A 144,179-nucleotide genomic window follows, 5' to 3' on the forward strand; every position below is an offset into this window, starting at 1 on the left:
TGTCTAGCATGGCAAGAGAGCACACGTTTTTAAATACAGCTGGCATTTTAAGCGCAACCCAAAAAGCCCAATTGTATTGGTTAATTCTGGCCATATTTCACAAAAATGGATACCGTAAATACAGCGGCGAGAGTAGAACGGAGCGACAGCAGATGATGTGATGTCTATAAAACAACCCAAGGGAATACAAATGAGGTCACATATCAGTGTCCGAACCCCAACAATCTAACAGCTGTGTGCCTTCTCAGCCTTGTCCTCGCCGAAGCACTCAGGCCCTTTCTTTATTTCTTATCACTCTGGCGATTTGGAGCCTCGTCCCAAAGATTAGTCTATTTCAACAGATTCTTTCAAACGACTACACGTGCTATAACATCTTCAGAGAAGATTAATGCTGCTTCAGAAACAATAACTCTGCTTTTGGGGGTGATTCTAACTGCCTAATAATAGATCGGTTATATGACTGACTACACACCCAAATCCCCTCTCGTGTCAGTAAAACAAAGAGAAATAAAGAAGGAGCCTTTCCGATGTATATTTCATATGCTATAACTCACATGAAATGAAACTCCTATTTATTCATCTCTTTTAGTAGCATGCATTTGTAAGTTGCCTGCTCCGTGGTTTATAAATTATTTTAAACTCTAACACTACTGCTCCAAAATATAAATGTATGTGTTAATATTGTAGACAAGGACGCTGCTGCTGATAATACGGGAAATTTAACTAGCTTATAAATGTTAAAATGTAAAAGCAAAGGAAGTCCTGCTATTCATCTTCTCTGCAATATTCAGACATTCATGAAATTGAAAGTTAATGTACCAGGGACTTTCATTATCTGACCCATTCCATCCTATCTATTAGATTCTCAAAGCACTGGAGACAGAGGACCAATATGTCACCAACACAGGACTGGAAAGGTCACAAAAACGAAGCATCAATAAAGCACTACTTCTGAATTAAATTTCACACTGCTCAGCAGAAAATATGTTCCACAGACTAAAAGTATTTATAAGAATGAAACCCATAGCTAGACACAACTTGAAAAAAATAGAAAAGTATTTCATGATTAAAAAAAAAAAAAAGCTATGTTAAAACTATATATACATACACAGAAAAAAATATTATTGTATATGCCTAACGTGGAAGGAAAAAAATTGCTGCATTCGAACCACAATCAAGTTTATAGTCACAGAATTCACTAGCAAAAGATGCAGTCCTGTTAAACTAGTCCTCTTTCTTTCCTTAAACATTTAGTAGAATACTACACAGGATTTATAAAATCAATGCCGTTTTCAATACCTTTCCATAAATTAGTCTAATGTATATATCTTAGTGAGTTTATCATGGTCTTTGCTATTTTTACTGTCTGAAATACATAATGTTAATTCACTTAATACAAATTAATCCGTCAAAATCCATGACCTCTTTTAGCTCTCCAGATTTTGAATAAGTCTGAAGACTCAATTATTCAACAAGTAGATTTTTGAGATTTGCTGTCAATATTGTAATCATAACGAGGTACCATGGAGCTGAAGACATAAGTATTAAATGGGGCTTTTCTTCAAAGTAACCGCAGATACAGGACAGCATATAAAAGGATAAAGAGCAACACAGCATAAGCTGAGTAGCTGATGAGTCATACAATTAAGGCTATAAGAGGTCCCAGAGGGACAACTACCAGGGCCTGATGGGGATGGATTGTCAACCAGTGGTTCCCAGACGTTAGGATTTCAGTTTCAAAGGATTTGATTGATGGACTGGCATTGAATTGCTATTTTTAAAAAAATTGAAAAAAATTGAAAACAACAATCCTGCTGTTTAAAATCATTATTACTTTATTTCTAAAAAGGACATTTTAACACTAAAAATTTGAGAGAACATTATTTGAGAATAAAAATTATGAAACAAATTGAGCTTATTGGCTAGCTCACTACATTATTATCATTTTGTGTGGGTATGTGTTTTTGTTTTGGGGAAAATTCTTTTGTAGACTAGGATCTGGGAGCCTTTGGTTAATTCTAAGTGCTGTGTATAATGCAACATGAAAGTGATAAAAGATAGTATTCCTGGCCACAGAAGTCAAGAGAAAGAAGCTACATATACTGATGTCATAAAGTAGGTAGTGAAAAGTACTTTATTATGCATTAGACTAAATACAAACGTAACTGCAGTGATCAGATAGCAGAGTGATCTTGGTCTGGGATGAGGTGTGACTTGGCAGGACAGGAGAAGGGAAGGGAGATTCAGAGTCCCTGGTAGTCTGTAAAGAATGAAGATGAATGGGGTTTGCAATCAGGAGACCAGACAGATCACAGGGGCAGTTCTATGTTGTGGAATATTGGGGGAATTCTCCTAAATGCACTCTTGTCAGCAAAATCAATCGGAGTTAAGTACATATTAAAAGATGAGGAAATCCACATCTTTTTTATGGCTCTGTCAAAGGAGGAGACACATATCGGTTTGGATAATAATGCAAGTAAAATTAAATATGAGCAGTCACTCCGGTCCCTGATATCTTAAAAGAGAATTTGGTAATCACTACATTTAAAAAATACAACACTCTTAAGAAAGGGAGAACAATGTTACAATAAAATTAAATTTACTTTTACATTCAAACTATTTGTATAAGCTATAAACGGTCATTTATCAGCAATTATAGCATGCATCTCATGTGTTAAATTTTTCTTCTTTTCTTGACATTGACATTTCTTCTTTTATTTCCTCCCATCCTTGCTTTTTCTACCGTATCACTCGGTTCAACTTAAAATATTCTAGTACTAGGACACTGATTAAATATTTGAGATTGCACTAATATAGGAAAAAAATAAAGACAATATAACTTCATGAAAAATGTGGTGTAAGATCATTTCTTATAGGTTTTAATAAAATGACCATTCTTTAAAACAAAGGAAGGAGTAGACAGATGTCCTACCAAAAGAGAAAGGTCTTGCTCCTACATCTCAAATATCACTGATTCATTAAATGTCTTGGTCCATTAAATTAGAAAAAAAATGGGGGTATAAAAATTTCAGTGTAAACATTCAATACTTGCTTTTGTAAGTGACCTCATTCCTTTCCAGATCACTCTTTGTAAATTATCCGCTTATGAATACTCTGAACCATCCACCAAGATTTCCCCCAACCAGCCTTGGGAAAGAAGATCTTGTAAGATATTTTAAAAATATCTCTTTCTCTGTTTCCCAGAACACACGGCTGCCACGTTTCTGAAGGCTACAGGTCTGTTTTAAATTCAAATGGAATTCGCCAATCTTGACAGAAAGGACCCCAGAGAGGACTTGTCCAATTGACAACAGAGAATCCAATAAGTCTTTTCATCTTAAGCTGTGAGATGTTATGTTGGGAGGAAAAGGAGAGCAAAGGGAATGCTAATAACTTGAGCAGGTTTGGGGTGAAACGTCTCCTGTTTTTGCTCCTCACTGTTCACATATGCTCAAATTTACCACTAAAACCTTAAAATCAGTAAGTGTAGTAGTTGCACAGATGGGTACAGAAGTTAGAGCTTGACCATTTGACCTACCTTTTCACCAGATTTGGAATATTTCATATATTTACTTCATGTTATTTTATTTTATTTTTAAAATTAAAAGAGTTTGTATTCGACTTCAATTTCTTTTGTGACTTACGATTTTTTTCTTTAAAGACTAGGTATTTTAGTCAGATCTAGATATTTTAACTTTACCCTCACACCAGAATAATAAAGGAAACTTTCTACATTTCTACAGGAACCTCTCTCTCTTCCTTTTACATGTGCCAGAGAGTAAAGCTTTTGTGTTTGTAGGATGTATGTAACTTTGTACTTAAATAATTCTCTGGTTTGCAGACTGTAGGTTCCTTTGAGAAAAGTGCATTGTAAAGGTTAGAAGAGGTAACAATAGGAGGGAAAAAAAACTGCCTAGCAAGAGCCTATTTAACATGTTTCCTGTTACTATTCTTAGTGACTGCGATTATGGTTTAATTAGAGCTCCCTGACAAAAATCATTACAGAAAATCCTGGCTTAGTGAAAAAAATAATCAACTGAGCTCATTATAACCTATTAGTTATTTTGCTTTTAAGGAAGTAGAATTTTTTCCCCCCTTCTTTCTTCTTCCCTTATCTAGAAGACTCCAATGCAATGTAACAAGTAGTAAAAGGGGGGCAAATGAAAGCAGGTGGTGAACAAATCAGCAAAGTTCACAAATCTGTCTTTCATAATATCATCTTCTACTTCATCAAAGTGTAAATAGACAGAGCTTATTGGGCAGGAATAGAATATAAAAAGACTCTACAAACTATCTTGTATCCTTTCTCTCCATATCCATTGCTACTGTTGTGAATTCAGACCTTCATTTTTCTTCTCTATTTCCAAATCACCTCTAAACCAACAGTTCTCTTTGACTTCCCTCCTGCAAGCAATCCACTCTCCATCCAGCTTTCAGAACGAAGTGGCTCACATGCAAATTTCTTTTTGTTTATCTCATGCTTAAAACTCTGCAAAGTTGTCCCATTACCTAGGAAACAATGAACCCATTTATAACCCAGCAACCAAGGCCCCCATTATCTGGCATTTACATAGATTACTAATCTTATTACGCTTAATCTCTTTTCTGGCACAGTTTACTTTATCCTTACCCAAAGTTCTAACTACCCAGACAGAACCTTAGTTCCTTAGAATGAGAACTTCCAAGGCAGTCTCACACCTTTGGGCATTAATACAGAAAGCTATTACCTCAAGTGTCCTCGTTTCTATCCTCAACCACCTGGATGGAGAACATTCAGAAATCACAGGATTCTTGGTGGACCACTAAGAACTGTCGCCCTGTTGATCTATATGGAAACATGCGCACGCACAAACACACACGTGTTACATAAACACACATTCATGTAGATGCGTGTATGTATATAGGTTTATGAGTGCACCCATAAATTTGGAGGCAAATTATCATTCGCCAAACTTCAGCAAAAATAAATAAAAATTTCAGAAAATAATTATGGGAGTATTTGCCTGTCCTCTTTTTAGGTATAATTGCGAGATTATATACAGAAAACACGACATATATACAGAGGGTGCCAAAAATATGTATACACATTTTAAGAAAGGAAAAAACTATATTAAAATTACGCTGATGGTAACCACTTTGAGCACTGCTTGTAATTGAAGAAGTCAAATATGATTTGTATTCATCTTTTGTTATTGGTATATATTGAGTATTACAATTTTAATACAGTTTTTTCTGTTCTTAAAATGTGTATACATTTTTTTGGCACCCTCTGTATATACCATTCATTAGTCCATTCCTTGTGAAATAGGAGAACACCGGTCTATCTTAATAGAATAACACTCCGTCCAAAAGACAGAATCTGAGAACCACACATTTGCTTTCCGCATCTCAGGCATAGCTGCCAGGTCACACACTGAAAACTGCCGGAGGCAGAGACCCAAATAATCAACCTACTACACTGACCCCTTTGGGTTTAAGTTTTATATGGTCAATTTATTTGAACCCTGAGAGTAACCCCATTACTGAACTTCTTTAGATGTAAAGAAGTACTTCCTTTTGGCCTAAACTCATGTTTTTAAAGTTGCAAGGAAAGTTGTTTCCCTTGTAATAACATCCGGGATTAGATGAACAAATTTGTGTTCCTCATAGTCATATTGCTCACAGGTTTTAGACTTCAATAACAGCTCCCTCAATCTTCGTACTTAAAGGGCTGAAGACCTAATGGTTTAATCTGTCCTCTCTGGTATGCCTCTCTGGCCCCTGTTCCTTTGTACATTCTTGCTGTGGCTATGATATCTTTCTTTCTACAGCTTCCCTGGACTTTCGTTTAGACTCTTCAGCTTCCCTTGCATTTAATTTAAGGTCCAGTAACAAAATCTCCCATGTGTGGCTAAACCCTGTTTTGTTTTTGTTTTTTTTTCCCAAGGGGGCAGGGCTGGGGTTTGTTTTGGGTTAAGGGCATACGCATTGATTCAAATCACTTCTTTGGCATTCTACGAAAGGAATCTGCATGGTCCATTTCTGCGACTGATGAAATTTAATTCAGCTGAACTCAAGAAATGTTGATTGAGCAATGACCATGAGCTCAACACTCTCATAAGTCTATGAAGCAATGGTTAAAATCCATTATTTTATAAGCTTAGTAGAGATTGGGGCATAGAATATAAGCATTTTCTTCAAATGAAAGCTCATTAGAATGCTCAGCAAATAAAAGCTGAACTGGTCTCATCAAAGTAGGTATTGGGAAGACAAATAATGCTTCCCCTGCGCCTTCTTCACTATACTTACACATACATTCACAGAACAGAGTTTTAAAAACTTGGCTCAGGACTCATCAGTTATTTTATTAATTTACAGGAAAACAACCGAGGTGATGAATCCGATATTGCAGGTGAGTTAGAGGACCAAGGCTGTCTCACTCCTTATCTAATACATGGCCTCCTACATTCTTGGTACTTTCCTCTCATCGAAACACACTTATAAGTTTTTCTGCCCGTGCCTTGTAAATGACATTCTTCTAGATTGACTTCCTGAGTTTTTCATTTTACTATGCCTATATCTACTGTTCCTCCCTCTTTCCTTCCCTCCCTTCTTTCCTTTTTTTTCTAAATAAATGTTTTTCACACACCCCTGTATTTGTTTAACTTTCCAAGGCCTTAAGTTGGCAGAAGCTTGACCTCAGGCCTCTAAATTATGCTTCCACTCAATCAGACAAATCAATCTCTATTTGCACTCTGAGCTAATTTGTCCTGAATGCATTCAGAATGCATTTACTTGTCTAATTCTTTTAACCTACCTCATTTTCCTACATTCCTTTCCCTGATCAAGGAAGATGATCTGATTAGAGTTTCTGTTAAAAGCAGTCCTGTGGTCTCTAAAAGTCCCTTTGATACCTTTGCGGGTGTTGGATGATTGGCATTAATAATAGGCCCCATTCAGCTCCTTTATAGACTGTGAACAGCAGCTGAGGCTGCTGCAAAACCCAACTGCTGTATGTTTTGAGACCTGCCAAGAAGTAGCAACATGCCACATGCCAGCATCCCTGGCAGCAGTGAAAGTATGGTCCTGATGGATGAGGATGCACATAACAGCTGATGGAACCATAATAACACAACAATGACAACCCCAGGTTTTCTGTTGCAGGGCCATAGCACACTCTTCCCACACGGCCTTAGTTATAAATGTAATATGACACAAATGAATGATGAGCAAAGAAAGAACTTGAACCACTTTAATTTAGGAGTTGTCAACTATTTTTATGCTGAAAGTAAATATAAAAGATAAAGAGACTAGACACTGGATCAGAAATATGAAAACGAATTCTTACCCCGTCCTCATGATGCTTTATTATTGGAGCCCATGACCCCTTTTGGAATAAAGCATATGTGAGGAGGTTGAGGAACCATTAGTAGAAAATTCTGTAGCATTAGAGGCTCCCAAGATTGATGCTGCCCTTTAAAATAGAGGCTGCTGAGCTTGGCCAGACATTAGTTACATGTCTTTTCCTTACAGCTCTGCATTATCACAAATGATCATTCTGGTCATGCTAGCCATTGAGGATTACTTAACCACACTCTAGCAAGAGGGTCGAATGAGTGGAGGGTGGAGAGACAGTGAAAAGAGACCAGAAATTGTTCTAATTTCTGAATCCAATGCATTGTGACCACTAAACTCAACAGGAATCTATTCACTGGAAGCAAGAACAACACTGCTGCACACCATGGGGCCACCTGTATTTCTAATCCACACATTAACTACAGTAATATCACAACTCTCAACACACACATTTAAAAACGACTCGTGGCATATTCTGTTCAAGTTCTATGCTCCCTGAACAAAAATGTTGCCATGGAAACCTCTACCATAAGGCAGGTGTAGTTCTGCAAAGGACCATGGGCTATGAAATCAGGTTCCCATGGCAACATTTCTGTTCAAAGCCTGAGAATCTTAAATACATGTGCCAATACATATGATTACCCAGCAGGATACACAGGTGGGATTAATAAAGTTCAATATTTGCTCAACTAAAAGTTATAATCATGGTAAAAATAAATGAATTAGAACCAGTTCCTATGGCTCGCTTATATAAACAGAGTTTGGAGTTGTCACACTACTTCTACATGAATAAGTAAATATATGTGAAGTATTAATAGATTAGCTTCTTTCATTAAATTCATAAGACAGAAAAATTATGGGATTTTAAAATTTCAAATATGTTTCCAACTCATAATTCACTGATGAGATTAACTTACTAAAACCTACCAAAGGAAATTAAGATCACACAACCCACCTGTAATAGAACCAATTATTTTGGTGACCAAACAGCTAAAGGAAAAAAACGTCAGGTTGATTTACCTACATTATGTGAGTTCATGCTAATAAAATATGCCAGTTAGAATATTTATGATAATGGCCATTTCTAGAAACCTCAAAACACCCATATAAATATGCCAAAAACCAAATTAAGAAAAGCTTTTCCCTTTATCTTTTACAAATAATTCAGAAGGAAATAATCATTCATTAAAATAATATAGTTCAGAAAAATATATATGGAAGATACACGACAGAAGGCAAAGGAGTTATCACGTGCAGCTGCCTGACTTAAGTTTTTAAGAAGAGAACTTACTCCTCATTACCGTTTCACATCTTCTAGCTCCATAATACTTCAAAATAAAATTGATAGACACTAGAGTGCATTCTCTGTGCGGCCAGAGGCTCTGCTTGGTTTGGCTCATCACTGTTCAGCACAGTGCCCCGAACACATTAAATACCCAATAACTACATACTGAATAAATGATTGAAACACATTATCAATTTGGGGAACAAAGAATCTTAGGTTACTAATGGTTTCTTTCACAAAATTATATAAATAAAATTTGGGTGATTCAAATGAAATATTTCCATTAGTTCACATTTTAAATTTAGAAATGCATTATCATTCTTTTTGTTTTGTAATTAGTGTTGGCTCCTAAACCTTTAGCAATTTCACCTCCTTTTTATTTTTTTTCTCAGCCATTTCATCAAGTGGTTAATGACCTACAATCAAACATAGAAACGCACTAGGCGAACTAAGCACATAAAGGACCCCTGGTGACCTTTTTATAAAGCAAAAAACTCATTTCTAAAGTGCAGTTAACCAATTCCTGGTTTACCTGTTTTGTGAGTTATTTTCTTCTACATTTTTTTTTTTAGAGTGGCTCATCTATTGTTTTCCCCCCAAAATAAGACCTAGTCAGACAATCAGCTCTAATGCGTCTTTTGGAGCAAAAATTAATATAAGACCCAGTCTTATTTTACTATAAGATCGGGTATAATATAATATAATATAATATAATATAATATAATATAATATAATATAATATAATAACATAATACCTGGTCTTATTTTACTATAAGACCCGGTCTTATATAACATAATATATATGACCGGGTCTCATATTAATTTTTGCTCCAAAAGACGCATTAGAGCTGATTGCCCAGCTAGGTCTTATTTTCAGGGAAACAGGGCATTAAGTCTTGTATATTGAATTCTCATCTTTTTAAAAAATTGCAAAGCAAATTTCATAGAATTTCTCATAGTTCCTCAAAGAGGCTGAATATTTAAAGTCCAGAATGTGACCACAGTTATGACACTCATTTCTAAAACTTTATGCATTAGAATGATATTCTTAAGAGACATAGATCACTGTATTATAACATTTCAAAGCAATATGGCAGCAGCAGCTTAAAGATACAGAATTTAAAAACTAGAAGGTATCTCTGAGGTGCCCAGGACTCTAAGGGGCCTAAGTCTGGAAGGTGGCCAGGCTTTGAGCACTGTGGAAATCCATCTGACCCTGAGGATGGGCTGTAGCTCCATCCAAGGGTCCCTATTCAGCTCCGAGACCTTAGGTAAGTCACTGTCCTCCATGAGCCTAGACTCTCTTATAATTTAAAATGGAAATAACAATAACTCTCAGTGTAGAGGGGATTTGTAAGCATCACATGAGATGATGTGTGTTAAAACCTACCACGGAATTCTATTTTTTAGCTCTAAACATGTTATTGTTGCTGTTACTGCTATGTTTTCAACGTTCATAAATATTAAATAAACTAAGAAATAATCACAGTGCTCGTGACTTTTTTTTTTTTTAAAGTAACATCTAACAGTCACCTATATCTGTTTCTCTACAGCATCAAGTTCAATTCTGCTAGTGCTTACTTATTTTCTAAAAGGTAACTATCCAGGCAGGAGACTGCAAGTTCTATCACTGGCATTTTAACCCTAAGGGGTTATGATTCTATCTTGAGGAGTTTGTTTTGTTATGCTTTGTTTTTAAGCCGCTGGAGTTAAACTCCAAGAGTACCAACAAGTTAAGGCGATTCCAATAGTTCTCAATTTTAGGAATCTTTTTCAATCCTGGAAAAGTTTGGGTTGGGGACAATATGATACTCTAGGAGGAATAGTTAGGAGGCTTAAACATCTCCCAAAGTTTATTACAGGTCAATACTTCTATTAGGTTGGTGCAAATGCAATTGTGTTTTTTGCAATTATTTTTAACCTTTTAAACCGCAATTACTTTTGCACCAACCTAATAGCATTTTTTTTTCTGAAATCCACCCAAGAAACATGAACTTGTTAAAAAAAAAATCCAGTAACTTCATTATTTCCATCATATCAGATAAAAAAATAGCAAAAATATAAAACAAGGCACATAAGGAAATATGCAAATGATTGTTTAAAGAATCTTCTAAATCAGGCCACATTAATGGTTTTTCATTTATTCACCCACTTAAAGGACATTTACTGCAGTGTTTCTTAAACCTTAGGACAGGGACAATGGGAAGTATGATTACTGGTTTTGCAAATCTTATGAAAAATTCTGTTTCACCTGGACGACTCCTTATAACCAAGAGTTGATACATAAATAAAATTATTCAAAGTTTTCCCAGAGAAAACTAAGGAGAGATTTGAAAGCTCATGAGGTGGCATAAACGCGAGGAAATAAGAAAACTTGCTGGGCATGTGAGTACATATTTATGTTGGCACCTGAATACTGACCATGTATTCTGAATTTACAGTAGGTATAGCAGTCAGCACGCAATGACAAATTCTCCACATATGATATTTTTAAGAAATGAATGCTGTGTTTGAGGTGTTCTATTACATTAATCAGCTTTTAAAAAAACAGTGATTTAAATTCATGTTCACTGTTCCAGGAAAAATAACCAAGGTAATAATGGCACTTCAAACAATGGCCCACCATGCTCAAAATTGTGAGACTCACATTCACACGTGGAAAAAAAAAAAAAAAGGCAGTTTCTTTTTTTAAATTCTTAAGGATAAAACCAGTTTCAGCAAAACAACATCACCTATCATGTTAAATTAAAGTTGTTAATAAAAGTTGGATTGAGTACATAAGTTGGTTGCATTTACCATGTACATTTGGTTGGTCTTCTGTGTATGAGCCTTGTATATAGGAGTTTACACTTAGTGTCAGGTTTGCGGAGGTAGATATAGGTAAAAAAAATCATATTAGAAAACATGTTTCTGAGTCAGCACTGAAGACTCTGTTTTCTTTTTTCCTTTTTTAAGTTAAAAAGTGTACTGCTATTACTTCATTCTGACAAATATCTGGATGTCGCACCAGACTCCAGGGATAGATACTAAGATGTAAAACATCTGGAGAGACTCTCCTCTGGAGGAATGTCTGTGTGGAGGTGAAGGAGGGAAGTCTGTTACATCTATAATCACATACGATGTGGTGTGAAAAAAAGTGGGAGTCTAGGAGAAGAAGAGTCGAAAATCTACTTTTTCAATTATGGCGCAAGTAAATGAACAAAACATATTACCTTTTTAAAGCTATTCCCAAGCATACTGCAGGGTAAACTTTCCCAATCATCATCTGTTTTACTAGAAAACTAAAGTGAAAATTGCACTCTGTCTGCTGTGGAACATACTGAAGCACGATCTCAAATGGATTACAGACTTGTCGAATTGTATCAGCATCGATTTATAAGGCAGAGCCCTGTAGCAGGTCAGCATGGGGCTGCTTCGTGAATGTGACACTCAGGCTCTTGGTTTTGATCCCAGGATGATCCTACGGGAGCTTTTGTGTGTCGCCTTTATTACAGTCAGGTTGCTGTTTGGACCCTTCAGAGGTTTCTGCAGAAACATTTGAGTGGGTCACTGGGGGTGCTTGTAGGACGCTGGGATTCTTTATTGAGCTGAAGTCCTTCCAGGGGTATAAAAATCATCTAACGACTGCCTACATTACATTTCATTCCTAATCTTACAAAGACATCTACTGAAACAAAAGATATTTTGTGTTAATTTCTGTATTATAGGAAAATGATAGGAAATAAAAATTTTTAAATGAAAAAGAAAAAAGCTTTCCAGAGTAAATAGTATGTTAAGTGATATTATTTTGCATCTGTTGCTTAAGAGAAATTTGATTGATTGATTGATTGATTGAATGATTGATTGATTGATTCATTTCCTATTTACTGAGTTTCTGTTGTGTTCCAGGAACTGTAGTTAGCCACATGAGATGACATTAGCTGATAATTATTAACTTAAACAAAACTTAGTACATTTGAAAAAAGGAGGAAAATCCTAAAACCCCAATGAGGTACTTTTTTATCTACGGAAATCTCTTGCTGTTTTCAAAATAAACTAGTTAAATGATGCACACACTTCATCATATTTTAGTCTGACCAAAATAGCAATGGAGGCATCCACGAAACAATGCTATTATGAAGCATTGCAATTTTAGCTGAGTTATTCAGTAAACATTTCTTTCCTTTGACCTTTATACCAGCTAAGTGATAGAACTCTTCTGTACAGTGTACAGGGCAGACCTCTCTGACGCTGCACAAATATCATTCAAGAGAAAACACTCTATTGCCCAACTTGATTACATGGAAATTGGTTTTGTACAATAGAAGCCTTTTTGTTCAGACTACTAAGGCCTCCTATGGTGTAACTTTCTTTACAGAGTTAATAGACTAGGGATGGATTTTGAATTTCACACACATACACAAAAGCCTCATTACCATTTACATTTGTGCATGGCTAACAAAAATGAGCAGGAGCTACCTCAAATCATTAAAGCCGAAAAATGAAATTGAACTGAGGTGAGGAAAGCTTGTTTCCTTAAAGCCCATTTAGTACAGATTAACATTAATTATACTAGACTATTCCAACCCACAAAGAATAATTGTGTTTTGTTTTTGAGATGTTCAGTAAAATTGATATGCTCATTCAATTTTAAAGTTTGTTTGAACATTTGGGCACTGGGATTGCTTGTTTGTCAAACACTTGTTTCTAAAAAATAAGTCTGAACTTGAAATGCTGATTGTAATTTGAAATGAAACAAATACTTTTCATGTGGGAGAATAAGAAATAATGAAGGTAAAGATACAGAAAAACTATATATACCGAATTTCTCCAACTGAAAGCATTGAAGAAATTCTTACCCACCCTCAGTGAGTCCAGAGGCCACCCTAATGTTTCACACCCCACCTCCCATAGATTTGGAAATGCTGCTGTCTTCCCTCTCATCTGTTCTCACATACAAACCCCATGTTTGTGGTTCTCTCAGCTTTCCTGGTTCCCTTTTTTCTCCTCACCCATGTGTCAGAGTGTACATGCCTCTGGATGTCTGGCAATAGTGGGAAAGAGAGTAAGTCTCCACCATGACTATGGGAATTCTGGGGAGGGACACAGCAGCTGACATCCTACCTCTCCTTAGCTGCCTGTTTCTCAGGCCCCCTACTCACCCTCACTGCCCTCAGCTCCAGCAATTTACATTGCAATCTTCTTAAATGCTAATCCCTGCCTCAGCTCTCAGGTTTGGGACCAGTAGGTCCAGATCTGGGAAGCTCCTTTCAAGGGCCAGGCACCAGATGGAAACGTGTCCCAGACCTCCGGTTGGAAAGGGTGGGACTAAGATTCATAAATATAACTTGTCTATCTTTACTGCTAGGAGGCTCCTTTGCACACAGGAGGTTATAATTTGTTAAAATTTTCCTTGGAATTGGTAAACTCTTTCTGTTTCACCCTATTCCTACAGTTCTGTGTATATCGCTTACAGTGAGTAGTAGCAACAAAAGAATGTATTGAGGAGCCAGATAAAATTAGGTGACTCTGACATTGAAATGTATGAAGGTATCAAATTGACCATGTAAGATGGAAGAGTCAGAAGGGGTAATGGTGACTTGCTGGTGTCACATTCTTAAATCCAGATTCTGAATTATAACTAAGTTTCTAACTTCACCAGTGATGGGACACCTGCTCCCTCTCTCAAGTCCAGAGATAGGTGCAGGCAAGTGGTGGTCAGTTCTGAATGCTGAAGGGGCACACACATGTTTATCACAAAACTTGTCCACTAGTTTTCATCTTCCTAGGTCCTGAAAGGAACAATAGATGATTGGAGAGATGCTACAGGTACGCATTTGCCAGGCCAAGCACGTTGGCATCTGTGTTAGTTGTCTTGCACAACTCTTCATAAGAGATGTGTATAAGGGACTTCCAATCCAGCACATAAAAAACTTGTTTGAATTACTGAGGAATAATTAATATACAATAATGGCACTTATTTAAAGTATACAGTTTGCTAAGTTTTGACATATGAAGTGTGATAAAAAAATTACGGTGAACGTTTTAAAAAAATTTATTACAGTAAAAAACACATTGTCATTAATCCCCCTCAATTTATGCCCCCTCACTTTGAACACACTTATCCCATCATTCTTGCCACTTTCTAAAGCAGTTCTGGAAGTCCTCTTTCGTGAGTGTCTTTAGTTTCACTGTCATGGCTGCCTTGATGTCCTGAATCATTTTGACTTTGGGGAAGAGCCAGAAGTCACATGGTGCCAGGTCCAATGAAGAAGGTGAATGGGGATACACCGTAATGTTTTTATTTGACAGAAATTGCCCTACCAGAAGCGATGTGTGACATGGAGTGTTGTCTTGATGGAGGATGAAGTAAAGACACTCACAAAACAGAACTTCCAGAACTGCTTCAGAAAGTGGCAAGAATGATGGGATAATTGTGCTCAAAGTGAGAGGGAACATTTTGAGGGGAATTAATGGCAATGTGTCTTTTACTGTAATAAATTATTTTTATTTAAACATTCACTGTATTTTGTGATAACAACTTGTATGTGCATGCCTGTGAAACCATAAGCACAATTAAGATAGTGAGCATATACACCAATCCCAAGTTTCCTGGTACCCCTTTGCCCAGCACACTAAAATTTCAAGCATTATTTTAATGGAAGAAACCACCAGCTTTATTCTCAAACAATGGACCACAATATCAGATTAATTCTATATGACATTAATTTCCATCGGAAGTCCATAGAACTGAAGTTCCTACCTGTCCAATGCTCGAAATGTCTTGGCTTATTCCATTAAAGACATGTATGTTCGTGTGTGTGTGTGTGTGTGTGTGTGTGTGTGTGTTCACATACATATGCACACACCCTCACAATACACCTTAATGTGATATGCAGTAGAAGTTGGGTTTCTTTCAAAAAATAAATCACCTTTTTTAACTAAAACAAAATTTTGGAAAGAGTTCTCACTAAAATCTCTTTTCGCCATATGGAACCAACCTTTTTTCTGGCACATTCTAGTGACAGATTTAGAAACTCCGTTACTTGAACTTCGACTAGCCATTCTGATTATTATGCAAAATAGTCAACTTCATGCAGTTGGACGGACACAAACGGCGATACAATTAGCTCCTGTCACTCTTGCTGTGTGAAAATTGAGCGATAACACTCACGACAGGGTGTCAGGCTCTGAGAATTGGTGGCGTGGATGCCGCTCCCCATGCAGTTCCTTGGCACCACACAAAAACGAAGCTCCCATGGAGGTTACAATGATTCAACTCAACCCTTCACAACCAATTGTTTTCTGCGTAGCATCTTCCTCCAAACCATACAACTATGGTTTAGCAAAGAGAAGTTTCTGTCTCTTCATATTTCTAAAAGTGACAATTTTATTTCTGTATAACAAATAACATGACCTCAGCTGATAGAAAAGACTATTTATTAAGAAAGAAGACACTGTAGTGCATGTCAGAAGTCACTAACTTTATGAAGAAGCCTCTTCCCTTGCCACATGGCAACTGGAAGAAACATCAATCAATCAATCAATACTTGCTGAGATCAGGTGTAGTCACTTTCCTTCACTACAGCCGTTGTCAGACTTATAAACAGTCTGCGTGAGCCTGAAATGAAATATTTTCTATTACTGCTATAAGTGTAGCCTTACACAATATTAAACCATTCACTTGTTCCATAAATATGTCTTGAATGTCTACTATTTTCAAGGCATTGTGGGACATATAAATATAAATATGACATAATGTGGCTCTCAGGGAGTTTACATCATGGCAGAAATGCATATGGCACTCAAGAGAATATTTAACAATGATGATGATGGAAGAAGAAAAGTCTGGCAGGAAGTCTGGAGCAAAGGCTGTTACATGCAAGGAAGTTAGGGATGAGCTGGGCAAAGTTTCCGTTTTAATTAACCACTTTCTCTTTGTAACCTGATCAGACCTCCTTTAATAAACCTGTCAGGTGTCTTTGCGTGTTTTTATCTACCTGTCTCTTTCCTGCATATGCAAGAGGCCCACTGAGGCCATGGATGAATTTATCTTTTACATGTTGGTATCAGCATCCAGTAGGTGCTCTTGCTGTTGCTGAGTGAACAGAATAGAGTAGAAACTACGTCATCTTCAGTGCATGCCTTTCAGGCAGCCTGGCAACAGAGATTGCCTTGTAAGGATGGTTGGCGGCATCCGACTGTCTTTTCCTGAGGGAGGACTATCGAATTTGCTACTTCCACAATTGACTCCCTATAGAAAAAAAATCTTTTTTTCTGATGATAAAATGAATGCAGCTTCACCACATATAGCTTTGCATACACACAAAAAATAAAAAAAAAATAAAAATGGCTTTTGTAATTCTGTTCTCAAATATCACTAAGATTCTGGCCCTTTTGTATGTGATAATGTTACGTAAGTACTGTGTATATACTTATTTTTATATTCGGACTATATTCTATACACATTTAACATTTTAATACCATTTCTATATGTGTGCATAATTAATCAATACTTTGATTGATTATTTATTCCTCTTTCTAATACAATTTTATTAGCACAGTCCCATAAATAAGAGGAGCATACTACGTTTGAGTTCCAAAAGGAGCTTTTTCACTTTTAGCACATTATCGACGTACGCTTATTTTTTTACCATCTCTTTCAGAATGGAATTGAAACCAGATGAAACACTCTGTTACCAGATTTATTTTGGTACATATCATGCATTACTGACCCAGTATATTCGGCCCCCACTTGACCTCTGGGAGGAGCCCCATTCCAGCAAGATGGCAGTACTACCATCGAGAAAGTTTTCAGTAAAAAACAAAAACCAAGGCCCTGATTCCTGATAGACACAGACCATGCAGGAGAAACAAGGTAGCTTAGGAAAGCTCCAAAGTGCTTTGTTTAAAAAGCTGATAAAGAAACACACAAACAAAACAACAGAGCATGTCATTTCCCTCCCGCCCCTCAAAATTCTTGCATGCCTTTCATGCTCCAGCCTCTTTCTAGAATAGTTTCCCAGCAGTGTCTGCCTCAGGCATTACCATCACTGCAAGTCCTTTCCTGATTACTGTTGCCATCTAAGTTAGAGTTGAACACTCCCTCCTTGGTGCCCTTCCTGTTCCTACACTTGCTTTTCCTTGCCACAGACATCAGGACACACTGACTTGATTTGATGTTTTTCTCCCATGCTTCAACAATTGAGTCTTGGAAGGACAATATTACCACGTTGATTTTTATATTCCCATTGTCCAGCATCGCACTTGGCACACGGTTCCTATTTGTGCAATGAGTGGCTGACTGAATGAGGTCCTAAAGGGTGGCCAAGAGTCAGGGAGGCAGAAGTGGGCATGGGGAGTGCACTGAATGATGAGAGTCACTGAGCTCTGAGGATGGTCACCTTAACAACCCTGGGCAAGCGGCCTCACTTTAATACCTCACTGTGGGATCGACACAAAAGAAACCATTTTTGTAATATTGTTCTGAATCAGTAAAAGTTGCCAGATCTGGCCTATTGAATAGGCACTTAGCCCCCATCATCGTTTTCAATGCAAAAGCCGATCCTTCTTTTGGAGCCTCTCCTTAGATGTCACGCAGGGGACCCTTCACTCAGCTCGTCCCCATTTCCCCCCTGAATACTCAGATTTGGGGAAAACGTTTCAGACCTCATTTCTTGCCAACTACATCTCCCTTCGGCCTATTCACTGCTAAATATTGATATTTTCAGAGCAAGTTTCACCATAAAAAGGGAGCCAAAGGAAATTTGCATGGCAAAGGTGCACATATCATTTCAGGCATGCAAATTATTGTTTTTAGAAGAATAAAAGGCTGTAAATATTTTGAGAAGTGGGCCCCTAATGCCTCTTAAGTATGCTAAACTACACCATGTGCTTCATAATTACATAATATATAGAATACCAGCTGCTTTGGATGGTCCTCTGGAGGTTTGGATGATATCAGAAAGCTCTCCTCCCCCAGTGAGAGCCATAACCAAGTGAGCAAGACCGTAAAGCCATATCCAATTGACACTGAGTTACTGGATTTTAACACACTTTAAAACAGATGTTTAGTCTGTGTGGTGTGGTTGCAAAGGAGCATATTTTTGCCTAGAAAATAGAGTCCTACAAAGTTGCATACCTGTACAGTGTTTCAATATTTATCATCTCATTAACATCAGTCTAAAGGGACGCATAGGTTGCATTTGGATATATGTGAATATACTTATATATTACATGTTTAAATATTTATATCTTTGCATTCAAGCACACACATATATTTAGTTAAAAGACAAAACCCTAGATGCCTCTTTTCATCCACGACAGAGAACAGGGATACATTTGAACTTCTGGAGAAAAAAATAAAGCATACTAATGCTTTCCCTTGGGTCCCAGGCCAGACACAATTGCAGAAATCTTTTCGAAGTCTTCATAAAAGGATAGGTTAATTATTTATAGTTTTAAAAATCCCCTTCCCAATTGCATATACTCTGAAAAATATGACTTATGCCAGAATTTCGAATATAAAGAGAAAAATGATGGGGCAAAGAACACAGACACAGAAAAATGATGGTGAAAAGACACTTGACTACTTTTTTCTAAGATTTCCTACATTGGTCAAGCCCAACCAGGATATGGTAATTTATCAAAATGCTTTAGGAAAAAAAAAGATAAGAAATTAAAAGTCCTGTAACCTTCACAATTAAAACGTAGGCATGGGCCCGCACCCATAAGTTTTCCCTTGGACATCGCTGGTATTGAGTTCAGAGTTACTTCTGCAATTTCTTTTTGAAAAAATGGAAAGATGTAGCCATCCCTAAAAACTAGAGCAAGAGCAGGACTATTGTTTCTTTAAGAAGAAAGTGAGTTTTATTCCCAAATCTCAATGAAGTGAGTCATTCAGAGCTTAATTTGGCTAAAGCTGCCTGAAGACACAGGTATTGCTGTTGGCCTGTATTATATTCCAGCTGTATACCTTACTGTGTGATCTTAAGCAGCTTACCTGACTTTTCTGAGCCTCAGTTTTCTCATCTGCCAAAGGGTGACCATACTTATCTTGAATATAAATATCCTGATATAGCTCTTCCATCTTAAGGGGGTAAAACACACAGGCAAGTCCATAGACAGGGAGTTACTAAGTTGGTAGTCACAAAATACTTTCAGTAATCCAATCGTCTGTGTGTGTGGAATGTACACTATTTGTGATTTCAATTCTAGTTGAGTTTGAACAGAAAAATGTACTGAAGAGAAGATGGAGACTGATAAGTGAACAGCTTGCAGTAGGTTAAACAAATTATCCTGAACAGAAATACCTTCTATGTAGGTATCTTCTCATGTCCCTCTCTGTTACCTCCTTATCTACACGGGTCTCAGGTAAAGTCCATGCCCCACTTTAACTCAAGCAGAAAATTGACCGTTTTTTTTTTTTTTTTTTTAATATATTGCAAAGGAGAGATAAGGTGTGCTTATATACTGATTTAGTGGTGCAACTCTTGAAGTTCTAATAATTACTAATTTTCAATAGTGCTAATGGTGATAATATTACAGATTTATCTATGTTCTGTGCCACTGTCAGTCACCAGTAATGTCAAGAGAGGTAATGAGAGGCCAATATTGACAGGGGAATAAAACCTTTTTTGAATAAAAAATGTCACACAGTTTAATTTACTAATATTCTTTTAGTTACCATACTCATGACATATACTTTACCATAGCTACGTTTCCTCCTATCAAAAGTAAACGTCTCACAACCTTGTTTCTCATTCGGTAAATATTTATTTAGTTATTGGGATAAGCCAGTCTCTTCTTTTCCTTTTCACAGAGAACCTTCATGAACCCATGATCTCTACTGAAGCGAAATGAAGTCTCATGGGCTATGTCCCACATACAGATGTGCTCTGTTTGGTTTAACAAAGGTTTTTAAAAATTTGAGCCAATATTTTAAAATTTGCAAATTTCACATAAAAAAACCAAAAACAACTAGATTGTTTGTTTCTTTTGAAAAATCCAAACCACTGGCAACACTGGGCTCATATTCCCATATGGCAACAACTCACTAGGGCTGAAATAGGGCACAAGCACTTCGACTCACTATATCCTCCCCCAACCCCCCCATACACACACAGTCACGGACTCACGCACACACACTAACACTCAGGAGCACACTCTTTGCAAAGACTGATCCTCTAAGACTGGAAGTTTCCAAGGTGGGCATCTGAATTTCTACCCGTTTCATGTAACCATCGTAGCCTTCCCCCAACACTCATTACTTGCCACAGTATTTCTGCCTTACCCACAGAACAGAAAATTTGCTCTCAAAATAAATTTAATTCTAAATGGCAAATCCCATGACTGGCTCAGTTGGCCCTTCTCTTCAGTCTCTCTGAAATATCTGAATCTATTTACCAGGCCTGCTTTCAGGACTTCCCCTCCATCGTGGATTCCTCAGATAGATGTCTCTCTTTTTGTTCTCACCCACCTCCCTTCTGACCGCCTTGTACTCTTCAGGCATCAACCATCACTGGTAGCCCAACTCCACTGTCTCCATCAAATGACATCCTTTCTCCTTTCTTCAATTCCCATGACAGCCTAAACAACTTCTGGATTTCTATTTCCAATTAAAATTTCCACTCTGGAAAGGAGGTCTGTGTGTTGCATGTCCCCAAACAGAAGGCATTCAGCACTCAAGATGTCAAAAGATAAGCTCATTAGCAATCTCTGCAGCTTATATCATTATCACCACATACTCAGCCCTTCCAGTTCCTCATTCTCAGTATGTGAAACTCTTCTTTGATCTTTTTGCCTTGCCACAACACCCTCCTCTGACTCCGCAAAATTCAGTCACTTCTAACAGCCAAATGACCCTCTGTCTCCCTCCCCTGCCACTCCCGGGGCCATTAGCAGAGAGGAGGCCCCATCAGACACTTCTGTGGGCTCCAGCGCAATAGGCTTCTGACTATGTCCCTGGACACTGCTTTTCTGGACTCAATTCCATCCTGAACGTCAGCAGCAGACAAATCTTCTGAAAGCACTGTTATTCTTCTGTTCTGTCACATGGCCTAATGAAAAGTTCCCAATTCCTCAGTTTGAAGCTAATGTAATGATGTGGCCTCAAATTCCCCTTTTATCTTTTCTTCTATGATCTTTCATGCCACAAAGAAACAAAACTGTAGGCTTTTCCTGTTTTCTGAGCTTTCCTGCACTATACTTTTAGTTGTATTATTTCTTCTATTAAATAACTTGCCCAGTGTTGCCCAGCAAACAACACGGCACATGATTATTTCCTCTTTTCTGGCATTTAACACGTTTGACTTGGTACTTTGTATATTTAAATGATCTTCTCTACTAGATAGATACGAGCTCCTTGAGGTCAAGGAGAATGTCATATATGAACACACTGCATTATATCTACAACATCTAGCATGCAGTATGCACTCCAGAAATATTTATTGAAATAATGAATGATATTCATTAATTTCTCTGTGCCATAGTTTTCTTTTCAGTAAAATGGGGATAATACTAGTATCTTCTGTGGCCCTTGGTGTTAAGATTAAAGAACTAAATTGAGTAGTGGTTGGAGGATGGTGCCTGGCACATAGTTGCGATACCTAAATGTTTAGTTATGTGAAGAGCTGCCATGCTGACCATTGCCTACTCATGCCTCTTAACCGCCAAGATGAAAGCGCTAACCCCAGTTGGAGAAACACTTCAGCCTTATGCTGGGCTCCGCTCCTTCATTCCTTCCCTAGCTTTCCTCCCTTCTTTACTTACTGCTGCAATTTCTTCTGCAGGTGACTCAGAAGCATTATATTCCCCAGGAGGTACTCAGAACCATCTCATCCTCATGCTGCCCCAAGGATGAGGGATAAGCCAGCAACACACCCAGATGCCCCCAGGTCATGGCTTCCTGAGGGCCAGGTAGGGCCAAAAAGACTAGTATACTCTCACCAACCTTTCCGGAAGACACGTGATATCCCTCTAATAGGGCCAGATTCGTATCATCCTAAAGGAATGATAAATATACTGACATGGATGTCTGTGAAATTCATAGAAATACATCAACACAACAAAAATTTATTACGTAATTATAACTAATGAAGAAATAGGAATGAATAATTACATTAAAATTATTATTCTAATAATAATAAAAAACTTTCTAGAAAAAATATAAGACTGTTCTTTTTAATAAAACATATATATTAATATAGTCAGGCACAAAAAAATCACTACATACATAAAGACACTAGGTTCAACTTTCCATTAGTTATTCAACAGATGTTGGTCAGGTAAATACTGGAGCTACACACTGCTATGGATTAGGGATAAAAAGATGAATAATTAAGAGTCCTAATACTCAAGAAATACAACTAGTAGCTCTCAGTGGGTGGTGGTTTTAGAGGACATTTGGCAGTGTCTGGAGACATTTTAATCTGTAATAGCTGGATGGGGGAAATGTTAGTGCTATCGGCATGTAGTTAGTGAAAGCCAGAGGTGCTGCTAAACATTCTACAATGCACAGGACAGCCCTCCACAACAATGAATGAGCCGCCCCCAAAATCAGTTGTGCCAAGGTTAAGAAACACTGATATAGACTTAGAAAGTTAAAGACATTTTCCTGGTAACCTGAATCTGAGACTGGAAGTGAAATCAACATCTACCCAGCCATATGCAATACAAGAAGTGAAGGATATTGTTATACATTTAAATTTCTGTTATTTTGCCCAATAATTGATACATTCTCTGAATCTATTTGGTCCACATTTGTACTAATGGCATTTCATCTTTAAAAAGAAAATGATCTGAACATTAATTTTCCCTGAGTTACCCCACCCTCCCCAGTGACATGGCTTCAGAAACCCCTTTTTACTGATCGCCCATGACTCAAGGGCAGAGCCATGTGACACGTTCTCCACAACAGTGGTTCCTCTGTTGAGGGTCTCTCCTCATTTCGGTGGAGGCCACGCCCAGGCTACAGCAGCTGACTCTCTGTAATCTGTTCTAGAACTGACTTTCTGGGTGAGATCTAAGTATCCATGTGAAAGAACACAGATTTTTAGATTCTGCAAACACCTACTATAGAGAAATGTACATGAAGAAAATAACGTAAGTAAAAGAAAGAAAATCCCATTTTGACAAACGGCAAAAAGGTAAGTACAGGTCTCCAAGACAGATCAGTGATTCTAGTGATAAACGCCTGTTTTACTCTCAAACATTAAATTCTATTTTTTGCCCTAACTCACAATACATGCAATCCAAGATCCATTAAATTAAGTCCTAACATCATAAACTTTACTTCTGTCATTTATAACTATATAACAAAATGATTTGAAGGAATTCTCGTCTTTTTTCAAAAGGACTGCTTAATATGAGTCAATTGCGCTTGGTTTAGGCCACACCATTCTAAAAAGAACTGGATCATTTTGTCACCCCCGCCCTTTGTATGTCTGTAAATCCATAGCTCTGTCTTCCAACTGCTGACTTAAGCAGAGTTGCTTCAAACCAAGAGATGAAGTGGATTTTATATAGCAGCTGATGAAATAACTTTAAAAGAACTATGATTCAATATATTCGACATTCATTGTAGTTTTGTTTAAACTGGAAAAATAAAATCGTTGAAGTTTTGCTTAAAACTAAATTTTAAACAAGCCATTTTCCTAACAGGTCCAACCCTAGAGATACAAAATGAATTCTGATAATTCCTTGGAAATACAACACTCTCTTACTTTTAGTGACACGACAAGCTGACTCAGTCACCCTGAGGCCACAGAAAATACAAGACCTTACTAAAGACCACACGGTTGCTGCATGGCTGGTCCCCAGTAGATGGAGGTCCTCTGCCTTTCATGCAGCTGGCCCCAGTCTCCACCATCATTCTTACATTGAGGACTCTTATTTTGGCCTCTCAAGAGAAATGCCTCTAATTTCAGAAAACACTCAAGGTGGCTGAGGGGAAATTGAGCATCAAAATTTTGTCTCTATTTTCCTGATTGCATATTCCTGTTTCATCAAAATATGACATAAATATTGTCATAATGAAGTATTACCTGAGAAAAGCCATATGTGGCTGGTGTTCACCTAAGCACTATGTCACAGACTTAAGGCCTACAGTCTAAGGATTTAGAAGTAGCTTGGCTAAACATGCCTTTATGCAAATACATGCATGAGAAGGAAAGGTGAGTCCTTCTTAGAGAGATGCAAGCAAAATACCAAAGAGCATCTAAATATAGAATGTGTAAGGTCGTTGTCCTCCTCCTCTTAGCCACAGGAAAGATGGATAATTTAAACTTTATGTCCATTTCAGTCACGGCATGTGTGGGACAAACTACCCAATTTTTAATGCAGTACCGTGTGGTCAAAAGAGCAAGGAATTTTTTTTTTTAGTCAAATAGAGTACTAATTAGTTAAATTCTGAAACAAAGTACTTATGTTCTCTGAGTCTTGTTTTCCTCACCTGTAAGTTCCTCTCTATATTAGTCAGCTCAGGCTGCCATAATAAAATGCCACAGCCTGGGTGGCTTAAACAACAGAAATTTGTTTCTCACAGTCCTGGAGGCTGGGAAGTCCAAGATCAAGGTGCGGGCGATTACTTTCCTGGTGAGAGCTCTCTTCCTGGCTGCCTCTTCTCTGTGTCCTCTTGGAGGGCAAGGACACCCCCTCATGACCTCATCTAAACCTAATTACCTCCCAAAGGCCTCATCTCCAAATATCACATCAGGGATGAAGGCTTCAACATACGAATTTGGGGGAGGAGACACAATTTAATCCATAATTCGCTCAAAGTTGCTGAGAGAATTGCACAGTGCTTAACGGTGAAGGATCTTAAAAACTGGGCAAGGCAGGGGGTGCAAAAAACACTACAGGCCAAGAAAGAGGGAAAATCAACTAGAAGGATTTAGTTAAGAAGTGTGTGTCAGGCAAACACTTAGAAACGATAAAGCATGGGTGTGCCAGGAGCGTGGCAGGGCAGCTGAGTGCAGGAAAGAAGGCGGGAATGGTTCCCAAAGGTGGAGCAATGTGTCAGACAGGCACATGGCCCCACCAACAAGAGGTTGCAACTGAGGCACCTCATATCTCTATTTTATTTTTATTCTAACAGGCACCAACGTTGGAGGTTGAAAGACGTGACTAGAAGTGGTAGCAAATGAATCACCATGAACATGTGTGTTTATGGGGAGGGAGGCACTCACTTCTCATGTTATCTCATTCATGAACAAGAAGCAGTCTACCCAGCCCCAGTGTCTACACCTGCATTGGACTGGCTTTCTCTTGGTGTCCCTGACTGTCAATCTAGCTGCATTTATGATCTTGTCCAAGATGTCTCATTGACAGAAACATAAGCCAATGATTCACCATTCAGCAGACTGAGAGGCCTGGGAAGGACCTGTGTGTTGGCACCTTTTCTGTGACTGTCTTCCTTGTGGATGGGGCTCTATACCAGGCACTACCTGTGGCTCTTCCTGGTTCCGCCCCTTGGCTGCTATCACACCCCCAGCACACAGATGGTTCCTGCTTGCTGTGTTCCCCAGGTGAACCTGGAGGCTGCTCTGATGCCATTGATCAGAAGGATGAAACCAAGACTGAGCAGGATGCTACCCAGTCGTCCTGCAGTCCCACTCTTTTCCTTGCAAATCCCAAAACTTTAAAGGGATTTGTTATCTTATATCTCTTACTGCCTCCCATTGATGGCGCTCTCCCACCTTCGGTCAGCGAATGGTGAGCACTCCTTCAGTATTTTTCTTTAATTTTCATCTACTTGCACTATACCTGAGAAGAAATTCCTTAAAGTTTCTAGATCTTAGTCAGATACGTGCTCTTTGTTTCTGCTGCATTGCAACTTTTACTCTGTCTTGCTGAGCTTATGAAAGGAGGCGCCTGTATTTCCATCTGCACATTTGTGTGTCTTCAGTATCTAATATAGAGCTGGACATACAATTTCAATGTTCAATAAATGCTTGCTGGCCTGAAACAATACATTAATTTCAAGATTTTTTTCTCTTGTTTCTTCTCCTCACCACTTCTATTATTATCAGCTAATGTTCCCTTCCTAGATCTATTTAAGTCAATTAATTGTTATCAACTCAATAAAGGACCTTGGATGTCCATTCCTATAAATTAACGCAATGAATGGAACTTTAGTAACATCAATTGTATGCAAACATAGCTAAGATCAGGTAGGACAATGGGTGACATTGAAAAAGACACCCACTGTTGATACACTGGAAATGGAAAATCCTATGCCTGCGGGAGTAATTACAAGCTGCTCCTGTTCATACTTAATGCATCGGGTCAGTAATTAATATCACCAGAATCACATATATAAAAGAAAATTCCTTTTAATAAATATCACACAGGTAGACACTAAAGATGTTTCATTAATATAACTGGAGTAGAAATTGCTAAAATGACATGCAATTGATGTCCTTCTGCAATAAGCCCCACGTGAAGGGACAAAAGGTAGAGATCACTAAGAACATGCTTAAATTTCACTAAAGTCTACGTTTTATTTCTTTTAAGAGTGCAAGTATTTTATTTAATTTTCTATGTCTACTTTTGGAAAGAATATTTGAACTCGCCATAGGTAATTGCTAAATACACCTTTGTAATCTCAGCTTTTTGTTTATAACAATCATTTCTTTCTCATTTCACTCTAATCAAATATTCCACTCAAGGTCTAGAATTTTATAGAGACATAACAATAGTTATTTATGTCCTGGGAGCAATCCATTTTCTGAACAGCTGGCAAAAGGGGCTTAATATTTCAGACCATCATTTTCAGCTGTTAAAACTTCCATATTCTACAGCTTTGTTAAAGGGTAACTCATAATACTATTCACCCCAAGAAACAACACCACCCCCTTTTTTCTCTTTTCCAATTTCTGAGTTTTTCAGTTGAGCTTTTATACCATTTTATTACTGTCTGACAGATAATTTACAGTGGGAGATCAAAATTAGGCAAATGCAATTTTCATGTTAGATTGTCTAGCCGTCAAACATTTTTTTATTCAACAATTATTATGGACCTTCTCCTCCGTATGTTAAGAACTTGGATAAACAAAGATGAGGAAGACAGTCTCTTCTAGAGAAGCTCCGATGAGGGGACAGAAATACATTAACATGTATTCAAAATACAAAATGATGAATACTATGAAAATGGACCCACGACCAACATGCTGTGCTGACCAGAGCTATGGCTGATGACCCACCTGGAGGAACTCAGGAAAAGCTTTCCTAAGGAAGACACTTGAGTGGGAACTTGAATGATGCAGAGTCTGCAAGTCAGAAGGAATGGGAGCTTCAGAAGGAGCTAAGAGAACACAAGGAGGGATGTGTAAAAGGACACAGGGAAGCTGGGTGTGGATGGAGGGCAGGTGCCCAGGGCTGAGGTGGAAGACTAGGTAACAAAGGTGGGAGGCGGTGTGTACAGGGAACATGTATTTGGGCCCTGGAGTCAAACAACATAGGTTTAAATCTTGACCTTGTTACTTGCTGGTTATGTGGCTTTGGGAAAGCTGCTTAACAAATCTGCTGTCTCATCGAGGTAATGTAGGTAACTGCACTTGCTTCATGAAATTATGACAAAGATCGCATGGGATTATAAACATAACACGTGCAATCTAGCACACTTTAAGGTTACCTTCATTTGAAATGTTGTTATGTGACTTGAGGCATAGGCATGTGGACTGTGGGAGCTGATGAGGCTTTTGAAGCAAGTGAGTAGTATAAACATATTGGAATTTTAGAAAGATAAGTCTTCAGTATGAAGGACAATAGATGAAAGAATTGACCAGAGGCAGGGACATTGGGAAGGAGACTAATGTAATATCCAGGCAAGAGATGATGATGGCTGAACACAGTAAGTACAGACGTGAAGGAATAAATTGGAGATATATTTTGCAAATGGAATGATCAGGACCTTTTAAATGATTGAATTTGGTAGAAAAAAAGGTCAAAGGTATGTGTGAGCATCAATTAAAAAACACACATGTGACCTACCTACATAACAATGTATGTATGTATGTATGTATGTATGTATGTATGTATGTATGTGATGTTGGAATAACAAGATATCCATATGGAAAAAATGAACTTTGACCCTTATCTCACATTACACATAAAAATTAGTTTCAGATGAAGCATAAGCTTAAACAAAAAAAGCTTTAAATATGTGTGTGTGTGTGTGTGCGTGTGCGTGTGTGTGTTAAGACACAGAATGAAAGGAGGATCAAAAGTCTGCGATTGTATTGAGAAAAGAAGTATTCAGAACATGGTCATTTGTCAACATTTACTGCTTAGTTATTGAAGTGTAATTTATATACAGTGAAATGCACAAATCTTTCATTTTGCAGTTTGATAAGTTTCAACAAATGCTTGCATTTGTGTAACACACAGCCAGTCAAGATAGCGACACCCGTAGAACATCCTTCATGCCCTTCCCAAGTCAAATGATGCCCCTGAAGAAAGAGGCAATCACTGCTCTGATATCTATAAAACCTGTCTTACTTGCTCTAGAGCTTTCTATAAATGGAATCCTATAGTTTATTCATTTTTGTGTCTGATTTCTTGCACTCAGCGTGTTTTTGAGATATCTTGTTTTGTGTTGTGTTTGTTAGTAGTCAACTCCTTTTTATCGTTAAAAAATATTGTGTTGTATAAATATACTGTAATTTGTTTATCCATTCTCTATTTGGACATTTGAATGTTTTTCAGTTTGAGATTATTATAAATAGCACTGCTATGAAGACTCATACAAATATTTTGTGGACACGCGTTCTACTTTTTTTTCTTGGGAGAATACCTATATGTGGAATGGGTGAATCATAGAGTAGATATATCCATGTTTAATTTTATAAAAAACTGCCAAACTGTTTTCCAAACTGGCTGTACCATTTTATATTCCTGTGGGTATTTTATGAGAGTTCTAGTTGCTCTACATCCTTGCCAATATTTGGTGCAAGTCTTTTAATTTTAGGCATTCTAGTGTTTTATAGTGGTATTTACTTTATTTCACATTTCTTTGATGGTGAATACTGTTGAGCACGTCTATGTGTGATTATTGGCCATTTGTTTATTTTCCTTTTTTTAAGTTTCTGTTCAAGTATTTGCACATTTTAATTTTTAAAAAGTCAGGCATTAGCCTTTATACAATTAGATTATAGGAATTATTTATATATTCTAGACACAAGTCTTTGGCAATTATATGTATTGTAAACATATTTTCCTGTGTATGAAACATTTTCTCTGTGTGGCTTGCCTATTAATTTCTTAACTGCGTCCCCTAATGAACAGAAGTGTTCAATTTTGATAAAATCCAATTTATCAGTTTTTTCTGGGATGATTAATAATTCTATGTCCTAGGTAATCTTCATTTCCCAAGGTGATGAACATATTCTCCTTTGTTTTTTTCTAGACGCTTTATAGTTAAAGCTTTTATGTTTAGGCTTATGACTCATCTCAAATTAGTTTTTATGTATAATATGAGCTAGGTATGGGTATCTAATTATGCCAACACCATCACTTAAAAAGGCTTTCTTTTCTTCACTGAATTTGTTAACTTGCTAAAGATTAACTGACCATACATATATGGGTCTAATTCTGAAGTCTCTCTTCTGTTCTATCAATTTGTTGATCTATTCATTTTTTTTATTATTAAAGTTTATTGGAATGACAATTGTTAGTAAAGTCAAATTGGTTTCAGGTGTACAATTTTATAATACATCATCTATGTATCACACTGTGTGTTCACCACCCAGAGTCAGTCTCCTTCCCTCACCATGTATTTGATCCCTTTCACCCTCATTTACCACCACTACCACCCCCAAACCTCTGATAACCACTAACCTATTGTCTGTGTCTATGAGTTTTTATTTCTTCATTTGTTTGTCTTGTTCCTTTGTTGCTTTCAGTTTTATATACCACATATCAGTGAAATCATATGGCTCTCAACTTTTTCTGTCTGACTTATTTCGCTTAGCATTATAATCTCAAGATCCATCCATGTTGTCGCAAATGGCACTATTTCATCTTGTCTTATGGAAGAACAGTATTCCATTGTATATATATATATACCACAACTTCTTTATCCAATCATCTATTGTTGATCTATTCTTAAGCCATTGCCACAGGCTCTTCTTTCTTTGGGCCCCATTTCCCTGTGATGCAGTTTGGAAAGTCCAAGTAGAAAGTCAGGGTGAATGTGGAGTTTTCCTTCTTTCAAGGATTATAGCCCTGTGCTACCTGTTGTTCAATGTCTGCAAACTGTTGCTTCCTGTGGAAAGCTGGCTCTGACCTCAGTGGGTTGAGGCTACACCTCCCAACAGTCAGCCTCACCACTCTGGGAAGCTCTCCTTTCCTCTCCCCTCCGTCCACACCAGCATTGCCCAACATACACCGCGTTGGGGGCCAGGACTCCTGTTCCATGGTTTTTGAGTTGGTTCCAGTTTTTACCTCTGTCATTGCTCCTAATAAAAGGAGCAATGTTCTCTCTCTGTTCTTACTTTGGTTTCCACTATTGAACGTGAACTTCTTGAAGTATTTGTCCTTATGTACCCAGTACCTAGCAGACTGCTGGGCCCAAGTAGAAGGAACTCAAAACATAGCTGTTAAATGAGTAAAGTCACTAAACCAATTTAATAGTGACAAAGTAGGATTCCATAAAACAAAGACATTTCTTTGCCTTTCACTGTCTAGTTTCTCACAATTTTTAGTAATGTTGAGAGACATGAACATTAACACTGTACTATGTCAAGCTTCATTTTTGAGGTGCTAAAGGAACACCATATGTGGGGTGAACAAGCTTCTTTTTAATAGTTATGTTAAAAGGAGAGTGTCATTCTCTAATCTCAATTTTAACAGATATAATGAAATACGTGCTGTATTCCAATGACATCTAATTCAAAACTGATAATTAAATTAGTTTAGCTATAAGCATTTTTGCATTTCCCTATTAATAAAATAAACTTTAATTCAAACAGCTAAAAACTTGAAGATAATGTTTTCCTTTCATTTTATGAAAATAAACGTAATTATTATAAAAATACATAAGTTACTTATAAATTGTAATCTCTCATTAATACATTGAAAAATTATTTATGCATTTGATACAGTGTGAGGACTATCAGTATTATTAATGCTATTTTTAAAACACTAACAGTTCACTACGCTTTAAAAACTAAACAGTAAACCACTCATAATGTTATATTTCAAATAATTACTCTGACAAGAATTTTTTAGATCTCTTAAAAAGTAAAAGAACGTGATATATAGTATGTATTAATTTGTTTTACAATGAGTCACATTACAACAGGTTTCCAGTGTGTAGGGAATACTTTCTTATTGTATAGACTACACAGTTATATTGTACAGAGTATATAAAGTATTTATTGTATAGACTATATCAGTATCAAAGTTGTTATCCCAACTTTACAGAAGGGATAACAGTTCATCTGTCCTTCACTGATCTGCCTGCTTTTGGTGTGTCAGAGCGAAAGCTACGTAAATACCAAGTGAGCCCAAGAATGACCTGTTGAAAGAGTGGATCGCTTCGGGCTATAATACCTAAGGACACTGAAAGAAATCTTGCACATCTGTTCTTTGTAGGTTATTCTGTGGCTCATGGACATTCAATTTTTACGTTTCTTACATCTCGCTTCATATGAACATATACAAACTTGAATTGTCAAAGATTCAATAGAGAAATCTATAAAAGTTCTCAATATTCATTTCATAACTTTACCATATTTAAAAGTATGCATTTATACAGTAGCAAAGTTGTGCTTTTAATACAAAAGTAACACTTTCTCAAAATCCATTAACTTTAACATTACAAATATTTAATTTATCCTGGGATGAAATTATATACATTTACATGGCAATAGGGCTTTTATATAATGCTGCATTGTACTTCAAAAGTATATTACATAAAACACTACTTTAAAAAATGATAAATCTTATGCCAGAATATTATGTGAGGTCAAATTCTGCACAAGCTGTTTTTTTAAATGAGAAAATGGGTTAACTATAAAAGTGACATTTATTTGATACTTTTTAAACTTTAAGCATACTTATTTCTTACTGGCTCTCTAATTTAACTTTCCTAACAATTCTGGGGGTAGATATTATAACCCCTGCATAGTGAGATGCTTATCAAAGAAAAATGAGAGGATTAAAATTTTTAAATATTCAAATTTATGCAGTCATATAAGTGTTATCCACTAAATGAAATACCTGGGGAGGATAAATACATTTTTTAATAATGTTGCAATTGCTCAAATATTTTGAGGTTGAATATCTTCACAGCAGAGGAAAATTTTTAAGGATGGATTTGAATTTTTGAGATAGTAAACATTTACTGAGAGAAATATAATAATTAAGGAAAGGAATCATGACTAGTGAGCTATTTTGTAAATATCAACAACTGACTCTGAAATTTACATAGGAAGACAATGAACTTGAATAGCCAACACAATACTGAAGAAGAAGAAGAAAGCTGGAGGATTTACACTATACAATACCAATATTTACTGTAAAGCTACAGTAACCAAGACAGTGTGGTATTGGTGAAAGAACAGATAATGGAACAGAATGGAGCCCAAACACAGACTTACTGAAATATAGTCAATGTTTTGGGGATTTTGGGGGGAGAGTACAAAATAGGGTGTTCTACATTGTCAAAAAGAATAAAAAATAAAATAGAAACAACCCAAATAGTCACCCCTAAATATTTGTTTCTTTATATTTTCCACTATCTTCCACGCATAAAATAGAATAATACCCAGCTATTTAAAGACAGATAGATCTATGAACACTGGTATAGAGACTGGGTATACAGGTAATACATCTTTGTGCACACACATTTATTTTAATTAACTAAAGTCCATACTTTATTCAGATTTCCTTGATTTTCACCTAAAGCCAATTTTCTGGTCTAGGATCCTAATGTAAATCTAACAGATCTGAAGGTTATAAATAAGCAAGGAGAGAAGGTTAGAGTGATCCATATGGTAATGAATTAGAATTGCAGACATCACATATGAACCCATGTTTAACTTCATATAGCTATATATGGGTATATATATATGTATGTATATATACATATATATATATACACATATATATGCACACACACATAAACTATACATACAGAGACACACACACCTATATACATATGGATTCCTATATACATGTATACTATTTTTTGTTTTGTCAGCTGAAAGAGCCTAGAAACAACAACACCCCAATAGCAACAAGCACACTTAGTGCCCAGCTCTCAATTTCTAATTCCATTCACCAATAAAAGGAACCAGGGCTCCCTAGAGAAACGGATGATTCTAGGATTGGGACAAGAAACATACAAGATGAGCCTAGAACATCTTGTAGTGCCAGGAAGTTAAGAAAGTGCTGGAAAACAACAGTAATCATGGGGGCACATCAAAGAGACACAGAAGCCGACTGAAAGCATTCCCAATGGCCAAAGCTGGAATAGTTTGAGTAAGAAAAGAAAGCAGTATGGGATTATAACTCAAAGTGTAAAATCAATATGAGTCCATACTGATGCAATGAAATGATTGAATAAATAGATCAATGGGAGAAGAACAGACGGATCTCCCATTCAAAGAATTTCAAATAACTTCTGTAGATAATCCACCCTTCAAGGGGCAGAGCCTATCTCCTCACTCCTGAACTGTGGGCTGTGCACAGTGACTAACGTCCAAAGAGCTCAGTAGGGGAAGGGCAAATAGAGCAACTTTACAATGAGACTCCTGACAAACACAACCTCTGTCAGGTGAGCAACATCAACAGCGGCGAGTCATGTTCATAGCATGGACCTTTGACAGAATATAGTGAAAATTAACTACCCTCTGTTGCTTATTCCCAAAAACCCATAATCCCAGGCAACTCATGAGAAAGACATTAGACAAGTCCCAGCTGAAACACATATTGCACAGTACCTGACCGGTACTCTTCAGAATGGTTCAAATCATCAAAAATAAGGCGAGTCTGAGAACTAGCACAGCTAAGAGCAGCCTAAGGTGACATGATAACTAAACGTAATGTGGTATCTCTCCTGGAACATAAAGAGGACATTAAGTGAAAATCAAGAAAATCTAAATAAAGTATGGACTTGAATATTAATAACTATCAATATTTGCTCATTAATTATAATAAATGGGCCAAAACATGTAAAATGTTCATAATAGGAAAAACTGGACTGGGGCATATGGAACAGTACCCTTCAGTGATTTAGTATTCTAAAATAAAATGTTTATTTAAAAAATCATCCCTCTAAAAATTAACTTTAAAAAATATAATATCTGGGGGGGGGCATGAACAGGAAGTGCGGTTATAAAGCTATAACACTCCTTTGTTGTCTATGGTTGGTGATTTTTAATTGGTACTGAATCAAAATTTATCAAAGAAATTACTTTTGCCACTCAATGGCAGCATTATTACACCTCCATTAGTCAAGGGTTAATATTCATGTAGTACTTAATATCTTCTAGAATTGTTCTAAAAACTCCACAAACATTTCTAACCATGATGCTACATCATCTCTTGAAAGTAACTACACTGAGTGGGGAGAATTCTATTTTGAAAGTACATACACAGATCCTTATCCCCAAAAGGCTAGACTCCTGTAGGTATCAGCCCTGGCATGTTTCTCTGTTGTAAAAAAAAACTTCTTTGTATTTTATAGCCACATTTAAAAACATCTAGAGTCCCCAAGGGAAAAATATTCTAAACACTTCGTTATTAATTATATAGCCAACTTTCATTTGTCTCGCAATATACTATTTGAGGTTCGGGTGTATGATGTTTTATTCAAGAAATTAATATGCCAAGCTCTTCAGTGATGCCCTCTTTTAGCATTTCTGTTTACATTTTATTGGTGCTATAAACAATCTGCCGTTGGCATCAGCTTTCAAAATGTTTTAGGTAGCCTTAAAGATCCACAGAGTTCTGTTTCAATGTAAACATTCTACCCTAAACATTTTGGGGTAAACCTTCAGGGCAGACATCTGTTAGTTCAGTGTCTGCCATTTCTAATAGACCCATCCGTGCAATTCTGATTCCTTAATCAAATAGTAAGCTCAGCTGTTTGGGTTGACACCCAAGCAGGCTTTTTCAAATTATTGTCCCACATTCAAAGAAAAGCCTTATTAACCATTCATCCAATCCTTTTGTAACCCTTGAAGTAAACCAAATTTGCTCCTCTTTGATAAAGAAGCTCATACCTGTAAATGGTCAAACGAGCCTTAATACTATGTAACACTGATAGGGCACTGAACTCACTCAGCCTTTCAATAAAAATGTTTTGTTCAATTAGGATACAATGAACACTGTGCAAATGCCAATGTATCCTTTCCAATCTCTTTTTGGAGAGGGTATACTGTTTGATAAAGCAGAGAAACAAAATCTTGCATCAGACAGAGGCTTTCATGTACTTATTTTGCCTCATGACAACATTTTATCTTAAACTGGTCACAACAGATACTGCAGAAAAATAATTCTCTGTTTGCTGGCACCATGGGATACCATCATTACTGACAAGATTGAGAACCCCATAAACGATAATTCAGGACTCAGTCCAATTGTGGTATCCACGTGCAATGTAAGCAGATTTGGGGGGACTCTATTTGTAGATCTCTTTAATTCTTATTCCTGTTCACTGGTCCTTGACTTGTATGCAAATTCAAAGTAATAAAGGCTTCAGCTCAATTGAATTCAATTTCAGAAATAATTGATAAGTAAGATTTATAAAGTACTTTTTAGATATCCCTTTGACTACCTCAGATGGGAGAAACACAATTAGAGGACTCTGCACCTGCCTATTTCAGACGCACTCTCCTCCATCATGGAGGACATCTAGTCTATTGCAAGTTAACCAGGCTTAATTCCATTTCCATGGGCAATTGGCAAGGATAAATTAGCCACTTCATTGAGACTTTTCTGTAACAAAACTCTTTATGATTGGAGCCCACACCACGAATTTTAGGTACTTTTTATGGAGGCACAAATAAATAAATCTATCAGGATAAGTTTTGCAGGTTATTTGCTTAACATTACGTCACAATTTCTGGCTACAGTCTGTATGCTTGTAGACTTTCTGTCATAAATTATTTTTCTCCTCCAATGCACTTTAACAAAATCACTTAATTCTATATGCCAGTTATTTAAGACTAAAGACAAATACCCTTGCAAATATTTTAAATGTTGGGAACTCATAAGTTTGTCATTTGTTGTACTTAAACTATGAAGTCAAACATACTAGAATATTCCAGTGCAGATAATGCTCAAAAGCAAGACTCCTTCACCCCACCTCCTGCTTTAAAAGAGCTTAAAAAAAAGTGAACGACTTCAAAATAAATTAGAAAAACATTGGCAGCAATATGGATTGCATCAAAATGAATCCAATGCATGTAATTTAGAACAAGCAAATGAAACCATGTCAACCATATGTTAATAGTCTGCTAGCCTCTGCACCTGAGAAAATTTTCCACATCAGCCTCTCTCATTTAGCAAGTTTAGAGCCAAGGCAAATACAGATTCTTTGCCTGATGAAATTCAGAAATGACAATTTTGCTGCAAGGTCTCTTAACTAGGTACGCATGATATATTCTGAAGCAATGAGACTATTCATCTAAATTTACCACATGGGAATCTATGAGCTTATATTCACATTACAAAATGAAGTTTCAACTTTCCAGATGAATAAATTAGATTGCAGGCTACTGTATTCATCCATATGGAAATAACATAACTATGATACAAGCTTCCAATTAAAAAAAATGTTTAGTGTTTTTCAAGGATAATAGATTATTATGGAATGTTTACAATTAAATAAACAAAAACACAGGCAATAATGGTAAGTGAAAACCAGATACCGTGTTTCCCTGAAAATAACACCTAGCCAGACAATCAGCTCTAATGCGTCTTTTGGAGTAAAAATTAATATAAGACCTGGTATTATATTGTATTATATTATATTATATTATATTATATTATATTATATTATATTATATTATATATTATGTTATATTATATATTATATTGTATTATATAGGACCAGGTCTTATATTATAGTAACATAAAACCAGATCTTATATTAATTTTTGCTCCAAAAGATGCATTAGGGCTGATTGTCTGGCTAGGTCTTATTTTCGGGGAAACACAGTATTTCAAACCTCAATTGATATAAATGTTGCAGGGCTCTCTAAATATGCGAAAACACTAGGCAGACACTTGGGGAAGATGTTAAAAACAAGGGAGCTACAGATGAATAGGCTTAGGAGACATTTTGCAAAATCCAAATGTCTTAGTTTCCTAAAGTCAGAACTCCAAAGTAAACAGAAAATGTGAAAAAGTGAGCATTCTTTCCTGCTGAAATGATAGAGGTAATTTAGTCAGCTGGAAGGGGGTGGGCCAGAGCTGAAAAGCAGCCAGAAATCATGTGTTCACATCACCATCATTGCAAAAAACCACCAAGAGACCTCTGCACATAGTTTAGGTCAGAATGGTGTAGCTAATTCAAGAAACAATTTTTATATTTAATTCTTAACTTAGAAACCAGGAATTTATCAAAAGTCATGATCAGGCAGGAGTAAAATTAACAATCTCTTGAGACCTTCCTATTTAATACTGTTAATAACCAGTGCCCTGTTTTCATCATTTTGCCTTCCTATCTCAAAAATGTTTTAAACACTAGCATTTATAACTTTTATTCATTATACTCATTAAGTATTCCCTCAGATATCACCACATCATTTATATATATATATATACACACACACACATATAAAACACTGGCAGCAATATGGATTGCATCCATGTATATATATGTGTGTGTGTGTATATATATATGAAGAGCAATATATATGTATATATATGTGTGTAAATATATGTATATATGTGTATATATGTATGTATGTATGTGTGCATATATGTGTGTGTATATATATGTATATATGTATATGTATATATATGTGTGTGTGTGTATATATATATGAAGAGAGAGACAGAGAGAGGGTAAACTTTATATAAGAGCATGGGCATAGCTGTAAGACATATGTGCACACTTCTAATATCATCCTTCCCATTAAATCCTCAATATCAAAGGGAAGTGTGGGCTTGAGTGTTGACCAAGAAGATTCGTGACTGGGAATGTCAAAACCAAAGCTGAGGGATTTGGCTGGGATGAGCAGGACTTGAGGATTAGACAGATTTCTGAGAGTCTAGCAAGGAAATCAGGGGAATGTGAACAGTCCAAGAAGAGGCTGTCCCTACCAAATGTGATCCAAGCCAAGAGGAATGGGTACAGGGTAGTGGGGAGAAGTCCCAGCAGTGGGCAAAGCAGGGTCTGGGACTTCAAGAGCTGGGAAACGGAGCTTACCACAAGGAGAAGGAATTCTAGGATAAGATTCTAGTTCTGGGAGAAAGGGAAGCAAGTAAGGAAGGCAGGGACTCTGGCCAAGGAGAGCCAGACAGGGACCTTCAACTCTCTAACTGGAAGCCAGTACGATTCCTGAACTGAAGAGTGAGAGGCATGGAGAGCCCATTAAGATTTGGGGATACTTTGGTGGGAGGAATGACAGTCATTGTGTTCATACTTCTTTTTAAGACATAGGTAGAAATAATCAGATATGTGATGCAACAGAGATCCTTAATTTTCAAATAATTTGGGGCAATAACTATAATCCACTTTAGCAATGCTTTGAAAAAACCCCCAAATATAATGCTGACCTACAACTTAGAATCATTTCAGTGAAATGAATTAGTTAAAAAGGAAACGTGCACTATCTTTTTTTACCTTGATTTCAGAAGAGGTTTGTAATCACACATACAATGTGTTTTAGCTAGAGCTATTGACTATAAATACCAGACTGTGATTCATTTGATTAAATAAAGTGAAAGGGGGGAGAATCTTGATTCTCATTACCAATTTCCTTCACTCTATAAAAGGACAGCCACCGTCTCATTATAAACTTTGTATTTATTGGAAAGAACGTGGCTTGTGGCTAGTTATCACCAGCATTAGACAGCATCGTTTGTATTGTCTTAAAGGAAAAACCCAGGGCATTACCTCCGAAATTCAATTCACTGAAATAATTGCTGCATTTGCAAATTTACCAGGCAGCTTAATGTAAAATACATCAATAAAGTCAGTTGAGTCTGGCAGTAAACAAACATATATTCAGATGTCACTGGGGTTAATAAGAAAATTTTCAGTTTACATGGGAAACAAAACAAATGATCAGCTTATGTTGTTTGGGCAGATAACCCAGCAAAGCCACAAGTGGGTCAGAACAACCTTTCACATGTGTTGCATGAATGTTAAAGTGTTTGTATGTAATTTAATGAGTCACCGTTAATTATTACATCAGAAAATACCAGCCATCTGTGCCTTCTATGGGCAAGAAAAGAAATTGGACATCTTTTGTTAAAAAAAAAAAAAAATTCTCCCCATGTTTAAGGTAGTTCATTTTGTTTCAAATGGAACTACCTTTAAAATAATTTTTTCCTTCTAATACTATCATTTGCAGGGTGTGGTGATGGCGCTGAAAGTGTTCAGAGAAGGTCAAGAAGAGGAAAATGAGAGCAGTAGGACAGACATGAGTGTTGTTCTCATCCATGCTGTTGGGCCATGCAATTTCCCTCTCCTGAAACAGGACAGCCATCGCGGGTCCTTCCCTACTCTCGTCACTCCAAGGGAGGCACAGGGAAGTTAGACTCAAACCAGAATTGTATTTCTCATTCTATCTCTTAGTCTATTCATATGCTGTCAATAGCATTTATTGAGTGGCCCAACAGAATAAAAACTTGGTGATTCCTAATTCCTAATTTTTGAAAGGAAGAATATGAGGAAAACTAGATCTCAGTAAAAACAAATTCCTCATAATTAAATCTCATGATAAGGCAATCAGAAAGTGAAATGGGGAAATACTATATTCTCAAAACTGAAAATTTCACTAAGGAGTAGATTTTATAGATAATATCTAATGTATTTTGAGGTTCAATGCTGTCACTATTCTGCTGATGTTCTTGTATATTATTAATGTTGATATTTTTAATATCAGCAGTAGATATCATAGTCAGATCTTGAGAATTTTCCAGTTTTGGAATCTCACAAATAGAGTATAAGATTTCATAACTGTTATCAAGTAATGTTTGAGTCAAAGAAAACCTTATAACTGCTATTACGTTTATTAGTTCAAAGAAAACCAAAAATAATATGAAATTTATTTGTATTATGTATAAACTAGAATATCATAGATATGCTGTAAAATGAAAAAATGAAAACGCAGTCCCTAGTACTGAAAGAGCTAAGTGCTCTTTAATCGTGTATACCTTTAGTATATAACTAAGTATAAAAGATTCCATATTTTAGACTTCAATTCATTACATTTTAAAACATCATCTCCCCAAATAACCAGCTAGAATAAAATAGTTCTAGCACACTCTGGGTTAAAGGAACGCCACAACACGATGGTAGCATATTATTAGAAAATGATTCTTTAATGTTAGGTCAGAATTCATCAAGAAGGGACCATGTGCTGGATGAAGATTTTAATTTTTGAAGAAAAAGCTTCTTCATAAAATGGTCTATACGCATTTTAGATTCTCATTCCTAAACTCCAGGAAGTCATGGAACGTGATTTTTAAACAAAGCCTTTGCTCTCTGCCATCAATCCTGTCTGCGTAAGCAAATCAGTAATCCTTTTAATCACCAGGGCTGATATACCCTATCGGTGAGACATCAGATAGCCCCTTGCCGATTGCAGGAGGACAGTTTCCACCGCCCGGAGAGGGACAGGATAAACATCTTCATATAGGATGTCATGGCTGGATTAAAAAGCACTGTGCTAAGAGCAGAGATGGATTATGATTTTATTGCATTATAATCCACGGCATTATTAACTTGGATAGCATATTCATACACTTATATCCTTCTCTCCAGCTGCAGTTTTGTGCAGGTAACTGGTGTCCATTTATGCAGGCTCTAGGAGCATGAAGAGAGAATGTATCTGACCACAACTTTTAAGCATGAAATACGGTGCCTGCCATAAAGTGTCGGGATTTTGTCACGTTCTCTAAGTGGAGTCATTTAAATTAATCTCAACCTTTAGGCCTAGTGCCGAACGTATTTATTTTCTTTGACCTCCCTCAATGTGTAACTTCTGGCTATTTGTTCCTCTGAGTTGATTTCTTTTCTTATCTCAAAAAGCTTGGTGGGATTTTCTAAAATAGAATTATTAAGCTTAAATGCACTGCATCAACAGTTTTTAGAACCACTTAAAAAAAAGCAAAACACATAAGCTTTAGCAATAACATTAAAGCCCATTCCCATGCATATTGTCTTCCATTTCATATTGTCTCTTTACCCATCATGAAAGATAAAAAAAATAAAGGCAACGACATTCTCGTTTGTTCCTTTTTGGAATCACGAAAGGCTGAGCATAGTTCTGACCATTATCATCAATGTCAACGCTAATACTTATAGAAGACATATAAATCAGCAGGCATTGAGTTTAAGCCGTGCGTGTGTGTGTACACAAATCATATGTATATATATATCTTCTATATGTATCAATTATACATAATATAAAATTATAATAATATAGTAGATATATTATGTTAATTAATATTTTACATGTGTATAATTTAATCCTAGCAACAATTTTGTGTGTTTCTATTATTAACTCTGCTTATTTAAGGTTATATAGATTCATCTAAACACATCACCAGAAGCTTTCAGATGGATTACAATTGTCATAATGTGAATAGATTTAAATAAAACAAGCACATTTGCTCTCAAAGTATCAGAGGCTACGTAAACTTTAAGGCATATTATAAAATTAATTTTCATTGTCTAAAATTAGGACAATTAAAAAATCAGAAGATATGAACACATTAAGCCTCTGTATTGTGTGTGTCCTTTTCTGTTTGCTGCCTGGTAACACTTAATATTTTTTCTTTTCACTAAATTTGAATAATGTGAATTATTTTGTTGTATTTAATAAAAACTAAAAATATCTATGAAGTGTCCAAAGGGCATTTGAATGAAGAAAAGAATTAGCATGTCAGGTTGGGCAAGGTATCAAGTCCCATTAACACAGATCATCAAGTTTTGAAAAGTTAAAAAAAAAAAAATGTTGTATTTTTCCCTGAATAGCTTTCTACTCTTTCAAAGGACATAATTACAGTAGGAGAAAATATCACTCTTAAACTTTAGTAGAAAATTTCACTCTAAAAAATAAGACATTAAAATCCATCTGGATAAAAGATTTTCCACTTATTTAATTTACAAAATTCAAGATTTCCTCAAAAATTACTTATTCACAGTGCTTTGTTTTTGAAAAACGGATCCATATTTGACTCAGGAAATATTTATCTAAACTTTTAAACTTCAAACTTTTAAACTTTAAAAATATAATTCAAGAATTAAGTTACAAATTGATGGAAATTCTGAGAGAATCTTGACATGAGGACATGTGTGGTCTAACAAGAACAAAATGAAACGAGGCAAAGTATGCAAAAATGCCGGGTTCCATGTCTAGTTCCCTGGCCTCAACAGCAGGGGCTCAAAAGCTTGGGTAGTTTGACCTGAATAAGGCTTCAAGTATGTTATCTTTTTTATTATTCTTTCATTCTATGAAAATAATCATTGTAAGAATAAAGGATAGTAACAACCACTACATACTGGGGTGCCAAAAAAACATATACACATTTTCACAGATGTGATCTATGCTCAAGTAGTAGTTCGCCATAATCAGAAGTGTCTGGACACTGATGGTAACCACTTTGAGCACCTCTTGTAATTGCAGAAGTCAAACATGACTTGTATTCATCTATTGTTATTGGTATATATTGAGTATGACAATTAATACAGTGTTTTCTTTCTTAAAATGTGTATAGATTTTTTTGGCACCTCCTGTAAAGTACACTTTACAATTAATTACACATGATGACAGGTATCCTGGATAGAGCTAGAATAGAGCTTAGGTACTTATATTTCTTCTGCTATGTTAGGAAAGTACTTCAGTGTCTCAAAAGTGATCTCCCTACAGAAATCATTTCCCACAGAGCAGGCAAGTGCCAGAGCCTATACCCTCAAGGGTCCTCTCCACCATACCACACTTCCCTCCAGGAGGTACCAAGAAAAAGTATGATTCTCCATTGCAGAAAATATTTGACACAGTCATTCAGCAATTATATAGTGGATAGCTATTAAATAAAAAGCACGAGTTCAGACATTGAGGAGAATGCAGAGCTGCCCAAAGCACTGTTCTGTCTTCAAGGAACTTATAATTTAATAGAATCTCTAACCCTAAGTACATTTTTAAAAGTCAGTGGTAATAATAATACAACTACTTATTATTCATATTCCTTCAATGTTTTTAAAATCATTTTAAAGCATTTCATATTATAATATCGGCATTTTTCTCTCTCTCAATCAAGACAAAGTTCTTAATGAACTAACAGCAGTTTAAAAAAAAATGACTGTGCATGAGGAAAGCTTCAACAAAGAAAAATTCTATAAAATTAAAAGTAGCTACAGCCACATAATATGTATTTGTTACAGCAACACTAACAGATCAGGTTGTTCAATTTCTTCTCTTGTAGAAGTAAAGTGTCTCACATGGCAAAAAACACTTTCAGCTCAAATAAACATATTTTGGGCACATGATGGGGTAGAATTTGTTTGGAAAAAATCCATTCTCCCAAAACAAACAAACAAACAAACAAACAAAACAAAACAAAAACCAGAAGGTTTACTGCTTTTAGTTGCTTCATATACAGAATCTTGATTTTATTCCTTTGTCAGGGGCAGATACCATATTTTCTACTTCTTCTCCAATCACCCATTCAACAAGTATTGATTGAATCAGCACTATTCTAGGCACTGGAGGATCAGCAGTAAACAAACCAGACAAGCTCTTTACCTCACACTGTGGTGCAGGGGACACAACTTGAACAAATATACTCGTATGTGACGTCAAAGTGTTAGGAAGAACAGAGCATGCTGAGGGGATTGACAGTATTGGGGCGGTTTTACATGGAGAAGTCCTCTCTGTGCAGATGGTATTTGAACAGAGATTATTAGACCAATTTTCTGGGAGTATTATGAAAGTATAGCCAACAGAATTTGCTGGTGGATACAGAGGGCAAGAAAAAAATTAAAGGATGAATCCAAGGGTGGGGCCCTGAGAAACTGATAGAATGGAGATGCCATTGACAGATACAGGAAGTCTGGGAGAAGTAGGTTCATGGTTGCTAAGGGACAGGAGATTGAAACATGGCTTTAAATTTGGACATTTTGTTGTTGAGATGCCTATTGAACATCCAAGTAAAAATTCCCACTGTGCAATGGCATATGTTAACCTAGAATTTAGGGGGAGGTTGGAGCTGACAAGAAAAATCAGCATGTCCATCGTATTTTGTCTGGAGAAAATCGCCAACGAGATGGAACTAAATGGGAAACAGAAGAGACATGAATATTTAGTCCTCAGGTGCTCTAATGATGAGAAGTTTGGAAGACAAGATAGAACCAACAACAATAACATTTCATACCCACTAGGTTGGTTATTCTTTAAAAAGTGGAAAATAACCAAGTGTTAGTGAGAATATGGAGAATCTGAAACTCTGTGCTGGTGGGAAACTCAAATAGCACAGCAGCCACTGTGAAAGACAGTTGGTGTTTTCCTCAAAAAATTAACATAGAGTACTGCATGATCCAACAATCCCACTCTTGAGTATATAACCCCAAAAGAATTGATAACAGGGAATCAAAGAGATATTTGTACACCCATATTATAGCAGCATTAGTCACAATCACCAAAAGGTGGAAAAATCCAAAAGCCCATCAACAAATGAATAAACAAACAAAATGGGTTATATAAACACAATGGAATATTATTAAGTCACATTAAGGAATTAAGTTCTGATGTATGCTACAACATGGAAGAATTTTGAAAACATTATGCTAAATGAAATAAGCCAGAATTAAAAGGACAAATATTGCATGAGGTATTTAGAATAAGCAAATTCATAGAGACAAACAATAGAATAGAGGTTACCAGGGATTGGACGAGGGGAGAATGCAGGATTAGAGATTAATAGTTACAGAGTTTCTATTATGGGTGATGAAAAGGTTTGGAAGTAGATAGTGGTGGCGATTACATATTGTGAATTCAACACTTAAATGATTAACATGGTAAATATATTATGCATACTTTACCACAATAAAAAAAGGCAGAACTGACAAAACAGACTGAGAAGGAGTGGCTAATGTGATAGGAAGAAAATCAAGAGAGAATGGAGGCCAAGCAAAGAGAGTGTTTCATAAAGAAGGAAATAATCGTAAGGGTTATAGGCTACTGGGAGTCGGAGCAGGATGGCTGAGAAATAATGGTGGAAGTGGGTGAACAAATCCTGAAAACTTGGATTATTCACCTAATTAAAAATGGTCCTTGTCCTTGGAAGTTTCATTCAATTTCCACAAACCAGTATTACCAGCACAAATTTATTGAAGTATGGTATGAGTTATAACTAATTACTGCAGAGTAACAGAAAGTGCAAGAGAGAAATGAGAGAGAGAAATATTTTAGTACAAGCATCATTTTTACTGGGCCTAACATTAATGCTTTCATTCCCTGACTTCTAAAGTATAAAATTAATCTATTTTAAAAGAAAATAGGGGACAGGGTGCTGATTGAAACTAATCAATCAAGTTGGGAGGTGATTAATAGAAGGCAGTCTTGTATGTGCTGCAGGCATATCTACAATGCAGGTTGAGAAGTGGTCGTTTTATAGTTCATTACATATCTGTGTGATGTTATTTATTGTTTACTTAAGCAATAGCAATTGAGGCACAAGACCAATTCCTGGGAATTAATGACCCACTGGGAAAGTCCATTACCTCTGAACATTAACCCCAGTCAGTTCACAGTTTTTCCAGGAAATTCCTTTGAAGAACTATTTGTTCTCCATCCCTTGTCACCAGACATAAAAAGAATATTTTAAATATTTCTTTAATGTAAGTTCATTGAACTATACCAACAATTCTCCACTTTTTAAAACAATAGTTTCTTTAAGATAATGGGGGGGAGGGGAAGCAACAAAGACCACCTCTTGAAGGACATTCTGAGTTTATCACACTATCGACTGCAACCTATAGAACTGGAAGAAAAAAAAAAAGTGAGCCAAAACTCACTTCAAATATTTCCATGGTCCTCGTTTTGAAGCTAATGTTTTAAGTATTTTCAGGGTTTAAAGACTCCCAAATATCTAAACCAGAGTTTAAAGTATGAAGGAGTTCAAAGTTCTTGTCCTTTCTCTTAGTAAGAGTACAAAGGGAAAAAATAAAGGAAATGTTAACAAAAAGAATGAATGTGATTCAAATAACTGACCCAATAATGAAGAGCAATCTGTAAGTAGCCAGAAGACTGTCCCAAAGGCTAAAACAGTTCTTAGAGGACTATGTTTATAAAATTGAAATTCTACTTTCCCATTACATTTTCCAAAGGAATAAACAACCAATATTGACTGAGGAAGGCAAAATCCTGATCATTACCAAGAGAAGGATCCAGAGACTGTGAAAGCTGGACAGAACCTCAGGCATTCCCAAAACCAGGAGAGGTAATGTCACTTGCTTAAGGACAAAGAGAACTCAAGTCATTTCAACGTCTAGTCTACAGTTTACCCTAGCTTTGCTGGCACCATTTAATAATAACAATCATATATAGAGATGTATCTAGTTACACCTACATATAAATGTATATATACACACTCTTACTATATACCAAATATTCTTCTAAGAACTTAACACATATTGACTTGTTTGTCACATCACACTATGGTCTCTGTACTGCGATTATTATCCCCATTTCACAGATGAGGAATATTGAGGCAAAGAGACATGAAACAACTTCCCCAGTGTTAACTAGCAGGTCAGTGGAAGAAGCAGTGCCTGAAACCTTGGCAATCGGGCTGCACAGCCTATTCTTTTACCCACTGTGCTAATGGGAATCTGGAAGGAAATTATTTTATCTGCACTCTATTTCCAGCACATATTCTAGCATTTAAAAAATGTAACCAACACTTATTTGATGCTTATTTTGTACTCTAAAAGTCTCCTAAATATTAACTCATTGAGTCCTCATAATAATACCATCAAATGTTCTTAGCACCATCTCTGATTTTCACAGGAGGAAACTGAAGCAGAGAGAGGTTAGGTGACGTGATCTTGCTCACACAGCTGGGAATCTTCACAGAGCTGGGATTCACACTCAGTCTGGCTCCAGAGTAATCCTTGTCAGGACACACTGCTGCCTCTTTTTCCCAAAGTCCCAAACCCTTCCCTATTACCCTTCTATCATAACCCTCTCTCTTCCTTCTTCTAGTTTTCAACTGACTCCTGATATTCTTTAGAAATCTCATCACTCCTACACAAAAGGAGGAAAAGAGTGCAGAAGGATTTCCACACCATTTCAGGATATTTAATCGATTTCCATTATATTCATGTACATTTATTTAATACAGTTGTTGGGTAGAGATGAGATAAGATGAGCGAGAGACAGGAGAAGAGACAGGAAAAGAGAAAGTGGAAAGAGAAAAGGAATACTGTTAGCTTGAATTCAAGCTCCAGCTATGATAACACTATTTAACATTTATTAATTAAAACCTTACCTTTATAAGTTTAGCCTGGCACTGTATAAATATACTCATGAAGATTATTCCAGGTAATTTTCATTAACAACCTTTTAGAGGTAGATATTATTTGTATTCTCATTTCACAGATGAGAAAATTTAAGCTTAGAAGGATTAATTAACTTGCCGAGATCCCACAGTTAGTAAGTGGCAGAGCTAGGATTTGAACTCACATTACCTGACTCTAGACTCTGTGATCTCTGCCACTGTACATTGGCCTCCTAGGGACCCAGTCAAAGCTCAGATCTTCCTAGTGAGCCTATGGGATTGAGAACCATTGAATGACACACATAAGACTAATATAATCAAATCAAATTTCCTTCCCAAGACCCCTCCCCTCCAACTTTACTGCTGAGAGATGCCAGGAGGGATCCCTTCTTAGCTCCGTGTTTCCCTGAAAAGAAGACCTAGCCGGACTAATGCATTTTTTTGAGCAAAAATTAATATAAGACCCAATATTTATATATTACATTATATTTTATATTATATTATATTACATTTTATATATTATATTATATATTATATATTATATTATATTATATTATATTATATTATATTATATTATATTATATTATATTAATTATATTATATTATAAACACCTGGTCTTATAATAAAATAAGACCGGGTCTTATATTAATTTTTGTCCCAAAAGACGCATTAGAGCTGATGGTCTGGCTAGGTCTTATTTTCAGGGAAACATGATTTTATTTTTTAGGGACTTGATTTGGGGCTCTCTTCCTATAATCTCAAGGCTTCAGCAAAGTGAAGGGCACCCTGTGTATTGGTTGTTTCGATGCCCGTGCCAATGTTATTCTTAGTTTTGTGTGAGGAGGGTGGCAGTGGGGAGTTTGGTTCAAACTCAAAGGTAAAATTGCAAGAAACATCATCACAATTTACTTTTATTAAATTCTTGCTTTATGCTTGTATGATTTTTCATTCAGTTCTCCCAACTCTACTTGGCTGCTCTATTTTCTCCTCTTTACAGATGACAACTCTATGGCCCACAGACATGAAGTAGCTTGTCCAAGTTCGCACCATCTTATAGGAGAAACATTCAGTGCTTACTTACTGCCTGAGTCGTATGTTTCTAAGACAACTTCTAGCTTAGACATAATTATGGGCTGAATCGTGTCCCCTTCAGAGTCATAGGTTGAGGCTGCAAACTCCTACACCTCATAATGTAACTATATTTGGAGACAGGGCCTTTAAACTGGTGATTAAATTAAAATTCGGCCATTAGGGTGAGCCCTCATCCAATCTGACACTGTAATCATAAGAAGAGGAAATTTGGACACACAGAGAGACACCAGGGATGTGTGCACACGGAGGAAAAACCGTATGAAGACACAGCAAGAAGGTGGCCATCTACAAGCCGAAGAGAGAGGCCTCCAAAGAAATCAAACTTGATGACACCTCAGTCTTGGACTTCCAACTTCCAGAACTGCGAGAAAATAAAACGTCTGTTGTTTAAGCCACCTCATCTGTGGTATTTTGTTATGGCAGTACCAGCAAACTAATATAGACACCAAATTTAGTAGCCCCAAAGTTTGCTTTTAATGTTTATCCAGAGCTTATGCCCTCAAGATAAGTATGAAATAGTTTTAAATACTTTGATATATCACCATCTAGGATAGAGTTTCTTTCCCATCCTTTCCTGAAGTTTTGAGTGTGCCATTTGTTGACCTGACTTCTAAAACTTTAGGGGTGCCTCCTGATTCATTTGATGTACATTCACATTTTCCCTCAGGAAGATTTTTAAATTAAATACCTTCCTAAGTTATCTGGAGTATTCCCAAATAACGTATTTGACATTTCAATGCAAATTGCAAGTGATCGTTTAGTAGCAGATCTCACGTCTCAGAACTCAATTACTGTCGTGTGAAGGAGAAGGAAAGGAGACCTGTGATGTCGGAGACTCATTAGGAAATGAGATTAAACTTAACTATATATATGTGCATATATATATATATGTATATATGTATTTGGTGATAACAGCATACGTAGACTCACCTTTCCATAACAAAACTTTGAAGCCTCTAAATATAATTTAGTTCCTTTCAACAAATGTTTACTGAACACAGAATATATGCTAGGGGCAGGCATATGATATAATACCTTAATGTGGCCTTTGTGACACTGGGGCCATCTGAATTAGGCAACTTTGAGTTGACCTTGGAATCATTTTCTTTCTTTTTTTTTTTAAGGGGAACGGGATTTTATTGGGGAACAGTGTGTACTTCCAGGACGTTTTATTTTTCCAAGTCAAGTTGTTGTCCTATCAATCTTAGTTGTGGAGGGTGCTGTTCAGCTTCAAGTTGTTGTCCTTTCAGTCTTAGTTGTGGAGGGCGCAGCTCAGCTCCAAGTCCAGTTGTTGCTAGTTGCAGAGGGCACAGCCCACCAACCCTTGTGCAACCTTGTGGTTGAGAGGATGCAGTCCAACCAACTGAGCCATCCGGAGCTCAGCGGCAGCTCAAGCTCAAGGTGTTGTGTTCAATTTTAGTTGCAGGGGGCGCTGCCCACCATTCCTTGAGGGACTCGAGGAATTAAACTGGCAACCTTGTGGTTGAGAGCCCACTGGCCCATGTGGGAATCGAACCATCAGCCTTCGGAGTTAGGAGCATGGAGCTCTAACCACTTGAGCCACCGGGCCGGCCCTGACCTTAGAATCATTTTAATCAATTTAATAAACTATTGCATTAAAAAAAATCTAGTAACATGAGCAATAGAGATTCCATCTCTTATCTTTTCTTTTTGACGAACACAATGGTGGGGAGGACACCAGTGAGACAGAGATGGGGAGGACTTGGGTATGGGACCAGTGTCGGAAAAGGGGTACAGCTCATGGATCATGTCAGATTCAGTGTTCCACTTATTATTGGGTGAGGAGAAACCACATTCTGATTCAACACCGTCAAAACAAACCAAACCAGAGTGGGCCATGCAGGCTTGGTCCCATGTTACCCTGGAGATACAACAATGAATAACACTGACCCTACTACCAAGACACTTCTAATCTGAAAGAGTCTGTCTCTATAGGAATCTGCTCATTTGACAGGGACAAATGCCATTGAAACTGAAATTGGAAAAAAGGAGGAGGCAGAGGAAGTAAGTAAAGTGCTTTACATGTTATGATTACCAGACTCTTCATTGCTTTTTACCCAGGTTAGAGTGTTGCTGCGCTGGGGAAAGGCATGTGGGTGAGGGAAAGGCTAGAGAGCAGGAAGCACAATTGCAACCACAGGAGACTTTAGCAGGAGGTAGCGTGTGTCATCCTGGGTGTACCCACTGCTTATCCTGAAGTCAGAAAATTGTAAGGAGAGCACTTAGACCACCAAGAACATCTTTGAGTGCCAACACTGACATGTTTAGGGAAATATTTTTCACTAACTTGCCACACAGCAACCTCAAGCCTTACCCTACCATTTTCACCCCTTTTAGGGGCCGTAAGCAGCATTCAGAAGCCTGATTTATCCTCAATGCATTTACTGGATAAAAGGTGAAGGAAACAAACAGGTAGTAACACTCCCCCCCACCCCCACCCCCCAAAAAAAAAGAGTTACTATTTTTAAATAATTGAAAAACTTTTGTAAGGCCATTCTCCCCATTCTACAAGTCTATGATGACTCAAATGCCTGAGAATGTACAACCCATGTTTTTATAATCTCTACTGAGTGAATTTTATTTCAGTGGCAATCACTATGAATTGTTGGCATTGTTTCCTCTAGTTAGCATGCACACTAGCTCCTAAAGCTTGAACACCTCCTCCCAGCCCAATAAGTTGTCTGAGCTCAGAAATTTATTTTTAGAAGATGTTTATTTCTCAAGATCTATTGAAAAATAAACATTCATAAGCCTATAATAATTAATTTTTAAAAAGCAAATCATCTTAGAATCAACATTAAGAGGCTCTTAATTTCTCCTATAATTTATTCCGTTTGAATCTACTCCATTTGTAAAAAAAATGAACAAAACCCCTCACAGTACCGAATAAATTGGATTAAAAAATCTTTATGGCAGGTCTGTTTCACAATTTAGGATTAACACTGCCCAAAGAATGGTGCATAAAATCATCTCAGTTTTATGGCTAACCCAATTAGTCAATTAGTGGCAAGACTGGATTTCCTGAGTCAGCACTCTCACCACTTACATCACGCAGATACTCATAAACTAGCATGGACTTAAGACAGAAATTGACCCTTTGAGTAGCTCTTTGACTAGGATCCTTAATCTCTTTCCCGGTGTGGGAAAGGACATCTTCCTTTATTGCATAGACCTCAATCTCAACCGAGACTAGATCTTAAAAATAAAAAAAATAAAATAAAGTACAGTCAGTACTACGGGAAGGCAGAGGGGACCAAGATAACCTCAAAAGGCAGCTAATCCAATATGTGTTTAGCTTTGGCTAACTGGAGATTTAAAATGGATAAACTGGGAGCTGATCTGACCATAAACCCCAGCTACAAACCCAAGTATTTCCTTTTCAATCTTAAAACCATCCCTTGGTTCCAACTAAGAAACTAAAGCAAAGCCAGTAAGCCGTGAGCCTATTCTCAAGGAGTGTATCGTTCTATAGCTAAAAGGAAGGATGTTACTTACTGTAAGGTTTCTGGTCCTCATGTGCCTCAGGATTTACCCACACTCTCTGCTGTTTCAAACTCAGTACAATTTATTCTTTTGTGACATTTTTAAGTAGGTTGAAGGTAGGGGAAGTATAATTTTCATTTCCAAATAGACAGACCCAAAAGCAGACACATTATTGGCTAATGGCAGAACTGGATCTTAATATCTGGCCAAATGTGACAAACTAACTCCATAACCTCCTTAGACAGAAAATCAAGAGCTAAGCATGGCAAATAGGAATTTTGCAGTGGTAAGTGAAAGCCTATTAATATAGCAAACTGTGTAAACATTATCGTTTAGACCTTGGGAACACATTACTTGCATAGATCTTAAAGGTTTTGATAACGCTTTCTTCTCACAAAGGAAAATAAACATGTGCAAGTCATTATACATTATTAATCTTATTTTCTCTTCCAAAAGTAAGGGAGCAGAGGACAGTGGCATTATACCTGATTCCATTCTCACTGAATAATAAAGTTATTTCACGTTTGTGTTTGAGAGAGGAGAAGGGAGGGAGAAAACAAGCACAGGAAAAACAAATAATTGAATAAAATGCCTTATAAAAGCTTATACACTTATATCTAGGTTCAAGAAGGAAAAGGAAGATGAAAATAAGAAGGAATTGAAATATAGGAAATTAATGATAACGTTTTATTCTCTAGAAGAGGCCTAGAAGCAATTGATCCATTGCAACCCTGACTTTTTTTCAATGAATATATAATAATGGCCAAAACTTAAAGAGTCAGGCACAATCTCTGTGCTTAATGTGTCTAAATTCCTGTCATCCTCTCAAGGACTCAGAGAGGCAGGTAGTATTATTATACCTACTTCACAAAGGTGAGCTCAGAGGTACAGCACATTTAAGTGACTTGCCAAACCAAAATACCCAGCTAGGATGCTGTGGAACCAGGATTAGATGACACACATTCTGGCTCCGAGGCCCCTCATTCACTTCCAATAATGATCCCTTCTCAGCTGATTCATTTGGGACAAAACGGAGCATTTTTGTGCATGCATTTCTGTGCATACAGGATCTTTTTACCACTGTTCATCTGTAACACATGTGCAAAATGAAGAAAAATAAGGGAAAAGAATGTTTACAGTTTTTCAATGGTGGTCAGCACTAAGTGCAAGGAGACTGATTTGGTGAAAAAACCAAGTGAGTCACCAAATAATTGCCATGAGAACGTTTTGTTTTAAGCCAGAGTACTTGGAGACGGGAATGCTTAGTTAAAACACAACAGTTAGAACCCCAGCTCTGACCACAACCATTTATTAGGTTGGTGCAAAAATAATTGCGGTTTTTGCAATTATTTTTAACCCTTTGAACCTCAATTACTTTTGCACCAACCATTTGCTAGGTTTGACCATGAGCAACCGATTCAACTTCTCTGAGTTCCAGTTTCTATTTTGGTAAAATGGGGATAATAACACCCATTTCAAAGGGCTAATGGGGGGGACAACTGAGATAATACAGTAAAATCATTTAGCACAGCACTTGGCACACAGCAAGAGTCTGATTCTTTTTACTGTTATTGTTTTATTAGTGTCACTATTCTTTCAACATCTGTCAGTGCTGAATACACTAGAAGATATTGGTATGCCTAGCTGATACATATCATCAACAAAAATGGTATTACATTTAATAATTTGCTCCCATAAGTGACTAAAATTTACTTAATTTAATGTTGACTTAATTATTAATTTAGCAGCGTCATATGTGCACATAGCTAAAATCAAGCAGTACTAAATGGCTTATAACAAAAAGAATCTCTCTCTCTCCCACTACTATGCCTACCTCCCTCTGCCAGTTCTAAAAGGTTTTAGCTGTTTCCTGCACCATTTACCTCCATTTTCCAAAATAATATGCTTATACATCTATTTCTAATTTACCACATTTAGATAGTGAATAATGATATGTGTGCCACCCAGGGTCTCCCTTTTGGACTGAAGTACTCATTTCCCCAGCTGCTCAAATGTTGGTGACTGACGACTCTCCGCTGAGTCTCTCTGAGCAGGAACCTCAATAGTAAAGAGCCACCTTGCCCAAGGTAACAACCCCTCTTGCCCTAGCGCAGGCTGCTATAAAAAAAATACCATAGATTTTGTGACTTACACAAGAGACATTTACTTTTCATTGTCCAAGATCAAAGGGACAGCAGATTTGGTTCTTAGCAAGAGCTCTATCATTGGCTTGCAGATGGCCACCTTCTCTTACTATAGCCACCTGTGGTAAAAAGAGAGGGCTACCCTATTCCCTCCTTTTTCTACAAGAGCATTAATACCATCACGAGGGCTCTATCCCTCATTTCCTAATTGAAATAAAATTACCTCCCAAAGGCCTACCTCCAAATACCATTGCATTGGGTATTAGGCTTTAACATATGAATTTGGGGGGACGCACCCAGTCCATAGCACTCCCTTACAGCTTCCCACCTCCAGTGATGAGTGGGTTCTGAGGGTTGAACAGCCTGGCCCCCTTGAATTAAGGCAGTGCCATTCTGAGGGGTCCAACCCAGCTTCAGAGTGAGATCTTTGTTGTGAGTGCATCACCATCACAATTCAATTCCTCCCTCCAGCCAATCCTGTTTCCTTTAGTTCTCCACCAGTGTTGATTGCAAGGGTACTCCTCAATAAACTTCCTGCACAGAATGTGTTTCCAGGGAATCTAAGACATTGTGTACTTTTCATCATGGTAGTAAATCTAATACGGGAACCCACTTCCCTTCCTCTAATCCTCTCAATATAGTTATATCACAACTGCTGGTTAAATCAATAATCACTGTTTATATCACTTTGACAATGAAATACTGTTCATTGCTGAGCCAAATAGCATCCTATGATTCCCCTTCCTTTCTCATATAAATTGTTTTGTCTTAGAATTAATAAATATGTTTTGTTCATCTGCTTAGTTCCTATGAACTTTGCTTTATGTTCTCCCAATATGTCAATGGATCTGTCAAGTGTCTCTCAATACATTTTGCAAATCTTATATGTAATAAATATTCTAGCAGCTCTATTTGGTTTTCAAATACCTTCTCTCCTGCAACCCTCTACCTCCCTGCTCCAATATGCACTTATTGCTCTGTACAGATGTCATCTTGACAATTCCTTTCAACATTCTTCTGTGTCAGACCTTCTATTTCAAAAATCCCACATAGTATTCATCTGTCTTGGTTTATTCCTTTGTTTTGCTGAAGTCTATTCTCCAGCAGCCCCTTCTAAGAAAGCATGCATGGGAAGTATATTTTGCGAGTAGATCCACATCTGTTATTCTTCACTGACATGTGATCGATAGTTTGGCTTGGCACAAAATTCTTGGTTAAAAATTACTTTTTCTCTGAATTTTCAAGTTTTCCCTTACCCAGTGTTATTAGTGAAAAGTCCAAAGCCATTCTGATCCTTTCTCCTTTGGGTATGAAGGACTAATTTTCTCTCAAAGCTTAAGAAAATTATTATTATTTTTTTATTCCTGGTGTTCTGAAATGTTATGATGATGTGTTGTGAGTTAACCTTTTTTTAAATTCATTGGGCTGGGTTCTTGGTGGACCTGTTTAATCTGGGTTGTGTTCTGTTGTTCTAGAAAATTCTTTATTATCTCTTGTTTCCTCCCACCTCTCAGGAATTCCTTACAGTGGAGATAATGGACTGCTTAGATTGATCTTATTGTTTTATTTTTTTATTTTTGACCTCTTTATCTTTTTTCCTACCTTCTGAAAAAATTAATTCATTACTTTATGTTCCAACCCTTTAATTATTTTTCTTTGCTTTGGTTATCATATTTTTAAATTTTCAAAAACCTTCTTGATCTCTGTTTCTTCATCAGAGTTTCCAATTCTTATTTTATGGACATAGTCCTCAAATATCTGTAGATATTATCATTTTGGGTTTTTTTTCCTCCTTAAGTTTTTTTTGCTCTCTGCAAAATTCTGTGTCCTCCAGGATTTTACTTATCTTTCTCATAATTTGAAGCATTTGTAAAATATTGGGTGATCCTTAATTTTTTTAAAAAAAATATTTACAACTGAGGCTTTTATCCCTGGGGACCACTTCAGCCTTCAACTGTTGTGTGTGAGCCTTTCTACCACGGCTGCTCTTTTCAGCCCCATGCCTCACCTCAGCCTTTGAAAGTACAGGGGATCTCTAGGTGGGGTTCCAAGAAGTATGATGACTAATTTCTTGGTGATATTGTCCTCTGCGGGCTAGGTGGAAATTTCTTCTGTTTGGATAAGTCAATTACCATCTGCCTTCTTGCTTCAGCAATGTTTGTTAAAACACGTTTCTACTGTTGCTTTCTCTCTGGCTCTTTTTGTCCTTGTGAATTAATATCTTTTTGGTTCTATTGATGCCCTTTAGCTGGGTTTGAGGAGAGGAAAAAATGCATGTGTGAATATACTGTCATTTTTAAGTAGAAACCCTGTAATATGTTTTATTTCCAAATACGCATTTATCATTTCACATGGCTTATGATGAAGAGTAGTTTTTAATACAACAATTTATCCTCTGCATGAGAGTTTTTTTCCATTAAACTTTGAGAAAATGGTTCACTGTAGGGGAAAATCAATGAAGGAGTTTACACTTTAAAGACAGGAAAAAAGAAAAGAAAAATACAAGTTTTCAAAGGAACAGTCATACCTTTATTGTAAAACTCAATACAATTTTTAAAAACTTATCCTTAAATACCTTTCTTTACAGAACCATTTAGTAAAGTAAAATATGTAGGCAAAAATGTACATTGTGCATTTTGTGTAAACAGTGAAGCTTAGACAAGGAATCTTGACTTCTATTGTTTCTATCATGCAATTCTCTCTAGAGAGATACAGATTCTGAAGCAAAAGCGGTATCATTCTGTGCAAACTTAGTGTCAGTAATCAGAAGGATAATTTCAAATCATTATGCATCCAAAGAGAAGGCAAAAGTCCAATCTCAACATTAAAGGCAATCAGCAAATAATTGAATGGACATGGTTATATGATTCAATTGTATCATATATAAGATGTATAAACAGAAAATAAGAAATTAGGCAATGTGATAAAACAGCCTTTCTTGTAGAATTCTGCTCAAACTATCTGGTTTTTGATTTTGTATATAAGAAGAATGGGTGAGAGAGAAATTCAGATTAAGAAGAATATGGGATGTGTGTGGGACATTTAAGTAATTTCTCTTAGAGTTACTACTCTGCCAGGCATAATGACTTCTATAAATTATTGAAACTTCCTGCCTTATAATAATGATTTCGTAATAAGTCCAAATGCATTGGGGCATAAGAGAACATCCAAATGTTACAATGAGTGCTAAATGTTATCGTCTGGTCCAGAAATTATTTCAGTAAATAACATCTGGTGAAAATAATTATCCTGCATTTAAGTTGCAAAGTGATGTGATATTTTAGAGAAGATTAAATGCAAACTTCATATTTATTTATTGTAAGAATTCAAGAATAGTCTTAAAAGTAAAAGCGGAATGTAACTACATGTGCTATGATTAAGGGCAGCCCCATCTCTGGCATCTGGCTTGTCAGGTTTATGTCTTCATTTTATTTTACTGGTCTGAAGCCTGATCTGAGAGCTCAGATAATATGTTTACTATGGAACTTGGGATATTTACAATCAGAAATTTGCAGCTTCATGTATAAATGCCAGTTAACATACCTGAGTTATTTATGACATTATGTTCCAAGTTTGTATTGTATACATTTGAATCACATTTTCTCACATTTAAGCAATCTGCCCAGTTGGGGCTTAAGGGCCTTCTTTTGGATAAAAATAGTCAAATAAACATGTCTCAAAAACAAAATAAAGTACTCATTGTGTGTTGTGTGTGTGTATGTGTGTGTGTGTCTCCGTGTGTGTACTCAAGTATGTGCGTGCACCAAGGATGAGGGTGGGGTAAACGAAGCAGTCATTTCAGATGAAAATCTAAATGAATGCCCCAAATCTCAGTAATCATAATAAAAAATATTTTAATATTTTAAAAATCAATATTAATGCAAAAAAATTTACATGGTACAACAACTAAAGGTAATGAATCCTGGAATAGAAAAAGGATATTATTAACTAAAAACTTAAGAAATGTAAATGAAGTGTGGACTTTAGCTAATAGAAAAAATCTACAGTGAACAAAACATCAACATTTTAAATAAAGACCATCTGTATCACTGATTTTTGTTTTTGAGTCAAGCTCAGTATAGCTTGGCATGGCACTGGGGTTTGCTTATGTATTTATGTATCAGTACTTTTTGTTGTTGTTGCTGTGTGTTCACAAATAAGCAAAAAGGTACTCAGATGATGACTAATATCTGTTGATATAAAAGTTATTAAACCCTGCCAATGAATACTATTATTTATCTAAATAGTTGGTAAACGCCTCAGCCGCAGGCCAAACTCCTTGAACACAAGAAATAGTTGTATTTTACTGTACCCATATTACCTAAAACTTCAATATTTTACATGAACTACGAAATAAATATTTTGACTGATATGGGAGTAGAGGTGAAACATAAATGAAAAATAAAGAGCCCTGAGTTCGAGTTTTGGTTCTGCCACTGGCCCGGATGAAGCATTTACTCTCAATGGGACCCAAGTATCTCATTTGCTCAACTGGTTGAATTGCATTGCTTCTAAACCTCCACCACTCCAAGAGTTTATGTATTTGTTGTTTTTTTTTTTTTTTTAAGGTGTTTTGTTTTGTTTTGTTTTGTTTGTTTGTTTCAGTTAGAAACAATTAATTAAGGAAACCAGATTAAACCCAATATTACAACGTAAAAGAACTGGCTTTCTCACTATTATTTGAGATTATAAAAAATGGGATTAAAGTGTGTAGATTATCACAGAATCCATGAGTTCTTAGTGGGCAAAAAGCTGAACATTGTATTGTGGCTACAAATTGAAACTCTTGAGAGATCAGAACACAAATTCCCACAGTTGAAATAGGCAGATACACTCCTGGCCTTCCAAATTCATACAGTCAATGCAATTTCCTATTACGGATGCAAAAAATAGTTATTTTATGACTAAGCAGTTCACAAAAGTCTGCTTTAACTGCTGTAAATGGTCCGATACAGTGTTAGAGAATCTAACACATTTGTAACAATTCTGTGGGAAAAAGTACTTAAAGTTCTAAAACTTTATCATGTAAGTTTTATAATGTAACCATTATTACATAGTTACTATGTTATAATTAAATATAGGCGATTTTCTAGAGAGAGTTCTATACTGTACTATGAAGTATTATCAGAATTTCCCTTCATCTGATCAAAAATTGTATCTTAGTGTTTTATATGCTCAGTTTCTCATTTAAGTTTTTGTAGTACTGGCCTATTTGAGCCATAATATTATCAATTTCTGGATTTTACAATGTAAGAAAATGAATGACAATCTTTATCACCTATTTCTAACAAGTTCATTACATTTTAAACTGTTAATATAATAGTGTGATAGTTAACATAACATGCAATAGTATGCTTTAGATCCTCTCGGGTGTACTATATTATCACTTGAGTATTTTGTGGAAATGGGAGATGCTAAGGTTGAAATTAAGTACAAAGCTTCAGTCAAGGATTATTTTTTAAATGAAATTTATTTCCCCATAAAGGTAGAAATAAAAGTTCTAAAGAATTTTATTTGGAAAATTTTTAAGTATTTATAAATAGAATTGTTTAATGAAAACTGCTAATGAGATTTTAAATGTATTTGACATTTTTCCTGCAGGTAGGATAAATATTATTTTCGTACTTATTTGAATTCAAAGTAATTTATTTATCAACTCATCACCTTCCCTTCTCCAAACAGAAAGGTAAATGGATCTCAGTCTATTTAAAATTACAAACAATGTTTTCCCTACAAATCTGATTAAAAAAAAATACTGAAGGATGTAGATCACTGTAGAAGTTTAAACAAAGCAAATATAGGAGTTTAGGCAAAACCATACATTCAGGAACCATTCTAGATATCAACATACTTACACTGTCCCATTTACCTACATCCATGTGACTTTGTAAATAGTGAAAAACAATCACTTAACTTCAACATCAGTTGTTTTCAATATTGTAAAAATGAACTCCCACCTTCATGTTTGTTCCTATTTACAATTCAGCACAAAGCCTTAAAAAACAGAAGCTGTACTAAGTAACATGTACGGTGCTTAAAATGGCAGCTAGTTAGTTCCATGCTCTAGAGAGCAAAAGCTGATGGCTCTGCCTCAAGTAGGTTTACTGAACTCATTAATTCTTTTCATGATATGTTTTTTAAAGTTACTACATTACCAAATATGATGTCTTTTTGCAAAACACTCAAAAAATAACCAAATAACTCCTATAAACTGTTGGGTTATTATAGCAGTTTTAGTTATGGTGTTCTTTCCTATAAAGCTATTATTAAGAGACTTCAAAATTTATACCTTAAGTGTCCATTACTACTAGACAGATGGTGTTGGAAGGGAGACCTGTCATTTAAATGAGTCACCATTTTCATCAATATGCTCATTGGTTAACAAGCAAAGCTAAGCTACATCTGAGTCATTACTTTCTGGCCTAGAATATGAAAAATGATCCATTAATCTATGTAGCTACACACCTAGTTCCTTTTTCTAATTCTGTATGTTCCCCTGAAAAGCTGGACTGCGTCATTTGTAACTGAGCCATGCAGAAAGATTAGATATAGTCCTGTTTGTTTTTCTCCAATTTAAAGCTATATTTGACCCCACACATTCACAGGGAAGAGAACAGAAATGGAATTTTCCATGAGGTTGTACTCCATTCAAGAAGAATGATGCTTTGAGAATCCACATATTCTATACAGTATTGAAAAAAAAAAAATGAGATTGCATTTGTTTGTGTTTCCAAACTCCATTTGTGCTTTGGTCCTAAAGAAAGATTATACTGAGGTATTGGACATAAGCCATATAGAATATACTGATTACTCATTTTGAAAATATACTGCCAAATGCTGACTTCCCTTCATTGACTACAGATAATTCCCTCATTATTCCTGCCTTGGGAACCTAGACTTTGAGGAGTTGTTAATTCTGCGAGTTGACAGTTTGCACCTTTGGTAAAAAATTAAACACACACACGCAAACACACATACACACACACACACATCTTGACAACAAAGACATCACCTTCTTCTTTTGATATATTAATGCTATCAGACCACTGTCAAAACCAAACAAGAGTTACTGGCCAAAAGGAGTATGTCCTGGCCTGCACTGAGACACAGCTGCAATTCAGTTGGCCACGCTTGGGCCCATCTGTAAGAGTTGGATGCTTGGTGACACTGGCCAGTCTGAAGCCTATTTAAAGAAGCCCGAGAAAGCTAGGCAGACAGATGGTAAAGCAATATAATAATAAAGAAAATCTAGCTTGTGTTGATGCTTATGTTGCCTTCCAAGAGGATATTGCAACTACCAAATAACACTCGATCACGGGGCACCTATCACTCACAGACATGCAAACATTTGTGGACAACCACACAGTACCAGATAGGGGGGTCATACATGTCACCATGTGTAAAATCAAGCACAACATTCAGCTAATATTCGAGTGAGTGATACAAACTTCATACAGCCACTTTTAAGTCATTCCAATCCCACTGCCTGAGCCCATCCTCCTTCCTCTCTTACAGAGATTGTTGTTTGTTTTGTTTAGCTACGTGACTGAGCTTAAGTGGAACTAAAGTATTAGAAATAACGGGTTAAACCAAATGCAGAACAAACACCAGTACTGTCTTCTCTCCCAGAGTACCCTAGGAGGAGGGAAGAAGTACTCAAGGAAGGAAAGGCAGGCCAGCATTCTGGGGGAGGGATGCAGGAGGTGAGATCAGGTCACTTTAAGGGGTTGGATGTAATCCCAAATGCAACTAGAAGGTACTGATGGATTTTGTTTGGGGGGATAGCATGACTACATGGACATTTTAAGGCTACCCTGCTATCTAGGTGGAAAAGGATTGGAGGAGACTAGGAACAGTAGGACAACCAATTAGGAGATGGGTTACATGTTACTGTAAAATGAACAGTCAGTCCAGTTTGGCCTGAACTATCGAAACATTTCCAACACAGTTAATAGGATGGAGGCACCAGGCTTGGTTTCTGGCTCTTGCTGGCATGCCTCACTTCTTTATGAAGTTGCTTTTTGTGCTTTAAATCTTAGTGCCATCATGATTTATGACTGCATGAAATCTTTTAAATTAAGATTTGTTTGATTGTCTGTTTCTATTAAGGTGACCATAATAGCAATTTTCCTTTTTCCAAACAAATGTTTTGCATAGCACTGCAACTCAGCATCTGTGTAGGGATCATGACAGTGATTAATTTCTACCGCTAAATTCTTTATTTTGTATAACTAATTTAAGATAGCTGCCACTTTCTAATAACTAAAGGATATAAATCCAGGATGGTATTTTTCTTAGGTAATTGATATAACATCTTCATATTAGTGACTATAAATTATGGCTCTGTTACCCCATTCTGTCACCCAGCAAAGCTGCTTAAAAATACGTGTATCCAGTCTGCCGCTGTGCTGTGGTGCATTCAGTTTTTCCTCAACTGACCAACAGATCATGCAGCCAAACGCTGTCTAAACCAGTAATTTAGTTAGAGTTTCATTCAGTTGAATGGAAAACTCACTGGTCTTGCAGTGCTGCTTGGTTTGGTAATTTCTATTGAAGGTTAGCCTTTACCAAGTTAAAGCAGTCACTTTCTAGGTAGAAAATTGTTGGGGCTTAAAAGGAAGAGACCACTTACCAATTTTATTTCACACACACACACACACAAAAATTAGTTTCCCAAATTTCCCTATCAGTAAATAGGGCAATAAAATTCCTCAAAATTTCTGAGGACTAAAATATATTCAACCCTGATGACTAATTTCTTCTAAATGGAGGCAATTCTCAGTGCCTTCAAATACCACTTCCTGAAAGATACATCCACAGACACTTAAATAGAATTTCTTGCTATAATACAAACAACAGCAGAAAACCAAAGAATCAGAATTGATGCCAAGTGTACAAATGATTTTTGGATCACACTGCATTGGCTTATATGTAACATAATTCTGTCCCTTAACCAAATGGTGGGGGTCGGCGTTATAACCAGTCTCAAAATGGCATCCAGACCACTCAGACAATGGGGACACCTGTGAGTATTTACACCCATAAAAACATGTCAGTAAATTCTTACATCAAGGAATCCCAGCTGCAAATGAATGAGGGTCCCTGATATGATGCTATCAACCCCTCTCAGCCATCAGCAACAAGGACACCCCTATAGGAGCACCCTGAATACTTACATACAACTGTAATTGATTACATTTAACTTTATATGATTTGTAGATAAATGATGGCTGCATGTTTATGCAAAGTGTTGCCATAAAGAAATGCAACTAATTTTCTTCTTGAATAGCTTGTGAAAACAGAAGAGCAATCACATTGCAACAAGAATATATGGCAGCGTGTTTCAACAAGCCGAGGCAGTAATTCCAAGTTCAGTCAGTCAACTGTCATGCACTAACAGCTGCAGTGAATATCGCTTTATGTCAGAACAAAAATGGGTGATCACTTAAAGCAAAAATTTAATGTTGAGTTCTGTGTGACAAATCATCAACATAGCCACTTGACATGCTAAAATAAGCTTCTGGGAATGAAAGAACTATGAGAGTCACAATTCTAGTGCCAACAAACTTTTTTTTAAAGTTATGGAAGCTGTTTATGTTGCTACACAAAATGTTTATTGAGTCAGTTTCTGGGATTCTTTCATAAACTGTTTAAAATGTCAATGACTTCAATCATTTAATTAAGATAGAAATGATGGCTAAGGGCTTATACGTAAAAAAGAAGAGATAACAATAAATTATTAGGACTGAAAAGGATATTGATGCTCCTTCATCCTAGCCTCCTCTTTTTACAGATAAGAAAACTAGTAACAAAATCAAATAACTCCTGAATGGTAGAATTAAGACGAATTTAACATGCTTTGAAAGGAACTATGTCATGAGAAACTTTCTGGAAAGATTATATATTTTGGGGAACAAACAACAAAAAAATTAACATGCATCATTTTCATCTTCGAAAAAGTAGGTTAAAACCCACATTTTAAAATTTTTGAATATTTTAAAAATGTAACCTAGATGAAAACTCTTCATGGTCTTTACTAGAAAACTCCAACATCCCCATTATCCAAAAAACGTACATGTATCAAAACTATAATTGAACACCAAGATTGCATTCTTGGTGTCTGGTTTAAGTAACAAATCCTGCTTTCTGCATACACTGCATATCGTAGCATATGGCCCAAATAGTTTCAATGTAAAAATGTCAAAAACTACTTCAACACTTAGAGAATTCCATGTAACACAAATACATTAGCTAAGACCAGTGACTAGCTTCTTTGGCTCAAAACATAGCTTTTGTTTTATGCAAACTTGATGTTAACTTCTCTGACTATAGTTCTTATTTACCAGACTTGTCTCCACATGTTGTTTGGTTATTTCCTAAATTCTGGCAAATGACATACATTATCCTCATTTGAGAATGCTCCAAAATGTGACAGTTTCCAAAACTGTCTTGAGAAATACTCCCATTATTAGAGAAATTTGTATTACCTACTCATCATTGGGAAAAGTAAGAAAAAAAAAAAAAAAAGAAATTGTTGGTTTTTAGAACTAAGTCAATAATATAATTTACATTGTATAGTTAAATATCTTTATTTATATTAGCCCCATTTCGACAGTTTAGTTATGAACTCTGACATACTGCATTTCCTTTTATAGTTCTCTAAGGTCCGTAGAAAAATGAGGTATTATATGTATGTACCACCTACATATATGTGTCAGAAAGGGTTACTGACATATACGTATCAGAAAGGGTTACTGACACAATGATCTTAAACTCCTCTAGGTTAAGTTCTATTCCCAAAGTCTGAAACTGCATGTAACTCATATTAGGAGTGGGACGGCATATGCTTCAATGACCACCGACTCCAGCAGGCCTCCTGCATGGGGAATGACAGTACTGAACTGCACAGCTAGAAGGTTTGACTTCCATATCTTTAACAGAAAACTCATACTGTCTTGGAGAAGCAATTTTCTGTGTTTTCTCACATTTTAGGGGAAGAAAAATGACATCAAAATTTAGAGAACCAGTGACTGTGGTAGCCACAGATGAAGTCTTTTGTACCAAAGACTACTTTTGGACTCCTTAACCATGCTCTTGAACATTGAAGAGTATTGCATGAGTGAGAGCAAAGCAGCTATAACTACAGATAGAGATGGGTATGAGTGTGTGTCTGTGTGTGGTGATTTCCCAGTCAGTGTATGTCTATGATGTAATAAGCAGAGTGCTAGGTCCAGATGAACCCCTCTCCTCCCCTACAGAGCCTGCCTTCCATTGAATATCACACTTCCCCATGTGTGCATATTTAAATCATGCTGCAGCAAAGGAAAGGAGACCGACTTTCTGAATGTCAGAATCAACACTGATAAGTGTTCAATGTTTAAGTAAATGCCTTGGCTATTATGTTTCTTTTTCAAAGTTAAATCGGTCATACACCCTGTAAAATCAAATGAAACAAGCCTCACATTATAACTCTGTTATAGCCTGACAGTTTACTGCTATAGGGTAGTAAGACAAAAGTAAATGCAGTAACCCACAAATGGCTTCCAATTGTCTGAGAACTCCCTAAGTACACAGTAAGTAGCTCTAAAAGCAGAAATCTGGATTCCAAGCAAATTCCAATGTGCTTCAAATTGCCTCTTACCATATTTACTTTAGGAAATGCTGAAGTGCTGAGGGCTCCTCTACCTAGCACAGCTTCCCGTGTTCATTCCTGCCTTAACTGAGCCTGTCATGAGGTCAGATCCCACCACTGTGTCAGCAGAGGACCCTTTATGGTGTCATCCTCAGTGCCAGTATATGTAAATACAATACAATCTCAGGGAAATATGACATAATTAGAGGCTATTATTATGCAGCCCTCTATGAGCCCTAATTTGCATGATTCCAATAAAAGTACACAGCTTACAGTTAGCACACACAAGCTGTCATTTTTTTTCAATACTGTAATTATTACTTGTAAGGCTTAAAAAAATATATCTCTATCAATTCCAGAAAAGGGTTTGAGAGAGATTACTGCAAATGACGATGGAATAATTAACATTTCTTTCTGCTTTCCAAAAATTCCCATTATGGCAATATATTGTAAACTTCATAAGTATACAAATCATGGATGAAAATTCATATTATTAGGCTTAAACTACAGGAGTTTCAAAAAGAATAAAGATTGAGAAGTAATATCACAATGAAACATGATTGCATTATTTGAGGCTTGGTAGCTCACTCTTGTTTGTGTTTTTGTAATAAGGCACCAGTTCATTTTAAAAGTTAGAGTTGATATGAGATTATACACTTACTAGAAGGGCATTACAGAGATTTTAAATCTAGACTTCAAAAACAAGGTGTTATGTCCTTGGTTTTACCACAGGAATACAAGAAATAATGCAGACATATAGCCTTACACTACAAATATATTTTCTTCTACTACATCAAAAAATTAAAACAGAGCCAAGGATGTAACTGGTTTAAAAGTTATGCTATAAGGTTACAACAAAATCTAATCAACTGATATTTAATATGCAAAGATTGTTTCTATTACTATTTATTACTATCTACATATTCCAGATTTTTAAAAAAGTTATTTATGCACCGCCTTCTATTGATTATATGTATTTATATTTACTGTAAGTCATCTCAAACTATTCTGGAAAAAATAAACATTCCTAAAGGAATTATCCTTCCACCAAAAAAAAAGTTCCCGGCAAGAAGAAATTAGCTTCTGTCCAGCCGTGACCTTAATTCTTTTGCATCCAGTACAGGGCCAGGTCCCAGTCCTGTGTTTCGTGGCATCTGGTTTGATCAGTTTCCTTATGGGGGGTTAATAATCGCATCTCTTTCAGGATATAAGCTCCTGAAACAAATCCAACATTTTCTCCATGCTCCTTGAGGCTTGTGAGCCTAAACCATGCATTAATTATAACCATCACAGCACCAATTTTTTTTTTGTGTGTGTGGTTTCAATAATTCTTTTGGAAGCCTGCTATAAACTCTTAGATAATCTTGATCATCTTGAATCATTCATTAAGCGACTATGTATTTGTTGAGGCTTACAAGTACCAGGAACTGTTCAAGGTCCTGAGGCTCTAACGGGAAACATACCAAATCAAATATAAACAATCCCTGCATTTTTGGTGCTTACATTCTAGTAGGGAGACAGATGGAGAACTTAACACTGTAAGTAAATGAAGTATATAACATGATAAACGGGTGGAAACAAACAAAGCAGGGAATAGGGTGAGGAAAGAGAGAGTAGCAGTTTTAAACCTAGTGGTCTAAGACATTCTCATGAGAGACAAGCATTTAAGAAACCACGTGAAGGAAATGAGGGAATGAGCTTTCCAAGCAGAGAAAACAGCAGGAGCAAAGGCCCTGAGACGGGAACAAGCCTGTTGTGTTCTTGGAACACAAAACAGGTCAGTGAGTTGGAGAAGCAATGAGACACAGCGGCAGCAGCAACACCTGAAACTTGTTCAGAAGTGCAAATTCTCAGACCTGTTTTGTCATAAACTGGGGCTCGGTGGGGGGCAGGGGTGGGGTGAAATGGAGTTCAGCCATCTGTGTTCTAATACCTCCCTCCCCTTCCCTGTTACTGTAATGACAGCAAAGCGTAAGAACCTGTTCTGAAGCAAAAGGAGCAAGAGGAAAGTTAGCAGCCCATGAAGTCCGAGAAGTAGTTGGTCCTTACAATTTTACTCTGCGGGAGAAGTCAGGAGATGCATATCGCTGGAACCAAAAGTCAGGAAGGGAGAGAGGAAAGAAGGAAAGCAGAAAACTAATGTAAAATAATATTGCGTGTCAACCATAACTGAAAACAAAAGAAAAATTACTATGATAAAGTGACAGTAACAACCCAGTCTTGGAATATGGAGCTGATAAATGAAATACATTGTTCCCAAGAGATTTAGTCAAGTTTTGCATTTAGTTAACACAGACGAACATCCTGGAATATGCTGTTATTTAAAGCAGATTGTATATGCAATCAATCCATATGCACAGAAGATCTACCATCACCCCATACCTACATTCTGAGTTCTAACAAGCAATCATTTTACTTAAGAAAAAAACCTGCTCCCAACATGTTCAAATGTAAGCTCTAACCAGGTAGAAACTGTGTTTTCTATTAATTCTGCTGAATACTGCAATGAACTGAATATTTCTGCCCCTCCAAAACATATGTTGAAATCCTAACCTCAAAGGTGATGGTATTAGGAGTTGGGGCCTTTAGGAGGTGATAGAGCCATGAGGGTGGCGCCCTCATGAATGAGATGAGTGGTCTTATAAGAGAGACCCCAGAAAGCTCCTTTGCCCCTTCTCTCCATGTGAGGACAGAGAAAAGATGCCATCTATGAACTAGGAAGTGGGCCCTCACCAGACACTGAATCTGCCCCCACCTTGATCTTGGACTTCAAAACCTCCACAACTGTGAGAAATCAATTTCTGTTGCTTATAAGCCACCAGTCTGTGGTATGTTGTTATAGCAGCCCAAACGGGCTAAGCCAAATACAAAAGTCTATGTCTCCTCCAGCAGGAAAGCACCCACGTGTACCAATAAACTTGATGAATTTTATTTTATACCATATAATGAAGCACTTTATGTCTCCTGAGAAATGTGAAATGCAATGAGCAAATCAGGAATAAGAAAGAGGAAAGAAAACAATACATTCATCAAAAGAATGAATGACAACAATTTATATAGTGATGGCAATAAGAAGTTTTATGTAAGAAAACTCTGATTTAATTGCTGTTTGGATATATACATCTAGACACACACACATATTAGTTTAGTAACAGAACAGAAAAATCACTTTTCTATTTTTGAAGATTACAACTTTCTTAACATTAATTGTGGCAAATGGTTGTAAGCATTATGCCAAGAAGCATTGTAATGTTTTTCTACCTTATTAGTATTTTCAGAGTCAATACATTCCTTTGAATATAATTTGAGGTGCCTCTGGCTTCTTTGTCATTTGTAGCTATCACACACCTTATACCTGTCCTACTAAGTTAAGCAGTTTGGTATAAACTGCCTGACATATACTCATACTCATTTATTCATTTAATGTATATTACTAAAAACATAACATACCATACAGTTCTTCACCCTCAACACGATCCCTCTGCACATTTATAGTATCGTTTCTATTCATACAAATTATTTACTAATAGACAGAATTTGCTATCAAAAACTTGGTTATCAAACAAAGTTATAATATAGAAGCCAAAGAGATGCATCTCAGGATGTCAGCAAGTTGAGGTTATTAGCATGAAAAAAAATGTCATTAACTAAAATGCAGCTGAGACACATAGAAGACTCTTAGCCTTTAAATCAGCAACAGTCAATAAATGGAGAGTAGCTTAGTAGCCATCCATTGACTTAATTGTACTGTCAGATCAAACTACTGATTATCTGGGCCATCCAGGTTAGTTGTAACCCCGGCTGAATGCTTCAGATGTGAAATTTACAATAATGAATCAATGTCTGTACAAAATCTACACTTGATCTTAGCCAAAAGGCTGAGAAGCTATCTCTGCACAAAATCTGGAATTTGTTTGGCCAGGGAATTACTGTCTATCAATGCTCCATGAATTCCATCTCCTGATGGAGATGAAAAGCAGCATAATAACTTGTCATCTCTTTCTTCTCCTTTCTTCCTTCCCTCTTTCATCTACCCTTTCTTCTTTGCAAGTCAAACGAGCTATGGCTCCACTGTCAAACCAAGAGCAGGAGCAAAGACTTGGAAGAGGAAGATCAGCTATTCTCTATTCTCCCAAGGACAATTCTCTATCTGATAGCCTTCTGAATACTAATGATAAAATAAGCACTCACATAGCACTTAACCTCCAGGCACTGCCCTACGTACTTTGTGTGTAATAAGTCATTCAAACATCATACCAACCATATGGGGTAGGTGCTATCACTATTTCCATTGTACAGGTGAGGAAATGGAGACTCAGAGAGTTTCAGAAACTTGTCCAAGGTCACAGAGCTAGTCAGCGGTAGAATCTGGTTCTAATGGACGCACCCCTCCTGTTTCCCTCCTACATGTGCAAGGAGACTGGTCTTGAGTAATGAACACTTTCAGCCTCATGACCTTTCAAAGGCTCCTCAGAACTAGACTTGATAATTGGGATAAATCTGCACTTTTTGAACCCTTACTGTGGTGAGAATATAATACTCCTAAGTAATTACTTGTTAAATTCAACTGAGTTGGTGAGAAACTTCAACCTGATGACTGGGGCTTTAAAAGGATAAAGAGCTTTTGCCCTCTGGATATGAGGAGTAACTTGTATGCTGTGATTAAGTCAGGAGAGGCTAGAATTGTCCCCACAGAGAGAAGTAGTTTTCAGAACCCAAACATTTTTCCTTTGATTTTCACCTTCTTAGAAAAAACAACAACCATACTTTTGAAAATTTAATGGCTATATGAAAACAATTGAAAATGATCTTACCAGGAAAATTTGAGAGGGTAACAATAATATCTAAGACAAAAATAATGAAAAGCAATATTTTTTATGTAATGCATTAAGTGATAGTAAAAGTTTTCCAAAGGATTCGATTAATTCAATACTTAGAACCAACCCAGTAGATATAGGAATACAAGGATGGATAAAGCAGAGCTTTCATCTTCAAATAGCTTATAAATAGAGATGATAATATCATAATAAAAATACCACTAGCATAGTATACATCAAGATTTAGAGAGATCATATCAATTGGGCAAAATAAAAAATGAATTTTGCCACACCCTTGAGTCCACATTTAGTTGCTTAGCAATCCCATTGCTTTTATCCCCTGCACAGCATCCACCCGCTCCATGTTTATGGCCAGTCCTTAGGAACAAGCTGCTGCCACTTCTGGCCTGGACCACTGTGGACTTCAGTCTTACAGAATTCCCAGCCATGCTGCTCACTGATGCCGTGAGATGTGCTGTGGTAGCCTATCCCTGTGGTAGCACTTCCCCCAAATTACACATAAGGAAACTCCTCTCCTCTCCTTCTCCCCATATTCTAATGTTGCAAGACAGTGTTTAATCGATCCCACCAGGATTCTTTTTTTTCAAGATAAACATCCCTGACCCATTCAAGTACTTCATGAATTATAATGTCTAGACTTTATATCATCTTCAGTGGTAGTGTCCCTCTAAATCCTTGAACAGAGAAGAGCAGAGAAGATCTTTCTTTTGGCGTATCTAATAGGCTGTGAACTGTTACTACATATTGTTCACATGGATCAATTGAGAATGTATGTTACACGAAGCTCTGAAATTCTGATAGTCACGTGTGCTGCAGCCCCACAATCTAGGCTGGTAACTCTATTGTGAAAGAAATGACCCTGATTTTGGATGCCTTATTCTTGGGGAATCCATGCTGCCTCCTAGCAATCCTTGCTTTATGTTCTAGATGTTTAGTAAAATGCACTAGTCCTTGATTCTAGTTTACCACTGTGGATATGACCATGTTTCCCCGAAAATTAGACCTAGACGGACAATCAGCTCTAATGTGTCTTTTGGAGCAAAAATTAATATAAGACCTAGTATTAAGTTATTATATAATATTATATTACATTATATTATATAAGACCCAGTCTTATATTATAGTAAAATAGGACCAGGTCTTACACTATTTTTTGCTCCAAAAGATGCATTAGAGCTGATTGTCCAGCTAGGTCTTATTTTTGGGGAAACATGGTAAATACCTTTTCCTAGTTTCTGAAATCCACCTTTGCTGCTTTTGGTTCACTAGAGGCCTTCTAAGACCTTCCATCACACATTTTTAAAGACATCCTACTGGCTCTTTAAATGTCTTTTGACCTCATTTCACTAAATCTGTGGCTTCTCTCATACTTACCTTGGGATATCCACTTTCACCATTATTGTTTTAACATTTACAGACAAAAGATTACTCGACTTGGCAAAGTACACAAAAGCAAAATGGAAAACAAATACCACAAAATCCCATAATCTAGCACGTGTGTAATCAGCATACAATACAGCAAAGACGTCTTAATGTAATTTCACCTACACTGTTTTACTTATTCATCACAGCCACACAGAGAAAGCTGAGGTCTGAGAAGTCTGGGAGGCTTAGGAGACCACTTCGAATTTGTTACCAAACGCGAAAAAGGAGGAAGGGAGGCATAAGGCAGGAAGGCAGCCAGGAAGGACACATTTCTAAGTACTCATTCTGTGCTGAGCACTGAGAATACAAAGACGGATCTTCTTCTTTGATCGTTTGAGGGTCTCACAGTTTCAAATTCCTTATCATCACAAAAACCCGGTGAAATAAAAACTAAAATAGTCATTTTTACAGGTGAGGAAATTGTAGGTCAGATAAAGAAAGTAACTTTCCCAAAGGCACAACGCTAGTATACTCGCATGAGCTACACCCAATCTACTCTTCTAAGTCACCAGTGACACTCCAGGTGAATGCATTTAACATGTAGTACACCTAGACAGTGAGCACCTTGTTAAAATGCCATTTGTGAGGGTAGTACTTACCTTGCTCATCAACTCTGGACAGCAATTTTCAGGATGAATCTGTTTGATTTAGGAAGACAGCCTGGTTAAGAGCACAGACGGAGACCACATTATTATCTGTTAAATGGGTATAATAATTGGACCTACCTCACAGAGCTGTCTTAAAGATTAAATGAGATAATTCATCTAAAGCACTCTGCAAATGTTAGATATTATTATTAAATGTATTAATGAAAATAGGTTTTCCACTAAGGACTTTTTCCCCTTGTTTTCTTCTGTTTTAAAATATTTTTTATTACAGAAAAGTTCAAATATGTATGAAAGTAGGTAGAACAGTATATTTATCAACTCTTGAACAATCTTATTTTATCTATATTTCTGCACACACACACACACACACACACACACACACTCACATGGTTATTTTTGAATCAAATTCCAGACATCTGTACATTTCAACTACAAGTATTGTGTATGTATCTCTAAAAGACATGGACTCATTAAAAAACAAACAAACAAACAAAAAAAAAAACAACACACACAAAACCATTATCACACTTAAAATTTTAACAATAATTTCTCAATATTATCAAATATACAACTGATGTTTCTATTTCTCTACTGTGTTATAACTTTTTGTTACCATTTAGTTAGATTAGAAGCCAAATAAAGTATCTACTTTGTGATTGCTATGTCCCTTGGACTCTTAATCTATAGCCTTCCCTTTCCCACCTTATATTTCTCCCTTGTAATTTTTATTGTTGAAGACATTGGATCATTTTGTTTCAGTTGATACAGAATCCCATGAACTAAATATGAAAAAAAAAAAAAAAAATCATAGTGCAACGAATCCTGCTTTCCTCTCTCCATCTCAAGGATAATTTTCCACTTGTTATAATTTATAACAATCACTTTTGTCAATTGTATAAAAAAATTTGCCTGAAAAATATTACATTGATGTTACTTAAATAAAGACTTATTTAGCATTTAAAATGTGTATCAATACTGTTCCAATTTCTTCACAAATATTAATTCATTATCATAACTTTTAACAGATGAGGTGTCTGTTAAAGGCTCAGAGAGGTTAAGAAATTTGTCTAAGGTCATACAACCAGTAAATAGGTAAACAGCACTATTTAGAAACTAAGGTTGGGGGAATTGCAGATGTACACTTAATCTAAACATGTTTCATAGTCAGTGTTGCACAGTTGAGAAAGCACTAGACCTGGGTTTTGATTCTGGCTACTCCACATATTAGTTGTGTGCCTCTAAGAAGGGTCCTTACCCTCTCTGATTTCCTGTTACACAGTGAGCATTAAATAAACACCAAATATACATCCCATCCAGAAAGTCATTTCAAGAGTAACCATGAAATATCTTTTTAACAAAATTTCATCTTATGATAAACCACACCCGCCAAAAATACCATACACGGCCTCGGTTAAGTCCCAAATCTTTAGGTAGTTTTTCTACAGTAATTGGACGTGAATATTATTTATGAATCAACAAATATTTACTAAGTTCGGACTTTGAGTCACAAATAAAATGTTCAATGTGAACTAACTGCAGGATGGGTTAATTAAAGGGACATCGATTGTCATCTGATAAAAATACATTAAAATATTTTGTTAACACAGTCAAAAGAGGAAATGCTATCAATATCAATTATACTCATATGCATTTGCTTCAAACAAAATTATTGAACGCTAGAAGATATATTTTTTATTTAATATATTTACTAAAAACAATATTTTAGATATGAAGAGTTGACGAGTAAGTTAAATAGATTTATTAAAGTTAAACCATAACACCAAATTCAGATATAAACTTATTATTTATCTTACTGAGCTTGGGTGTTAGCATTCCCAGAACAATTAGCTCTAATAAATTGAAGCTGTGCTCAGATTACTTTCATAAATTGATGGCCTGTCAAAATAATGGGAGATATGGTGCTCTTCAAAATTCCCTTCAAATTTAGTTTTACAGTAATATAGCAATTTACAAAATAATGGTTTTCTTGTGTCTCCACATTTTAAGATTTATTTCAAACGCACTTTCACAGATGGAGCACAAAGTGATATCCTCTGCTTAAAACAAGTCAAATTGGTAAAGCTAATTTTTTTTCTACTTCCACCTTTTTTTTTGGAAAATCATACATAAGAAATTAATTTCATCTTTCAAGAGGAAAAATAGTGTTTAGTTGCTCATCTGTCCTTTAAAAAAACCTGCAGAGGTGTTCAGAAAGAAACCTCATTATCTGGATCTTTTGGAAGCCTTTGTTACGTTTCAGTGACCAGCTGTCCGACTTCATTAACTCCTACTGGAAAGAGCACTCTCCCTTCCCCCACTTACATAGGAGAGGCAAACAGCTTTCTTTAAAGTTAATTTAAATGCTTTCTCAGATAAATAACTACAATGAAAAGTCAAAGACCATTCTAGCTCTAAAATAAGGAATGAAATGTTTTCCTGATTTTTGTGTCTGTTTTCATCTGTTAATAATTTTATATATCGTAGAAACTGCATGATAAGTATATCGTACAGGAAAAGCCCCAGTATAGTTTCCTTAAAACATGCAGGTCATGTGAAAATTATTATTGGTTATACGTGACTAGAAACCATTTCAAAATAGATTGGGGGAGGGAGGCTATCACTTTGTGAGGCGTGAAATGTCTAACTATTACATTGCGTTGTACTCCTGAAACTAAAAAAAGAGAAAAAAAGAAACGAAACAAAACAAAAAAAGAACCATTTCAATTCAACAACTGAAAATAAACCAACACCTAGAGTGATCCAGTGGCCTGTAACAGACAACGTCTGCTGCACTTAGGTGAAATGAAGCATAAGCGTGCTCGTGCACGCGCACACACGCTCACGCGCACACACATGCGAACATGCTCAGGAATGGATAGGATGGAAGACCACTCAGGCCAAAAAACAACATAACAACAGAAAAACCCAACCTGTATCTGCTTACAATACTACTGAGATTTTGTTATTGTAATTTTGGCCTATAAAAAATTTCACCTTTCTTTTTAAAGGACATCTATGAAACAAAAAGGGCACAGTCACCGACTAGAATCTTCTCTTGCATTTTATGTATCAGATTATGTTGTCAGGCTTTGCATAGCAAATGTAAGTTGCATGCTGGGAAGTCCTTTATTTGTTTCCATTATAAACATATACACATGCACACACTGAAAACAGATGTGTACAGGGTCCAGCTTTGAGAAACCTAATATAAAACCTTAGACATTTTCAAAGACATACCAACGTGATGAGCTTTGAAAACCTAAAGAACAGAGAAAGAAAGAAGCAAAGATACATGCCCACACATACACGGAACAGTTGTGTTTTATGGTAAAGCACTGACTTCAGATTGGGGCTATATAAAATATGTTTTTCTATATATTCAAGGTTCTTACTCAACCATTTTCCCTTCTCCACGGTTATAATCAGATGCTGTGTACTGCCCAGACCGCTGGGAATGGTTCATGGGTTCCATGCAGACAACGTGTGACCTTTATCGCTAACGGCAAAAACACTAGTCATTTTAAACCATCATCTAAAGAAAAGTACTGTTTCTGTTTGCCTTTCTATGTTAATGCTCATCCAACATATTTTGAAAATCGATACATTTCAACAATTCATAGCACACTAGTACTAATAAAGTCAACATGGTACACATTGAAGTCATTGCACAATTTGTAAAAGTCTTAGACCCCTGCAAACAAATGTGAAACTCAAGAAAATTTTGAAAAATTATCTAGTGAAAAGCTTTTGAGACATCTTTACTAAGGACTCCCTCAGGCAGCAGAGAATGCAAATATCTTGGGAGGAGTGGGGCTGGTGGGAAGGGGCCAGCTCCAGGAAGGAGGCAAGCACAACACCCTGGGGCTTTGCACATTCTACAAATCTCCAGAACAGGGACATGTTTCACCTGGAGTGCCCACCCGTGGGTCTCTCAAGCCTCTTGTTCCAAAAGTAGAGTTCCATCTCTTTGCCTCTAGGTCTATTGTCCATGTATCTTACTATAAAGTCAGACCTTTGATTCAAAGTATGATTCCCTTGCTTTCTTCAAGAAGAATCAGAGACATAATACCAGAGATGTCATAGCACGGTGAATGCCTGACTGTGTACCTGCAGAAACAAATCTCCTATTTTCAAACTAAACAATACACTTAACAGTCAATTTTAAAATCCAGGCATGGACTTATCTAAGGTAACATCAGGCTTTTCACAGTAATCCCAACTGCTTTGAGAGTTAACTGGGAAATGTCAGACAGAGGATTGGCCTAATGTTAACAAAGCCGTGTGTGTGTGTGTGTGTGTGTGTGTGTGTGTGTGTGTGTGTGTGTGTAAAAATAAAGCAATCAAGTCTAAAATCCCTATATGCATAGGTCACCACCACCTTAGGCAATTCATTTGATCTTATTTACTTGTTTAAATATTTCTGCTTCTTTTGTAAAAATAAGTAATAATAAATTAAATATTTAGAAAAAACGAGCACTTTAAGAATCATCTATTTCTTCTTTCATTTGTATATCTGATAAAACCTTCTGAAGCAAGGTCTAAATTCCAGGAGGGGAAAGTGTAGTAGCAGTATGCCAAGGTTAGTCCTGAGTGAATCTGTAATTTTTGGAATGCAAAAGGTAAGCTGATTCCTCCACAATGGGGCAGTGGAGGCACATATCTTAATTAGAAGGAGGTCATTTCTCTTACCTAAAATGAAAGATCTCACATTTGAATTACACAGTTTGGTAAATGCCAAGGGAATTCAGATCCAAGATAAAGCATGAAATGTAGTGGGAAATTAATTTAAATACAGTACAACCTAAATCTCATATTGTCTAATATTATCTTCAGAAAGGCAGTTTTATATCACATGAGGACTCTTTTCCCACGTGAAGGTCTTATCCCTAGATATTTTGGGAGGAGGGAAAAATCACCCAGTTTTTGTTGTTGTTGTTTTAAGTTACATCCCTAGATAGAACCCTTTGATGTGGAACTTACTTGTTTTAAAGAGGGAGCAATGCATATGGAAAAGGAATAACTTAAAATAATGTAATAAATAATTTTACCTAAATGATGGATCACACAAATAATTAAAAATAACGCAAATAATTTAAATTAATATATCTATATGAATATAAATAACAAACTAATGTAAACAATTGTTCATTCAAAATAACTCCCCACTATTTGCTTAGTAAATCACGTGTTTCTTCCTACTTCCAGGGAGGAGGGGGACAGTCGTAAAATTCTCTCCATTGACCTAAGGAACTGATATACTACTTACAGTATATCAAGTCAGTTGCTATTTGAATATTCTGTGGCCAAAACATACATAAAACTAGGATCTAGGGTTTAAGTAGAGCAGGATCATTAAAGTTTTGGATTCATGTATGTTTGACTAGGCGTAAGGAAAACAGCCCAGAAACTCTGCGCTGCTGTGTGCAAAGTTTGTTTGGAGTATTATGATGCTTTTCCCTGAGACACTATCATAGACGGGTAGATCATTGAAATAGTCAGATGCTGTGCTGAAGAAACCACTGAGGACCTCACTGTGCCTTCTCATAGGCCCGATGCTGAGTTAGTCATTCTCTGGAGGCTTCAACAGCAGGTGAGTCCTGACCATGGGTAGGATGGGTGTTGTGTTTCTTTCATAGTACGTAAAATAAAAGATTTTGAATTAGTATAATACTTCCCAGAAATTTAAAATCAAGAGATTTCACGTATAATTACCCTGATTAATGGCTTTTTTTTAGAAATGGGGAAGCTGTACCAACTCTGGGCAATCTGCCAGGATCAGGGGTAGCTAGACAGGCCCCTGCACTCAATTTAGGGTTTTCATCCCAGGACTGCTTCACTCATGTGCATGACCTTGTTTGAACCTGTGGGTAATGAGTTTGTAAAATCTGCAGATGTAGGTTTGGGTGCATTTACAAGCCATTATGGACACTATTCCATCCTCTGCTATGGAAATGTTCATAACTACAATACCTGTTAATATATGCAAAATGTTGAGATAATAAACATATAATAAACTGTCAAAAGGTGTCAGCTATTATGATTATTATAGCATAGCCTCTATTTTCCATCTTCCTTATTTGATACTATTCCTTTCTGTATGTTTTTTCTCTTCTGGAGATTAGATTAGGAAATAACCAGTGTCCTGGCTTGTGCATAAAACACAAACATGTATGTGTGTATGTACACATGTAATACAGGTGAACTATGAAATATGTACATGTATACATGCAATATGGGAGAGGTCGGTTGAGAGAATTTTGGTTGATTACTTATCTCAGTCTATTTCACCAGAGGGGCAAAAAACCTGACTTTAGCTCCAGTCCACCTTGTTTCCTTTCGAAACCTCTATCTCATGTACTTTAACCCACTTTTCCAGGATTACTCTTACGTTAAGACTTCACACATTTACTGAAGCAAGTAACTTAAATTTGTCACTGTCCTAAAAGGAGGAGCTGCTGTTATTGAGGTGTGCCATAAAACAAGCACTGCCTTCAGTATTCTGGAAAAGCAACACACAATGGAGGCAAAAATGTGCTGCAAAGATGTGTCAATCCATCTTATTACAGTCATCCCGCAATTGCATGGGATTGAGATGATTAAATTCATAGCTCCAATAAACAGACCACAAATTACTTCTTGAACGGAGAGGTATAATAATACCTGGAGCGTAAAAAGATAAAATGAAGTTTAATTAAGTGTTGCCCAATGAAATCCTCCTGGAAAAGCACAACAAAGGAGAGAAACAGAAAGTCCAGCCTGCCCAAAGATGGGACATGCTGTCAAGCTTAAAAAACCCTGACCAAAAAGGATGTATGTATTTACTACATATAATATGTGTAACACAGATGTAATAAATTACATAACTCTAATGCTATATAAAACACATATGTATTCCAAAGTTAACCTAACCACAAATCAACCTTCCCTGTTTTCATCTTTACTAAAATATTCGTTTGTCTTTTTATGTTTTAATAGCACCACTATTTTCTTAGAGAAGAATTCAAAACCCAAATGGGATTGGTATGTATGTTTTAGTTAATATGAATAAATATAACAACTTCAAACACACCTAGTATTTATCAGTTATCCATAAAAACTCAATGAGTTTAACAGGCTCCAGACTAAACTTTGTATTTTCAGTTGGGACTTGATGGGCTAAGAAAGAAAAATGAGACCAAAGAGAAATCCAATTTTTAGACTAAATAGTAAGACAGATGCTTAAAGATTAGTTTTTGAATGTAATATTTTTAGGTTTCCCTTGGTCATAATGTGAAAAATATAGTCTCTCTGTCTAAAACAGCCTTGTGAGTTCTCATCCTCGATGCTCAAGCCCATCAAAGTATGCTCTCAAGAAAGGATATGTGGGGCCGGCCCGGTGGCTCAGGTAGTTGGAGCGCCTTGCTCCTAGCGCAGAGGTTGCCGGTTCAAACGGCGTGAACCAGAGTGGGGTGGGTGGGTGAAGCTACATGTTAATCCTTTGCTTCCCTCTGACCACGTATACCTATGTATTAATCCTTCTGAGTTACATTGCATGGAGTAGCTGTTTAATGAATGTAAACTGTATAATTATTTGTCATTATAGCAAACAAATCGTCCCTCCTCATTTATGACATTTCAAATATTTCAGATCAAGTTAAGGAGGTAACTTTGTGGTAAAATTTTAAATCAATATCTTAATTGAGTGAATTAAAGAATTTAAAATGGCTATGACTTATTTAGCACTTATCATAATTATGATACTAATAATAGGAAACACATACTACTAAGTGCCAGGCACTGTTCTACATACCTTACATATTAGTTTGTAAAACAACCCTGCATGAGGTTAATAATACTACCTTCATTTAACTGATGAGGAGAATGAGACACTCAGAGGTTATATAACTTGCCTGATGATACTCTGCTAGAAAGTGGCAAAGCAAGGATTTGAAGGGATGCAGTCTGCCTCCAGGGTCTCTTCTCTTAACCATGTGACAAATATTACGCTAGGACCCTGTCATGGTTAATTTTATGTATCAAATTGACTGGGCCACGAGGAACCCCGATATTTGGTTAAACATTGTTCTGAGTGAGTCTGTGAGGGTGTTTCTGAATGAAACTAGTATTCGAATTGATAGACTGAGTAAAGCAGGTTGCCGTCCCCGAGCTGAGTGGGTCTCATCCAATCAGTTGAAGGCCCGGAGAAAGCAAAAACCTGAGTAAGACAGCATTCACTCTCTCCCTGACTATCTCTGAGCTGGGACATCAATCTTTCCCTGCCTTCGGACTTGGACTTGGACTAGAGCTCACACCACTGGTTCTCCTGGTTCCCAAGCCTTGGGACTCAGACTGGAACTATATCATCCATTCTGCTGGTCTCCAGTTGCCAACTGCAAATCTTAGGCCTTCTCCGCTTCCATAACTCCATGAGTCAATTCTTTATATATGTTTCCTATTGTTTCTTTTTCTCTGGAGAACCCAGACTAACATAGACTTTAACATATATGATCTGATTTAATCTGCACATCTACCCAACTACAGATATAATATCAGTCTCATTTTTACAAATGAGGAAACAAATCCCAAAATGGTGTCCAAGATTGTACTGTTAGGGAGCAGGGAGCAGGTTCTGAAGCCAGGGTTTGCAGCCAACTCTAAATCCAGAGTCCACACACTTTCCACATAACTGTAGTACCTCTCTGGACATATGAAAACAGATGAGAAAGTTTTAGGCTAAAAGAGAATATCAACTTCCTGCTCTTTCTAGGAAATATCCCAATTCCATAGTTATCTAAATCTCTATAGATAACTGTACACCCTGAAACCCAGTGAAACTCTCCCTTGAATGGAAAAGAGTAAGTAAACTCATTTTCAAAGTTATAAATTAAACAACCTCAAAAACTTTTAAGACTTCATAGTATCCCTTAATTTTTAATTAAATCAGTGCTCATTCAACTGACCACATTTAATACTTTTTAGATCTTGTTCAGGAACCTCACTCACTATCTCTACAGATCCTTTCTCTTTCACTTGAAGCTGAGAGGTCACAGGCAAAATTTATTAGAAATACTTAAGGCTTTTAGATAAGCTCTTAAACTACTATAGTGATAGTACAGGGAGCCGTAGTTGAAATTAGACATTACACACACACACACACACACACACACACACACACACTAGTTATTTCTGATAACAATCAAGAGCTAAAACAAAGAAGCCCTCTTCTAATGTTCTATGCCATTATAATAGCTGTCTTTGACAACTAAATACCAAATAATCAAAACAAATGTTAATTAGCACTCAGCATTTACTATTCATAGAGACAGGCCATCATCTGTTAATTATCAGACCAATAAAAGAGTATTGATCACAATTTGTCAACTTGGAAATAATTGAAACCAGCAAAAGAACAGTAGGATCTTTCAGTAAACAATAGTCTCTCATTTCACAAAAGCTTAGGCAGCGCTTCTATTGTACATTACCCTAATCATCAATAAATGCTTTTCATATAATTGTCTCTCTCTCTTGATTGTGCTGTTTCTTTAAACACAAATTATGTGGTTTAGTGAGAACATATTAGGCACATATATCATTTTGGCAGCCAATATCAACCCATGATGGAATTAAGAGAGTCGATACCTAGCAGACTCATAAAACTGGTGCCTCCTATGTGCTTGTACCTTAAAATACTGGTAATTAAATTCGTTTTTCATCCATTTAAAAAAAAATTACTGAGTGTCAACAGCATGCTTTCTAGTCATGGATATATTATTCAGATATATGCTTTAATATTCTAAGTCTTAAAATTCAATGCAAAAATACATAAAGTAGTCAGATTCACTGACAGTGGCAAAACCCATTATTTGCTTTGTCTGAAGACTCTTTAGTTAATGTAAGCCCGGTTTTCAATCTAAAGGAAAAACCAGATTCTACTGGAACACTGTCTTGAAACACGGTCCTTAACATATTATCAGTAATCATGTCTTACAAAACTTTTATAACAGTTTTGCAAGGAAATGAAACATGTAAGGACTAAACCACTTAAAACATGGATTTATGGCCAAACCCACTCTGAAACAAATAGGCTATCACTGTGCCTATTAGAGTTCTCCAGTTAACCTAATATAAATATTTTTATTTCATAAGAAAAATTTATATCATAAGACAAAACTTAAGTTTTAGTTGTGAATATAAGAGGTAAGATTGAAATGTCTATTTTTACCTAATTTCTTGTCCTATCCATCTTGGGCAAAGGAAAATTTCAAATTTCAAGGAACTAGAAACTAACGAGTTGCTTATAATTAACATTGTCCAAGGAATGAGTGGGCCTATTTCTAGCTGTGGGAATAGGCCAAGTGTTTTATCTCAGCAAAATCTCAACAGCTCACCTTCAAATAGGCTTTAAAACAGCTTTTCTGTGATAACCGTATGTGCCCATTTTCTGCCTGAAGAATTTCCATTTTAAATCCCAGAAAAACATGAATCATAATGGAAATTCTGACATAACATTAACTATAGCAATGCTTGGGTAAGGGAAGAGAGAATAAAATAATTGTAATGGTTATCAAAGTTCTACCTGAGAATTGGATGGCTAAATGGAGAACCCCTTGACTTTTCACCCCTGAGACTATAGTTGGATTCAAGTCCTGGCTGGAATGACTAAAAAAATCATTGTGACCACTGATGTGAGAAAGGCTCAAAGTGAAATTAGAATGGTGGTTTCAGTCCAGTTGTTTCAGTGCTGTATTTTCAAATCACAAACCACAGCAAATGAGTACTCTCTGAGAAGTAATACACAAAAAATTCAGGCTTCTAAGAAAAAAGAAAAGGGTGAAAAACACAAACTTACATTAATGAGCTATGAATCACACAAATACACTACCCAAGTAAAACTGTGTTACAAAACGTACACACATTTCTGCAAAAAAAACACCTTTGGCTATTTAATCACTGACATCCTTTCAAACTCTATATTGTTAAGTTATTAATGCTTTTGTCATGACCTGCTAAATGCTAATACAGGAGAATAGTAAATTCATTCAATTATGTAAACAAAAAACATTTTCACTTTCCATTGAATTCACTTCAATTATAAAAGAAATAAAACCTAGAAACATCAAAATGTCGGCAGCCTGACGGACTTAACGATGAACGAAATGGAATCAGCTGACATCCAAAGAAATACACAAAAGCTTCCAATAATGCTTAAGGCCATTTGTACATGAAGGAGTTAATAGACCTAGAATGTTTCAAGAAAAATACCCTGTGAAATTGCAAATTGCACCAGCTCTGTGTATCATATAGAGTGAATAATTCATTTGTACCTTAAATTCTTTCTCTATATCTGATTTCAAACACAGCTTCCAACAACAGGTGCTTATCCATGGAAATCATTCTCCCGATTCTGTTGGAGAATGGCTGATTACAAGCAGAGAAGGGAAACGTTGCAGTGTTTGTGTCACAGCCAGATATCCTCTAACAAGATTCCAGAATCAAATACCCTTGTAAAAAATACTATTACACCAGGGAAAACAAGACCCATTCCATCAAAAATAAATCAGAAACTCAGTCAAATAACATCATATTCGCTTTTTGTGGTGAATTACATGCAACTGTCCATGGCTCATCATTTTTATTTGTTTGAGGAGACCAAGCTCTCACTTTGACACAATTTTAGTGTTTACTACGGACTTACTGCAGGAACCCAAGCTTCACAAAGCAACAGCAATTAAACCAATAGTTCCCATTTTTCCATAGATGACATTGGCGGGCTCCCCCATTTCAACTCCCATATTTGGTTTAATTATATTAGTCAATTCTTAGCAATCCTGAAACACTAACTCATAGCAATAATATATGAAAGAAATTGCAAAACCAGTTGGCATGCCCTGTGTGTGAGGAAGATTTTCAAGTATTGCTCCTTTCAAGACGCCTGATTAGGAGGCTATGATTGCAATCACTAATTCTTTTCTCAAGGGTCACGCAATTGTTCAGATGGCCTAGAAATTGCAATTACAAAGCAAAATGAGTGATGCTGGCTGAGGGTCCTTTTTCTAAAACCCAATCCACTATTAAAATACACAGCATACCAATAATTTCTTTTCATCAGTTTTCCATTTAATAGTAATATTTTATGATTTTGCATTTTCATTGAAACATCTTATTACTTCACAAAGCATTTGGCTTGCATGAGTTTTCACATCATCAAAAGTCTTGTTTTCTGGTTCCACACCTCAGAATTTCTAAATTTCAGAAATATTGTAGTCAGTCTGCAGCCACATGTTTACTTGCAATGTGAACATACGTAGGTCCTGCTTCTTAATATGCTACTGACATAATTGTTTATCTCGGAAAGTCCTTTGCTGCACAAATACAGAAAGTGAATGAATGACAACAAGCCACTCTAAATTCCATCGGTTGCCATACTATTGGAGCCAAAAATTATAAATGAAAGACTGAATGCATGGAAAATTAGTACACTCAAGATACTTTTTTGTAGTGGCTCGAAGAGCAAAAGGAAAGTCAAGTGTTAAACAGCAGCGCTGAACATGGATTACTCACAGGGCAACAAACTAATAGAGCGAGTTGAGGGAGACACAGAGGACACAGAACACAGAATGACAGAATAACAGAGACTACAGAATAACAGAAACAGATTTTCAAAGTGTATCACTGTCAATGTCTGTGCGGCAGCATTGTTTTGCTAAACTACTGAAAATCAAATGAAGTCATTTTTTCCTCTATCTCAGCTATACACGAACATCACTCAATGGGTTAATAGATTATAATTAGTACAGTAACATTTTTACAAATATTAAATTTCTGAGAGTTTCTCTGTGTTCTCTCTTCCCCTGACCAAATATGTCAGCCTTAGATATGGCATACTGTGACACTGTCATTATGCAAACATTGTTTTAAATATATTTAAAATGGGGAGGTGGTATAGAGTTTGGGTGTTGGAGTCTAATGTCTGGGCTCCAATCTGCTTTCATTGCTGGCCAGCTGTGTGGTGTAGGGCAAGTTACGTCTCCTTTTTGTGCCTCAGTTTCTTCATCATCTATAAAATGGGAATAATAATCTCTCCCCAATAGGGTGGTTTTGAGGGTTGAAAGAGTTATCTAAGTGTTTGGAAGAGCCACACCTGTCATAGAGTAGTCTCAATATTTACTTATTGCAGGCATCCCTTGGTATCTAAGGGGGACTGGTTCCAGGAGCCCTCCAGGACTCCCTTATGCACCAATAACTTCCTGAGTACCTGCCTTGTGCTGGAACCTGGGAAAAAACAGAAGAATAAGTTAACTGTTCTTAGTGGGGGAAAAAAGACAAAACAGATAATTAGCTTCAATGTGGTGAGTTTTAAATATATTTAAAACAATGTTTTCATGATGACAATGTCAAGGGACAGTATTCCATACCTAAGGCTGACAACTTTGGTCAGGGACACATAGAACAAATCATTATGTGAGCAGTTAAAAAGAGAACCCGTTACAGGAGGAAGTACAGAAAGATTTCCTAGAAGGGGAATGCTTGTGCTTTGAAGGATGCACAGGAGTTTATCAAGCTAATTAGTAAGGAAAGGCATTCTGGACAGAGGGAACAGCTTGTGCAAAGGCATGATCTATTTAGGAAATGGAAATCGTTTCCTTGGAACCAAATACAAGTAGGGAGAGATGAAATTTAATTGGTAGGCAAGGGACAAATCACAGGGAATACCGGGTATTACATTAAGGACTTTAAAGTTGAGCCTGAAAATGAAAAAGTTTTTCAGCAAGGGAGTGACATGATCCATTCTGTATTTTAGAAATGCTACTTTACAGTCATGTGAAGGAAAGTTTGGAGAGAGGTGAGGCTGATCTCAGGGAGACCAATTAAGAGGTTATTAATAACGTCTAAGTGAAATGAGATGACAGGAGAACTAAGGCAGTTTTTAAATTAATCCTAAATATGAAATGATTATAAAATCATGGAGTTCTTACATAAGGATAGAGAGAAGCTAGGTGTTATTCCAAGGACTCTATGTTTATCTCTTGGAATCTTAAAGACAACCCCACGCTGCATGTATTATTATCCATTTTACAGGGGAAGGCTCTTATGTAAGAGGAGGTTGTATTAAGTAATGTGCCCAAGCTAACAGAGCTTTGCGACCCCAGAACCAGGATTCAATCCCTGGGTATCAGGCTCCAAAGTCCTTGCTCTTAACCACCACACCACAGAAAAGTGGGATGGGATGGGATCGGTGAATGGAGCCAAAGAGCTGCACTGCTAGGCCAGATCTGGGAGCCAGACAGGCCTGGGATGAAGGCTTGCTCTGAATCCTCATCTGAAATAGGATATTGCTTGATCTCCCTGAGTCTCTGTTTAAACTCTAAAATCTTAAAAAGGCCTAAAATTGGGTCTTTGCAGGATTATTACCAGAAACAATATATGTCAGTTGGATGCATGATGTCTGGCACAAAGAAAGCACATGTGTAAATTGTGGGTATTATTACTGGGATTATTCAAAAATATTCCCTGTACTCTGGATATAGGTGCTATTCAACAAGGAAGGGAAATTGGGTAAAGAAGTGGGAAAAAACAGGGGTAGGAAGTATTTACAGGACAGAAGATGATAATGACAGGGGATTTTTCTATTTGAGAAAAGCTATTTCAAGGCAGGAACCATATTTTATTTTGCTTATTTCTGGCAGTTTCTAGCAAATAGTTTCTCAACATGTGTAGTAGGGTGGTAAATTTAAGTCATAATACAATGCTGATATGCAGGGGAAAAGACATAAATTCCTTTATTTTATCTGTAGCTGATCTGTTTTCCTCACAAACCCCCATCCCCTCCATAGGTTAATAATGGAAAACATTCTATATTCCTACCCAGTGTAAAGCTTAGTTGGACCCATGCATTTAAAGGAGGTTTTCAGGTAGTGCCAAGTCTCTCTTCAAAAAACAAAAACACTAATGTCAGTCTTTCCTATTGTTTCCCTTTTCCTCCTGCTTCTCTTCTTTCTCTCCCGAAAATACCATCCAGGTGTATGCGTTGAGTCAGGATAAGCCCACGCAACCTAAGATGGCCAACAAGCAGGTAATGAGACACTCAATATTCTCCAACGTAACTCCTTTTAAAGACAGGTCTGCTCGGGTCCTGCGAGGCTGCTGCTCCTCATTCACCGCCAGCACGTCTGAGATGTCGTCTGCTTTGTCCACGTCCACTTTGCAGCACCCATCACACATCAGCCTTCGGTTCACCTTCAAGGCCCGAAGAGAACTACAGATCTCCCCCAACTAGTTAATCATGCATTCCGTATTAAAGTTTAGACAACAACTATAGATGTTGTGCAATCCAGAAGCTGCATTTACAGGTACATCAAATCCAGCTACATAGAATCATTATAAAAATTTGGAAATAATTTATCTATGGGACCAAGCAGAATAAAACCTTAGAATGGAAAATAAAGAAGAGGGATCACATTATACCTATCCAGAAAATATATATATGACTAGTTTTGAACGTTCTGAAACTAGTTATATATATGTAACAGAATGTTCTGCAAGAAAATTATATATAACTAGTTTCTTTCTTGAGGCATTGCTACAGGCATGTTTGTTTGAAAATTAGCAATAAATTTTAAATCACCAAACTCTTGGATTTGGGTCTGACATTTATAGGATATGGGAAGTCTTTAAGAAACACTTTATTTCTAAGTCAATATCTTGTTTGGTAGTTTCATCTTTTGAAGATGAAAATTGATTTTTCTCAACACTGCAAATAGGCTGTTCTCTCCCCCATCACTGTGGAGTGCCACAAGCACAAGGGAAGCCCCGACTGACCACGGGCAGCCTCATCGTTCCCCATTTCAGGCATGATCTACGCAGGGGTCCAGGATAACGTGATGTTTTCCCCCAACGTTGGTGACTTGCCAACTAAAAACAAAAATTCTTTTCTTTTTATTATTGACAGAAAAGAGAGTTAAACAGCACTTTTGTTACAAGTTGTCATAGTTATTTTATCTGAATTTTTATTTCAGGCAACAAGTAAAAAGGATTGGCTCAGATCTGTCTTAAAAATAACCCAGTAGGTTTATTTGTGACAATCCCATTTCTCTATGAGGACGGAAGGATTAATAGCCATTGGGTAAAGTTTGAAATCTGTTGTATTTAATTTATAAACCCTCCAAAAAAAAGTCAAGCCAGAAAAATAAAAAGTGTACTTTTCTGTACCATTTCACTCTCATTGGCAGAACTGAGAGCTATGGTAAAAAGGATTGTTGAAGTATCTCCCCACAATATGATACATTGATTTTTTGAGTGAGAAGAAATGTGGCTCCGTATAGTTTAAGGCATCTCCTTTGTTCCAACCTTCTCCTGGGTGTTGGAGCATCTAAATGAGTACAGTAGGGACATTCCACTTCCACTTGGAATTTAGAAAGGCACAAACAAAAAAATTACTCTCACCTTAACAATGAAAAAAAGTCAGACAGTCTACAAAAGTCAGTTTTTCTGGAGTTATCAGAGAGCTGAGGTCAAGAGGAAATCAAATGAACTGAATTCCAAAGGATGACAAATTCCTCTGAGGAAAGACTAGACGCAAACTGTCCTGCCATTGGCAAGGGATGGGAAAGTCATGTGAGAAAGAAGCTTAATTTTATGAATTTTCAAAGACAGTGTGGGTTAACATGACAGTTTAGAAAATAGGGAGTGCCAGGTATCAGAAAGATCCATACCCTCTTGTGTCTACTATACAAGGTTGGACAATTGAGTTCGCGAACTTGTTCAATGATGTTGTTAACCTTCTTTGATATCACTGAAGGCTTATTCATTATGAATTTGTATCAACTGGACAAACAGTTAACCAACTTTACTCTTTGGAAGTGCTGAAAAGTCTGTGTGAAAAAGTTACACGACCTGAACTTTTCACCAAAAATTCATAGCTCTTGCATCACGACAATACACCAGCTCACAGGACACTGTCTGTGAGGAAGTTTTTAGCCAGTAAACAATTAACTGTATTGGAACATCCTCCCTACTCACCTGATCTGGCCCCCAATGACTTCTTTCTTTACCCGAAGATCAAGGAAATATTAAAAGGAAGATATTTTGATGACATTCAGGACATCAAGGGTAATATGATGACAACTGTGATGGTCATTCCAGAAAAAAGAGTTCCAAAATTGCTTTGAAGGGTGGACTAGGTGCTGGCATTGGTGCATAGCTTCCCAAGGGGAGCCCTTGGAAGGTGCCTGTAGTGATATTCAGCAGTGAGGTATGTAGCACTTCTTCTAGGATGAGTTCGCACACTTAATTGTCTGACCTCATATTATCGTGAACAAAATTGAGGGCAGGGAAGACAACGAAAGCAGTGGCACAAATGTGCAGGAGGTGAGTGACTGCACCTCGGGACAACACCAAGGTCCATGCACTTCCCCACACCATTCTGTTATTCGAAGCAAAAGCATTACAATGCTGGGGAGGAGGGGAATGGGAAATCCTCTTGCCCCATGGCAAACTCAAACATCCAATGTTTCTAGGAAATGGATAGAAACAAAATCCCTCTGCTTTGCTCTTGGGGGAGGGGAGACAGGGTACTCTCTTGGGCTCCAAATCCTGCACTGATACTAAGAAGCATCTGTTACTACTAGAAAAGGGGCCCCAAACTCTCTTCTTGTCAAAGTTTGGCTGCCATGACAAGGGAAGGGGAGGGAAGGACAGGAATGCTGAGGAAGCACTACTCCCAAGGCCCAGGTTCACAGGATCTGCCTAAGATTCATGATGGATCATGAGAACTGAGAAATTCCCCAATGATGCATTGAACTTGCACTTCCAACTTCACTGGCTCCCCTACAAGCCTAGAACTTAGGAACAGCAATCACAGTCTATTGCTGGGGGAAGGATCAGAATGGCCTGGATATGCACAGGCTGGTGCAATTTGAGGATAGAGCAGGAACATTAAGAAAAATCCTTCAGCACCCAGGATCTACTCTAAGCACAAGATAAAGGCCGCCCATCATTGGAAGAATTTGTAGTCCAGGGTACACTCAAGGTTAAGTTCAATGAACTTGTTACAATAAAGCAACAATAAAACTCAAACCCAACCCAACTATGGACAAGACTAACTCAACCACCCATAATAATGGCCTGACAGAAAAAGAGGTGTGTCACTTCTGGGTGTCGAGTCTATTTTCTTCAGTGTCATCTGTACTACACACAATACAATGTCTACCATTCAATAAAAAATGATGAGGCACATAAAAAAAGCAAGGAAAATGATGATTAACCAAGTCTCTGTCTATATTAACTTCCTGCTTTGGGAAGACATCTGGTAGCCAATAGCTAAAATGGATTATAAGAAAGAACTGTATTAGAAATGTTTCAAAGTGTATTAGAAGTATTACATATATAGAAACATGAGTAATTATTTCTGCCTAGGGGGAGGTGCCAGGGAAAGCAAATAAGAGACAGTAAGAGAGAGTCTGCCATGAAGACAACTGGAATAAACATTTCAGCAGAGAAAACTGCTGTGCAAAGCTATGGCTGGATGAAGAAGAAATGAAATATTGGCGATATCATAGTTAGGCCAATAGGGCCTTAGGGTAAAATAGTTCTCTCATTGTTTGGTGCTTTTATCATGGTGTCTGTGACTGTGCATCACTATACAATGCGAAATGCTCTCTGACCACAGGAAAGCAAATTGACTATAAGCTGGGGGTAAGGTGACTCTTTACCATAGTGGCCCCTAGAAGAAGGATTCTTGAATACCTTTGAGCTCATTCATAAGCTAGTATTGGCAAGGTTAGGTTTTTCTGGATACTGGTGATTGTTGATATTTAATTTAACAGATGAAAAGATGAAGTTCTTAGATGAAAACACCTATAATCTTTGAAGCCTATTGAGCATCCCTAAGACAGCATAAAAAAGGCACACTGGCATAAATTTGAATAAATTTATTGCATTTCTCTATTCACAGGAAATAATACCAAACACTTTTTTGTTTTTCTTTTTTCTTACTGAAAAGTTGAATTAAGAGAATTGTATGGCATGCAACGCTTCTCATTAATGGTAATTAGTTTCTGTATTTTAACAACATCATAAACTCACATGTGTGCTTTAGTGGGATATAAAGATTATAACCTTTTGGAAATCACCCAAACAAAGTAAACTATGAGAGCTTTTGAATATAAAGTATATTGAGGAAATAATGCAATTGTAAAAAACTTTCAATACAATTTGCTTACATTGATTTTCATTATGAAACTTAAACTCTAATATACAGTTAGTGCAGTTTATTTATACCCTGCCACTGAGCAGCTTGGGAAGCTGCACAAATGCTATGTAATTAATCTTCACTCCCCTCCCCATTTTCTCTGTGAGGACATTGACTTCCGCAGTGGGTATAGGTGTAACCTCAACACAAGCAAGCACAGAATGTGTGGGTTCCACCGTGCGGTGGGCCAATGCTGTGGAAGATTTTTATCTCCATTAGTGTCACTCATCTTCCCCTCTTCCATCTAGATGGGTAGAGACTAGGTACTTTAGATACTATATTCACTGCCTATTTCCTCATATATTCATCACAATCCTGCATTCCTTTATCTAAACCTGTGCAAGACTACCTGGCAATGCAACACAAACAGGGCAACAAAGTCTGTATACACACCCATGCTTCTCAGACAGCCCCCAGGTGTACTCCTGGGAGTATGCAAAGTGTGCTGAGAGCTCAGGCACGAGGATGTGCATGTAACATCTTCCTGGATCATTAATTTCCCTCAAATATCCTTGGAGAAAAAATTCCTTTTTGTAATTAAATGTAGTCATATCATGAATTAGAATGTAAATTGGAATTATAGTATTTTTAAGCTAAAACAAAAATAATTAAAAATTGCCTTCACCCTTGTTCCAGGAGGATACTTTCCCAGATCCCCCAGGCTCTACTGCTCATGCTCTTCTCCTAAGAGAGGTACCAGATTGGATATTGTAAGAAAGTGTGATACTTGCTGAAATGAGTTAATGTGTGATATATAGAAATTGTGGATGGGTGGTAGTAGCTAATAGGAGGCAGTTTAATGACAGTCATGATATACTTCTTCAAGAGGTCATCATTGTTAAGAAATGGACTAAAGAAAATCACAGCTACCATGAACTGCCCCACGAAGGAGATGAAAACACTAGAATTTCCGCTGAGCCCGTGGTTTCTCCAGAATCCAAGGCCGTCAACAGACTGAATCAGATATCACTTTCTAAGTGTTCTAGGCTCAGCACCTCCACCTTTAACATGGCCACTCCAAAGGAAAGGCCACATCACAATTAAAACAAGAAAAATGGGTTCATGAAATCCATCTGAGCTGCCTTGGGGCTCAGATATTCTGATACCTGTCTTCCGGCTCTGGGATGTGATGCTGCTTCTCCCTGGGGAGTCAGTTTCCTGATTCCCTGCAATAGCTTTCAGAACATCCTTGGGACAGCACCGAGCCTGTCTTACAACAGCTATGTCATGCTGACTCTCAGTGGCGTAGGATCCCCCTGAATATCTGCTGAACAGATGCAAGTCGCTGGCCTCCAGCTTGTTGTAGATACAAGAGAACTCATTCTGGTTCTAGAAACAGCCACCCTCCCACTTTTACAATAATTATTTCTACTAATCTCACCGAAGTGGCCCTATTTTGCAAGAGCTAATTGCCCTCTGAGTGATGTTAGTATTGGGAAGTGCAAAAGACAAAGAAGGGTAGAAGCAGGGAGATGCCACAGTCATTACCTGCTTTCCAGCATTACCTACCACCCATCCACGATTTCTATACCTCAAGATGAATAGACCTTGCCGGTGTTCTCTGCGATACAAGTAAACCAACAATCTGTCCTTTTATTTTCATAATTAAAACAAGAGAAAGGGTCACGTCTAAAACCTTTGCACATGAAACAAATATAATATTATATGCCAACTATAATTTAAAAAGAAACACACTTCATAAATTATATAAATGTCTAACCACTATACTGTATACCTGAAACTAATGTAAAACATTGACTGTCAACTGTAATTGAAAAAAAAGAAAAGAAATTCTTGCTATCACTTGCTCTTTAATGTAGATTTTCCTAATATTTTTTTTCTAATAAAATCGGCAGATTACTATTAAAAAGAAAAACAACAACAGCAACAAAAACTTTGCATCAAGGCCACACCTAGCAACTATGCTGCTACTCAACCTGGTTAAACCATCCATTCCTTGAAATTTCTATATACCTCAGGGCCTACTTTGCCATTGCTCAACCTAGTGGAGCTGTTATTTTTCTACTTCAGAACAATGTGGGAGTTGCTTAACCTTAAAATAAAAATCCAGGAGTTGGTAAAGACAGACAACCATTCAGAGATATCTGCAAAGGATACCCTTTGGCAGCATTCCTGTTCCTTCTACCTTTCTTTCATTTGGTTCAGCAGGCTAGAAAAGCATGGAAAGGATTTCCTTCACCATACAGCAGCTGCCAGGGACATCCCCAGCCTTCGGATGCAATGCCAGATTTAGGCAGTTTCCTCATGCATACTCTGTGGGGTGTGTACTAGTCACTGTGTCTTCCCTTCAATGCTCAGCTTAGTAGACGATAAATAAACCACTCTTCAGAAAATTACCTCTTCCAACATACAAATGATGCCCTGGTGCCTTGTAAGAGTTGATTTCCATCACTGCAAAAATTAATTCACCTCATATCAAAAGCAATCTACTTCTTGAGAGAAACCGTGTTATACGATCAAAGCCACTATTTTCCAAAAAGGGGAAATTTCTCTCATGAACTATATCACAAATGGACTCTTGAAACAGAAACATTTTTTTCTTTCACTCTAGATACTATTTAGAAAATGACAGTTATTATTTCATGTTTTCTAATAGTTTATGAAACTAAAGCAATGTAAATATCTTGTTGGTGGCATATTATAAACCTTTTCCCACTTTTTTATTCATTGTGAAAAAGAATTTTTTTTGAGGTGCAAACCACAATGCGTGAGAAGTGAAGGGGAAGGAAGGTTCTGCCAGAGTGATTTTTTTTTTTTTTTTTTTTTTTTTTTTTTTGAGCAAAAAGTACATTCGGATACCATTGAGCCAGTGAGAAAGGCAGATAATCTGAGTCCTGGCCAGAATCCATTCATCCCTGCTCTGGCTTATATAAACTCAGCCACTTCACCTCAGTGTCAGGGAAGAATTTAGCGGGATTTTAGGGATCCATAAAAGAACTGTCCAACTAGGAGGGCATAAAACATGGAAAATGAATATGTTACCTGGAGTGCCATAAGCACCAATGGGAAAGACCAGTTATCAAACATACATTTTACATTCTCTAGAAGGGATGGTCTTTTATTTATTCATCCTATAACTCACTAATATTTGTCAAGCACTCACTTTGTGGCAGGTACTACACTAGGCTATGGGGCTACAGAGATGCGTGAGATAAAGACATTTAGCAGGACTGCATCACGAAGGATTTTATAGATCAAGATGAGAAATTGGGATTTTAGTCTAAGTGCAATGGAAATCATGAAGGTTTTAGGTAAAGGAGTGATATAATGTGGTTTACATTTCAGTAACAATGGAGAGATGTACAGAGAACCGAATGGAGTGGGGAAGGTGAAATAGGTTAGAGTGATGAGAAGTTCATCAGTTCAGGACTAGGAAGATATACCTGAGTAACAGGTGGGACCAAGAGTCAAGTAAAGTTTAATGGCAAGAGATAATTTTTCCGTTTTACTCAAAACCTCAGCATTTGACTTTCTTTTTCTTCCTCCATCTCTTCCTGCTTCCCTTCCTTTACTCCCTCTTATTGGAATGGGAGAATCTTCAGTGTTTTTGCTGAATATAAGTGAAACACAAACTTAACATTAAAAGTTGCCAAAATATACCAGCATAGAAAAAAAGAACGTAAAACACTTCCTTTGCTCTATAATCTCATACCAAGAAGATAACCACTGTTTACAGTTTCATGTGTCTACATCCAGGTTTTCTCTATGAATGTCTAAAAAAACAAAATATATTAATTAACAATGGTGACTTGGAAAATAATCATCAGCTTTAATAAGTAAACTTGAAATGACTAAATAATGACCCACAATACAAAAAGAATTCAGAAATGAGTGGATAATGAAAGACATACCTAGGTAGTATTATTCAAAGTGTGATCCTAAGACCACTTGAGTAATTCCTGGTTTTTATGCCATCCTACTGAATCTCCGAGAATGCAGCCCAGGAATCTACATTCTAACAAGCCTCCCAGATTTTTCTAATGTACACTTAATTCAAAAACGATTGACTCAACGTAATTTTTGTCTCAACTAAACACTGAGTAACAATTATACATATATGTTCAAAATAAAGAGGTATGACCAAAACAGCTGTAACTTCCCTTATAATAAGAAAAAGCGCATTTTTTCTAATTGTTTAGCCACCAAAATATGTTTAGAACAGAAAAATAACTGTCCGACCTTCCTCCATGACGTCAATTAGTCAACATTCCTGGCGTCTCTCCTTCTCTACTGGAAAGAGGAGGAACTCAGCTGATTGGCAACTTGGGAGAGGAAGCTGAATACACTCCCCCAGTCTCTCCTGGTACTGCTTTGGGATGCCCTCCTGCAGTGTGCATGGTTTTCTTCCAATTCCTTCCATGCTCCATGTTTAGTAGACATGGCCCATGGCTAAGTCGGAAAGTCTATTAGGAAGCCCAGTGTTGCCAGAAAGCTAGGTCACATCCTCCAGCTTACCTTTCTGTGGCAATAAAGCAGATGTTTAAACCCACCTCTGCCTGACTTTTGCCAGTTGGTTCCTCAGCAAGGAGGAAGGGGGGCTCTGTACTGTCTTCATTGAGCCTCAATACCATCTCAGTGGGTCATGATGACCCTTCATTCTCATAACCCTTAACACAAAGTTTATTCACCTTATTTCAGTGTTGTTTTATTTTAGTGTTAAGTGGAGTCAGTAAATTCTACTAATGCACAGAAGTATAAATACTGGCTTTCATTTTGTAAAACAAAACTAAGTGAGTCACCCATTCAGTAATTATGGAACATCATTCTTTAGACCTCAGAGAAAAGTCCCGGATTGAGAGGAAAGGGATTCTCAAGACCACATCTTAATAAACATTTATCAATAATTCAGAAGAGGGAGGAGTGAGGAAGGAAGACAAGGAGAAGAGAGGAGAGAAGAGGAGAGGGAGAAGTTGACTCTAGCTTACCTTTATTGCTCTTACTTTGTCATAAATACTTCTGCTACAAAAAGTTTAGACGTAGCACTGAGTTTGGGTAATATTCCTGTAAAGCAACTACTCAGTACTCTGTTAATCTTCAGCAAGTCATCCAACACCCCAACACCCTTGGGCCTCAGTTTCCCCTAACTACTCTTAGATCGCAGATGGTCTGTGATCTCTTCCACTGTTTAACTTCTTCCTGCTGCTGTTTTTTCTTTATTGACAAAAGGCAATTCCCCTTATTTTTCTTTGAACATAGCAGAACAATTTTTAAACACGAAAGTTTTATATCAAAAAAGCGTGTGATTTATAATCTACTGCAAAGGAAATATAGTCAATAATATTGTAATAACTATGTGTGGTATCAGATGGGTACTAGACTTATCAGGGTGATCACTTCGTCAGGTATATAAATGTCTAATCATTATGTTGTACACCAGAAACTAATATAATATTGTATATCAACTGTAATTGTAAAATAAATAAAAGGTTGCAACTTCTCCAAAAGACCAAGGACAGCAAACTCAGATCCTGCAAAATGCCCTCCATGAACAAGTATCGTGAAAAACATTAAAAGACTATGAAATGCAAACATATTTTCCACAAAGGCAACATCCTGGGTGTTACAAGGTCTGGATCGTGAATCAGGAGGTCTGAACGTTGGTTTCATTTTCGCTATCAATTTATGGTTTAATTTCAAGAAAGACAGCTACCATTCCCGATGGTCTGAATAATAATTTATAAAAATGAGTTATCAGCATTGAACTAACAAACTGCTCATTCTTCTGAATAGGGTGAAGTAGAAACAACATTGTGCTAGGGGACCTTAGGTGAATTACTTTCAGTCTCTGAGCTTAGTATCTCATGAAAAATGAGGAAAGTCAGATGTGAATTCCTTTAATGTCCCTGTTTAAAAGTCTAGGATACAAGTCACAACCTGGGATAAAATTAACCAGTTCTTTCCCTGTATCTTTGATGCTAGCATGTGTGGGTGTTGGAGCAGAAGTGGGAGGTTGACTTCGCAAAGCTAACACTCCAGAATTACTTTGTAAATATAATTAAGTTGCTTGGCGGAAACCTTTTATTGAGAATCAAAGTACTCTTAGAAGATAAGGTACAGAAGATAGTATTGTGCTTTACAGCTAGACATAATGGCCATGAAATGTTATTGTTCACTTTAATAACTAGTATTTAAAAGAATTTTAGTTTGCATTCTCTGATTAGATAAGTTCTTGGAAAAACTATCTTTGTTGCCTCAGTAACGTCTCTTCGATTTCTGTATGAAAATGTTCTTTTCTTTGCCCCAAGATATCAAAGATATGTCTTGTCAGCTTAAATGATGGTTGGTGTAGACCTCAGAGTGCATCCCTGGTGTTTATTTAAATAGGGTTTTCGATTTCCAAGCAATTAGCCATTCATGACACATGACACTGTAACTGATGTCATCAGAGTAGCTAATTATGTGTACGAATGCACATAACAATTCGTGATGAAAGTGACTCAAAGCACAAACGTATTTCCTGGTTTCTGGATACCACAAATTTAATACTTTGGTGGAAATTCATCACAATCTGATTATTAATTTGGCAATGACTCCTTTGAAGAATGCAAACCGCTAGTTCGCCAAGAAATTTGATTTGGCATTCCTAGCTCTACTTTCTGTAATATTTCCTACAACCTCAATTAGGTGAATCAGCTCTGCTACAGCACCAGTTTATAGTGATTAACAAAAATAGGCCAGTGGGTTTGTTTTGAACTTCTTTTTATTTCAGCCGACAGCACCGGAAGTCGGGGTAATGAGCAGCTGCTGAGAAATAGACCTGCTTGTCTTGATCAAGACTGTAGCAAATATGCAAGGTGATTCCATGACTTGTTTATTTGTTCCATGATGTGGCTGGGAAATGGGCAAGGGAGCACGGGGTCAGTGGAAGAGCCCAGGTTTGGGAGTCAGGCAGATCTGCATACAAATCCCAGTCCCACAATTTACTAGCTGACACCTCTGACAGGCGGCTGAACCCTTTGAGGCCCACTGTCCTCATCTGTAATTACAGATAATTCCTGCTTCAAAGAGTTGTTATGAAGAGCTAATGAAAGAAACTGGTAGGATAAATAGGAAGCTGTCTGTTAATACCAGGCCCCTCTCCCCACAGCCTGTTCCCACTTTCAGTACTTTCCATTGTTGCCTGAATTCCTTCCTTCTTTCCTCCCTTCTTCCTCCCTCCCTCTCCTCTTTCCTTCAACAACTATTTCTCATCAGACATGCTCTTATGTACTCTAGACACTGGGTAATATTGTATATATAACAGGCACAAGTCACTAAGTGTTTGTCCCCCAAACACTTAGTATCTAGTGGGGAAGATGAGTAATAAGTACTTTCAGGACAATGATAGGTACATGGGTGGGTGGCACATGGAAGGAACACTGAGTCCAGTCCCAGAGTAGGCAAAGCTTAGGTTGAACTGAGGGTGAGCAGCAGGTGGCTCGATATGGAGGAAGGAGAGCTGTACAGAATGACAGCGTCACACGTAACAGCCCAGAGGCAGGGGGCAGCCTGGAACTGCAGGAAGTTCTAGCGGGGCACAGAACGGAAGTTGTCAGTGAGCTTAAAAGGAGGCAGAAGCCCGATCTCAAGTACTTTGTAGACCTTGTTGAGGGATTTAAATTTGATCCAGAGGGCAATTAGGGGTAACTCCAGGGTATTAAGTGGAGAAGAAGCAGAATACAATGTATGCTGTAGAAAGATGGTGGAGGAGGTATCAGAGTTCGTCAAGATAGTGAGACCAGGTATGAGGTCTTTGAAGTCCTCCAGGGGGAAGATGGTAGCAGCCAGGACCAGAGTAGTTGGAATTTTTACTATTCCTTCTTAAAACTGAGACTAGCCCTGGGCACTTGTGTGAAGTTTCCAGCTAGGCAAATATGCTTCCCATTTTTTCCACTTTCCTGGGTGTTAACAGTTTATACACACTAGCAGTTGCTATTATCACTCATACATTTCCTTTGTGACTCATGGTATTTAAACTAGTTATGGTCCCACCTAGGACTGCTGTGGAGTCCATCACCTTCCTAGGCGGTGACCGATGTTTTGTTCCTGTGCCAAGAAAACCTTCTTGACAAAATTACCTTAAATCCAAAACAAACAGCAGAACAAAACAATAAAACTTGACTAGACTTCTAAAGACTCTATTTGATTAAGGATAAGATTGTGCGTGTGTGTGAGAAGGGAGGGAATGTTCCATGAAACATAAACTCCCACTTCAATGACCTCCCCTAACTACTACTACGACTTGAGAGAAACCATGAGTGTTTAATAAAACAAGCCACAACAATGCAGGTGAAGGGCAGAGCAGCTGAAGAACTCTAATATCCTAAGAAACATGCCGAGCCTGACATTCTGACGAGAAACTCAGGCATTTTAGAAGCAATTACTCTAAATATAAGTTTACTAAACTCCAAGTTAGAGGTACAAAATAAGAAAAAAGAATCTTATACTTACTCATCTTGAAAAATAGCTTACAAATAAAATAATTAAAAAAAAGTTTACAGGGGGAAAGGGTTGCTTGACATGTAGAATGGATGTTTAAAAATGTGCTCTAGAGCCACAGAAATACAGCAACTGCTGGTTATTCATAAAGGAGCATGAGTAAGTAGCAGGAGGCATCCTTTTAACACTGGCAATTTTAAAAAGGATTTGGGCCCACGATATTTCTTTGCCAGAAAGCAATGAAGCATGAAACCAATAGATTGGGACACCACTACTTACATATTTTTACCAAGCCTTCCACTTGCAGATACCATCTGAACCCTATGGCTCAAGATCATAAATCCTCCTGTGAGGCTCATTTGTGAATATCTGGGGTCATTTATCATCCCAAAGGGACAAATGCAAAGAAAAACAATTGAATACAGTCGATCCATAAATGCTCACATGTTTGCATGGGGGACTAATTTAAACAAAAAGAAACTTCTCTGTATTTTTTTTGTAATCTACCTCCATGCCCACACAATGCTTAAAAATATAAATGTATTTCTAAAAATGTTTCCACTTTTGTTCACTTTTCTCACCTCGGACCATGTGATTAAACTACCGGTTTGCTGAGTGCCTATTACACGTCATTCACTGTGATAAGCCAGAAACAGGAACTCATCGAATTACACCACCACCATGAAATAGGTATTAGTTTGCAGGGCTGCTATAACAAAGTGAAACAGGGCCTTGTTCCGACCCCCACAAAAGACGACTTGAAATGTTCCTGGCTTCACTTCTCCCCGCACCAGAGCTTAACAATTGATCAACCCCCTCCCTGGGGTTTGATCCTAGAATGTCCCATCCCAGTTTCCTGCTTTAGATAATTATCCTGAAACTTATGCTTGCTTACTGATCGCAATACCACGTGTGTACTGATCACAATCTTTACAGCCTAGCATTCTTTCCAGGTTACTGTCATCACTGCTCCTGGGTTGATGACCACGAAGGGGGGACACATCACCAGAGGGAAGGCTCCATGCAGATCCCTGGAACCATTGAGTCGCCTCTGGAGGCATGCCCAGATTTTCGTTTAAATACACCAGCCTGGACTGAGAATGTGAAGGCAGTTTTTGGAGGTGTTAACCCTCTGCCTTGTCAGACCACCGGTGCTCTGATAATAAATGCTTATTCTACGACCCAACTCCTGTGTCGGTCTGTATTGGCTGAAGCGGCACAGGCTGCATGAACCCCAAGCCCGTCTGGCCTCCAGTTTCAAAAGTATTACCGACTGGATGTCTTAAACAACAGAAATGGTTTTATTATTTAACTTTTGAACTTATTTGCATTGGTGCCCTCCATCTTAATTGTTTCGCAGTGCAGGAAGCCTGAAGTCCAAGATCAAGGGTTGGTTCATTCTGAGGGCCGTGAGGGAAGGATGTGTTTCAAGCCTCTCTCCTCAGCTTGTAGATGGCCGTCTTCTCCCTGTGTCTGCACAACATCCATGCCTGTGCCTACATTTCCTAAAAGTCTTATAAAGTCACCATTCATACTAGATTAGGGCCCATCCTAATGCTTTATTTTAACTAAGTACCTATGAAGATTCTTTAACTAAGTACCTAAAAGACCCAGTCTCCAAATACAGTCATGTTCAGTTACTATGGTTAGGAATTCAATATATGAATTTTGTGGGGGAAACAATTCAGCCAAAACACAGGTATTACATTCCCATTTTACAGATGAGGACATTTGGGTCTGGAAAGCTCAAAGCCAGGAAAAGAGTAAGCTGTGAAGTGAATCTTCCCCTGGGTCTGTCTGATTCCAGAAAGCAAGCTCTTTCTTATTTCACCACCTAATTTGCTCTCCAGCCCTGACCCCACCCCATACTGCATCCCATCCTCTCCATCCCTAGCCTCACCATTGGTATGAAAAGTCCATCAGCTGATGAAGTAACACGGAAAAATATTTTTCCACAAGAGGCAAGGAGAAATGTAAACAAAGGCATCTTGAAAGCTTTTATTCATGATCTACTTAACAAGGCACGGTAATAAGCATCTTAGAAACAGAATATAAGAGACTTGACCCTGTAATCTAGGAGCTTTTAATTAATGATGGACAACACCAATGCAAACAAGTTCAAAAGAGAAATGGTTAAAGCTGAATAAACATCTACATTAACTAGATAATGACAGGATTTACATGAAACAAGAGCAAAGAGATAAGTAGGGTCAGAAGGAAGTTGAGGGAGTTTCATATTTAGATTAGGCTGGTTTGAAGGAAATCTTCCTCTCTCCTCCTGTTATTCAAGAACAACTTTGTGGGAAAGGTTTCAGGAGCCTTGGAAAACAGCTCAATTTTTTTTTCATCATTTTTAAGCCCATTAAAGATTCTACATATTTGGCTCACATTCACCTTCAGCAACGTGTTACTATTATCCATCTTGTAAACATCGGTCCAAACAAAACGTGTCGTAAAAATGAAGTCTAACATCAACTCTTAAAAAGTTTGATGCTATTTTAAACATCAACATTAGCTGAAGAGACATCTTGCTAAGTTTTTCAGTCCTTCGAGAGCAAGTTGGAAGAAATCTGCCGTGTCCTGACCAATATATGCACACTAGAACATGATCAGTCTGAGCATGACAGGAAATCGAATGACACCTCTTCAGTAAGTTACACTTCTGTTACTCCAGTGACACAGCATAGCCACAACTCTGGTCAAACTTGACTTCAATGGAAGTTTGCACAAAATCAAATGTTAGTCTGTATGATATCAGAAGTTAATCTGGATAAAGTTAAAAGCTAATGGATCACATATCTGTACATCAGTGATGAAGAGTGTGTAGATCTCTAAAGATCTTCCCCACCCACAGAGATCTCCACAGGGGTATGTAGAGTCAAAGGAAGGCCATCTATGTTAGCACTGCCCCAATAGGTTACTTACGTTGGAAACACTAAATTTAGCCGATATGGTTAGGGACAATGAATATTGATTTTTCTTCCCTTTCTTTCATAAATATTTGTCAAAAGGTATGCATAATTGGTCTAAGCCATAATGATTACCAAATAATAAAAATGTCTTACAATGTAAAATTTGTCAAAGAAGTGTGTGAGCACGCACACACATAGTTTAATGCATTCAAACCTAGGAAATGGCTTCAAGTTCAAATGTGTAAAGGAATATCATACACAACTGTGGACTGTAAAAAATAAAATATAGAAACAAACATCTAGTAACCATCTTCCCTGTTTCTCTGGGTGCGATGATAGCCAGTAAAAAATTCAGCCTGCTCAAAGGCCTAACAATGGGGTCTTATCTGTGGAAACCATAGTGTTACCCTCAAACAGTAATAAATTTTCACCATTTCTCCTAATCCCACTGAAAAGCACAGTGACACAATTCCAATGCATATGTAAATAATTACTAAGCAGTAGATAATTATGCCCAAATCAATAGCCGGACATCTGGGTTACTCTATGTCAAAACCCAGGCAATTCAATGGAAGCTCCCCTGAGGAATATTCTCAGTTGTTATGGTGAATTTTGCTGTTACTTTCGCATTTTGATTGATTAATACACAATGCACCTTGGCATATTTTCTATTTGGAATGCAAAACACTGGTAACACATGAGAAGACACAGTTGAATTTTTTTACTATTTCATAATGGAATTTTTCTTTAATCTTTCAGAGACACAGCAAAAATTTTAAGTTTTGTACCTTCAAAAAGATTTCACTTTGATAATCTAAAAATAAGCTAGCTTAAAGTAGGGTGACTATTTAAATGGATTTCTACCAATTATTCCTTTTATGATGTCGAAGCAAGAAGTTGATAGTAATTCTTGGAGATGTATAAATTTGACACTATAAAGTATACAGTTAACGGCACAGATTGCTACATTAGTTCTATATGCGTTCATGGAGGACATTTACATATTCTCTATTGAGACTGTACATATAATGCTTGTAACCTTCAAAAGGAATGGTTTTTACATAGAAGAAGAAAAATGAGAAGGACATTCAGAACATTAAAACGTATTTCATTGGGCAGTAGTGAACTCTGGTTCCTACTCCAGTTGTCTTTATTCTGTCTTACAAGGTTCACCTCAACCTTACTGGTCTAGTGAAGAAAATTCTAACATCTTTTATACTCAAGTGTTTCAATGTTCCCCTCCTAAATGACTGCTTACAATCCCCATCTCACTTTCTCAGTGCCGATAGCCATACTTACTAGTGACAAAATGTGGTGTTTCATGCCGGGTGCCTTGTGGGGATGGCAATTTCGTTTAACTGATGTGCTGTCTTAACAAGACAAGTGATGTGATTCAGGGAAGTGACCTGAGCTCTACAAGCAGATCGTCAAGGAAGAACAGGACAGCTTCAACCAAGCACCTTTGGTTTCTTGTCTTCACACAACTGCACTGACATATGGGAACATGGATGACAACCCTCTTTAAGTACCACTGGACATTAGTATTTCATCATTTTATTAAAACACAAGGCTTCCTTTTCCTTCTCTCCTTTTTGGTTACCATTTCAAAGTATGGACTTCACGTCTTTTGATCCTTATTATTGTCAAGCTTGAAGGGATCTGGCTATCTTTTTTCCAAGGCTATCATCATACGTGCAAGCAATATATTATTCCAACTTTCCCCACCCCACATCCCCATAACTTGTCACAGCCCATTGTTCTGATTTGCATTGGAAATATAATTTGTCATTGCCTACAAATTAAATATAGAATTTACATTTCTCTTCCAGGATTACTAGAGTAGTCTAATCTCTTTTGCTTCAGTTTCTATTTGAGATGAGTATTTAAATGTAATTTTTTCATTAAAGAGATGACGAGTAGAGAACAGAACTTAATGGAGTTGTGCCTAATAAAGTGAGAAGGGTTTAAACAATAACGAGTAGTAGGAATACTTTTTCCAGAAAATTGAATGTTCAGTTTCTGTGTGTCTCTTAGTATTGATAAGAGCTTCTGTTATCTTATGATTCCTCTTATAGAATATTAAAACTAAGCCGTTTCTGAAGGGTTTAATATAATGTAGACAATGCATGCACACACAGGTATGTCTTTGGGTACTGAATTTTCAGAAGGGATTTACATTGTTTCAGACAACCACTGTCCATATGCTTTCTACTTCAACCTCACCATGATGAAGACGGGTTCGCTCACTGCACCATGCTTACATTCTTGTCTGCATGAGAAAAAGTTTTCCTTTCAACTCCTCTTAGCTCGTACAAAAGCACCACCTTTTATCCTTCCCCCTAAATTGTACCACTTCACACACTGGTGTTTTGTGGTCTCTACCTGAGAAAAAAAGAGATTGGGATTTGGCCTTTGTAGCTCAAATCTCTTATCTACTCACACCTCCCAAATAAAACAAATAAAAGGGGGTTAGGATAGCCAGGCAATATGTAAACCAAGGTCTTCTGTGCTCTGAGGCTTTGTTTGATAAAAGTGCACTTGTGTGTGGAAATGTGTTCCATAATTAATTAACATCTTTAACAGTAGAGTTCTGTTTTGGCGCTGCGGACAATTGAAATAACTGAAATGTAGTCCTATCGAAACCAAGTCTAAGGTCAAATATCTAAGATCAAAGGACAAGTGAATCAACAGACAAGGTATTGTAACAAAGCATGAATAGAAATACAAAACTCAAAGGAACAAGTTCCCTTAAGGTCCTTCTGAGTTCCCTGTCTTCAATTTTTGCTTACATGGCCCAAGAGAACAAGCTCCTTAGGGCCTGGCAATCAAATAGAATTCTGGATGGGAAAGAGAGAGGTATGCATGTAGATGTGGATTTCCTGGGAAACACACACACACAGACATACTTCTAACCCTCATCAGAGACCAGCAGCTCCACTGGTCCACTACTAATGGGGCCATCCAATGAAACAAAATCAAGAGCACTCAGTACAATCAGCAGCAGGAGAGCTCGCACACAACTGAACTTGTGATATTAAACACTAAACATCTGGCCACAAAATGGTAGATTTTTCCGTCACTTGTACAGACTCCTCAATTCTCTAGCTTCCCAATTATTATTTTTTTAACCTCAGTATCTCTCAGCAATAACCTTCACAGACCATAATTTTCATTAGCATGCTTCATCCCTAACTCTACAGAAAATCTTTTATCACCAAATGTATTTATTGCCTCTCTTCTATAAATCAGCTTCAACATGTCATTTCTTACCCATTACCCCAATCATGTTCAAATGCTCAACAACCTCAAGTGATCCATAGCTTCTCATGTACAGTTTCAAAATTTTGCACCACTGAATCTTACCTGGGTGTCCCTTTCCATTATCTATTGTTTAGTCACATTCTTCAAGTCTATTGATACTTTAAAAATTAAAAAAAAAAAAAAACTTCTCTATTAATTTTTTCCATTTACTTCTATATATATTTTCTTCCCCCTTCATCCTATAAATAAGTTTCTGTTTTCTATCTGTCAAGCTCTATTTTATTCAAAGCCAGTATGGAGTTGAGATCAACTGGCTTTTCATAAGCACTTCCAGGACACCTCCATTTAATTACATAAAACTATATGATAGTAACAAATGCTCAAAACCAAAGTAAAAATGAACACTTCTATTTTAGCACATATAATTTAGTTTTTAAAATTGTTTATATATTCTATTTAATTATGTTTTATCTAATGCGTATGTACATATTCATATATAATTTTGAATCTATCATATACCATGTTTATATCAACACTAACAAATATATGTACATCACTTTACAAATATCTAACTAAGTTTCTTTTTTCTTGACCTTTAGTGAGAATGTTGAGATCAGTGTCTGAGTCCCCCTCAGATAATGGTTTAATATTTATTATAATAATAAATGTTATTATTATTCTACCTCACCTTCTCACACAGTGGCCCCAGAAACAAGTTTCAGAGAAGTTTTCAGGAAGGAACCAGCTCATTTTGTTTAGCTGAACATGTGAGATTCCAGGATCCTTTTCTACCAGCCAGAAACAATTATAACCAGACATACAACCAAGACTCTTGTTACCACTTGATTTATCTTCTTTTTCAATCAGATAACCTTTATTTAATGTTTTAGGGCTGTGTTCTGCTGGCACTCACTCTGGTCTGTTCTCCTAGTGAATTTATTCACCAGGAATGTAACTTAATCTGTGATTTCAATTTCCCACCAGGAGATCACATTCGCCGTCATCCTTCCTGATAATATTGTTTTATAAACGTCAGTTGTTCTCTAGTCTGTGCCATCACAGGCCTTCTTATAAAACAATGAGGTACATGCTTCTAATGTATCCTATCTGTATCTCCCAGAGATCATCGTGTTTAGCACAAGGAACACTTAGGTCCATATGTTTGCTGCTATCCAAGTAAAACGCATGTGCACAAGGCCCGAGATGCAGAGAAAAATGCGGAGCTGGGATGCTAGGTCACATGGGGAGACCCACCCAACACGGTGGTTTAGAATAGCACAGGGATAGGAGGAATATGCCTGAACATTAGAAAATGCTGAATTTGGATTTCTAGATTTCTCTAGCATTTAAATATGACACATAGGGAAAGAATCTCAACCATGCCCATGTTTTACCTGAAAAACAGTCTGCCCCCAAGCTTAATCTCAAAAGCTAATTATACAAAGCCTCAGTTCTCTCATCTCTAAAGAGAACAGTGATTCTCAACCAGCATAATGCAGGATCCAACGGGGCAGAAGTATAGTTTGAAAAATTACATTTACCATTATAGTCTCATCTTTGAAAAAAGTCTTATTGTTTGAATAATAAAAATGAAAGAAATTGAAGGTTACGGAAAATAAAGACAAGGATTTTTTTTTTTAATCAAAAGAGAGTCTGGGTTTAAAACTACCATAAAACAGTGAACAACATTCTCTTTCAGATCTAAGCCCTACAATTTCTCCCTTCAGAGAATATATTGCTTCACCATTAGCAGTTGGCTCTGCACTTGGAAGGGCTGGTTATTTCCTGTAATTAGTATAGCATATCAGCAGTAATAATGAATTTCAATCATGCTTTGATTAAATATAAAACATTTAAATCAAATATTAGTCAAACACACAGATAACACAAACATCCGTTCAGGTTCTTGTATGACTTGGCTTCTCCAAACAGCCCAGAGTATCCCAAGACCTGCTTATCTTGAAACATGTCAATCATATCCTGAATCGTTTTAAGGAACCTCTACATGCTAATTAGTAACTAGCTGACAATATGCATCCTGTTTATCTTAAAATCACTCCTGATAGGGGAATGGGCTTCAGACCAGCCTCGTGTAGACTATCTCCCCCATGAATAAAACGTTTCACACTCCAACATTTAATGTTTAAAGATCAGGACAGCTAGTTAAATGAATTAATCTGGTGTGAAAACTATTTGCATTTTTAACGTCATCAAAATTTCTTTCACCCCCAACTGTTTAGTTCACTGCTTATACGATTATAATTATCAAGAGGGACGGAAGTCATTTTATTCAATGCTAAATGGCATTCAAGAATTCTCTAAAGAAATGGCAGAACAAGTGGATGGCGTGAGAGGGCCAGCAGAGCTTTCTTTAGAAAGAAGGCATTCTTTCTGCATGAAAAAGTGCAGTGTCTTATTAAAATAGTTCGTTTTCCCACGTGTATCTAGTGTTCAACTCATGCTGGTGAATATTCTGGTAATAGTTATCCAGACCTTGCCCTGTGTCAGGCATTGCTCTAGATGATGAAGGCTACCAAGTTACAAAGAACAAGGAATTCATGGCTGAAGGATTGGGCAGAAAGTTAGTTTACCACTAACTATGAGTAAGTAAGATTGTACTGGGGAGTTGTTAGTAATTAGAGTTGATGCACGTGGTCTTCAGCACTGAGGATGCGGAAGGACTAAGAAATTCTTTCCAAGGATTGGCCTCTGTGTCTAACCTCCTCTAAGACCCCCTTCCCCTGCACTCCCCGCGTTGCAGATACACCTGCCTCTCATTGGTTCTCCAAACATGCTGACCTGACACCCACCTCTGTGCCTTTGCACTAGCAGATCCCTGCTGAAAGCCCCTGCAGTGCCTCCCTTCCTTCAGTACTCAGTCCCCAGTCACTTCCTCGGAATTCCGTGGGGCATCCTTTGTAATCGCCATGCTATCATGGTTCTGAATAATCTGGTTTATTTGTTTACCTGGTTATTGCGTAAGTTGCTCCACTAGAATATAACTGGGTACCAGGGACCTCCAGAGGATGTCATATGTGAGCTAAGTTGAAAAAACAAGGAGGAGATAGCTGGAGAACAAAGGAGAAAGGAAGCAGTGCTTTCAAATAAAGGGAACAACACAGTGGGTGCCAAAAAATGTATACATATTTTATGAAACGAAAAAAAAGTGTATTAAAATTGTGATAATATATACCGATAGCAAAAGATGACTGCAAGTCACGTTTGACTTCTGCAATTACAAGAGGTGCTCAAAGTGGTTGCCATCAGCATAATGTTAATACAATTTTTCCTTTCTTAAAATGTGTATGCTTTTTTTGGTATCCTCTGTATATTTACATATTCATTTATGCATATAAGAATGAAAGTACATACGTTACTGGCTTTGAGATAAGAGACTTATGTTCAACGTTTTTCTCTCTTAATCTCTACCCCAGCAGTCTCTCTACTGCCTAAAATACCCACAAACACTGCCAGGACTGCTGAATGGAACACACAGTGCATGGAAATTCCCCACTGACTGTGTTATGTACATTAACTCATAGAACCCAAACTACCTTACAACTCCATGAGGTGGGGACTGAGACACAAAAAGTTAAATAAACTGCCCAAAGTCACTCAGCTAACAGAACAGAGCCAGATTTCCAGAACAGATTAGTCAAACTCCAGAGCTCTAAATTACTGAGCTCTGAATTACTGAACACCCTTCCTCTGTATTAAGGTACTGAAGGCCCCTAATAAAATAATAAAAATTCCTAATAAAACACCGTCATGTCATAGGGAGGGATGAAGACCAGAACTCCAGTCTGTGGTTTGCATGCTGGACTCAGGCGGGGTGCAAATACCGTGTTTCCCTGAAGATAAGACCGAGCTGATCAATCAGCTCTAATGCGTCTTTTGGAGCAAAACCTAATATAAGACCCGGTTATCATATTATGTTATATTACATTACATTATATATTATATTATATTAATTTTTGCTCCAAAAACGCATTAGAGCTGATTGTCTGGCTAGGTCTTATTTTTGGGGAAACATGGTAGCAACAGGTATGCTCAACTCAATGGTCCCATCAGGCTCTTGGTGGCCAGTGGGGTGGGTGGCCAGAGCCAGGATGACTGCCTCAGGCCCTACGCACCGGAGTATTTACTCCAGATGGTTGAACAAATGTTGTCATTTTCTAAGTCTGTTATCTCGGGAAGAATATTGAGACAGACTGGCTAAGCCATTATTAGTCATTCAGAATTTAGCACACTTGTTGGATTGGATAGCCAGCCACTGAGTAGGACAGGAGAGAACGGGGCACAAACCCAAAGTGCAGAGCAAAGAGGGGACCAGATTAGTTTGGAGGGTGGAAGTGGCAAAAAGGAAGAGGTAGGGTAGAGAGCTTAGAAAGAACGAGGTTCCTCAGTGAACAACACAAAGGGACTGACAGCCAGCCTGGCCTGCCTCTCCGCAGGTCAGCCTCCTAGTCACCCTTATCTGAAACCAGAGCTGTGTGTAGGCATCATAACAAAAACTCCACCTAGTTTCTCTCAACTGGGAGTTGTAAATTTGATTAATTCTCAGAAGATCTGGACAATGAAGAACAGATAAATGAAGGAGAATCAGGAACATGCTCTTTTTCTAACCACTTTTGGATTACTTATATAACAGAGGATAACTATTGCAAGAAATCTGAGATAAATGCATGTGTGTGCACATGTACACACACCACACATATGTACATGCACAAACTTAATTGTCTGAACCCATATATACACACACACACACACATATACACACATATATACACACACATATGGTATATGTATGTCCCTCACAGACAGTGCCATGTGAGCTGGTGCATTGTCGTGATACAAGAGCCATGAATTGCTGGCGAAAAGTTCAGGTCATTTTCGTCTTTTTTCACGCAGCCTTTTCAGCGCTTCCAAATAGTAAACTTGGTGAACTGTTTGTGCAGTTGGTACAAATTCATAATGAATAATCCTTCTGATACCAAAAAAGGTAGCAACATCATTGCAATAAGTCTGCAAACTTAATTGTCAGACCGTGACCACATGCACGCGCGCGTGTGTATGTGTGTTTATATGTATATGGGTATATATATACTGCACCATTCTTCTTAATTCCACTGCTGTGCCTTCTGCAGACTTCTCACCTGGCCCTAATTACAGTTTTAGGTGCTTATTGGTCTTAAATCCCCTGGGCAAGGACCCTGTCCTATTCATCTTTGTAGACTAGGTAGCCAGCACAATACCTGGCACATTCTAGATTCTAAGTAAATGCTACATGAATGAAAGAACACCTATTGTTTTTTCTTTCTTTTAAAGACATAATACAAGTTGAAAGAAATGTTATGTTCTTTATTTCTACTGGCAAGAACTTTAAATGCCAATATGCTATCATTTACCTGTTTAATGCCCTGACCCACTTATTACGCGTGTCCTGCATTCTCTAGCTATCAGGAAGCAAAACCATTGTAACATCTAAATTATCACCCCACAAAAAGAATAGTCTGAACCGATGTGCACTATGGGCTTAAGAATAACTCAGACATTTTGACTTTTACAGTTTCTATGGTGAAAATCCTAGAAATGTAGAGAAGACCTCTTTAAAAACAATTTTCACAATTTCCCAAGGGGACATTTCTCTCTGACAATATTTTAACTAACCAACCAGAAAAATTCAATTCAACAAGTCACAAAAGTTTCTGTTCATTGTCCAAGGAAGACAAATGGAACACCTTCCCTTATTTAAATGCCTAGAATATTCATATTTGTTTCGTGGGTCAAATTAACTGTAATTTGCAGTGCAGTAAAAGTGTAAGAGGGAAAGCACGTAGAGTGGAAGACAGAGGATGGGTTGTGGCCTCCAAAATCCAGACGATGACGACTTAGAAGTGGGTATGAGACTTCTCTATTTCGGGCTGTTATTTACAAATGCTCATTTCTGATTTTCAAACTCATTTTCCAGATTATCAAGTATAAATCTCCTACCATCTAAACACTTTTTTTTTTGACTACTTATGGATACAAGAATCAGAATTCTCAGGATATTACCACAGAAGGAAAAAAAATCCTGTTTCATACCTCGGACATTATAGATTATGACCGAATTTTGTCTCCTATTTGGTAACATAACATATGCTGACTGAATAAATCAACCACATTATTATTTTTACCACAGAAATACTATGTTTGGGAAAGAATCCTGGCCTTTCACAACCAAGGCAGGCACACTAACCACCAACCTGTCACATTCCATAAGCAAAAAGATAAATATTTGGGAAAATAAACACCAATAAGTTTGTGACAGATTATGCCAGTCCTAAGGGGCTACTTCACAAGGAAATCACATGAAAGATGTTGTCTTCATCACCTTTCATGATAAATTTATCTAATAAAATTGAAAGGGGAGAATATTAAAAGAAGGAATTATAGGTTAATTGTTATCACATTACACTTTTAAAATGTTATCCCACTTGGCACGCCTTAACAGATGCCTCCTAAGCAAACTGTCACACGTGAACAAAGAACTTCAATTTGCAGAGGAACCGGCACTACACTATATTAATAAAGCCACTTCTTGCTGTCTCTTAATAATGAGCTGTCAGGTGGCTTGCTTTGATTAAAACAACTGACTTCCTGGTATGAAAGCACCTGTCCCATGTGAGCCATCCCTTCCTGTTGGATGGGATGGTCCGCATCTTTCTGACTCTCTCTCTCTCTCTCTCTCTCTCTCTCTCTCTCTCTCTCACTAACCTTGCTCTGGCTAACCGTGCCTGGGCTTCACTCTTACAATCTTTAAAACATCATTCCCCAAGTTGCATGAATTGTGGCCTTCTCGAGAACAAAAGTCTTCATCATGTCTTGTTATAAATAGATTATTATTTATCAGGACCAGATTTCTACTCCCCGTTGGAGCCTTCTCTTTCTTTCCTCCCCTCGCTGCTCGCTGTTGCCCCAGGGCAGGACACTGGGCTCTGCAGCATATTGCCTTATGAATCTTCCTCAAGTACCCAATTATCCTGCTGCTGCCGCGTGTCAGAGTCCTGACAGCTGAACCACGTGCAGGCCCTTCTGTCAGAGGTGAAAGACTGCCTGGCCCTCCTATTCCTCATCGCATTTCCATCACAGCCCGGAGAAGAGCCGACCACATTCAAAGGAGTTCACCAGGGACACCACGGAGGTCAAAGACTGCTTAGAAGAAAAGGCTGAGGTGAAAATTAAAAAAAGGAAAAGTGTCAGTACAGTCCAGACAGGTGCTGGTGCTATCACAGCAGAAGACAAGACTCCTCTCATCGGCCCGGAGCTATTGTAGGAGAGAGCACACACTCAGACTGATTTTAATTGAGATCAATTTCACAAGTAGCATCTTCTGCAAAGTCCTTCAATTGATTGAAAACCAAATGAAGCTTTTGTAAGTGGTGACAGGTTTTTTGGTTGTTTCTTCCGATTCCCTCCCCCATACAATTATTTCCTGAACTTTTAGAGATTCTGTGCTAAGGGAAACAACATTTATTCTAGGCCAATCTCTGTGTGTATATTTTAAAACAATTATTACTTGAGCTATATTTTTGTGAACCTAATCTGCTACCCCCATTTTTTCTCAGTAGCAAACATTTACTTATGGATCAGAAGTGAAAAAGGCCCCAAGATTCTACCTGTTGCCTAGAAAGCAGCCTCTTTAAAAAATCATTGAGTCCACTATGGGGACACTTGTGTCATTAGCTGATTGCATCTGAAAAGGTGTTTGCTACAAGTAGTTACAATTTGGAGAATGGAATTGGGCCCACATTTATCCAAATGAGTGTAACCCTCACGTGTGTTATAATGGTGATGGCACTTAATAATCAGGAACATTTCATAGTTAGGCAGATATAGCACCTCCGCAGTGTTTATCTAGGCTTAGCTAAGATGCCACACATGCCAGGAGACTCTCTTTTAGAAACAAAACAAAACAAAACACTGCTAAATAAATATAACTCTAATAACACGCAGAATAAGGCCCTGCAACGAGAGAAAACAACCACCATAGGAAGTGCTATGCACAATGGTAAACAGATATTTGCATTGAGACTGGATAAAAAGAAAATCTCTATTTAAACATATCATAATATATTTAAGATATGCAATACAAAGGAATTAGTTATTTATTGTAAGGGCTGTGCAGGGCAGAAATACACCATACGTTAAGAAAGCTACAGCTATTCTCGTCTGGAGACTTTTCATGAACAATGAATGAGCAAACATACAAGCTGTGGTTCTAAGTATGGAAAGTTCCTTTTTACACAAGTACCCTAGAATTTCCATATTTCAGTAAGTTCTCATCCCCTTCAAATAGTCACTCAAAGAGTTATTGAGTTATTGCAAAAATCAAGTGACATAATGTGGGGAAATCATGTGGTTTAGTACATGTATGCAGTCGCAGGGGTACATGTGCATGTATGCGTGCACACGTGAGTGGGTGAAACGTATATCACATGCATTCTACTTATATTTGAAAACAATACATTCATTCCAATGAGGCTGCAATTTTGAAAACTGCAATTGTTTTGAATTCCCTCTGATTATTTTCAAAGCCTTCAGCACACTCTCTTTAGCAAGATTTATGTAGCACTTAATACCTGCAAAGAACAATCTTAGAGTGGAAAAACTTCCTGTGACAGTGGCCTTGATTTCTGGACAGTGCTGTCATTCAGAAGTGAGAGCAACAAAAGAGTCTCACACAAGCAAACCATAATATATCATTTGGGGTCAAAGACTGAAGTATATACTATCTGACAAGGAGATAGTTGCTTGGGCACCGTTCTACCTAAGCCAGAAGAAAACTCCAAAAGAGAAATTGCAGGATGGTTGGAGTAATGATAGCTTCAGCAGAGTAAACATGTAGCTTCCTGAGTGACGGCATTACAGCCCAACATGTTATTTGGCCACAGGGACACTGGGGGTTGTGAAACATTCTCATTACTTTATAATCAAGCCTCATTCTTGTAGATGACAAACCTAGAATCTCTCAATAAATCTCAATGGCTAAAAAAATGAACAAATGTTAGTATACATGTTTATAGGTTGGAGAAGAAAGAAGGACTCTATTAATCAGTGATTACATAAAATCAAGAAATAATTAGATAAACAGTGGTTGAGTTCTGCTAGGGAAGACTTAAACATGTCTTTAATTAACAGAAACCTGAGAGCTGGAATGAGGCTTGGATACCATCTGGAGTTCTAGGCCAAGTCTGTCATTTTCAGAGAGGAAAAGTTCAGAGAAGTTCACTGCTTTGTCAAACTACATGGACTGAAAGAGGAAAAATGAAAAAACTTAGATCAAAGTCTTATTCCAAATGTCTACTATACTTTGTTGTTCTAGAAATGGAATTTAAAGAAGACATACAAGAATTTTTTTAAAAAACTTGTTATTAAATAGTCACACAAATAAATATAACTTTAAATACCTTTACAAATTTATAGCAGGGTGTTTTGGGGACCAAGAAACCAATGACACGACATGAGCCCAGTGGCAGGAATGGGCTAACGTCTATTTCTAGAGGAGCAGATATCTGCGCATCAACCCTCTAAAGCCTATCCCTTTTTATTCTAGTTCTTCACTCACCAGGCATTGCTTCAAGAGTAATCTGACTGTGGACTACCTACCGTGGAAAGAAGGTGCTGAAAAGCCCATGAGAAAAGCCTGCTCATCCACTTATACATTCTTTATAATTTTATACATTTATAATAGGTTAGATAGAAGAAATACACTTATTCATCAATGGTCAAATATTAGTTAAAATTTTGTCATACGAAAAAAGCTCAGTAAAAGTTTCTATGAAAAAAAAATATATAAACAAATATACCCCCTATCAGAAAGAACTATGTATAAATATGGTCATTCATTTTTCCTTTTAATTTTTGTACTTTAGGTTAAGTATGCTATAGATCAGCATTAATTTACAAATAGCTAAATAAATAACTAAAGCTTTTCATTAAGTAAAATAAACGCAACAAGACAAATGCCACAAAGTGAAATTTCATGCAGATATGAGTTTGTACACTTGGAGAGTTAACAGTTTAGATTTCAAAAATAGGTAACCCTAATTTTCCTAATAATCAAATTATTTCACCTGTTATTATAGTGAATATATTTATTTATACTTTAATATGTATCCATAACATTTTAATTGAAAAGTACACCATTCATGTTGTTTTTTTGTTATTGTTATTATGGAATGGGACTTTTTAAAATAGAGATATTTTAAAATTTCTTGAAAGTTATCATAAGCCTCAATTTGCAGATCTCAGCCAAAATATAACTATCAAAGAAACAGAATTTTCTTAAATATCCCCCCTAAGATAGCCCTCTTTCACGTTGACTTTTCCAAACAGAATAACTTTTTCAGATATGAAAGACATTTTAAAATCTTGGATTTACTCTCATAAGCATTGCACTATGAATTTGCTACATCTTACCCCACAGTTGTATTTCAACAGAGAATGAAATCATTCACTACACATATTTCCTAGAAAGCCCTGTAGTATAAAGAAACAGAATTATTTTTGACAATAAATGATTGCTCTCCTAAAGCACCAACAGCCTCTCCCTTTCCAAAATTGCAGTATTGCCATTTTTAAGGTGTTACCATATAGATACACTTGCAAAGACATCTGACTATCTAAAAAACAGTATCCCTTGAGTTGCTTCCTTTTTGGTTCTATTGAATTTGATAGAGAAAAGAGAAATAACATGTATAAGCACCTGATATCTCCTGTGCTTTATATACATTGTCCCATTTAATACCCCTACTAGCAAAGGAAAGAATGGTTACCATTTGACATACAAGGGTACTGATATTCAGAGAGCTTCATTAGATTTTTCAAGGTAAATAGCTGGTGTGTTTTGGAACTATGACTGAAGCCCATTCTTTCTGGGCTGACACCATTGTAACACTAAAGTAATTTAGACTAACAGCATGGTAAGTAGCGTTTGTCTTTAGCTTTTACCACTTTTCAAACCCAACACTTGGCCTTTGTCCCCTTGGTTCTAGGCTCGTACTCGCCAGCTCACTGCCTTCATGCCAAGACCTGACTGGCCAGGAGACAGATGCTGCCCTTCTCCTCTTTCCTGCTGATCCCTGTTTTACTAAAACTTACTGGGACTCAACAAACTTCATTCTTTCAATTCAGAGGCTAACCTCAGACCCCAAACCAGGAGAATGTGCCCCCAAAAGAGCCCACTCCAATGACTTCAAGAGAAAGGCACACTTGCACTTTTTAACACATCAATCAGTACAAAAAAAATTTCAAGTCAGCCAAGGTGACATCTATATTGAGTAGGTTTCTGACTATATTTTTCTTTTAAAAATGAAGCCAGAACAGAAACTCATAGACACAGACAATGGTTTGGTGGTTGCTAGAGGGTAAGGCGGGTGGGGGGGTGGGAGATGAGGGTAAGGGGGATCGAATATATGGTGATGGAAAGAGAACTGACTCTGGGTGATGAACACACAATGGGATTTATAGATGATGTAACACAGAATTTTACACCTGAAATCTATGTAATTTTACTAACAATTGTCACCCCAATAAATTTAATAAAAAAAAAAAAAAAAGAATTATAGAAACCAGAAAAAAAAAAAAAATGAAGCCAGGATTTCTTCCTCTGCTGACGGTTGACCAACTTGTTACAAACTGTCCCACTTGGAACAATACAGAGAAAAAAAAAATCTTTTTTGTTTTCATGATTGAAAGTTACCGAAGTGGCAAAGACTCGAGGAGCAAAATCCCTGCGACAAGGGAAGCTCCAAGAGGTGCGCATGATGTTTGGCATGGTTTTCCCTTTGAGGCACTTGAGAGGGACTGAGAAGCTGCAGAGACCTTCCGCCAGTCTTAAAGGGCAGGGATGGCAGAAATTGGATTCCGAAGCCCATCTTTCGGTTGGGAACTCCTCCCCCCAACAAAGGCTCTACCTGTAATAGGGGTGAGCTAGAAGTAAGCCAACATCCACAAAGCTAACGCCAAACTCCAAATCAACGCAATTATTTGCATTAAAGTGATCCCCATCCATCTTAACTGAAATAAAAGTGCATCCTCTTTGTATAAGAAGACTTTCATTGAGAACCACAAATTATCTCTAGGTTTTCCTGCACTACATTTGGCCATAAATACAAAATTATGAATATTAGGAGACGATACTTGATAAAGAAAAACCAGGGAATAGAGTTTTAAAACAATGTGTGCTTGTGTCATACATGCATACATACATACATACCTACAGCAAAGATATCATTTTTCCCCAGAATTTATCTATAAATAATGCAAACTCTATCAAAATTTCAGTATATTATTTTCTTATTAAATCAACAGACTGATTCCAAAATGTACATGAAATCAAAAGAGGCCCAAAACAACCAAACATATTGTAAAAAAGAGTTATTACTGGATACTAAGACTTCCTAAAAAGCTATAGTGATTAAAATAGCCTGGTATTGGTGCAAGAATAGACAAATACACCAATGGACACAATAGAGAGACCAGAAACAGAAACACTTATATGGGCATGAGATTTATAACAGAAGTGACACTGCACAGCAGTGGGATAGGATGACCTCTTTCAGGCTGGGTCAACTGGATATCCATAGGGAAATGTGAATCTTGTCCTCTAGCTTATCTCATAGAAAGAATTCCATGTGATTATAACTCTAAATGTGAAAGGCAACGTAACAATACAGCATTTAGAAGACAATATAAAAGAATACCTTTGTGATCTTGAAATTGGCAGAGATTTCTTAAGCACAACATAAAAAAGCACCAACAATAGAGGAGACATTTGATTAATTGGGCTTCATTACATTGAAAAATACCATTAAATATTGAAGATAAAATCACAGAGTCGAAGAAGATTTCTGAAATATATAACCCAAAGAAACATGATTTTCCAGAATGTATAATGTTTTCCTATATTTTCAATAAGAAAAAGACAATTTGCTGTTTAAATACGGGCAAAAGATATGAATAGATACTTCACAAAAGAGTATATCCATACGACCAATAAATACAGACTCCTGGTTTTGTGTGGTTCCGTTATGTACAGTTTCACTGGTCACCCAATGTTCAGTTACCACAGTTATTAACTGTAATTGCATAGAATACAAACTTTGTTGGAGCTCACTAGGTAAAGAACAGGAGTACATCAGGACCAGTGACCAATCAAAGTCTGTCAGTGACTGGTCACTGCTCATCTGTTACTTGTTTCACACACAGACAGTAAAGCACGTAGTTGTGTTGCCTCCTTTTAGCCCAGTAATAAATCTACATGTTTTACAAAAATGGATAATCAATAGAAGAAATTGGTCAACATACAGGAAGTACAGACAAAAAATATGAAGAGAAGCTAAAGAAAAAAAAAGCGTTAACACTATTGGAAGCGAAATAAAAAATTAATGCAAATGAAGTTAAGAAAGGAGTAATTAACCACCGGGATATAGGCACTGCCACCATTTGAGACTCTAGAAACGCAGCCAGAGGAACTCAGTGAAGGCAAATTTATCCACATAAATGAGAAATGTGGTTGTGATAAAAATAATTAATATGCCCCAGAGGAAGTGACTCCAATAAAATACATCATATTAAAAGAAGTCTCAGATATTTCACAATATTGGAAGTGTGAGAGATAAACTCTTGAAAGCTGATCCAAACTTTGAAGAGTATGACAAATTGCTAAGGCATAGAAAAAATGCTTCCTCCGTATCATAAGTTATACAACAGGAAGAAGGCAAGCACTTCCCAATTCAGTTTTTTACAAATAAATAAAAGACTTTAATTCTCAATGTTTATAATAAATTACAATGACCTAAATAAAGCTTAGTTTTACTATTTTTTCATTTTCCTATACATTTATAGCCAGCAGTAAGAGTTTATTTTTAAATATTTTGACAAAAAGCTTTAACGATCACAGAACAATTGTAATTTTCTTCATTGATTATTGAGAGTTTGGCACAAATTCATCTTACATGATAATTTTTACAGTCCTGAAATCCTGTGCAACTCAAGAACTGCTTGTATGGGAAAAAGGTGTTCCATTTCATGAGTGGTCTGGGAAATGAAAAGTAACACACCACTACACATGTACCAGAAAACTTACACCAAAAAAACAAAAACAAAAACAAAAAAACCCACAAAAAACAAAACAAACAAAAAAGAACAGCAATGCTAAATGTTAGCCAGAATGCAAAAAAAATTGAATTCTCAGGCATTTTCAGTGAGAGTACAAATTGGTTCAAAACACTTAGAAAACTTTAGCAGCATCGACCAACATTGTAGGAATGTACAAATTATTATCATTATTATTTGTTGTTAATATTATTATTTATTCATCCAGGATTAGTTCTGACATGGTCTGGGAAACTGACGTTCCCCGAAATACTTTCAGGAGGTCCATGAAATCAAAACTTTAAAAATAATACTAAGACATTATGTGCCTTTTCCTCTGTTGTCATTTATACTAATCATATGAAAGCAGTGACTAGAAAACTGAAGACTCCTCAGCAAGAATCAAGCAGTACTGCTAAACCGTTCTAGTTGTCATGGTATATTCCTCTGTCATGTACTTACTTAAGGTGAAGAGTAAGAATGAGAGGAAAGAGAAGACTGAGAAAGAGACGGGAAAGGGGAAGGAGGAGGAGGAGGAAACAAAGAAAAAGGAGGAGGAAGTGGGATAGAACCAGTTTCACTTCAGAATATCTCTGATGAAGTAATAAAAAAATTAATATGTGATGAATTTGTTGTTTGAAAATGAATATATAATACATATCTTAGATAAGTCTTTGTTTTAATTTCTAATACAATGAGTACAAGTAGATATAAGTGACTGGAACAAAAGAGATTCTGCAATAACGATGTTTAAGAGGAAAATGTCCTGAGAACAAAAATATTTTCAGAACCACTCTTAAGAAATATATGGTCTCTGATTACTTTGCAGTGATGTCACTTACATGTAAATAACCCCCTTTGCAGAGGCTTAAAAACTTCTGAAGTAATTAAAATTTTATTATGCAATTAATTCTAGTGGTAGGTTCTATTTATTTAGGCAGACTCCTTCTCAAATGACACCCAGTGATAAAATTTAGTCTAATTTCTGCCCCATGATCAAAATTTCCCAGTGATAAGAAGAGAAGGGTATGGAGTAGGGTTACCTCCTATTAGGTCATTCAATGAAGGAAAATATGGCTTTATGAAGCAGAGACAAGAGGAAGTCATTGCAATTCAAACATAAATAGCTTTGGTTACCATAGAATTTCATTGAAGAACAAAACCCCTTCACACTGCTGCTGCCACAATGTATTTTTTAATTTGTTTTTACACATAGTTTTAGAGCACATGTATTATAAAGTAAAGTAGTATAGTTATAAAAAAGGATGCTTTAATAACAATTGACTCAGTGTTTCAAAACATATGAACAACAAAGGCATATCAACTTCTTATCTCGCTTCTAAGAAATGGTGAAAAAATATATCATAAAAATAAGATTAAAAATTATAATAATCAATGAGGCTAATTACCTCCTATTCTTAGCTTCAGAACCTAGTATTTAATTAATTTTTAGGTTATAACTTTATAAACTAAATGTTAAGTCAGGTTGTGATTCTGATTTTTTAAAAATATGTGCGTTCATTTAAAAAAAGTTACATAGCATGGGTTTCCTTAGGTGTAAATCTGGAAATGAAAACAAAGGCCTCTTTATCATACATAGAGCTATTGATGAGGCAATTATGGAGACTTGTGTGAGGGTTCCTGGATTCTATGGGGTGCATCCTGGAGTGACCAGGGCTTAAGAGTGACCAGAAGAATGTCTCTGAACAAACTTTGACTAACCAAAGCCCAGACAGACTTTCAATTATGGCCAAGAGGGATTAGCAGTTACCATATTTACCCTCCCACTTGATACGACTAAAAATTTGGATAAAATATACAACATATATTTTGAAACAACATAGTTTTCTAACAATGGACATTAGACATTAGACAATGATTTCTGTGAGATGAGCAACAAACAAGATGAACCCTACAACTGCTATAGCTTACTCTCTAGAGAATTTTCAGGCCATGATTCAAGGATGAGGTCCTAGGTAGAGCCTGATGACCACCCTAAATTGAGGAGACAGAGATGAATGTCCACTGAGGCAGAGGCGGCTAATTGGCAGGAGTGCCAGGATGTAAAGAGCTGCACAGAAAAAGAACTTGGGAAATTAGCAGAGGGCCCCCATGAACTTTTCAGCTAAGTATTGGTCAGTACATGCATATGATGAACCTGTCCAAAGCCAGGAAAATGAACTCATGAGTGGAGCAGATGGAACAATCCTCAAGGTTAATAAAAGGCTGGGAATAGTCCCTGTTCCCACCAGCTAGAGTAGAACACCTCGTAATTCATTGGGCATTGCATCCAGTGCTCAGAAGTATTTCGTCTAAGTAGTCGGGTAAAATTAGTACTAAAATACACACTTCTTGGGTTCAGATTAACAAATCTTAAAAGCAAGAACTGAAATAATTAAGCTGCTTCCAAGTAACTTAAATGCATACCAGAACAAAGCTCAAGAACATTTATAGGACTACAAAAATATCCAGCATACAATAAGATAAAATTCACAATGTTTGGCATCCAATAAAAATTACCAGGCCTATAAAGATGCAAGAAAATAGGACCTATAATGAGTAAAATTAACAAAAATAAATACAGAAACGATACAGATAACAGAATTAGTGGACTAAGATATTAAAAATATTTAGTATAACTATATTCAATACAACCATTAAGACAGGGGAACAATTGAGCAGATTAAAAAAAAATACATGTAGAAGATAAAAATAAGACATAAATCAAATTTTAATGATGAAAAATACAATGCCTGGAATGAAAACCACACTCGATATAATTAGCAAATTAGTTACTACAGAAGAAACAAAATGAGTAAACTTAAAGATATAGCAATCAAAACTATCTAAAATGAAACATAGACAAAAAAAATTTTTAATGAAAAGTGTTATCGGTTAGCTGTGCAATAACTTTAAGCAGCCTAATTTAAAACATGAATGTGTAGTTAAAAGCCCTTTTTTATTTCCTAAAACTAACTAACTAAATAAAATGCCACAACCAAATGCCTTCACTGGTGAATTCTACCAAACATTTAAGAGAGAAGTGCTACTGAGTTCTGGCCAAGATGGCAGAGTAGGTAAATGCTCTGCTTGCCTCCTCCCATGACCACATTAATATTACAACTAAATTATAGAACAATCAACCTGGAGAACTATTTGAAGACTAGCTAAACAGAAGTCCTATAACTAAGGCTATAAAGAAGAAGCCACCACGAGACTGGTAGGGAGGGCAGAGACAGGAGACAGGCTGGCCCCACGCCTGCAGGTAGATGTAAGTAGGAATATCTCAACTACAGAGGTTCACTCTGAAGAGCAAGGGGTCCCAGCCCAACACCAGGCTCTCCAGCCTGGAGCACCAGTGCTGGGAAGGGAAGTTCCCAAAATAACTAGCTGTGAAAATTGCAGGATTCCGTCCATCCAGGTGAGATGGAAGGCTGCTGGAAACCCAGACATCCTCTTAAAGGGCCTACACACAGTCTCTCTCACTCCTAGGCACTCACCCTGGGCTCCAGTGGAGGAACTGTGGCTCAGGAGGTATCAGAGACATACAGGAAGAGACTGAGTTGTGTGACATCAGGGAGAGGGATGGAAAGAAAGTCATCACTGTCCCTGTGTTTAATCCTCATACATGTAGCCGAGTGGACGTCATCTTTCTTGTGTTGAACGCTCCCCATGCATGGCCAAATCTGAATTTTCACTGGCCTAATGAGCTCTGCTCACTACACCTTGGTGACTCCCTGGGACTCCTCCCCTTGTGCACCACCAGGACACCTATATAAGGCCATCCCGCCAAGATTTGGAGATGTAGATCTACCTAATTATAGAAACAAACAATGAAAGGCAGCCAAAATGAGGAAACAAAAAATCATGTCCCAAATGAAAGAACAAGAGAAAACTCCAGAAAAAAAAAAAAAATGGAGGAAAGTAATCTACCAGATAACAAATTTCAAAACAATGATTATAAGTATGTTTCAGGAACTTAATGAGAGCTTCAATGAAGACACAGTAAGCATAAAACAGGACATAGAAACCATAAAAAAGAACCTGTCAAACATGAAGAATACAATAACTGAAATGAAGACTGCACTAGAAGGAATCAACAGATTAGATGAAGCAGAGGATTGAATCAGTGATTTAGAAGAAAAAGTAGCAGAAAACACCCTATCAGAAGGACAAAAAGAAAAAACAAGTCAAAAAAAAAAAAATGAAGATAGTTTAAATGGCCTCTGGGACAATACCAAGCATAAAAATATTTACATCATAGGGGTACCAGAAGGAGAAGAGAAGGAGCAAGGGATTGACAATCAATTTGAAGAAATAATGACAGAAAACTTCCCTATCCGGGCAAAAGAAACAGACATACAAGTCCAGGAAGCACAGAGAATCCCAACAAGCTGAACTGAAAGAGGCCCACACAAAGACAAATCATAATTAAAATGCCAAAAGTTAAAGACAGAGAGAATCTTAAAAGCAGCAAAAGAAAGGCAGTTAGTTACCTATAAGGGAGCTCCCATAAGACTGTCAGATAATTTCTCAACAGAAACTTTGCAGGCCGAAGGGATTGGCAGGAAATATTCAGAGTGATGAAAAGTAAGGAACTACAACCAAGACTACCCTACCCAACAAAGCTAGCATTTAAAATTAAAGGAGAGCTAAAGAGCTTCCCAGACAAGAAAAAGCTGAAGGAATTTATGACCACCAAACCGGTATTACAAGAAATGTTAAAGGGACTTCCTTAAGAAAAAGAAGAGGAGAAAAAGAACATAAATATGAATCATAAAATGGCAATAACTGCATACTTATCAAGAATCACTTTAAATGTAAATGGATTAAATGTTCCAATCAAAAGACATAGGGTAGTTGAATGGATAAGAAAACAAGACCTATACATATTCTGTCTATAAGAGACCCACACAGATCAAAAGACACAGACTGAAAGTGAAGGGATGGAAAAAGATATTTCATGCAAATGGAAACAAAAAATAACTGGAGTAGCAATACTTATATCAGACGAAGTAGACTTTTAAAAGAAAGGCTATAATAAGAGATAAAGAAGGACATTTCATAATGATAAAAGGATCAATCCAACAAGAAGATATAACGCTTGTACACATTTATACACCCAAGATAGGAACACCTAAATACATAAAGCAAATATTAACTGACATAAACAGAGAGATTGACAGTAATAGTCATAGTTGGGGACTTTAGTACCCCACTAACACCAATGGACAGATCTTCCAAACAGAAAATCAATAAGCAAACAGCAGCCTTAAATGACACACTAGACGAGATGGATTTAATTGATATTTTTAGAGTATTTCACCCCAAAGCAGCAGAATATACATTCTTTTCAAGTGTACATGGGACATTTTCCAAGACAGACCATCTGATAGGCCACAAAAACAGGTTCAATAAATTTAAGAAGATCGAAATCTATCAAGCCTCTTCTCTGACCACAATTGTATGAAACTAGAAATCAATTACAAGAAAACTGAAAAACACAAAAACACATGGAGTCTAAATAACATGCTACTAAACAATGAATGAGTTAACAATGAGTTCAAGGAAGAAATCAAAAGAAACCTTGAGACAAATGAAAATGAAAACACAATGACCAAAAAAATCTATGGGACACAGTGAAAGCAGTCCTAAGAGAGAAATTCATAGCAATACAGGCCTACCTCAAAAAACAAGAAAAATCTCAAATAAACAATGCAACCCTATAGCTAAAGGAACTAGAAAAAGAATAGCAAACAAAACCCAAAGTGAGTAGAAGGAAGGAAATAATAAGGATCAGAGTAGAAATACATGAAAGTCTAAAAACAAAACAAAACAACAACAACACCAAAAAAAAAAAAAAAAAAAGGACAAAAGATCAAAGAAATCAAGAGCTGGTTCTTTGAAAAGATAAATAAAATTGATAAGCCTCTAATCAGCCTCATGAAGAAAAAAAGAGAGAGGACCCAAACAAAATCAGAAATGAAAGAGAAGTGACAACTGACATCACAGAAATAGAAAAAATAAAATTAAAAAAATAAGAAAATACTGTAAACAATTCTATGCCAACAATTTCAACAATCTGGAAGAAATGGATAAATTCCTAGAAACATACAATCTTCCAAGAAAGAAACAAGAAGAAACAGAAAATCTGAACCGACTGATTATTACTAACAAAATCGAACCAATAATTAAAAAAGCTCCTGTGACATGAAAGTCCTGCTCTAGGTGGCTTCACAGGTAAATTTCATTAAACATTCAAAGAAGAATTAACACCTATCCTCCAACTATTCCAAAAAATTCAAGAGGATGGAAGGTTCCCAAATTCACTTTACAAAGCCACTACTACCCTCATTCTAAAACCAGATAAAGGCATGACAAAAAAGAAAATTATAAGGTAATATCCCTGATGAACATAGACGCAAAAATCCTTAACAAAATATTAGTAAGCCAAACAGCACTACATTAAAACGATTATATAGCACAACCAAGTGGGATTTATTCTTGGGATACAAGTTTGATTCAATGTCCACAAATCAATTAATGTGATACATCACATAAACAAAATTAAGGATAAAAACCATATGATTATATCAATAGATGCAGAAAACACATTTGACAAAATGCAGCATTCATTTATGACAAAAATTCTCAGCAAAGTAGGAATAGCGGGACCATACCTCAACATAATAAAGCCCATATATGATAAACCCACAGCGAGTATCATACTTAATGGTGGAAAGCTAAAAGTGTTTTCCTTAAGATCAGGAACAAAGAAAGGATGCCTACTTTCACCATTTTTGCTCAACATAGCATTGGAAGTCCTACCCACAGAAACCAGATATGAAAAAGAAATAACAAGTATCCAAACTGGAAAGGAAGAAGTAAAATTGTCATTATTTACAGATGACTATATGATACTATCTATATGGAGAGAACCCTAAAAATGCCACCAAAGAGCTATTAGAACTGATAAGTGAATTCCGTAAAGTATCAGGATACAAAATTAATATTCAGAAATTGGCTGCATTTTTATATACCAAAAACAATATATCAAAAAGAGAAATTAAGAAAACAATTACAATTGCATCAAAAAAATACCTAGGAATAAATTTAACTAAAGGGGTAAAAGAGTTGTACTTGGAAAATTATAACACACTGAAGAAAGAAATTGAAGAAGATACAAATAAATGGAAGCATATACCATGCTCACAGATAGAAAGAATTAATATAGTTAAAATGTCCACATTACCCAAAACAATCTATAGATTCAATGCAATTCCTATCAAAATATCAACAGCATTTTTCACAGATCTCAGACAAATAATCCTAAAATTTATATGGAACCATGAAAGCCCTGAATAGCCACAGCAATCTAGAGAAAGAACAAAATTGGAGGTACCGCAATACCTGATATCAAACAATACTACACGGCTATGGTAATCCAAACAGCATAGTCCTGGCATAAAAACAGACACACGGAATAGAGAGCCTAGAAATAAACCCACACCTATGTGGTCAATTAATCTATGATAAAGGAAGCAAAAATATACAATGGGGGTAAAGATAATCTATTCACTAAATGGTGGTGGAAAAATGGGACAGATAAACATGCAGAAAAAAAAAATGAAACTAGACCATCTTCTTACACCACATACAAGAATGAATTCAAAATGGATTGAAAACTTAAATAAAAGACCTGAAACCTTTAAACTCCCAGAAGAAAACATAGGCAGTAAACTCTCTGACATTGTTCTTACTAACAAAATCGAACCAATAATATTTTTTCTGCTATGTCACCTCAGGCAAGGGAAACAAAAGAAAAAATAAACAACAGGACTATATCAAACTAAAAAGTTTTTACATGGCAAAGGAAACTACCAACAAAACAGAAAGACAACTTAACGAATGGGAAAAGATATTCACAAATAATATATTTGACAAGGGGCTAATATCCAAAATATATAAGGAGCACATATAACTTAACACCAAAAGACAAAACTCTGATTAAAAAAATGCACGGAGGACCTGAACCAACATTTCTCCAAGGAGGACGCACAGATGGCTAATAGACATATAAAAAGATGCTCAACATTACTAAGCATCAGAGAAATGCAAATTAAAATCACAATGAGATACCTCCTCACTCCTGTCAGAATGGCTATCAATAAATCAACAAACAAGTGTTGGTGAGGATGTGGAGAAAAGGGAACCCTCCTGCACTGTTGGTGGTATTGCAAATTGGTGCAGCCAATAGAAAAAAACAAACAGTATGGAAGTTCCTCAAAAAATTAAAAATAGAACTACCTTATGACCCAGCAATTCCACTTCTGGGTATTTACCAAAAGAAAAATCTAAAACACTAATTTGAAAAGGTATGTGCACCTCTATGTTCACTGCAGCATTATTGACGATAGCCAAGATATGGAAGCAACCTAAGTGCCCATCAATAGACAACTGGATAAAGAAGAGGTGGTACATATATACAATGGAATATTACTCAGCCACGAAAACAAATGAAATCTTACCATTTGTGACAACCTGGATGGACCTGAAAGGTGTTATGCTAAGTGAAATAAGTCAGACAGAAAAAGACAAATACTGTACGATCTCACTTACATGTGGAACCAGAGGGTAAGGGGGGTGGGGGGTGGGAGATGAGGGTAAGGGGGATCAAATATATAGTGATGGAAGGAGAACTGACTCTGGGTGGTAAACACACAATGGGATTTATAGATGATGTAATACAGAATTGTACACCTGAAATCTATGTAATTTTACTAACAATTGTCACCCCAATACATTTAAAAAATAAATTAAAAAAAAGAATGCCAACTTTTCTTATAGAATAAATTTAAATGCAAATGAAAAAAAAAAGAACAAGATAAACAAACAAAACAGAAACAGACTCAGAGACACAGGGAAAAAGCTGATGGTTGCCAGATGGGAGCAGTGTTGGGGGGGGCAGGGTAAAAAAGGTAAAGGGATTCAGAAGTACAAATTGGTAGTTATGAAATAGTCATGTGTATGTAAAGTAAGGCATAGTGAATATAGTCAATAATATGGTAATAACTATGCATAGTGCCAGGTGGGTACTAGACTAATCGGGCGGTCATTTCATCAATTATATAAATGTCTAATCACTATGCTGCACACCTGAAACTAATATAAAATACTGAATGTTAAGTGTAATTGAAAAAAAATTAAAAGGGTGAAAAGGTGAAGGGGAATAAGAGGTTCAAATTTCCAGGTATAAAACAAATAAGTCATGGGGATTTAATGTACAGCATAGGGAATATAGTTAATAATATTGTGATAGCATGGTACAGTGTCATGGTTTCTGGACTTATCATGGTGAGCACTTCTTTAGGTGTATAAATGTTGAGTAACTATGGTGTACACCTGGAACTAATATAACATTGTATGTTAACTACATTTTAATAAAAACCTTTAAAAAAGAATGTATTACTAATTCCATACAAAGTCTTCCAGAAAATGAAGAGGTAGAAATATTTCCAAATTCATTCTATTAGGCTAACATTACCCTAATGTTAAAATATAATAAAATAATTGTAAGAAAAGAAAACTGGAGAACAATTTCCTTCATGAACATAGATGCAAAAATCCTTAACTAAACTTTAGCTAATCAAATCCAATAATATATAAAAATGATAATACAGCATGACCCAATTGATTTATCCCAGGAATGCAAGGGTGCTTTAACATTCAAATTTCATACTAACAGACTAGGGGAAAAAAATAAAACTTACGATCATCATAATAGATTCAGAAACAGCATTTGTCAAAATCTAATATCCATTTCTGGTAAAAATTATAAGCAAACTAGGAATAAAAGGAAACTTCCTCAACCTCATAAAGATCATCTACAAAATCGAGCAGCAAACATCTTACTTAATGATGAAAGACTGAATGCTCTCCATCTAAGGTTAAGAACAAATTAATGATGTCTGCTCTCACCACGTGTATTCAACATTGTAGAGACGGTTCTAGCCAGCGCAATAAGCAGACAATATTAAGGGTATCCAGATTGGAAAGGGAGAAGTAAGACTGTGATTATTTGCAAACCACATGTTCATTTATGTGTAAAAGTTACAGGATGATAACAAGCCTACTATAACTAATATGTGAGTTTACCAAGTTTGCAGGATACAAGATCAATCGATAAACACCAATTGTATTTCCATATACTAGCAATGACTAAGAAATTGAAATATAGAAATACCATTTATGAAAACATTAAAAATACAAAATTCTAGGGGATGAATCTAACAAAAGATGGACAAGACCAGCACACTTAAAACTAAAACTCTGCTGAGAGAAATTAATGAAGATTGAAATAAATGGAGAGATGGTTATGGATTGGGGGACTTAATATTGTCAAAATATCAATTCTCCCTAAATTGATCAATAGATTCTTTGTACTATCTATTAAAATTTATATGGGAATGCAAAGGACCTAGAAAATCCAAAACAACTTTGAAAAAGAACAATGTTGGGAGTTACACTACCTGAATTCAAGACTTACTATGAATCCACAGTAATCAAGTTAGTACGCTATTGGCATCAAGATAGACAAATAAATTAATGGAATAAAATAGAGTTCAGAAATAGACCCATAGATATACAGTCAATTGATTTTTGAAGAAGGTTGAAAGGCAATTCAATAGAGAAAGCCTAATCTTTGCAACACATGCACTAAAACAATTGGATATCCATATGGAAAAGTTTTGTTTTTTATCTATTCTTTGTGCTATATTCAATAATTAATTCAAGTGAAAACTTTATAGAGGAAACATAGGGAAATATCTACTTTGGGTTAAGCAAAGATTTCTTAGATATGACACCAAAGGATGAGCAACAACAACAAAAGATTAATTGGTCTTCATCAAAACTAAGAACTCTGCTCTTAGAAAGTCATTATTATGAGAAATGAAAGCTAGGCCACAGACAAGGAGAAATAATTACAAATCACCTACATGCTAAAGGACTTTAGTCAAGAGTACATGAAAAATTCTTAAAACTCAGTGACACGCAAACAAACAACCCAAATTAAAAATAGTCAAAATATGTGAAGACATTTCATTAAAAAATATATGAAACTAGAAATATGCACATGATGAGTTGTTCAACATCATTGATTATTAGGGAAATACAAATTAAAACTATAATGAGATTCTACTACAAACCTATTTGAGTCTCCAAAATTAAAGTCTGACCATATTAAGTGTCTAGTATACGAAGCAACTGGAACTAACACACTGCCAACAGGAACATAAAGTGACACAATCACTTTGAAGATTCCTCCAGCACTTTCCAAAAAGGCTATATGTATACCCACTATTTGATCCAGCCGTTCCACTCCTAGGGAAGGGAAGCATCTGATCTTGCAACAATGTACACATAAATGTTCATGGCAGCTTTGTTTGGAACAAGTAAACAACCCAAATACCCATGCACAGGTGAATGGACAAGCAAACATTGGTGTTTCTATAGCAATATAATTGTGGTGTGCATAGACACAGATTTGTATAAAAAGCAATGAACTATTGATACATGCAACAACAAACTTCTGGGGGTGATAGATATGTTCATTATCTTAATATTGTGATAGTTTTATGGGTATACACATATGTCAAAACTTATACAATTGTATACTTTAAATATGTGCAGTTTATTGTATGTCAAGTCTACTTCATTAAATATCTGTTTTTAAAAAAGCTCAGACACCCATGCAAAGAATCCCCCTTCCACACACTCCTTTTTCTCAAACTGCTCTCTTACGGCTGGCTTCTTTCTCCTTGTCAGGACATCTTTATGCCAATTTTATCTTTAAGTGTTTGAATTTGAATACAAGTATTGATGAGGGCAAGGAACATGTACAGATTAGGTGAGGGTCTTTCTGCCCAACAGGAAATGAGCTTTGAAAGGCTTTAAAAAAAAAAAAAGAAAACCTTGAAAACGAAAAAAAAATCATCCTAATTTATTACTCATGTTACGGCGAACGACCTGGCAGAAAACAAAACCAGCAGTTAATCTGCCAAGCAGAAAAAATGCAATCCCTTTGTTGGTTGTTATGAAGCATTCGGCTGTTTTATGGTGGGAGTCTATCAAATTCAATCCACTTTACATGATTGCAAATTCCTCAAAATATGAAGATGCTATAACAGTGTAACAGTGAAGGACTGTGGTACTTTACAATAACAAATTTTGTTATTCTTTGTAAATGCTACCATTTTATTTTTAATAGTAACAAAACACAAAATGCTATCAATGTTATTTTAATATAAATGAATGTGTATTTGAATGTGCACATGAAAAAATAAGAATTGCCTTGCTTTCTTTCAGAAGTGTAAGTCGGGCATATAAAATAACAAGACAATCTTATGGGTAAAATGGATCTATAAATATCTTTGGTAATTTACTCTAAATTACACATTACCCTGTCCCCACCTCTCCCCCTTTCCCCTCCCCCCAGAAGTAAATGCCCTTAAGAGGTGGGATGAGAGAACAGATTGTACCATTCTTTATCTTTTCTGTGTAAGCTCTGTTAAATCCAACCCTAAGTGTAGCAGCTATTTCCAGGGTAATATTAGATGACACTTGGGATGCACCAGGAGTGTTTCGGTTATTGGGAAGTAGCCTAGCCTGCAATGGCTTACTTGTTCACTTTTTCGATGAGCCTATAAGGTGACCATTTACAACACTCCATTAGCTATGACCCACCCAAGCACAGCCCCTCTGCCTTCTCAGTGCCTCTGCAGCTCTGATGTCCCTGTGGCCTGACCCCCAGGCCCTTTGTCCTAGGACTATCCACCACCACTGGGCACCCTCCCTGCTTCCTGCCTGATGTCTTCCTGACCCAGAACGCTTCTGCTGCCCATCCCATGTCTGCTTCATCCTCTCTAGGTTTTTAAATCCCATTCTCTGAATCAAACGTTTCTTCTGTTTTCTCACATTCAGTGTACCAGTTTTCCTCAAGCTCAAAACCTCACCCTCAGAATCGTCCTAGTTCAGCGGCCCCTTCTTCAGCACCATGGCCAGGGGCCAGGAAGGTTTTGTTTTGCTGCCTGTTCCTCAGGGCAGCTGTGCAGCAATCCTTGCTTTCCCAGTTCACCGACAGCTCCTGCATGGAAGGTAGATGTCACCAGTCTCTCTCCTCCCTCCATCTTATTCACAAACTTCAGGGTGCTCTGCCATCTTTGTCAGAACCTGTGTCACCATTCGAGAGGATAACTCCTCCAACACCCAGTCCTTCCTGAGGTTCCTTCGCCTAGTCTAACACAGGGCGTGCCGGGTTCACCTCACATCAGGCATGCACACTTTGACCCTGCCCTGCTCATGACTCAGAAATACCCCTTGCTAATTACAGTTGACTATCCACTGTTATGACACATTCCTGTCATCTTCTACAAAGCCTCAGCCTAGATGCAGTGTCGTCAACATGACCAATGAAGATATCTAGTTATCTGGACTGAAAGGTTGACTCTGCTAGTAATTTCAAAGATTTGGTTTCTAATGCCCGTACCACTCATTGCAGCCCCCAAACCAATGAGAAAAAGATCACAATTATTTTGACAATGGAAGAGATTTTTCATATAGGAATTTCAATCCCTGCTTTAAAAAAAAGAAAAAAGGAAGAACACTCCTTGCCCCAGCAAAAATGCACTCAGCACCTCCAGCAGCCAATGAGAATCCACTATAACCTTGAACTCTTACTCTTCTTCAATGAACTTTTGTTCAAAACAACCCTCCTCAATTTTCTTCTAAAACATAATCAGACTTAACCTTCCCTTTGTCTCTTTGGACGTGCCTATGTTGCATCATAGTTCCTTAACCTGAATTACAATTCCTTGCTATTCTCAAATAACCTCATTTTCTGGCAAAATAACTGGCTATTTTATTTTTGAGGTTGACAAGCTAAAGTCATAAAAATCAGGAAAACAGCCACTGTCTTTAAGAAAGAAAATTCTTTTGATTTAACTGAACAAGTCCATCTGTGTGGTAATTTAAATTTTTACCAGGCCCTTCTCCATCTGGCCCCAACTTCCTTCATTTCCTATGCCTCATCTCCCTTAACCCTTCATCCCTTAACCCTTCATCCCTTCCCACCCCTTTCACCCTGCCTCTCCAGCCAGCCCCAAGCCACTCTTAACCTGCCTAGACATGCTGTGCCGTTGCTCATGGTCATCTCTCTACTAAGAGGCTATACTCCCCCTGGACATTTCCATCCTGTCTTTGGTCTAGTTCAAAAACATTTGGACTTTCTCTTTGAATCCTTTTCCAGCTCTCAGGATTATCCATCTCCACTAGTGTATTCACTGAATGCCTATTATGTGTCAAGCATGTTCTAGGATCTAGGTGTTCATTAATAAACAGATAAAATTCTCTGTTCTTGTGGAATTTAGCCTTCAGTGCGAGGAAACTGATCATAAACAAACAAGGTAGAGAAACAATACAGTTTGTTATTGATTAACTTTGTTAATAAGTGCTGTGAGCCAGGATAGGAGAATGAGGAGTGCTTAGAGTTGAGAGAGGCATTTAAAATTAAACTAGGGTGGTCTCAGAGGCCCCACTGAGAAGGGGACCTTTGGGCAAACATCTGAAGGAGCTGAGCATGTGAGCCTGCAGTTGAAGATTGACAAGAAAATCAGAGTTCATTGCTAATATCTTGATTTCCAAGGTCAGACTGTGAACTCTGTGAGGACAGAGACTATTTCTTATGGATGTTTGTGCTTCAGCTTTCAGAATGATTCCTGGCATCTTGTAGAGGTTGAAGTAAATAATGGTTGAATTGAAATTAATATCAACAGCATGCTCTGCTTTTCCCTGTCTGGGTACATTAGACTTTTTCAGGTGACTTTTCTCAGAAGGACCATTACAAATAGGCAAGTGAGTGAAAGATGACAAAATTCAATTACCATAAAAACAACATACTCCAGGCTTTCATCACTTGTTGTAAAATAAACAAGTAACTGTCCTTGGTGTTGATATACTGACCCTTAAAGCTAAATTCTTGGCCTTCATCAAAATATTTACAAGTGTCTAATAAAGTGCAAAGAATGTTATTTATTTTGCATGGCATTTTATTAATGTAAATGACCAAAAGTTTCATGCAATGCATTATCCTTGAGCTACAGTGATTCACTGCAGGACTACATTAATGGAAAATCACTGCCAATGCATTTTAAATGGGTTCTGTGAAGGTATTACAGTCTTGCCCTTGTGTAAAACATCCTACACGATACTAGTGAACCAATAAATGGCTACAATACTATATCAAATGCAGCAAATTTAAGAGTGAGACCTCAATGACATGTATCATGCGTAAGTCTCAATCAAAATCAATCAGAAGCTAGTAACCAAGTGATAACAGTTTTTTATACATACAAACCCCTCATAGAATAAGTTAAAGTGACTCATAAAAAAGAAAAGGGAAGGGGCTATCCTTACTGAGATGACATTACCTAAAAGTAAAATCATCTCTTTAATATGTGTGTCGATTACTCTGTTGAGGAAGCAGTCACATTTTATAGTGTGGGTGTGTATTAGGTACTCGTTTGTCAAGATGCCCTCAATGTGAAGCAGAAGGAAGACCTTCAGAATGGCTTTCACAATTCAGAACTTCTGGTTATAATTCTAAAGGAAGCCCATAATTGTAGGCTGGAACCATGTTTTTTCCCAAAATTAAAACATTTAGTCTCCTTGTTAAAATGATAGATTATCCATAAAAACTGAAAGGAAAAGAATGTTTGATGTATGATCCCCATTACCCCCTGAATATAATTGTTTTGTATAAAACATATATGCTTTTTATGTCTTTGAGGGTTTTTTTGTTAAAGTTGTGGGTAACACATAAAGTTCTTTTTTTTCTATTTAAGATTTCATTGGGGAAGGGGAACAGGACTTTATTGGGGAACAGTGTGTACTTGCAGGACTTTTTTCCAAGTCAAGTTGTCCTTTCAATCTTAGTTATGGAGGGTACCATTCAGCTTCAAGTTGTTGTGCTTTCAGTCTTAGTTGTGGAGGGCGAAGCTCAGCTCTAGGTCCAGTTGCTGTTGCTAGTTGCAGGGGCGGAGCCCACCATCCCTTGCGGGACTCGAGGAGTTGAACCTGCAGACTTCTTATTGAGAGCCCACTGGCCCATGTGGGAATTGAACTGGCAGCCTTCGGAGTTAGGAGCACGGAGGAGCTCCAACTGCCTGAGCTACCGGGCCATCCCCCATAAAGTTCTTTTTACATGCCAATTTCAATCGATTAGTAGTGGCTGGCCAGATCACTGTAGTGAGAATGTAGGCCAAATCTGCTATCAGCAGGCAAGACTGCTGTGATCAATTATTAATGTCTGCCTTGGGCAAGGGTTAGTGTTATTGCATATGCTGTTTTTGGATTCAAAGGATGATGATACATTATTGCATATTGAAGGCATGGTGACGGAAAAGAAAACACAATCTACCTTGAGACCTGAAAAGAAAGATGAAATAACAGGAAGAGAGTAGGCAATTGTTTTGTTCATCTGTCCTCCCTCACTTGTATTTTCTCCTTATCTTGGGTTTACCGTTTTTGTTTTAATAAGGCAAGTAATTCCTTTACACAATACAAAACAGCTACCTCTCAGGACATTAAAAGATGAGAATGACACTGTATCTTTTGGGGTTTCGTCAGGAAAGCAGCCCACTGCAGAAATTTCAAGCAGGAAGAGATTTTATCCAGGGCGCTGTAGCAGAACTCAAGATGGAAGGGAGTCCTTCACTGGGTGTGTGGAGCTTCTGCGCTATACCAAAGCCCAGGTTATAAAGAGCTGAGAAGGACTCGGATTTAGAAATCGTCCATCAGTTCTTTAATGAGGAAAACCTGATTTGGGTGTATGCTGGGGTACAATGTTTGTACTATTAATCAGGCTTTCAGGTTGGTGTTAGGAAGCATGAAAGGGGGTTGGCGGAAACAGATGAATTTTAACCCCAAGAGAGAACTGATGAGCCCCAAGTAAGCACCAGCCCCGCAAACCAGCTTCCTGGAGGCATGTGCTGCTGCAATAGGCAGCCTGGGTGTCAGCAGCTATCCAATAGCTCCATATCCATTACTTAGGAAAAGTTTAGCTTGTATGGTATTTCCTACCAAATCCTGTACAAGGAACCCTGGGGATATGCAGCACTTAGCAAATGACAATTTATTACCATTATTGTCACCCTTTTCTTTCCTACCCGAAAAGGACATAAAAAAGTAGTTTGAAGTTTACTTACAGGTCAACATTATATTAGTACACCCAGTGAATAACTGTGATTAAAAACAAACTTAAACTTACTGTTGACCTTTCCTAATAATGATGGAGCTTAAAATTCCCTATATAATATAATTATTTCTATTCATTGTCCAGATACTTGAAGACCCCGGTATGGTTTTTTCACACAAATTGACCTCCACTCTTTTAAAATCCTGTTCCTGCATAGATTAAATTCTCCCCTCACCTCCCATCTTTCATTAATTTTGCTCTTGTTGACAGTGCCCTAGATTTAGATCATTCATAGTAATACCATCATTGAGAAATTTATGTTTAAGATTTTTATTTTTTTCCTTTTAATTCTGAGTGTCATGGAGACTTTGAAGTAATTAATCAATATTAAAGTATTTCCATAAGACTCAGGACAAGATAAAAATAACCAGTACTATTGATACTTTTTAACATTACTCTAGGAGCTCTACCCAGTGCGATAATACAGCTACTATTTATCTTTTAAATTTTCAAGACAAAAATCAAATCATGGTACATTATTTAACCCAGCAATAAAAATGTAAAATAGTTCTAGCAATGTAAATAGAGGCTATTGGTTTAAAAAAACAAATTGTGATATATATTATTTGGAAATAAATAAAGGAACAAAAGGAGCAGCTTAAAAAAGTAAATTTTCGGGCCGGCCCGGTGGCTCAGGCGGTTAGAGCGCCCTTGCTCCTAACTCCGAAGGCTGCCGGTTTGATTCCCACATGGGCCAGTGGGCTCTCAACCACAAGGTTGCCAGTTCAATTCCTCGACTCCGCAAGGGATGGTGGGCTGCACCCCCTGCAACTAAGATTGAACAGGACACCTTGAGCTGAGCTGCCGCTGAGCTCCCGGATGGCTCAGTTGGATGGAGCGCGTCCTCTCAACCACAAGGTTGCGGGTTCAACTCCCACAAGGGATGGTGGGCTGCGCCCCCTGCAACTAGCAACAACAACTGGACCTGGAGCTGAGCTGCGCCCTCCACAACTAAGACTGAAAGGACAACAACTTGAAGCTGAACAGAACCCTCCACAACTAAGATTGATAGGACAACTTGACTTGGAAAAAAGTCCTGGAAGTACACACTGTTCCCCAGTAAAGTCCTGTTCCCCTTCCCCAATAAAATCTTTTTTTTTTAAAAAGTAAATTTTCACCTAAAAATCCTATAGAAGTTATATATAAAGACAGGACAGTATAATTGGAACATTCACAATATAAAGGAAAATGCCAGAAAAAAATAATCAAAAATTACTTAAAGTAGTGACTTCTGGGCCTAGCAGATTAGTGTGGAAAGAGCTATGAGGAGATTGATTTTTTTCATTATAAGTTTTTAAATGTTATTTGCTATTGATTAAATTAACTCTGTGTGTGTGTGTGCATGCGCGCATGCACACGCACGCACACACACACCTATTTTTTTGATAAAAATAAATCATGATTATCCATATAATCAAATACTATGCAATTTCTCAAAAGAATAGAGTACATTCATAATGTGGTAACAGGAAAAGAAGTCTAACATGATGAGTGTAAAACTTCAAATTGCAGAAGTTTTAAACATGATGGAGAAGCACTTTCTCTTTTTACTTTATAAATTTTACAGCATGTATTATTTTGTATTTGAAAAGAATTTCTTAATCCAAGAAAATCCACTGAACATCTGCCAAAATTAAAAGGAGTGTCTACAACAAGGTAAACAAAAACTAAGAGCTTTCCTATGTATCTTTAATAACCATTAGAATATTTAATGTAAAATTTCCCATTCACAGTGGTGAAAAAAAGCATAAAAAACTACCAGTGGGACAAATAAATGCACACATTTCATAGAAAGCTACAAATGACAACATGTAAGAGGAGAGGTTAACCATGTTCCTGGTTGGAAAACTTAATATTGCAAACTCATAAACTCTCCTAAAATTAATTTATAGATTCAATGCAGACTGCAACAAAATCCCTGATAGAATTTTCAATCAAACTTGTCCAGTTGATTCTAAAATCCATCTGGAATAGTAAATGCAAAATTTGCTAAGAAAATTCTTAAGAAAGAAAAGGGACTTGCTCTATTAGATATAAAACACATTATATATGTCCAGTAGTTTTTTTTAAATATGGCATTAGAAAAAGAATGAACAAGATAAACAGAAAAAAAATAAGCAATTCACACTCAATCTGATGGACATATGAAAATATGCTAAATTTCTCTGATAAGAGGAGAAATAACAATTAAGTGATAAGCTACTTGTTGCCCAATTTGTTGAAAATGTTAAGAAAATAATAATATACAATTCTGGAAGATAAGTGGGAAAATGTTTTCATATTCTATGTGGTAAGAAAGTTGTTCAACCATTCTGGGGACAATTTGGCAGGAAATCTACATGTTAATATGCATAAACCTTGACCCAGAAATTCTACTTCTGACACTCTATCCTAGAAATGTATGCATGCATGTGCAAAAATAGATACATGTATAATTATATATACTGACCAAAAAATTTTGGAAATCACCTGTCAATCATTATGTGAAAGATTGCAAACTATATAGCTATAAAACAATATGGTAAAAGCTTATGCATTGATATGGACAGATCTCCCATGGTATACCTTATATTGAAAATGAAAAAAATCAAACTGTAGAACATCATTTATAGTGTGATACAAGCTATTTAAAATCTACATATGTATGTACATATGTGCATAGGAAAAGGTGTGCAAAATATACGTAAAATGATTACAGAACTTCCTTCCAAAGAGAGTGGGATTGGGGTAGGATAAAGGCAGAAATTCACATTTTACTTCACATATTCTAATGTAAGTGTGAGATTTTTGCTTAGGGCAGAAATTTTTGTATCCATTTGTAATTAGACATGTTTTCATCATGTGATATTAAAAATATTTTAAGCCAATCTACCAACGGAAAAAAGCCTATAGCAAGTAAATTTTGTGTTGAAGTCCAAACTTTAATTTTATCACCTGGACTTCTGGTAAGGAAGAAAAATTACAAGTGGCACAAAATTCAAAATTAAATGTTAAACTTTCAGTTTTATCATTATATTTTTTCCCCACTATGATATTTAAAGTTCTGTGGAAAAGAAGATTGGGTGGGCAGAAGAGAGGGAGAAGGTAATAAGGAAAATCATTGAGTAATTCCAGGAGATGTGTGAAAAGTCCAATTTTATTCTAACCACATAAAGTTGCTAGTCACCAATTCCTACACAGAGTGGTAGCCCTTAGTTTGTCACAATAAAAACGGACAAGAATTTGAGTTGGTGTAGGTCCCAATGCATGTAAAGCACCTCCAGTCTTCCTTGCACAGAAGTGCAGATAAGACCGAACTGCCCACTCTCACCTTTTTCTTAGCCCCATTTTACATTTGGTCATAAAGATGTTCCAGACTAGACTTTGCCACGAAGTGTTCCCCACTATTATATGCCAAGGCTTGCTTGTAAAACTGCAAATCGCCACGTAAATTGTTAGATGTGATTATCACCAGTTCCTGCAAATTACATTTTAATGCCTTTATTCCCTTTTCTAATCAATACCTCACCACAAAAATAAGTAAATGTTAGGAATTCCAATTACACGACACCAATAACCCCTTACCCAGTGCCTACTGTGTGCAAGACTCTAAACAATAAACTGTGGGAAAACAAATGAATCAGACACATGCTTTACTCTCTAAAAACCCTAATAATGTAACAGAGAGGACAGATACGTCAGCAACCAATTTAATACCAGGCTGAATTTGACAAAGGTTTACTAATGGCGCAGTTCACAGGGAGAAGGGTGATATCTAACCAGATGGCCCCTAGATGGCTTCATGTGGAAAATGACATGTCATCGGGACCTTGAAAAACATGGGAGAAAGACATTCTCAGAAAGATCCATATGACCAAAGGCTTACGGGTGAGAATTGCCAGTAATGTGGTGGTGAAGCTTGATGGACAGGGGAAGGGAAAGTGGAAAGGGTGGTAGATATAACTAGAAATCAAGAGGAAAAAAGAAAGCTAGTGCACAAGTTATCAATGTATCCCGAAAATGTCTTCATGCTTATCTGAGGATCCTATAGAGTATTTTTCTGGCTTGGGATTTATTTCTTGTCTATAGGGACTATGTAACATGAGGACATCCTTGTATATCCTCATTTACTAAGTTGGGCATTTTGAAGCAAATCCTATTTACTAAGTTGGGCATTTTGAAGCAAATAAAAAAGATTTGTTATTTCCCACATTATTTCATTTGTAATATCATTCCCACTTCAGACACAGAGGGAGAGTGTATCTTGTGGGGCCAGGGCGCAGGGTGGGGGTGGGGGACTGCCTTTCAGTCCACACGTGCTTTCCAAAGCAGCTCGGGGCACGGGAGAGTGGAAGCCCGAGAGGGAACTCAGGAGAAAGGGCCCAGGACGTCAGACAGCCAACAGGAGAACGGGAAGTGGGGATACACCTTGTTCATAGGAGCAGAGTATGGATGAAGCCATTTGGGAACTCTCTGGGAAACATTTTTATCTAAGGCTCTCTTCTCAAAATACACATACATTTTCCAGATAAACTGGTACAAACACATCCTACACAATTCCTTGTTTTAAGTCAGAGTAAGGAAAAATTTTTTGAATCGTTTTGTAACGAAAGCAAAAATTACAAAAGAAGCACACATTCATAAAGAGCAATAAGATATTTCTTAAATGGGGGAAACGACAGTCCTTTTACATTTTACAGTCTTTGCTTAAATAAGCAGCTTAGGTGGACAAAAACAACATAGAAGGTTAAAAACACTGTTGAGTTCATTTCTAAGACTTACGCAGGAAAAATGCCAAAGCAACTATCTTATTAGAGTCTGAAAAGAAGGTTTTAACACCAGAGACATCTCCTCGTCGAAAGATGGTATCACATCAAGGATTATCTTGGCAAAAATTATGTCAGCTGACATTTCAGGGACCCCAGCTGTGGAAATGTTTTTTGTGGCTGGTTGAAGGTGCACATTCCAAAAGCAGTGGGAAGTCACCCTCTAATTATATCAGGTTTGAATCGTGACCATGGAGTTGATTGGTGAAAGGTACACAGTAGGAATCCTGCAAGGGCTTGTGGCAACCTGATCTTCACTGATCTGATGTCCATTCTTTCTACAACTGGGTTCTTTTTCCCTTCTGATTATAAAAATACTTCATTGTCAGTGGCAGACTTTTATAAGGCACAAAAAAGTTAAAAAAGGAAATGAAACTCATCCATATCACACTATGCAATTATAACAACTTTTTAATATTTCTCTCCTTTTTTCTTGTGTTATTCCAACATTTTCAAAATGTTAATTTATAAGATACATCATAGGGTTGATCTGACTGATGTACATTAAAAAGAAAGGGACCTATATCTATGCAAAATGAAAAAAGAAG

General features: G+C 36.9%; 1 pseudogene; it reads right to left on the reverse strand.

Moving 5' to 3' along the window:
• Positions 1-70,384: 70,384 nt before the first annotated feature.
• On the reverse strand, positions 70,385-70,552 carry LOC141572009 (U2 spliceosomal RNA; annotated as a pseudogene).
• Positions 70,553-144,179: the final 73,627 nt, after the last annotated feature.

This window comes from Rhinolophus sinicus, chromosome 2 (genome assembly GCF_057876585.1).
Source record: "Rhinolophus sinicus isolate RSI-liver-muscle chromosome 2, RSI-T2T, whole genome shotgun sequence".
NCBI lineage: Eukaryota > Metazoa > Chordata > Mammalia > Chiroptera > Rhinolophidae > Rhinolophus > Rhinolophus sinicus.